The 138377-nt window shown below is 37.3% G+C and overlaps 2 protein-coding genes across 2 annotated transcripts; one reads left to right on the top strand and one right to left on the bottom strand.

Moving 5' to 3' along the window:
- Window positions 1-10500: 10500 nt before the first annotated feature.
- On the bottom strand, window positions 10501-17870 carry LOC114645816 (uncharacterized). The gene is made up of 5 exons (XM_028793682.2): window positions 17503-17870; window positions 13231-13394; window positions 12513-12623; window positions 11446-11573; window positions 10501-11069 (listed from the first exon to the last, which is right to left on the bottom strand). The coding sequence occupies exons 1-5, from the start codon at window positions 17637-17639 to the stop codon at window positions 10941-10943; spliced, it is 669 nt and encodes a 222-aa protein (XP_028649515.1). The 5' UTR covers window positions 17640-17870; the 3' UTR covers window positions 10501-10940.
- A 61967-nt stretch (window positions 17871-79837) lies between these two features.
- On the top strand, window positions 79838-137987 carry LOC114651929 (chloride channel protein C-like). The gene is made up of 16 exons (XM_028802031.2): window positions 79838-80162; window positions 87892-88027; window positions 89139-89219; window positions 91962-92137; window positions 92233-92322; window positions 110933-111176; window positions 113815-114009; window positions 115976-116052; window positions 116267-116406; window positions 118393-118564; window positions 121250-121421; window positions 126868-127034; window positions 128221-128400; window positions 133009-133102; window positions 135266-135361; window positions 137558-137987. Exons 1-16 carry the CDS (start codon window positions 79984-79986, stop codon window positions 137816-137818), a joined length of 2460 nt encoding a protein of 819 aa, XP_028657864.1. The 5' UTR covers window positions 79838-79983; the 3' UTR covers window positions 137819-137987.
- Window positions 137988-138377: the final 390 nt, after the last annotated feature.

Here is a 138377-nt window from a genome sequence, read left to right as displayed (position 1 = left end):
ATAGTTAAGGTTGGAATAAGTGGAATGTGGTCAAAAGATGCCCACAGAGTTAAGGATTTGTAACTTATTTTTAAATAGTCCTCCAGTAATCCAAATAATCAAACAATTTCTTCCAATCTTGGGTACGCTGTTGTCTTTTGGGATGATTATGCAGGAATTTCAGGACGTAAGATGACCTAATTCTCTCTAAATGCTCCTCAAGATTGATTGTTTTAGAGTGCAGATTTTTCATATTTATCTGCATTTTTTTTAGTCACTTAGTGTGAGATTTCTGATATTTATAATCTCAGAACTACTGAAAATACTACTATTGTTCTACATACAGCTTGTAACAAGCCTGTATCTGAAAAAGTAATGAAAACAATAAACTTTATTTAAATGCATGTTGTACAACCACATGCAGTGCCTATTTGCACGTGAAGGGTGCATTTCCCAAATACAATGAATCTTAGAAATTAACAAATGACTTTATGATACACATAATTAAAATATGATCTACTTTTTTGTGTATTTTCCAAAAAACCCCTCTTAAGCAACTAAATTACAAGTGAGTAGAAAGTTGCCTACAAAAAAGCATCACCAGCTAATTGAAAAACAGTCGATTGGCTATATTTCCATTTTAAGGTGACACTTTAATCCACTATGGAATGAAAAAAGGTCTGAAAAGTAATATCAACTGATTCATAGTTTTCTAAAACATATTTTTAAAAATCGTGTTCTTTCAGATAGAGCAAAGTACCACTGCTTACTAGGCATGCCATTTCATGCAGTTTCCAAAGACAAAAAATGAGATGATACATGGAGGCCCAAGTGGTTCCTGTGTGGAGTTTGCATGGTCTCCTCAGAGTACTTGGTTTCCTTCCATAGTCCAAAGCTGTGGGTTAGTTGAATTGGTGTTGTTAAATTAGCCCTATTCTGAGTTTGTGTGTTTGCACCCTGTAATGGACTGGCAGCTGTCCAGGTGTTTCTCCTGCCTTGTACCCAAAGTGTGCTCAAGCTTCCTCATTCCACTATTCTGCATTAAGAAAATAGATGGATGAATGGGTGCATGGAAATGATACAATAGCAACAATAAGCCTGCACATCACAACCTGTTTTACTCTCTTTTGTACACATAGTAACCACTTGAACAGCCTGGTGGAAATTTTGTAATATATTGGTGTATCCTTAAATAAAATAAATAATGTATAATGTAATAAACTATGTATTAACAATCCACACTCCACCACACAGTGCACAATGTGTTTATTGTTCAAACTGTGAAAGAAAAATTCACTGCTTGCAAGCTACCAAGGGTTAAAAGCTGACAAAGCTGTTTTGCTATAACAGCAGGTTATTCATACAGGCATCTGTCATAAGACAGGGTGCAGTAAGCTAACCTAGGACAATTTCTTCTTTAGGAATGCGTCTCTTAGACACAGGAAAGATGACCTTTCTTTCTTTAGGACCCCATCTGACACGTACACAAAACAGAAACGGTTGGCCGATTCGCGCAATATAAGATGAAATGCTTAGATAAACGATATCATACTCATTGATAAGTAAGGGGAAGGGAGACAATATGAAAAACCTAACTGAAAGGGGGAACTTTGCTGTTCTGCCTTGCAACGCATGAATCCATGTACTCACTGGTGTCTGAATAAAGACTGGTTGATTGAATTATTGCTGTCTTCCTCGAGTATAATACAATGCATAAAAATAAATATATAAAAACTCACATACACACATTAGAAAGGCAGCAGTAGCACATCTTTCATCAAGTAGCTCTATCTCTAACCTTCATTCCACCACACTAAAAGAATGGATGTATTATATTATCTTATTATTAGTTATGAATGTAACAAGCAAGCACAAAGGGGATACCTATAAACACCCCATAACAGTCCACTAAGAAGCTCTTTTCTTCTTCTCTTTCCAAACTGTCAAGCTGGATAAGATGAACACATCATAGGCACTCCCAAGCTGCTTTGCCACAGTTTCTGTAAAAACCCCTTAGTGACTGCAAAGTCACCTGTACGTTCAGTACTAAGAACCTTTCTGGCAGGCGCAGTGTGGCACAAAGAAGCTGGATATATGATGGGTATCAGCTACAGGCCACTGGTTAAATTTTAATTATGTGGTAAGCACTTGGTTTGTAAGCTGATGGTTGAAGATGCAAACACAGGATTCAATGGATTCTATTTTAGGTGGGCTTTGTTTATTGCAACCATACATTCTCTATCCAATCAAATAATCCCTTCATCCTATCCTTCCTTTTATTTTCATCTTGCTACTCCACAAACAATTGCAGTATAGAAAACATCTCTGTGAAACTAATGTGAACCGCAACCTTAGAACACTGAGTGTTCAAAACTTTAAAGGAATATGAAATATTAACTTATAAATTTGTAATTATTGATTCTAAATTATTTAAATAAATTTAGCAATGTATCTATAAAATATCATACTATATATAAATGATGCATTGCACATCTTCGAGAAAATACTTTAGTCTCAATATAAATCTTAGATCTTAATATTTCAAATGTTCAGAGAGTTGTCATAATTTGAATTTAATGTATTCTTTGTGGTAATCACTGTCCATGGCTATGGTCAGTGAAAGAGAAAGCCTATTAAATAAGTACGTAGAGAATAATGACAACTTTAAATTAATATCTTACAGTGGAGTTTACAATGTTTATTGAATTATGATGAGCTTAGGAAAAGCACCCTGTTTCTAAGATTTTTTTTAAAAAAACAACATAAGCTAAAAGGGAAAAGTTTTAGTTGAGATCTGCAAATGAGTTACAAAATATGTACCCTGTACATACATGTCTCAAAGTAGCAATGCTTTATTATTTATCGTAGATTTAAAAATATGTATTTGTTGTATCGTTAAGGCAAAATATATTTGCTTTAATGATACAACATGGAGTAGGTTTGAAAGTACAGTACATTCTCCTTGATTTTGCAAGTAATATAAAACCCTAAAATATCCCAGACTTTTGAAATTCTTCCATTTTTTATTTTTATCCAAAATCATATCATTAACAAAGATTGAAAAGTACAGTGAGTTCTTGCCAAGAACAGAAGAAAGCATGTTACACATCTTTTAGTTATTACAAGCCTTTCTTTTAAGTCACTTTTTCTACATCACCTTGAATTTGTCAGACTTTCTGTACATAATTCAATAAATCTTTATTTGCGTAAATCCATTCATCTGGGCACAGAACCACCTTTTCTGCTACTGATTTGTGTTGAGCAAGTATATCACATAACACAATTTTGCTTTTATCTTTGACACTTACCTATTTTTTATCTTTTAAATCAGTGCATTCTCCAAAATCTGCTTTTCAGTTAAGAACACTAGGAAATTGTATTTATTTTCTCAATTTAGAGGATATACTGTAGATATTTTAATTCAGGCTTTATGTCAAGCAGCACTCACTACTATTTATTTATTTTCCCAGGCTAAACATTTTGTAATATTGTTTGTCCACAATTACTGTTGTTCTATTGCATTTATACATCTGTAAACACTTGTAACATTTACTCAGAAAGAAGTGCTATGTAAGATTAAATTAAATTGAACTGTGTAGGACAATACTTTGGTGTTGGAGTTAAAAAATAAGAATTGCACAAGCCATCCGACCAGAGAGAAAGGAATGAGTGTCTGCAGAAAAGGCCAAGAGTGGCAATAGGTTTCCTTGTTTTGTCTATTTCTCTTGTTACTTTGAGTTTTCCTGTGTTTATTCTTGTCCAAGTATTTTTAAAATAAAAAATGCACCAATTACTATGCATACCTTGGCATTTGATTTGGAGGAATGCCAGAAGGTTGCTGCCCTTTAACAAATGGCTGCTGCTAACATTCAAGCACTTCTTTAATATTCAAGATCCAAATCATTGAATGATCTGTTTGTTATTAAAACATTTCAAACTGAATGATCAAAAGACCATCTATGTACGAGATAAAGGTTTATTCAGTAATTCAGCACACTCATTCCCAGATTTCTTTAAAATATGCAAAAAAGGTGAAAATGTTATATTTCTGTGGTGAATTCCTATCTAAGGTGAGCATGATGGAGTTTTGGTAGCACTGCTGCCTCACACTAAGTTGACCTGGCTTCATGTCCCAAGTCCTCCCTGCATGGAGTTTGTATGTTCTCCCTTTGTCTGTGTGGGTTTATCCCACATTCCAAAGATGTGCAGGTTAGATGCATTGGCAATACTCCATTGGCTCTAGTGTGTGGTTGGTGTGTGTGTGTGTGTTTACCTCTCATTTGACTGGCGCCCTGTCCAGGGTTAATTCCTGCCTTATGGCCTATGCTAGCTGGGATGGGCTCCAGTACCAACTCATGACCCTGTGAAGGACTAAGCTGGTTAGAAAATGACTAGAAAATGAAATTCCTATCTAAGCATTGTGCTTCTTGCTGTATTGTTTATTTATGGATTTTGTAATATTACTCATTGCTTAGTTAATACATAAAGTTAAAATGTTTTATCAACTAGTAAGGCCAAGGTGGGATAATAATAATGATTTTATAAACAGTATAATATTAGAACTGCGGTGGGTTGGCACCCTGCCCAGGATTGGTTCCTGCCTTGTGCCCTGTGTTGGCTGGGATTGGCTCCAGAAGACCCCCGTGACCCTGTGTTCAGATTCAGCGGGTTGGAAAATGGATGGATGGATGGATGGATAATATTAGAATGAAATTTTCTTATGAGCATTTTATTTTTATAAACTAGTTTTTTAAATTTATATTATAATCAATGTTGTAGTTTTTAGGTGAATTCATGCTAATAACAGTGTGTAAGTACACTCAGTGGCACCAAATCCCAAGTGGTGGTTTGAACTTTGAATATGATAACTAAATGTTAACAACCAAACTTATTACAGCATTTTGAAAAGTAATACTTCACTTAACCTCAAAGAGTGACAAAGAGGTGTTCAAAGTATATGGCAAGCCAAGACATATGCAATTATACTCTAACACACCTAGAATTCTTTACAAACTAAGAAACTCTTTACAAAATAACAAATCAAGTGTTCACAAAGCAGGAAAGGGTGGTTGTCAGGGAGGACACAGAATGTGAACGTGTGTCAGGTTGCCAGTAAGTGCAGGACTTCATGGAAGAAAGTAACCGAAAACCCATCCAGCAGGCGTGGGCCTGGAAACAGTCTGTAAACTATGCCTCTTTGTTTAATTTCCAAACTACAATAGAGTTCTGGTATTTCAGCTGTGTTTTTTCATCCCAGTATAATGAAAATGATTTGTCCAAAAATGGAACGCATTCACATCTAAAAAAAAAAAACTAAATAAATATTTGCCAAGGAATGTAGTAAAAGAATCTATGTAGAAGAAAATCCTGCCACCAACCTAAACTAAAATATAATAGTGAAAAATGGATAAGAGAAATTTTTTCATGTTTTAAAATAATTAATCTTTTAGAAATAGTGTCTGTGTAGAATTAATTTCTAATGCATGAGAAAAAGAAACTGGTTAAGTTAATTGTGAAATTAATAACTGGCCCCCTTTTTGGCTGACTACTGTCTTGTGCTTAGTGCCACCAGAATAGGCTGCAATTCTGAATCCTGAATTGGATTAAACAGGTTAGATATTGGATGAATGTACCAGAAATAAAAAAAATTCTCAAACAAAATCTGCACAAGCTTGATTTTTACAAAACTGAAAACACAGAAACACATGTTTTTCTCGAAAGCAGGATGTTTGATCAAAAGGTTTTTGTTAAACTGCCACCTTTGTTACTCTCAATCATTTCAAACTACAAGACATGACTACTGTGTGATCAGTGGTGCAAATCAAATGAAATTGCAATGAGGTACCAATAGAAAATTGCCAACAAAAGGACAGCAGACCACAACCATGACCTCAACAACAGAAATGAACCAATCTCCACTATATGTTCTGGGCACTGAGAAAGATATTTTCTGCATTTCTTGCAACTTCTGACAGTATTCTTATTTTAGAACAATGTACTCCTAGCCTTGTTAAGAAAATCCTGAGCTTCGATTTTGCTAGTCATTTGAATGGTTTACTAGAATATTTTGGAAAGCAACTGATAGCCATTTTGCATTGTCTCACTAAACTATTTCCATTCCTGCAATTTTGTGCTGTCTGCTGTTGTGTTTGCAGCCATATTAGCTTGCTGGTACCAATCAGCTGAAACTGAAGACCCTCCTGCAAATTTGCATGGACAGTGTCGTTCAGTAACACTAAATGTTTCACAATAACCGTTAACAAGTACCTTAAGCTCATTCAGACTGTATCCTCATGACACGACACTGCCAAAATGCAATTTGAGTTCTTTTAAAGGGATAGTTAATTTCTCGAAAGAACCACCATACACCACAAGTACAGTATGCTATTGTGATGTATCTTGACCTAATAAAGTCACCTGTTGCAAAGGGGTCTCCCAAATATGCAGTAATAATGAACATTTTTTTAATAAACAATTCCAAAATTAAAAGAAACAGATCACAAAATGGTGTTTCTGGAATGTAGTACAGTGCATGTTTCCCTTCATCAAATGCAAAACTACAGGGAAAAAATATTTATACAGTGTGGAATGTCAGCATTTATGATAAATTGCTCATTGTGTCTGCCAGAGTGAGCCATCCGTCATATAGCACACAAGGCATCGGCCCACACACTGTATGTTCAAGATTTACAAGTATAATGATCACTTGAACTAAATCATCTGTGCAGCACTTCAGTTCTTTTAAAACAAAAACATATTCCTTCATACGTGTGGCTTTGAAGGGATTTTGAATTAAGAAATTAGAAGTAAAATTTGAGCCCTGTTGTAGAGGCCATGGATTATAACAATTAGAATATTTACGTACATTTTTAAAAGCAGATCTTTCAATTCATATTGAAAATTAATCTGCCATTTCCAAATTTTAATATACATTTCAAGCATAGAATTTACTTTCACAGTTTTTACTGATATATTCTTAAAATTTTTACATGGTCATAAACCCAGAGCAGCAGAAGAACTATACATTATATTTCAAAATAATGTGAATTTCAAAATATAATTGAGGATTTATTTAAAAATAATACCTTTACAATATAATTTGTATTTTTGTATGAGAGTAATTTATCAAATCGTCTTGTAACAACAATTATCTATTTTTTGAAATAATGTTACTATGTACTGTATAGTCACTATTTACACAATATGTTTATTCAGGTGCTTGTGCCGATCCCAACAGTGCTGGGCAAAAGGCAGGAACTAATCCTGAACTAATGGGCAACCCTCTATTGCAGGACACACTCACACATACCTTTACATATACCATCAGTGCCAATTTTAGAATCATCAATTAATCCAACACATACATATTTCGGATGTGTGTGGACAATCCACGTAGCCATGAGTAGAACATACAGAATTGTAACAGGAAGCAACTGGGTTCAGGATTCCAGCCAAGAAAACTACACCTGTGCTGCACTGCGCTGCCATATTCTGCTTTTACACTTTCATAAACATTAATTGATTTTAATATGAAACTTTTGAATAAAGTATTGTAATATGAATTACAAGTATCTAACTATCTATCATATGATTAAAACTGTATAAGTCATAATTTTATGTCAAATTTTTTACTTAGCTGCTTTCTGGCATACTTGTAAATGCAAAGTTTTTCTAAGTATAGAGTTTATAGGATAAAAATAATATTATGAGTTAATGTTTAATAAAAGTTTAATATATGCACATTGTTGATTTCTAAAATGTATGATTTTATATGTGAAGAATTAAAGTCTTTTGACAAAGAGTTGAAATTACTGGTCAGTCGGCATCCCCATCTTCATCTGTGGTCATAAGCTTTGGGAATAGTGCCTGAAACAATGAGATCACAAGTACCAGCAGCCAAATTGAGCTTCCTTTACTGGCCTCAGCAACAAGGAAGGACTTTGGCCCATAACAGCCGGTTTTGCGGGCCAAAAGTAGCCAGCTGAGGTAGGTTGGGCATGTAGCATGATGTTGGGAGTTATGCCATGTGTACCGAACATTTGCAGAACCAGGAATATGCTGATGGGACTGTAAAGAATACCTGGAAATTCCTCAGGAGGAGCTGGAAATGAGGCTGAAAAGAAAATTACCTGGTCAACAGCCAGACAACCAAGTATAAGTGGATTTAAAGTGAAGGAACAGTTTGCAAATAATAATAATAATATTTGAGAAATTTATAACATTTTTTACAAAATGAAATATATCTCTTGAAAATGTCTTTGAATAGAGTACATTGATTCTAAGAAAGAAAGAAATAGTTGAGACGAAGCAGTGTTTATTTTCAGTTTATTAATATATTGAAGAGTATACATGTTACAAAACAATGGCATACAGAAGACATTGGTCTACAGGACTTGAAAGCTGGTATAGTTCAGTTTTAAAATCCACATACTGTATAATATATTTGTGGTCACCTTTAGTTGTCTTCTGCAATATAAAATGCAACACAATTTGGAAAACTACTGTTTACATAGAATGCAAAGCATATTGTTCAAAAAGCAGCCTCAACATCTACTGGCTATAATAGAAGTCCATGTTTAAATGAGACGATTCATTTAAACTTTTAAATTTGTTTTGTTATGTTATTGACAGAAATTTTCTGAGTAGTATTTCAGTCATTTCCAAATTGACAAGATTTGGCTCATCATAAAATAAGGCAATAAAAATTAAAGTTTTACATTTCATTTGGCAAAATTTTATCAGGAAAATGAAATAGGAAAAACTAAACATATTTCAAAAACACTGATATTTAAATGATGAACAAAATTGTGTATAAAAACGTTGGCTGGAGAAACATTTAAAAAAAGAGATAAAATGACCATACCAGGCACAGAAAAGATGTGGTAAGTGTTTGATAACTTCTGACAAGGAAAGCTGTAGTGAGCCAGGATTTTTTTTTTGTCCTACCAAATTTTAAGCATAAATCAGAAACACTAATGGATCCCAGATGCATGAAGTTAAGAAATAATAAATCCACCATATTTTTGACTAGTAAAACTAACTCATGGACTTTTAAAGTATATTTCCACTTGTCCATTTCCTTCAGAAATACTTATCCAAAATATGAAGTCTGATTTGAAAATTAAATACCTTAAATTTGAAACTCAGTTTATATATTCAATTCAAGATATCTCTTATTACCTGTAGCCATTTACATTTCTATTTTATTCACATAAGAGGTTATGGCACTCCACAATCCAAATTTGGGATTACCAGAATTAGAAAGTGGACAGATTGATTGGCATATGTACTGTATAAATGCTTCAAATATATATTTTCTTGCTATTAAATGACAAATTTATATTCAATACAAAATGTGTATCTTAAACTATTCTTAAACTTAACTAATGACTTTTAAGAAATCTGCCTGATAAAATGCTCTTTTTGGAAAATGATAAATCTATCTGTATTTGTAACCACTTAACTGATTATAACTTGAGCTTTAGAAGAACTTGTGAGCATATAAATACGCTTGGTTTAATATACTAAAAAAGCAAACATCAAAAGTAATTTGAAACCTCTCATTGCATTAGTTTTCTTTACCACTGAAAGGTTTGCTTTGAACTTAATGAAAACAAGCAGCATACAAAAACAGGGAGAGACAGGATGTCATCATATTTTGTGCTCCTTGTCATCTTTGCATCACACTTTCATGTGACAGTTTTATATTTTCCAAGCCAATTGAAATGACTTACTTTCGGGATTATGAACAAAATATAAATAGACATGATGTTAATGGAAACCACACTATTTTTTATTTTGTTTTGATCCACTAAGTGACTTTAATGTTGCTTTTTACTGTATAGTAGCTGTGATATGCCTGGCTAGTAGTCTTGAAATGACTAACACAGATAAAATGGTCAAATGTGTAGCTTGTAGAGTGATGCATGTGCTTTCTTGGTCACACACAGATGGCATTTATATGCAATATTTCCTTTTGAGCAAATTAATATATAATCTAGAAAATTTCCATTAAGCTTTGTATTGCATATAGCAAGCCTACATTGTTAGAAAGAATTTTTATAAGCAGATGCTGTGCAGAATAGTTAGTTGATTACAGAATATATAATATTTGAATTATGGAATAAACACAAAATGGGGTATTTTATTATGCGTAAGTGGGGCAATGGAGTCACCATCTTTGTGTCTATGCCTTTCTTACTGTGTACCTAATTTATACCTGCCTGTTTACTAATCATTCAGTTTGCCTTCTTCTGTATCTGTCTTCACAAATACTTGACATTGTGAGTATTTTTTCTACTTTTCTAAGAAAGAATACCATAGTCTATCCTTATCATGGTGAAAAGACTTGCAGGCTGATTGATTTTCTCTGTGTAATAGATAGTTAACTTCTTGTAAAGAAAAAGCACAGATATCACTGTCTGTAGCAGCTAACACATTATAATTCTTACTTACCACTTGTATAATAGATCAGCCTTAAAATAAAAAGACCCAACACAGCTCTCATATTTTAAAAATACAGTATCTCCAATATGGTCTAATATTGAACAAAAAGGATAATTCTACATTGTCAAGTATTTTTGAAAGCACAAAAAAATCCAGGAATATGAAAGAATGAGAGTGGAATTGTTTAGTAAGGGAGACTCTAGCCATCTAGGATTTTTCCCCTTTTTATTTTTATAGATAGTTATAGCTAAGCAGGTTAAACAATGCATGTAAAATGCATGCTGTAGAGTTATATTTGCAAATATACAGATGATTTAAAGATAGTAGCAATGTGTATTGATTGTTTTAAAAAGTGACTTCAGCACAGTTAGCATTTGAAAAATTCTTTGACAAGGTTCTGAAGCCAAAAACAAACCCAAAATATTTTTAATTTTAGATTTAACTGTACTCCATTAGCATTGGTGAAAATCTGCATTAGATACTGGACAAGAAAAACATGTGTTGAGTAATTCCCTTCAGTCAGCTTCTTCATGTTTGACGCAGCCACACTGCTTTGGTATGGGCACAGTGGTGATACCCAAGGAATAGTTGTCATTCACGTAAATGAACGGGATCCACACAGACACTGAAGTGCAGCAACTGATCTGAAAAGTCAATTAGGACCTTATGTTAAAGAGGTCAGCTGAACAGAGATGCTCTATGTCTAAAACATTCTGCAGTTGGTATTCATGCTGATGTTTTAGTTTTGAAATCAATTTATTTTTACACAATACTTTACTCATTGTTAACCTACAATGGCTGTATAAAAAAATATGGCTAAAATTATACACAATATAACTTTCAATAAAGTAAAGCACAGTAACTCCATGCGATATGTAAATATACAAATATGCTGTACATATTTCGATTCTAAGCATTGCATTGTGTTCAACAATTATACATATAACTTATATTAAACAATTATAATTTTTTTATTTTAAATAACTGCTCTTATTTATTTTACTATTCATAGTCCTTTACCTTTGAAGAGTATTGTTTTCCATAAACTTTGCATTTCTTTGTTGTCCCTCCCTTAAGATCTTCACAAGTCACACATTTTGCATATGTAAACTTTTCAGGGTAAATAATCCATGTAGTCCAGCCAAGATCTAAAAGGAAATGAAGCAAATATATTGGTAAAGATGTCGTCATTAGTATGTAATTATTACAAATATTGATGTAATTAAAGAATGTCATAGTCACAGGGTTTTAAACATAAACACAAAAACAACACAATCAACATGAGATGACCCCTAGCTTTACCCATCTGCCTGTTTATCTGGTCGGGTTTTAGGTTCCCTGGGAACAACAGCCTATCATGGAGACATCAGGGCACAATGCACACAACCTGCATTCACGCACTCTGTGGCAATTTGCCAACAAACAATTTAGAATGGAAGGGAAATGGCTGGGGCAAAACAGGCAAACTGCACACAGGCAGTGACTGGGCCCAGATTCCAATCCATTGCTCTGGCGCTTCATGTCAGAAGTGCTGCACCACCACACTGTCTCTTGAATTAGCTTTATCTGAGCACAATTTATGTGCATATATTATTGCAAATCTGAACTTTGCAAAAAGCAGAATATTAATAAGTAAGTATACACATTCTGATACTATTTATTCCATGTTTGATTTTTACCCGTGAAACACTTTAAATATTTCATGAAGAAAACTATAAGAGGATAAGTTATTTAGGCAGTATATGTACAGTAGGTTAATGGAAACTGACTTCAATCTCTGCATTTGGTCAGTGGAGCCAACCCAGGGTGTGCTGCCTGTAGAGACACACTCATTTATACACGCACACTTACTAGGCAAATGTACAGACGAATGACAGAAAATGCATGTGGTTGGGAAGAGCCATTATTGTTGTTGTTATTACAACTGGCAGTTTGACTATGGAAATGGATATAAAGGTGAATATCTATAGATGGACACCTGACATTTAGATAGATAGATAGATAGATAGATAGATAGATAGATAGATAGATAGATAGATAGATAGATAGATACTTTATTAATCCCAATGGGAAATTCACAATTGTACCTGTAATGGAGACATCAGCCATGATTTGACAGCAATGAAGTCCTTCTTGAATCCGCTGCATTTCATCGTTTTCTGTGTTATTCTCATATAGTTGTTCTGTTTTATTTTTTCCTATAGCATGAAAATGTTGAACAAATTGATATTTTATGCTTTTATTCCCAAAATTGATGTATTCTGTATTCTTTTATGTTTCATAAGAATTTTCAGTTTATATAAACCATTAAACTCAGTACTGACTGGAAAACTAATAAATAAATGGTGCATACATGACATATGTGAAGAAAAAATGGTTACATATAAATATGGAGTACCAACATCTTATATAAGTAATTAAAACAAAGTAACAATTGTAATTGTGAAATCTGTAAAACAATTTTAGGATTATTTTTTACACTTCATTAAATATGGTTTTTACTATTTTTTTTATAAATGTATAAATACGAGGGAAGTTCAAAAAGTTTCCGCACTTTTATATTTTCATTGGAAACGGTGAAGGTAGGAGGAGTAATAATTGGGCATTTAAAAATTGGTACGACACTGGGAAAATTGCTTGGCAAATGAAGGTGACTATGTAGAAAAGTGTTTGTAATTTGTTTTTGAAATTCTTAATAAATAGGTTTAAAAAAAAGTGCAGAAACCTTTTGAACGTCCCTCGTGTATTTGGAGATAAGTGCTGATAACTGTTTACTTTTATGCAGAAATGAGAACAGCCACTAACCTTTAATAGGCAACACGCTGGTCATATTGAGAAGGTTATTGAGGCCCTCCCTAAGGTAATCCCTCACCATGCTCATGTCTTCGTGATCGACGTCGGGAGCACACCTCATATTTAAAGCTTCAAGCAGCATTTCTTTGGCATGTTCAGTTTGCTCCTCTTTGCAGCTGTGAAGAGTAAATGCAAAATAAAATACACATGGCAGTGTTCAAAATTAAAATTACATTGTTATATTGTCAATTTTCTTCTTCAACAAACGGATTTCTAAAATTACATATTCTTGAATCTGTATTTGTTCTTTGCAAACTAGTACATTTTACCCATAAAAAATACACTTCGAAATTTGCATCTCTTGAGTTCTATAAACTTTTGATAAACTATTAGCAAAATGGCAGTTTTGAATTTTATCAAAGATATCTTGCCAGTTGGCTTATTCTTAAGATTTCTCAACTGTTTTCCCCAGAGGTTACTAGTGTTATGCTTTTATTATTTCCAACTCTGGCATGAACTTTTAAGAAGGCTTCTCTGACCTAAATAACTTTGTCTTTGCAGTATGTCAATATTAAATATTCATATTCAACCAAATATAGAAAAAACAGTAAATGAAACCATTTACTTGAAACTTTTTGTCACAATATCTTGCTAATATTGTTATATTGCACGTTGTACTATTTTTTGTAATTTATAGAAGTTAAAATAACCTGTGACTAAAGACAAGTATGACAAATAACAAAAGACTGTTCAGCCTCCAATAGCTAAGTTGTTCCAATTTGTCTTCCAAGTACTTTTAAAAATGATTAAGGTTTTGGAATAAAAGTGTTGAATAGCTGTTATGAAGCTACATGTTCTTTGCTTGTATTCAAGAGGAAGACTTTTTCAATATAAATCCATTTTTCTCATTGTAAAATAAGCATAGTAATTAAATATGTAAAAAATGGGGAAAAGTTTCTCTTTCATTAAGCAAATGCAAACATTAAGTTTAAAAGTATTGATTTCTTTTCACTTACTGCACAGGGGTGTCTGCTTTGAAGCACAGTTATTACAATGTTTATTTCTATGATATTCAAACATATTTTGCAATTAGGACAGCATATGGAAAATTAAAATAATTTAATTATACTTTGAACATGCATTAGAAATAAAAACTGAATACTTAAAACTAAGCTAAAAATATAAAGTAGTATACTGAAGTAAAAGTGTTAATATATTAAATATTAGATGCAGAAAGTATGTTATTTATGTAGAGAATGTGTGAAGATAATTTTTTTAACAAGTAGCAAGATAATAAAAAACTATTTGTTTTTTTGACGAGTAGACACAGCAGGTGCATTTGTAAGAAAATAACCAGGGTGGATTTCATAGCTACTGCTAATGTATTACTGTAGCTACCAAAGGCTTAGTATCATTATTGTATGTGACATCACACCATTTTATTTCAGACATTTCATTATCAAACATATGTAATGAATAAACTGAAGAATATTTAACAAAGACAGTGCTGGTTTTGTAAACAGCTAAAGTTGTTCTTTGGTTCTGAATTTGTTGTCTTCCTAACATTAAGTATTAATGGAATGAACAAATCAGACAATTATCCATCCATCCATTATCCAACCCACTATATCCTAACACAGGGTCATGGGGGTCTGCTGGAGCCAATCCCAGCCAACACAGGGCGCAAGGCAGAAACAAATCCCGGGAAGGGCACCAGCCCACCGCAGGACACACATACACACCCACACACTAAGCATACGCTAGAGACAATGTTGAACCGCCAATGCACCTAACCTGCATGTCTTTGGACTGTGGGAGGAAACCGGAGCACCCGGAGGAAACCCACGCAGACACGGGGAGAACATGCAAACTCCACGCAGGGAGGACCCGGGAAGTGAACCCAGGTCTCCTAACTGCAGCAGTGCTACCACTGCACCACCGTGCCACCCAATCAGACAATTATCCTTAACAAATATGAAATGAAACATGAAAGAGCAAAAGATCGTTGGGTATTTTATTTTTTAATGAGGAACAAGGCATATGAAAAAAAAATATACTGCAGAAGTTTCTTCTACTGGTCCAACTTATTTCTTTGATCAACTTAAGTTGTATCCTTTAGAAAATATAAACCATTATGAAAGAGCTGTCATTTATACTCTTCATATTGTGTATTAATCCATCATTGCCATGAACCCACTTATTTCATTATAGGTGAGCAAAGCCAAGCAAAATGACACCTTTTATTGGCTAACTAAAAAGATTACAATATGCAAGCTTTCGAGGCAACTCAGGCCCCTTCTTCAGGCAAGATGTAATCTTAGGTGAGCTAAAGCCTCAATAGCAATGAGTACAAGGCAGAAAGTAACCCTGGATGGAGTAACACTTCATACACATACACACCCTCATCCATTCGTTACGACTAACATAATAAGCATAAGTTTGAGATATGGGAGGAAACTGAAGAATATGTGAAAAGTCAGTGTTAACACGGGGAGTGAATTCAAATTTTACAGAGATGATGAGGAAGCTGTGAGGTAGCAATGTTGACAGCTAAACCGGAATACAACTCAGATACAGCCCTGTGCATGCAATATAAAAAATGCACAATCAAATGATCAGTTCTAACATAAGCTGATTTATTATTATTTTTGTACATTTTATATAAATTTTCATCCAATTGTAGCTTGGGCACAGTCTGTGTGCACACCTTATGGTACATCTGTTTGTTTTTTTCTCCTGGTGCTCTGGTTTGCTCATGTACGTTAATTGGAAATTCCAAAATGGCCCAGCATGAGGGAGTTTGGGTGCTTGAATGGGTGTGCCATGTTATGAAGCGGTGTCTTGTACTCTACAGGGTTTGTTCCTGCCTGTATAACAACTGTATTAGAAAATATGTGTTCAGAAAATAAATGAAAGAGATTCCCTTCTAGAGAATAAAGAGCTTTTAACTGTTAATTTTTTCCTGTAATGATTATGATAATAAAATAATACAATGAAAGGGAGGGTTGCATGTAAATGTATTTTATTGTATTTAATATAATAAATCAAATGTGAGTGTATTTAAATGAGTTAAAACATAATTAATGTTGACATTGAAAATATATTTACAGGATATATAACTATATATATATATATATATATATATATATATATATATATATATATATATATACACAAATGTACATATACTGTATAATGGTTTCTTTTATTAAGCATTATATGAGGGTCAGATTCAGCAGTAATATGTGGAGCATTGAAAATACTCCATATATTATAAATCATTGAAAATACAAATTAATTCTAAGGTAGAACTATAGTCTCTTTTTAGAAATAAAGATTATAAGCAATGTCAGAATTGGCAGAACATCAAAAGGCATGTTGGTTCAACAGCAGAAAAGCTATCAGCATAGCAAACAATATGTGCCACTTTATTCTAAGATTAACTTAGCTGCTAAAACTTGTTCAGTCCAATCACATTACATGAAGTTTTTATATTATGGCAGGTCACACACATTCTTTTATAGGAAGCACGCAATCAAGTAATAATGTTTTAAATGATTAAAGATAACATTGCAGACAAATGTTCTGAATGTTTTGATGTATGTATAGGCGTTTGGTTGAATTCTCTCATTTCTTTAAACAATCTTCAACAGTTTTTAAAGTAAATTACTTTTTAGCATTCTTATTCTTCACAGTCAGTTACAAAAATAAGACATTATAAGGTAAAATAGCACAATTCTGTAAATGAATGAATTCAGTGCAATCAGTCTATACTTTATTTTTAGTAAAAAAGTATAAAAAATCAGTGGGAAAATGGTATATTAATCAAGCTCAAGATGGTCATCTTTAGAATGCAAATTTTGCCCAAGTTATGCAAGTATACAGTACATGGTATGTGTATGAAAGACCACATTTTATTATAAATCCAGCAGAATAAAGGGTTTTCTTGAAACATATTAACCAAATTTGAAACATTTTAAAATAAATACTATACTGAATTATCAAAAAGTCTGATGTTTTCTTCTTAGATTCCCATGTGCAGTGTTTACTCTTAATACAAAATATGAGTCAAGACTCTTTTCCAAATGTGACAGTGACCCGTGTGGTTCACTTTTATTGTATTATTCTTCCTGCTTTTTCATAGTGGATTTTTTGTAGTATAATTAGTATTTTAGTTAACAGTTACACTTAGTTTGTGAGATACAAAATGCACTCTTCTTAGTTAAATTTCAACAAACTGTTGATATTTTAAAAGGTAACAGTTTAACAGACATTTTCACTTACCTGGACATTGTCATCTGTGAGACATGAATTATTGATGAATTATCCTTTTGCACATTGGAGTCTTCAGTGGAAAGTAAGACAAATGCCATTTCCAAGTGAAAGCAAAAACAAAATAATACAGCTCCAAAAAAGGACATCTTCAAAATGAAATCAAATTCACAAATTATCTACCTAAAGAAAATATTTTTTCTTGAAAATGAGTGGCAAGTAATTAATTTCAGCTCTGATTTGAGTAAAGAACAGAACTATGTCTATTTATAAGTTTCTGAGCTGTCAAAGTCTTTGTTGAGGTGTTAGAGGGAGTTGATGTCCCATATAATGGCTCAGTTGTAAGTGAAAAGCAAGTGTTAGTTGTGGCAGGCAGGCAGCATGGGAAACTTGTTTTATCTCTTAACAAACCATGCTGACCTTGGGATGTTTTACATTGTTTTCCATGTCCAATAAATGTGAGATGAAGCGAAATGGAGAGAGGGAACACTTTGTTTTTTATCGAAGGACCCAGGGAATGTCATCACACATCCTGCATCTTCGGTCTAAGGCCTGATAAAGTGTAATAATGCAGCAGGTGTTCCAAGGGAATGATTGCTATACAGTTAGGCAATTGTAATGTAGCCTTCATTTTCCTTCCTTGCAATTCCTCCAGACATAGAGTATTACTTATATTAAGCTCACTGTTGCAAAGTTATTTAAAGGCTGGATTTAAACCTATTGACCATTTGCAAAGTAGTCCAATCAATCAGATTCTCATCTTTCATGGCTTTCTCATAACATTCTGCCCCAACCAATTTACTATATTCATTATTGTTTCCTCATACTCTAGGATAACTTCTTCTTCTTCTTTCGGCTGCTCCCATTAGGAGTCACCAAAGAGGATCATCTTTTTCCATATCGTTCTGTCCTCTGCATCATGCTCTGTCACAGCCATCACCTGCATGTCCTCTCTCACCACATCCATAAACCTTCTCTTAGGCCTTCCTCTTTTCCTCTTACCTGTGACAGCTCCATCCTTAGTATTCTTCTCCCAAAATACCCAGCATCTCTCTCTGCACATGTCAAAACCAATGCAAACTCGTCTGTCTGACTTTGTCTCCCAACTGTCCAACCTGAGCTGAACCTCTGATACACTAGGAAACCTAATTTTCCTATATCAGTTCTCTGACATAGGTATTGTTCTTAGGTGTGCTCGATCTGTGAGTATAAGATCCAGTACACATACATGCAGTACATAAAATGAAAAACCATTAAAGTTGCCAGATTTACTCATCTAAAGGATATTATAATTATATAGCAGGTGCCCTGTCAAAGTACTTTTGAATCCTTGTATCTGTTTCAGACCTTCTATTTTCAGCAGCATATTCTGTGCATTGATTTATCACGGTCTGTTCTGTTTTCCTAAAAATTTGTTTGCATAAAAGGAACACTATAAAGGCAAATTAAAAAATACTTTTGCTAATAAAGTGCATCTTGATATCTATAACCAAATGTCTCTATTTCTCTAAAGAATTTCTAGGGGAAATGTAGCAACATGCATTCAAATGAACATCAGTTGTTTTTTCAATGATGGTATGATACCATATCTTACTGCTCATATAGCTCTAGATATGGCAAATTCAACACAGCACATGTCGACAGGATAGGCAAACTCAATGACTCCTCATATAACCCTGGAAGGAGAATAGGTTGGTCCACTATTCATTGGTCAAGAAGGAATCTTCACTGTTCCTTTTGAACATTACATTTAGCTATTGGGTGGAGTCTCCATTCCACTACCCTGGCACAAGAATGCAGTCAAATTATCCCTACCATGTCCTTAATTTCACACACATCTGCTGCTTGGCCATAACGGATATTTTTAACCACCTTAGTGACCTCAGTAGGGGAAATGGGCCTAACACCAAGTAATACATCTGGCACAGTCTCCTTTTAGGAAGGCACATTCACCCTCTTTGGAACCCCTCTAGGTGTTAACATTAACATTGACAACTGCCTATTTTTCTTAAGTATTCAAATTGTTTGCCAGAACCTCTTCGATGCCATCATATATTGTTTTTCATGACCTCACCCAAAGTCTCCCACTCACAGGCCTTTGCTTTGTGACTACTATAGCTTCCACCATATTGACCTGCAGGGTCCACTTAATTAGAGTTATAGATTCCACCTGATGACATTGCTCATCTTTTTTCTTCAACATGACCTCTTCTTTAACTGCTGTTGTCCAACAAAATATTCTCGGATTTCTGTCAAGGAAGGTATTGATCAACGTTTTGCCACTGGTTCTTGTAGCTGCCTTTTCTACTTAAGTACTGAAGAGGGTCCATTCAGACTCCATATACCCAGCATCTATTTTTTTCTATAGTGTGAATTTAATATATTCTGAATAGGAGCATCTCTTAAGTATTCTCAGTACACCCTGACTACCTATATGGTATTTCCAGCTCTGTCTGTTGAAGCTCTTTCCAGTTCACCACAAACTGGTTCTTCTGTTGACAACTCTTCGCCTGAGTGTCTAAAACATATAACCTCAGATCATCTGACACAACTACAAAGATGATCATTGACCTTTGGCACAATGTTATGCTCACGAGTGGTGTTTGTTATGGATGGTCCATTACTAGCATAAAAATCCAGTAACATCTCATCCATAGCTAGGTTTGGTGGGCTAATCCAGGAATGTTTGTCATTTCCCTCTTGAGCATTACAGTCTCTGTGTTAGAATATAGACTCAATAGTTTCTACAGTTCCAAGCTCTAAATTCAGTGTCCAAATAATCTGAATAGTTTTTCGGAGAATACAAAATTTCCCTTATTGCAAATCAAAGAAGCATTGAGGCAACTCTCTCATCCACTGGTACTAGTGTATAGCACCAGTGTTCCAAAGCAATCTGGGCCTCCCTTATTGGCAAACTCCAGAGTAAGAAATAGACCACTCATGATTGAGATGACCTGTTCTATTGTAGATCCACAGTTGTGTAGTCCAATAAAATCAAGCTGGTATATTTGAACCACTTATACAAGCTCCAACTCCCTCCTGCCAGAGATGTTCCTTAACTACCGTCTCAAAAGACAGTGCCAAGATTTAGTACTTAAGGATCTGTCCTATTAATGTGTCTCATATGACTGTAATTGCACCTGCCCCACAAAGATAGCATTGTAGGTACTGACCCCACATACAGGCTGCATGCATCCTCTTCAGGCTAAGCCCAACCAGGCTCCAGCACTCCCAGGCTCAGCCCATGGCGTGAGGAATGGTAACCTTACTCTTAAAAGGTTTGAATAAATTTGTTACAAATGATTATGCAGTTTTTATTTAGAAAATGCTGTTTGCTGGGCCCCCATCTTAGACTAGTTTTCTATGGGTATTGTTAAAAGAAACACAGTACTTCTGACAATATAGCTCAAGGATCATTCAGGCACACAAGACTCCCACCCCATATTTGAAATTGATAGAGGAGATAAAATATTTTTTCTTTGGTTCATTTAAGATGTGGTAGCAAATATTAAAACTGCAATTACTGGGTTCGACTTACTGCACTAATTGACTGTCAAGATGCATCTTGTCACTCAAGGTCATGTTCTCTTGGTTTTAAATTACTAAATAACATTTTTAGCTCTGTCTTAAACAACATAAAAAGGACTATTGTATCCAAACTGTATTAGTGATTATTACTTGTTGCCACATTTTCTAACACACTGATAGGAAAACATGCTACCATACAGGTCATAAAATGAATAATTCCAAATATCATATATACCTATGTCTCTGTTTTTTTTTTTGTCAGTGTGGCTTTGACCACATAGACCATAAGGTGCATACTAATTCAGCGTGAGCAGGAACACTCAATAAAACTGAATAAAAAAAATAATCAAGTGACGGTGAGATACGAAGAAGGCAGATTCACCAGCGTTTGTGTGTCAGCTTTTATCCCTCCAGATCAGAGAATGTCCAGTTCCATTGCCTCAAAACACCACTCACATTTACAGTTATTCCCAGTTTCAAATAAAAACTAACAGCGTCAGATCCCTAGGGCTGTAGTATGTATCATGATCGTGAGAGAACAAAAATGAAAAAAAAACTAACTTTTACAAGTACTATAAATGCACACCGTGTGTTACAGACGCAAACCGAATGTATGTGTTTACTGTATAAAATTAACAATAAGAGCAGCTCACTACTGAAAATGGCAAATATAGGAGGCAGTCAGGATTGAAATGGGGACTCTTGATTACAAGTCAGCAAATCTTACTGCTACGCCACGGAAGCTGTTGTCTTATCCTTGAACCTTTTGTGAAAGTGTTTATTTGATCTTTGGACTTCAGGCCTCACACATTATATAGATTATGCCAACATTCTGTCATTTACTACTAAAATATGAAAAACGTTTCTGTTTTAACAATGTGTTTACACAGATTGTTGTAGAAACGGAACACACATGAAATGCATGTATTCCAAATAACGATCTATTATTTCCACTCTAAAACTCCAGCACTTCACTCCCAGATAATCAAGGCATGAGCTGGGAGAACTTTGTGCACTTTCTGTGGCGGTGGGGGGATGGAATAGCAGGCTGCTTGCTCCTTGTCTTTATCGGCACATTTACAGGACAAAAGACGCTGACGGAGAGGTGCGAAGGAATTTAAGGTGGGCCAGATCTACGAGTTTTTTCGTAGGCTCTGGTAATTCTATTGTTAAGTGCACATGTCATTAGTAGATCAGTGTGTCCATGCTGGCACAATGCTTATTTGGGCATATGGAACAAAGCATCCATTTTCAAACCTGCTTAATACAAGGCCAGTTTAGAATTGGAAATTTACCTGACAGACACACGGTAATGATGTGGGATTATAACCCAAACAGACATCGGAAAAAAAGGCAAAGGCCACACAGACAGCAAAATGCCAAACAAATTAAACAATGACACTGAATCTGTGTGGTAGTTGAACTTACCAGTGTGCTACCATGCCACCCTGGACTTATTATAAGAATGCCCTCCAAGAAGGCCATACACATGGGTTGTGAGATAAGCAACTGAAACTGAAGACAGGGATGTCACAAAGGGTTGGCTGCAGTTGCTCAAGTCCCTGCCACTTTTCCCTTAATTGGCACAAGTGCCCTTTCTCCTGTTAGAATCTACTTGATTGCTTTTAAACACAACTGTTAGTCCCCTTCTGCATTCTAACAAACAGAGAAAAAGCAGGGATAAGCAATGTGTTTTGTTAAAGCTAGACTGACTACTGCTTAATATCTCATTTTGAAATAATATATGGTCTATGATAATTATTTCTATTATTTCCACAAAAGAGTATAATAAAAGTGGCCCTGACGACCATGCTGTTTGTAGTCATCATGATACACAAATTAGCTGTAATTTCTTTGTACAAGCTGTGCATATTTACTTTCATAATAACACCTGCTTTTTTGTTTGCTTGTTATGATTTTAGGCCACTGCCCACTGTTATGGATTTATCAAATAATATTTTCAAAATGAACAGCATTATCTGACTACCAACTCAAATACATTGTAGTACAATTTTCCATTAGTATGAGTATGGTTGCGCTGGAGAGTGTTGGAAAATATATTACCTATTGATGACTCATGGGTGTGGGTCAAGTATTTGTCTTGCACCCAAGGTAATAAAATTAGAGAAACTAACAAACCATAGTTGAGGAAAGTGTCATCTCTATGTAGTTTTAAAAGAAAATGTACTACAAAGGACGTTAGTAATCTACTGTGCCTTTTTAAATAACAGTTGAAGTTAAAACTATGATCACTCACCTTCCTAAGTACCTTAACAAAAAAAACTATAGAGACATAGGTAGAACAAGCAAGCTCCACACAGCAGCTGTAGCACAACTGTGCTGTCCAAATACAGTGTACAGTATATACAGAGTGTCTTTTTTTCAAGTAAGATATTTCACTTGCAATACCTTTATAAAATACAATTTTTTTCATGTACTGTCTGTCTGCAGTTTTTCTTCTGGACCTTATTCAGCAAACGGCTGCTCAGGTGTTGTTAATGTTCATAATTATTCATGGCATTGTTACATTCAGTACAGAGCACAAAAATTATTTGTTCAAATAGAATGTCGTATGACATTCCTAAATTAGGGGGGATTTGGATGAGACAAATAGTAACATTTCCATTTAATATGGCCATAAAACACATCATAATATAAAGCACTTATTCTTAACTGAAATATATCTGAGTAATCCCACCCTGGATATCTGTTGTGCACTTCTAGGTTAAAAGCTTCATTTTATAACACAGGACAGAAGCACATGTATGTCGACTAACTCTTTACATTACTCAATCAGATACAGTAGACCACTCTGTCCTGTTTATCAGGCTGTGTGTGGCAATGCTGTTTCAAACAGAAATGAGACCTTTCTTAACTTTATCTGTCTTGAAAAGACCCTTACATTCTGTATTAGATAGTTCTATTTTTATGAAAAGCTCTTTCCGCTCATCTCCCTTACATTAAAGTTCCTTCTTTTAGTAACAAATGAGGGGACGACCTTCAGCCATCAAGTAACACCTGCAGGACAGATTTCCTTTTTTTTTCTTTTTTGTAAACTTCAAATTTTTCAACATATTTAAAAGAAAAAATCTGGCATTGGCTCATTCCATGAATAGAGAAACATTTTGCAGTTGCAATGCTCTTGGAGTGCAATGAATATGGGCCATTTAAAAAACAGCAAAAGTATCAATCCACTGAAGATTAAGACTAAGGATATTAATATTTAGTGAGTGAACAAACCTGCAGGTCCTCTCTTTCTTTTTTTTATAAAAAAAATATTTCTGTGAGCTGCAGAAAGTGTTTTTACATCTTTTATATTAATTTCTCTGTGCTGAATTTAAAAGATCCAATTCACCTCTCCATCCATTCACTTAGTTTTCTGTACTGATTAATCCAGGTAAGGGTCACAGAGCTTATCCTAGTCATACTGGGTGCTGTTACCTAACTCAGACAGGGTACCATTACATTTTAGGACATTCAAATACACAGTTATTATATGGTCACTACTGTCAAGTGTATACAGTGTGTGACATTCTTACTTTCATGTGCTAATCTACAGGCAACATGTTGCCACTCTGCCCTGCCATAAGTAGTGAGAATAACTACCTTATCTCAGAACTTCTGTCTTACCTTTAAAACCTCATCTTAAAATTAATACCATTGCAAACAGAAGATTACAATTCTGCATAGTCTAATTAAAATTATTATGTTGTTCTGAAGTGGAAGTAAGCACAATGCACACATCTGTAGAGTTTAAGTTGTTCTTATCAATGTAGTCAACTACTGGAATGTACAAAAAGTAAAATTACAATAAAAGTAAGGTTGCAGTGTGCTTTTGGTTTTCTAAGCAATGAATATAACTCTTCTTTATTTTAGGACACAGAAAGAGAGTTGTGTCAGAAATAATCAGAGGTGCAAGTGGCACAAAAGAACTCAAATGGGAACTTTTCTTGTGTTTACTGAAAGAAACTGCCTAAGGGATTTTTTTTTTGTTTTGCACACATCTTTCTGTTTCATACAATACTATGTATGAATATATCATTGGGTACACTTTGATTACTAGATCTTGTTTTGAACATGTTGGCAAATATATTTGGCATAAGGCAACAATCAAGCACATACCATTTGACATGCCTGAATCTGAATGCTCTGCCAGGGTCACTGCCGTGCACACACGCACATCCCATCAAAGCATATTTTTATGAATAGAAAATATTGGCTGCATGGAATTTTACCAGATTAAAAATCAGAGTTCAAGACCACACAGATGGAGTTCAGTTTAAAAGGATTCTTGATATTATCGAGGGACATTATAATGTGAGGTTATATGTTCTAAGAATAAGTGTTATTTACTGGTCCTTGTAAAACTGGACCATACCAATACAAAAAAATGAGCATTACATTATTACACCTATATATGAGTAAATGAAAATGTGTATTTAGCAGAGGCAGCTGCTCTAAGACTACAAGGGAAGCTCCTCCTTCCCTAAAATGTCACAAAAAATATTGTCAAATATGCACTGTTGTATTTAATTTGCTATTACAAACAGTGAGCTAGAAGGTGTTCAGCTTCATGGCTAGTTCATTCAGAATCAGCTGGAATTTCTTACAGGTCATCTAACGTGATTTTTCTGTCTTACATTCCTGTGGCAGCACGATCCATTAAAAACCACTGAAATGCCGCATCACCGGACTTCAATGACACTCCACAATATGCTTTGTTTTCAGTGCAGCTAAACTAGATACAATATTTATTGGACATTTGCTTCAAAGCATCATTTCTAGGGTAACTCAGCATCTCTGGGAGTGAATGGGCCAGTGGGCTAGCCCGGATACTGGGCTGCTGCATGATGATCGGAGGAACTATCAAAGTTTGATTGTCAGTGTTTTGGCATTCGAGCATTTTCATTTTTATTTTTACATATCCTTCTGTAAATAAAAACATAAATATAGTGTTCTTGAGTTTGCTCTTGTTTCAGTTTAGTAAAGTTTCTTTGTTTATTTCAAACTAGGTCTTGGGGAAGGACTTTGCCAGCCAACTAGCTAGCTGTGCATAATGGCAGACATTGCTAATATTGTTGAGCCATTTGATAAGTTGTCCTTGTGAAGTGGGACTCAGAATTAAACAGGAGGGCAAATGAACTCCCAAGACTGATTTGATTCAAAAGTCAGGGAAAAATAAGCTATCTTGGTATGACAAGGTGACCTGACTGACTGGAAGTGCTGTGACAAGAGAATGTGCTGTTGGCCATGCCTCTTACTTAAACCATCTCAAGGTTGTTTGGTCAAAACTAGGTTATGGGGATCTGGCTAACTTTGACAGGTCATACAAGAGACATGAGAACAGCAATGAACATGTGAGTTCATCTGTACGGTTAAGGTGTCTTGGCATGGTCAGAGTAGAACTGTGGTATAGCGTGTCCGCGGCTTCAACAAAAAGCGCCAGGTTTTAAATCCATATAGCTGTGTCGTTCTCCGTGGGCGAGACTGCACGACCGCGGGGAGTTAATGAGGTAGTTGGAGCGAGTCACACCTGCACATGTGGGTGTGATCGTTCCTAATTGCTTCATTGGCTTCCTGCAGCATGTGCTTAAGGCGCTGCCCCCATGGAGGCGCGGGTGGATGTATATATACGGGTTGGCACCAGGAAAGAGGGGATAGATGGATCGAGGAAAAGAGGAAGAAAAAGGAGGCTGAAGGACGGGAAAGAACAGTCTTAGAAGGAGGATCTGGCCACCTGAAAGGAGGAAGCAGAACGAGCTGGGGCCCTGCGAAGGAGTGTTTGGTTGTGGCGCTCTCAGGCTAGTTCACCGCACTGAACATCCAGGTGGAGTGTGGTGAGCAAGGCAGGTGTCCTCTCGAGGGATCTGAGGACTGACTACATGTCTGGCCATGATGTCCTTATGGCAGCCAAGATGGAGGTTGGCCGAAAGGAGCTCGTTGCTGTTGGGTCTCCGCCGGCTACGTGTTATGGGTGAGCCGGGGAGAATGAGAGAAGGAGGTGTGCTACGATCGTGAAGATTGAGACTTACTTTTTTAACCTCGGATTTTAAAGGATTTATTTATTGTTTTTATCCCCACTTTGCACTGTTTTTATGGATTATTTATTGAAACCGCGATGCACTGTACTTTTTGTTTGGACCCTTTTGATTTTTGTGTAATAAAAACACTTTGGCACTTTTGCACTATCCCCTGGCTTCATTAGAGAATTGTCCTCATTTGTTAGCTTATCTCGGCGGTGTCGGGTTCAAGGGCTCCCAAAAGCAAGATGGGAGCGTGGAGCAAACCTGCATCATCACAAGAACATGCAATAATTGATGGTGTTTTTATTCAGGTAAGATAAATAAATTCATAAATTTGATAAGTGTCCCACATTCAAACCATAATGGTAAAATCTTTGACAACCTAAACAATGGAACTGTACTTAGTCCTAATCCAGTTTTCAGAGTATTACCAGATACTCTTACATCCCCTTAATCTTATTTTGTAGAAAAATCTCAATGCACACACATTGTAGTGGGAAAGGATGTCCTAACCAATTTAAAATTAGAAAAAATCAAATGTTCCAATCAAGGAACTGCTTATAATTTTTTTAGAATGTTACAAGATGCTATTCTAAACTAAACATGTTGTGTCTCTGTTAACCCTCCAGATATTTCAGTAATTTTGAATGACAACCATATAATGGGTTATTTTATTTCACAGTTTTCTGGTGAAGTTAAATGTGAATTTATCATGAAATGTTGTATTACTTATTATATGTTCAAGTATTCATTGTCACACTTAATTCAATTTATATTTAATAAAGTAAGAACTCCAGCATTATTCTAATCTGTAAGCAAATCTTATATAAATGTTTCTTTTTTGTAATCATATACTGGAGTATGTCTCTAAAGCACATATTTACAGTAGTGTGAAAAAGTTAAAACAACAAGACATATACGAGAAACAGTACTCAGAGAAACAGCAATGAAGTACATTTCTTAGGTTCGGAGCTAAACTGGAGGCCTTGTCTAATTCTGCAAAAAGAAAAAAAGGTCACAGCTAGCTTTATAGGGTCATTATTGTCACGTGGACAGTAGGACAGCTTATCCAGCCAAATAAACTGGAGAAAGTGAATGGCCTCATATTGTTAGTAAACTTTATTGTGTTTTTTTTATTAAGATTAATATTCATTATTTTCTTTAGTTGTCACTTAAAGGTGGAAAATGCACTTTATACATAAAAATTTTTGTTATTACTTGTAATAAAACTTTCTTACAAAATTATACCATATAGATTAAATGAGTTTAGATCTTGTCCTTACAATCACTGCAAAATTCATGGGGCACCACAATAACGAATGTTGTGCAGCCAGCCTGCAAAAAATCATTTACAGCAGAGCCCCAATTTAATGGTCCCATATTTAGCATTTTCTTGCATAAACAGTTTTTGGATGCTACAGTTAAAAAAAATATATCTTGCCTGAACAAAGCAACATTCACACTGCACCTGAACACAACTATATTCAGATTTTTGTCTCATATCTGAATTTTTTTTGGCTGCTCAAATTAATTGGTAAGTTATTCAAATCTGACATGCATGTGTAGAAATATTAATACTGAATGTGCCATATATGCTCATGAATACAATGAATACAAAAAGATGCAGCTTAACAGACAGATTCATATTGTTTCAGTGCAGGGCATCAGCGAAAATTTTCAGCTCATGGCAACAAGTAACAGGTTTTGCAGAGAATTTACTGCATTCACCATTGACCTTGTTTGCTGATTTTTTTCCCTAAACAATTTGCTGTGTGGTTGACTTCAGCAAACTTTTTTTTCTAATGCCCCGTGATGACTTTCTGGGAATGACAGAGATGTAGCAGCCAGTGTTGGATGGTGCCTTCCAGTGAGTATATAACACTGATTACTTACATCACGCACTCTGTGGGTGTCAGTTAGTAATAGGTATAGAAGTGCAGGAGATATAGAGAGAGCATTGTGCTGTGCTATTGTGAATACATATTTTGTAGTTGTTTTGGGGGTGCTGTCTGATATTTATTTTTTCTTAATGCTAATTTGTGGAAATATGCTGAATGTTGTTTGTTAGTATTGTTCTGTCTGTTTCTTTTGTTGTTTGAATGTAAGGGCAAGAGTCAGAGTTAGTCTGTGTGGGGTTAAAAAAGAAACCAAAGCCAAAAAAAAAGAAGTGTAATATTTGTCATATGTGATTCTTCTTTGTTTTATGTTTTTATATATTTAAGTATCATATTGTTTTCAACAAGGAAAGAACAGCTGGATGTTTCTGCTATAGCTGCCTCTGTTGACCTGATGTCTCAGTCAGTGGAAGAGGAGAACGGTCACAGACCGTGGGTGCCACCCTTCCAGATCCAGAGCAGCTCCAACAGCAAGGCAGAGAGGTGCCAGCATCAGAGGTACATTGGGGGCACCAGCCAGGCCATTGCTAGGGGTTCTTTTTATTTGACAGATCATGCCACTTGAAGACCACAGCAGTAGCAGGCACCCAGACTCATAATGTGCCTTGCGTTGCCACCAACAGTGCAGCTAGGGTGTTACTATGAATGCCAGCCATCTAGGCCTTCTTTAGAGTCTTACAAGGATCAGACCGTTACATTCTCTATCGTGCAGGCCGAGAGTGCACAGGGGTAGCCTGGTTCCAAAATGGATGCTACCGTGTTCATTAACGATATGAGGAACCACCACATGGCAAGACAAGCAGGCATCCACCAGTCCATTTTGGGTACGTATGGCCTTCTTCCATTCTTTGGCACCCTCTGTATCAGAGTTTGCCAATTGAAGCCAGTCCTCAGCTGCAGAACAGAAGACAGAGGTTCACACTCAGAGACAGCTGATAAGCAGATCTTCCTCTTCCACACTCTATCACCCAGATGATGGAGTAAGTGAGGCCCCACTTTCCCAGCCAACCTCAAATCCAGAATCTAAATGGGCACCTGTAAAGGTATTGGTGCTGCATGTCCTGTTCTATCGGTTGATCTTCCACCAGCTGATGAGTTAGGACATCCTGAACTTTCAGATCCCCAGCCAACATTTCTTCGCAAAGAATGGTATTTTCCTGCCCTTTACCTGTTATATCTCAGCCAGGTTCAAATGTCACATTTGTGTTTATATTGTTCACTGTTTATGTTAACATTGTTGATTATTTAGTTTCTTTATGTTTAACCATCTTTTATTACGTGCAATGTGCTTTGTGTGCCGTGTCCACAAGAGGCGGGGCCACCTGCCCATTACTGTCAAAAGGCTGCCATCAACCCTATAAAAGCTGAGGTAAACCTACAGTCTCATACAATTCATTATGAATACTCTTGTGGGACTGGTGAGTTCCTCTAGTGATTATTGTTATTGTGTTTTTTCCAATCTACTGGATCTTATGAACCTGTGCTCTGTTGTTTGACTTTATCTCTTGGATTTTAGATTTGGAAATTCTCCACTTTTTGTATTTCCTTTCGAAGGCATTTCCTCTTATACCTTTTGAGCTCATCACAGCTTATTTTTGCCACAGAGCATTTTTGTGAAAATACATTTTTTCTTAAACATTCCACATGTCCCTTTATATCACTATCCAGGGTTTGACAGTTATTTCCCCTTATAGTGGCATTTTGATTATTTTTGAGACTTTGTATACTAAGGAACTCTCCAGATTATAACATTACCAACGCATGGCAGAAAAAGTGAGCATGTTGCTTCATCACGCTGTGGGCAGCAGGGTTTACTACACCACTGATACGTAGACAAGAAAGCATGCACAGGCTTATACATATCATTACTGCCCATTGGGTCAGCTACTCGACTTGATGGTGCTACCCCATAGGGACAAGGGTAGACCAGCCCTACTCCTGACATCTGTAACTTCCAACTCCTTCTCCATATCTGCCTACATCTCAGGCACAAGCTGCATTGAATACCTCAGCAAACTCCCCTGCAGCTATGCTATGTTTCAACAACTCCAACTGTCTGGCTGTCCTGGAGCTGGTGTGTCTCGTTGAGACTAGCCATTCTGGACCTAAAGTCCTGGCCACCTTCCAAGGTCAATCTGAAAAGTGGATGATCCCCCATAATCTCTAGATTTGTTTTGTGCATATGCTCAACCTTGTGTTGAAAAGATTCCTTTGAATTTCCTGGGACTGGGCAAGATTTTTAACCAGGCACAGCACGTCTGCAGCCATTTTCACTGCTCCCCTACCACCAGGCTTTTGCTTGGAAAAATAAATCAGCAGCACTACATGCTGTCCCACAGGTTAGGCTGTGATGCAGCTATGCAGTGGAACTCCACCCAGTACATGGTGGAGTAGTTTTAGGAGGAGTGCAGGACAATCCACTGTTATATTTTACTGGGGACCAGTGCCAGTAGATGTGGCAGGTCTACAAGGTACTGACTCCTTTTGAGTAGGCTACCAAGTTTGTTTACTGAGAGAACACTGGCTGGAATGACATGCTCCTACTGGTGTTCCTGCTAGGCAGGACAATGGGTGGCCTACTTGAGTTAGGAGAGGGTAGGAGAAGGAAGAGGACATTACCAGAAGGCAGCCCAGTAGGTCCATGTGGTATAACAGGATCCATGGCAATTGTGCTGTTTAAAATAAATTAATTGAAAGTGGTTCGGCTTGGGCTCATGGCAGTGCCACTCTGCTGTATAGTCTCGGAGAGTTCAGTTGGAGCAGAGAGTTAATTGTCTTTTGCATGCCTGTGCAGTTAGTTCAGCTGTTCCCAACTGATACTCAATATCTTGTTAGATTGGGCTCCTGCACCCGCAGGTAGAAAAGGGAGCCTGGGTAGAGAGCCAGAAAAAAAAGAAAGCAGAGAGATTGAGATTGAAAGGAGAACAGAGGTTATAAGAGTAGAGAAGGAAGAGACAGAATGGTAAGGAGCCTGTGCAGTATGGCGTGGAGGCAGGTGGTCAGGAGTATCCCCAGTGGAAGCGAGCATCAGGATCTGCGCTTGAGAAGAGTGTTAAAGAAGCAGAGCTCCTTAGAACTACGAGTGGCCCCATTTTGCGGCATCAATGCCAAAGGACTGGCAGTGGGAGGCGTGAGTGGGGTTCGGTAAAGTTTAAATAATTAATTGCATACCAGATTGTAGAGGGGCTTGTGATTGTTTTAAAAGAGGGCCTGGCTGAGTTTTAACCTCATTTTAAAAATTATTTATTGTTTTTTTATTGATTATTTTTAACCACCACATACACCTCATTTATATGGATTATTTATTTATTTATAAACAGCACTGCACTATTGGCACTCTTGTTTGACTTTGTTATCAAAAAAAAAACCACTGAAGCCCTTTTTAGCTGCCTCTTGCTGACTGTGTGTGTCCTCAATTGCCCGGCTCATCCTCAGTTTTGCTTTTTGAGAGATCTAGGTTCAAGCTGTCAGGGACTGTGGAGCCCACCCGAACTGTCCCAGTCAGGTGCATGGCTGTCCAAGCAGAGATATGAGCACCCCTAAAGGAGGAGAAGGAGACATGGGGCCAAAGGTAGGAGGGAGAGCAGGCACAGTGTGGGGTGCTGGTGTGCCTGTTGTCAGGGGGTGTGTGGACAGTAAGAAGCAGCAGCACGATGAGGAGGAAGACAGTCAGGGAGAAGTAACCAGGGGACACTTCTTCCACATATACTCTGATGCCTTAGGAGGGACCCCTGGAGGATAGCCATAAGACAGTGACAAGTACTAGTTGACCACCCTGTTATACCTCCAGTAAAAAGCCAAGATAAGGGAGTTATAGAGCCCAGCCAACAAAAGGAGGATGCACCGCTTCTGTTCCATCCTTACTACCGAGCTGGCTGAGACTTACCCCTGTCCCCCCACCTCTCCACATGCCCATCAGAGAACTCCCAGTAGCAGCAGCAACATCTGTGGTAGTGTCAACACGATGGATGTGTGGAGATACTTTTGCCAGCCTCATTAACCAAGTCAGACACAGGGATGCAAATGCAGCAGTTACAGCCAGCGCCTGGACCACCTGGTTCACATGAGTCTATGGACACTGATGACCCCATAGTTGCACAACGCTGGATTTAAACTGCAAGCTCACTCACTATGTGCGGGAAGTGCTGTGTGGTCTGGCATCCAGGTCACTGTCTAAACTGGCTTTCAGTGCTGCAGGCGGGGTGTATATAGACAAGAGATCCCTGCTCTGTGGACAGACTGACATTCTTAAAAATGAATGTGCCCTGGATCAGTCTAGATTTCCTACTGTTGATTAAATAGACTAGTTGGGTCCCTTGTCTGCCCCTTTGTATTAATCTTCCTCGGTTTTTTTGTAACTTTAATGTGCATTGGGTTTGTGGTGGACAAGCGTCTTTACATTTATTTGTTGTCATTCTCTATTTTTTTGCATTGAATTTCTATTCTGATATTCTCTCACTATTATCTCAGATGTATTTGTGGAAACCAAGCCTCAGAGAACTCATACTTCCTGCTCCAGTTGCCACTGTCTGTAATAAATGTTACTGTTCTGGTATGTAATTCTATTAAAGTTATTTCAGGGAGGTTCAATGTTACGATAGTCAACACTGCTGCCTCACAGCTAAAGTTACATTTTTAGCCACAGTAATCTGTCCAGAATAATTGGAAGATGCTTCTCTAGCCGCCAGGGGCACATAAAAGACCACTGGACCATTATAATCCACTCAAAACTAGTTCAGTGTCAGCTTCCTCATTCACTTAAACCTTTCCACAATTTTGTCAAACTCAAGCTAAGCACATTTAGCTGAATTTACTCATCACTAGTAGTAAGTAATCGTAAAAAAATGCAAAGGTGAGACTGTCGCTGTTGGTTTGAACATAATTATTATTGCCAGATCTGTATGTAGAAACCTGTGGACGCCTGAGTAGACAGGACTGGTGAGAGCACAATCTGAAGATGCCAAACAGTTTCTGAAGAGTTTTGATTTCATGTGTTTTTTTGCTAATGAAACTTTTCTAAACAGATCAGAGGTATATTACATGAGAAAAAAAACTGGAATCTAGTTGGCATTTGTGAATGTAGCCATTTCTTTTTAAATGAAATGCAAGGTTGTACGCACCACACTACAGGCAGACTTGGGTTCTAGTGGTTTAAGAATGGTGCAGTTGCTGTCAGCAACCTTATTCTTTTCACGAAAAGGAATAACAACCTGAAACAACAAAAAGGATAATAATGATTCTATAAATTATACTATAAATTATAAAATTAAACTATAAACTATAAAAAACTAAACATAATAAACCCATACTTGTCCTAATGGGACCCTTCTTTTTTTGTGAATCGAAAATTGCCTGTTTTGTCCTCAATAGCCATGTCTTTCACAATACATTACAGAAAACAAGCAAGGAATACATTTTTATGGGTTAAAGAAACATCAGGCTTTGTTGTCTGTTTATTGGAGCCTTTTCCTTGTGTGTATTTTTGATCAGTCATTCCAATTTGGCACTTACAAGCATATTAAGTTGATTGGCGTTTATACATTGGCCTTTATGTTGAAAAATAAATTGGATTAAGCAGGTCTAAGAATGTCATATGTTGTTAAAATAAATATTCTGTTTTAATGGTACTTAGTTTCTCAGCTGTTTAAATAATCTCATTGTATATAGTATAAAGTTTAAAGTATATGTTTAAGTCTTAATACTTGTTACATTATTAATTTAGATTAAGGAAGGCTTAAAAGCTTGCATTAGTATGTTATTTCTGCTATAAGTACAAATATTCTGAAGCATTAAAAAGAAATATGAATATAAACCAGGTTTAATTCATTAGTCATTCTGCTTACAGATAGGCTTGAAAGAAAGAGGTTTCAGGGTACAGTTTATGAAGGAACTAATCTGCAACAAAGTGCAGCACCAACTTGTTTTAAGTATACTTAATCAAATTAGTTTCATTCTGTCGTTGTGAAAGGGGCTCAATAAATGTAACTTATTACTATTATTATTATTATCTACAAATGACGGAATTTAATGAGCAGTCCTGATTTTACACAGTTTTAGAATAAGCGTTAAATTTAAACTCCAAACTAGCAAATTCTTAAAACACCAATTAAATTTTATTGTGAATTTAAATGCAAGACCACCAACAAACCAACATGCTGTATTCCTTTCTTGAAAATAAGGATAAGAACTATCCATCCATCCATTTTCCAACCCGCTGAATCCGAACACAGGGTCACGGGGGTCTGCTGGAGCCAATCCCAGCCAACACAGGGCACAAGGCAGGAACCAATCCCGGGCAGGGTGCCAACCCACCGCAGGACACACACAAACACACCCACACACCATGCACACACTAGGTCCAATTTCAGAATCGCCAATCCACCTAACTTGCATGTCTTTGGACTGTGGGAGGAAACTGGAGCACCCGGAGGAAACACAGACATGGGGAGAACATGCAAACTCCACACAGGGAGGACCCGGGAAGCGAACCCAGGTCCCCAGGTCTCCCAACTGCGAGGCAGCAGCGCTACCCACTGCGCCACCGTGCCGCCCGATAAGAACTATACAGTTAGAAATTTTTCATTCAAGGGGCATTATGTTTACACCAAATATGTAATTAAAATATATAATTAAAGTTATTGCAGTGTTCACTTACTCTACAAAGAGATAGGTAAGTCATGTAAGGTCAAGCAAACTTGCTGATGTGTTTTTTTATAGTATAAAACATTCCTTGTATTATTTAAACAAAGCATTGTTTAATACAGGAACACAGCTGATTGGTTCACATCTTAAAAAGGAGTCAGGAAGAAGATGGCATAACATTCATTCTGAGGAGTTCTGCCAAATTTTGCTATTTGATGTAATATTTCAGATGCCAAGGAGGATCACATACTGTATATAACACCACCAGCTTTTCAAGGATTTTGTAAGTAATTCAGGTTTTGTAGAAGTCACTTTTAAGTAAATAATGTAAATCATCGAGCTAGACTATGTGTGTAGGAATTTAAAATCTTCCCATTCTCAGTTTTAGCATATTCATTTCATTATGCTTCATATTCCATAGGGCTCCAAAGTATTCAGGGCAATACAGGGGCCAGTACTTGACATGAATCCATTGCAGGACACCTCCTCTCGCACACCTACTCTCATTCACCCTTGGTTAGTCAAACTAATGTGTTATTTCTGGGATGTGGGAAAAAAGAATTAAATTGTTAGAGAAAAACCTATAAACATGGCTCAACAGACTTCTAGAGCAGCAGCATTAATAAATGCACAAGTTCAAGCATTATTTTCATCCATCCATTTTCCTAACGCTCTTATCAAGGGCAGGAGAGCGGGGCACCTTTAATCTATTCTACCAATCACAGAATGCAAGGCAGGAACAACACCTGCCATCACAGGGCAAACACACTCACACATAGAGACAAATTTAACATCACCAATTCATCTAACTTGCATGTAATTGGAAAGCAGAGAACAATAAGACTCCACACCGGGAGCACCTGGAATGTGAACCCCAATCTCCTTACTAAGAAGCCCAGCACCACCATGTCATCCTATTATTTTCATATTGTCTAAAGTTTTATTAAAATTCTGTTCCTTATTTTTCATTCAAAAATCTCACACTTTTGTATTATAGTCAATGAGTTCAACATATTTTTTTCTTGATTATGAGAAAATCTTAAGTTGTTTATCATACTTCCAGGTCTTGTCCAGAGTGTACTTGTAAACTGATCATTTGTCAAGAGTGCAGATTTGTAATTGCAGGTTTTATACACGTATTGTTTCTTTTCTTAAAGTATTCACCTTGAGCTTTATCTCTAGTCAGAATCATGATGCGTTGATATAATATTAACACAAAAACTGATCTTTCTGATTGTTTTATTGTTCTCACACCCTTTATGGTAAATCAGATTTTTTAGTTTTTTACTCATATGCATGATTTGCAGTTAGAAAATGCAAGGAGACATCTAGCTATTGATGTGAACAAAAGCTCTAATCTTGTATGAAAAGCTATTGTCTCAAAAAAATTTATTAAAAGCTTTCTCCTAGTTTTAAAGGCCCTTATATAATTAGCCATCAAGTTACTGGCATATATTATTTGGCACTGCATGGATTGTTCTGTACTTCTTCAATCTTCTGCAGGTCTTTGTTAAAATTTTTAATCTTTTCTTCTTTTCCACCTGTTTGTCTGCTCCTCCACTATTTCTTGTGGATGGTGAGCAAAAATATCAAATCAAAGGACATTTGGTTTGCGTTACTGGACTGAAGTTTAGGACATTAGTTCATGCCTACTTTTATGTTCCCTTGAATATAAATCCTGATAGGTATATTTATTTGCCTCATATACACCTACCTTTTTCTTTTTTTTAACAAAATAACACTCTTCAAACCAGAAAAAGGCTCCTAAAAACCTTCGTCTGAAGTGTAGTTTTATATGGCTGTGAGACATGGACTAAATACATTTCAGCAATGGTGCTGCCAGCGTATGATGAAAATTAAATGGACTGTTAAAATAACTAATGAGGGAGTTCTCCTAAGACTAGGTGAAAGGCACAGTTTATGGAAAACTATAGTTCAAAGGTGAGTCCAACTTGTGGGACACCTACTGAAACATGGAGGGCTCCTGAAATTGATAATGGAAAGACAGGTGAAGGAGAACAGAGGCAGAGGAAGACCATGTTTGTGATATCTTGAGCAAATAATGAAAGATATATAATGCAGGAATTACCAAGAAATGAAGAGGAAGGCGGAAAAACAAGTGGTGTGGAGAGCTGCTGCAAACCAATTTCCGGATTGAACACTAAAAAAAAGAAGAAGATATACCTACCAGAAATCAGAGATCCTCTGGTTGCTCACTATTCCATGTTCTCATAAGCAATTCACAGAGAAAGCTTAGTTTTCACAGAGTAAATGGTTGAAATAATTTACTTTCCTCTCTTGTGTTGTAATTGGCAATACTGTTAATTATATACCTTCTCACATGTCCAGGTCCAGGATATGTATGAGGATGTAAGGACTCATGTTAAAAGCAGTGTTGAGGTAACGGACAAGATCCCAGTTAGAGCATATCTGGACCAGAGATCTTCTTTAAGTCCTTACCTCTTTGATCTGGTTACGGATGTGTTGAGTCATTAGAGAAAAGAACAGTCTCCCTGGTGCATGCTTTTTGCTGATCACATTGTGTTGTGTAGAACCAGAAAAGAGGAAGTTGGAAGAATGGAGAAGGGCTTTGGAAGATAAAGGGTTGAAGATAAATAGGACGAAGACAGGATATATGAGGATGAGGGTTAATAATGATCAGGATTCTGAAGTTAGCCTGCAGGAAGAGCTATTGAAAAGAATGGATACATTTAAATATCTAGGATCAGTGGTATCCTGAGATTGAAAATTAGATGCAGTATGGATGGAACAATTGGAAGAAGATAGCAGGAATATTGTGTGATTGAAGAATTAAGGAGAAGGTCAAAGATAAGATTTTTAAGACAATCGTAAAACCAGCAATGACTTGTGGATCTTGAGACATGGACAGTAAAGGCCGCATAGGAAAAGAAGTTTGATGTGGCAGAAATATTAATGTTTGGATGTAGGTACAGTACAATTGGGAGAGATATCTAAGAAAGTCCAGGAAAGTAGGGTGGTAAGGAAATGTGATGAGGAGACAATGAATACGTGGGCAAAACAGTGATGGGAATGGAAGTACAGGGGAAGAAAAAGTAAGGTAGGTTCAAAGTGTAGGTGGATGGATAAAGTAAGAGAAGATCTGAAGGAAAAGGGTTTGACTGATGAGAAGGTGCAGGACCAATCTGTTTGGAGAAGGTTAATCAAGCACACTAACCCCACATAGAAGTGGGAAAAGATAGAAAGGATCAGGTCATATCCATAACATATGAGCTATTATTCTGGGAATGTCCACCTGCACTTAATTAGTGAGTGAGCACTTACAAAAACAAAAGTTACATCAACAAACATTTAATTTTGGCAGTCGGTATATTTACTTTTCTGTGTTTTCGAGGAACAGATTTCATTTTTAACCAATTTAACTATAAAATGCAGTATTATGAATTCCCTACAATTGGTTTGTTGAAAGTCTATTTTTGCACTTGGAATGAATTCAGCACCATTCCTAGTTCTCAAAATAATCAAATGAAAATATTTTTTAAAAAAAATTATAGCAACCACATCTATATTTTAAATTAATGCTTTACAGTATAAGGACCTTGTCCTTTGCCAGTCTTCTGCAGTTTGAATTATGTTCATGTCAGGATCTGTATACTACAGAAGTGCCACATAGATACCCAGTTATTTATCACCTGCACATATATGACACCTAATTAACGTGCCTTCTCCCGGTTCAAGTGTCTTTTCAACATATAACTGTTTTACAGAAGGTTTATCACTCTGTAAACAGAAGCAGTTTTGCTTCTAGAATATGGCATTCCAGAGAAATGTGTAAGTGGCACCACTTGTGAACACCAGGTTTGTGTCTGTAACATGGCCAGTAAACATCTGAATAATTTCCCTTGTACACTGATTCAACCTGGGTGTATATGAAGTATATATTTATAGACATCAGGACTGTGTACAGCCTATTTACAGCCACACAAATTTCGGCTGATCATCTCTGTTTAAACAGAAAACATCCTACCGTATACAATACCCTGTGATATACAGTATATGCAAAATAATACAAAGAGTATACGACGCTTGTTTCACTCTAACTGGGCCTCATCAGGCATATGCACTTTTACTTCCCCTTGAGGGGATTGAACCTCGGACGTCAGCACCTGAGGCAGACTCTCATGATCTATTCCAGCCACTGTGGCGCAACATCTAAGGCTTTGCCTTGGGCGCTGATATCTGAGGTACCCCGTAACAGGAAGCAAAAGTATGTACACCTGATGAGCCCCAATTAGGGCGAAACATGTGTCATCTACTCTGTATTATTTGGCAGGTACTATATATCATGTCTGTGATCTGCTTCTCACAACTGAGAGGGTATGGAGGATGTCTGCCGACTGGCCGACCAACCACAAGAGTTACCTGGTAGGTAACCGCCCAAATATCAGATTGTGATCAAACCTGTGCATACAATATCCTGTTGACTCTAGTTTAGAGTACTCTAATCAGCTAAAAATGACTTATTAATAGGTTTATATTACATGAATGTCACACAAATTATGTCAACATTATCAAAAATGGTGTCCAGGTTGGGTGCAGATCATTTGACTCCCTTGAGCCCTGGACACTGAAAGATGTAAAATTAAGGATGGACTGGGCAATGAGGACACATAACAGCAGAAGTGGTGCAAATATACTCAGTGCTTTTTATTCAAACAAACAAAGAGCAAACAGGGCCATCTTTAAATTACTAAATAATCCAGAAGAAAACAGTGTCTTTTGTGAAAGTTAAAAGTCCAATAAATATTCAATAAATAATCAAACAATAAAAAGATGTTAAAATCACTGACAGGATCTGTCCTTCAGAAACTATCACAAGCCACAGTGCTTCCTAGTTAACAACATCTCTGCTGCTCACCTAACAAGATCTGCTCAGCCCACAGAGATGACAAACACAGTCAACCCTTATGTCTTGTGTCCCTTGCCACTAACCCTTGGCCTTCAATGAAAACCCCACAAGCCTAGCTCTGTGCTCCCTCAATTTTTGCTAAATGGTTTTTAGGTTGACATTGAACTTATTACTTAAACATACCTCCCGGTCCTTTACATCCTGATGTAACTTACTTATACTGTTGTGTGTTCTCTCTATATCCTTCTTTATATCTTTTATATTATCCATTATATCATTTTTACATCACTTATTCCATGAGTGTGTCATAATCAACACCTTCAACTCAGACAACTCGGTTTGTTTCCCATTGGAGTTGATGCTGTTGACTCACAGGGGATGTTAGTAGTAGCTGACAGCAGGGTTAAAGAGGCCATGCTCGGTTAAGATATGCCATTTGAAAGTGTAAAAATTCTCATTGCTCACTCACAGTTTTACTCGCACATTTGGTTTTGGACGAAGATGCTGCATCATGAGATCCTGGTTGATCCATTCCTTTCCCTGTCTCTTCCAGCTCAGTCTGTCACAGACCATATTGTGAACTTCAGACCATCTTATCTGCCTTTTCCTCCTGTTTTCTGAACCCTTGGTTTCCTGCTAATGTTCTTAATACACTTTTAATTGATTCCTCTTGGGTTACTTAAATATGAAGTATCTCGAATAGATTTACAAAAAGCTAAATAACACCTCCACCAGTGGAGCACCATCTCAGACATCAATCTCTTGCAACAGATGAAACAACACGCTACTTTTACTTAAGATTACACAATGTTCTCAAAAGTTCAGAAGCAGTATTTCTCTGACCAAACATTAAACTGGAACGTAAAAGGTCTCAATCATGATCTAAAGAGAAAAAAAAGCATTCTCCCACCTAACAGGCCTAAATGATAAGATAGTATTTTTACTCGATACTCACTTAACAAGTAACGACCAGTATCTATTACAAAGAGATTGGATCAGTCAAATGTTTCACTCCAGCATACAAAAAAAAATCAGAGGTGTGAGAATCTTAATACATAAAACAATCTAATTTGTAGCATCAGATGTAGCTCTCTCACACAGGCGGAAGCACGAGCGTAACAGCGAGCAGAAGCACAGAGCAGCGGCGTCTCCCACAGGCACGTAACCCTTCGCAAACACCCGAGCAAGTTCATCGGAAGTAAAGCCGGCAGCTGACCAGAAGAAATAACCGGCAGTGAGAAACTTGAAGCCGACGGTCTCTGAAGCAGAAAGCACTTAAGTAAACTACAGAAAACGGAGAAGATGACATCAATACTAAACATAAGTTCTATCTGCTCTCTGCCCGTTGAGGGCACGTTTATATGTTGTATGTCCTTCAGCATGTACAGTTCAGGTTTTCCGGCCGACATTGTAGACAGCTTCACCTGCCAAAAGTGTTTAGTTAATTTAGAGTTGGTCGGGAAAATACGCGAATTGGAGGACCGCGTTAGGAATCTGATAGCGATTAGGCAAACCGAAAACTGGATCGACTCGGTTTGTTTAGACAATTCGGCTACTTCTGATTCGGCTTCAGTCTCTCCAGACCCCACTGTAGTCAGTGCACGGCCAAAGTCAGCAGCACCAATTCAGCCACAGGGAGAGTGGGTAACAGTAAGACGGGGGTCTAAGAATCCAAAATGTAGTCCCCCGGCACCCAGGTCACCAATTCGGACCCAGAACAGATTCTCAGCACTCCGCAATGCGCCTGTGGAAACTGAGAATAAGAAAGTGCTCATAATTGGCGATTCCATAGTGCGGAATGTTAGAATTCCAAACTATGTTAAACCAGCAGTTCATGTTAAGTGCCTCGCAGGGGCCAAGATTTCTGGCATAGAGGCCGCATTGGACCATGTCGCCGACGATGAAGTATCTACCTTATTGCTGCATGTCGGCACTAATGATATTTATTCACAGCAATCTGAGGTATTAAAGAGGAACTTCATCTCTCTTTGCATCAAAGCTAAAAGAAAATGTCGGAATTTAGTTGTATCTGGCCCCTTACCAAGATTATATAGAGGGGATGTGATTTATAGCAGATTGCATTTCCTTCACTGCTGGCTAGAAACCTGGTGTGCAAACAAAAGCATAGCGTTTGTGAACAATTGGGATGATTTTTGGGAAAGGCCTGGATTTTTCAGAAGAGATGGTCTTCATCCTAACTGGAGGGGATCTTATGTATTATCCCAAAATATGGCAGCAAAACTGCCTGGTTGACTGATTAGAGCACCATCCAGGCTGCAGTCATGTGATCTTAAATCACAGGCTGTTGTTTATCCCACCTGTTACTTTCCTGAAGCTGTTACCCATAATCCTTGTCTTGGGGCATCCAGTAAATTTAGTCTTGATACAAACCTTAAATTAATTGATAACCAAAAAATAAGGTGTATAATTAGACCAAGGGATAAAACCAGACCCTCCACCAGGGGCATCTGTAATAGAAATTTACTACAAATTAAAACAAAAAGTATATCACCAATTCAGAAAGAAGCATAAAGTTTTAAATGCTGCCTATTGAACATTCGCTCTCTTGGCACTAAAGCTGTTTTGGTAAATGATATTACATTAAGTACAAAAGCTGATCTCTGTCTTCTCACCGAAACCTGGCTTAGTAAATGTGACACTGTCCCCCTAGCTGAGGCGTCACCAGATGGCTACTCGTTCCTTCATAAGTCTAGAGATTCAGGTCGAGGAGGAGGCCTTGGAATAATTCATTGTAACAAAATGCAAATCACTTCTAAAAATTTAGGCAACTTTACATCCTTTGAGGCATTCATTTTAAATATTAAAACAGATTCCAACACAATTATAGTGCTAGTCTATAGACCACCAGGGCCATATTCATTGTTCATGTCTGAATTTAGCAACCTTTTATCTGACTTGGCTATAAATTATGATCACGTAGTACTGATGGGAGATTTTAATGTACACATTGATGTGGAAACTGACACTTTTATTCGGTAGGATTTTGTCAGAATGTCAGAGGTCCAACTCATAATCATAACCACACATTAGATTTAATTATAACTTACAAAGTTGAAATTCAAAATTTAATTATTACTCCATTAAATGAAGTTATTTCCGATCATTACTTAATTACATTTGATTTAGTCCTGCCCTTGCCAACACACTCCCAGATTAAAACAAAGACAGTGCGACATCTAGATTGTAATTCTGCTTCAAAATTTATAGATACTTTGAGTAAGTCGAGTGTAATTGTGGAAAACCATTTAGATCAGTTAACATCAAATGTAAACGCGGAAAACAATTTAGATCAGCTAACATCACATTATAATGTGACCTTGAGAGATGCTCTGGACACAGTGGCTCCCCTTAAAACAAAAGTGATCAAAGCACATAGAAACTCTCCCTGGTTTAATGAAAACACTCGAGCTCTTAAACTGGAAAACTGGAGCGCAGATGGAGAACAACAAAGCTACATGTCTTTCAAATTGCATGGACAGAGAGTGTTAATAAATATAAAAAAGCCCTCTTTAAAGCTCGGTCAGAATACTATTATACATTAATAGATAACAATAATAAAAATCCTCGGGTACTGTTTAGAACAGTGGTGAACTCACCAATTACCTAACCTCTAATAATTTGATGGAACCCTTTCAGTCTGGTTTCAGGGCGCGGCACAGCTGTGAAACTGCTCTGCTACGGGTAACCAATGATTTGCTTATGGCAGCAGACTCTGGACAAACTAGCATATTAATTCTGTTAGACCTCAGTGCAGCATTTGACACTGTTAGACATGACATCCTACTGTCCAGAATGGAGAACATGCTGGGTATCTCTGGCACTGCCCTCCAGTGGTTCAAGTCCTATCTGACTGATAGGCAAGAGTTTGTTAGTCTTGGCAACAGCAGATCCAGCTCAGCGCCAGTCACACAAGGAGTCCCTCAGGGCTCTGTCCTCGGTCCTCTGCTTTTCTGTATTTATATGCTTCCCCTTGGCCATATTATCCGTAGTTATGGATTGGGTTATCATTTTTATGCAGATGATACTCAGCTCTACTTCAATGTTAAAAGTGGAACTTCATCAGAGCTTTCTCAGCTCACAACCTGCCTTAGTGAAATTAAAACCTGGATGGAGCAGAACTCTTTAAAATTAAATTGCAATAAAACTGAACTCCTGCAAATTGGGACTAAAATGCAACTTAATAAAATGAGCTCCTTCCCAGTCCATCTTGGCAGTGATCTCATCAGACCTGCCTCTACTGTAAAAAATCTTGGTGTCATTTTTGACTCCTCCCTCACTTATTCCGCCCACATAAATCACATTAAGAAACTTTCTTACTTTCACCTCCATAACATATCCCGTGTTCGCTCCTTCCTCTCCTTCTCTAATGCTGAGAAACTTGTCCATGCTTTTATCACATCCCACATCGATTATTGTAATTCCCTACTGGCAGGTGCCCCTTCTAATCTTATATCACAGCTCCAGCTTATTCAAAACTCAGCTGCAAGAGTCCTTACTCGAACCAGCAGCAGCGAGCACATCACACCCATCCTGCTCCGCCTTCACTGGCTCTCTGTGTCCTACAGAATCGAATATAAAATCCTACTAATAACCTACAAAGCTTTAAATAACCTCGCACCAAACTACATCAGTGACCTTCTCCATCACTATGTGCCTGCCCGCCCACTAAGGTCCTCTGATTCTGGTAATCTTGTTGTGCCCCTCACTAATCTACACTCCATGGGTGACAGGGCCTTCAGCTGTATAGCGCCCAGACTCTGGAATGACCTACCAAAATTAATCAAGTCAGCTGACTCCATGAATTCTTTTAAAAAACAACTCAAAACTCATCTGTTCAGGAAGGCTTTTAGCTCTGCTTGACTTTACTACCCTTCTCTCAGTTTACCTCTCTGTCAAGTTGCTAATGTAACCTGTATGTGTGTGCTAGACCATCAATTATGTTGTCTGTTTTTTTTTCTCAGAATTTACTGTCTTAATCTTCTTTATTTATTTATCTGGTTTGTACAATGCTATATACTGTATATTCTGCCGTTCTTTATTTATTCTGTAAGTGCCTTGAGCATGGGAAAGGCGCTATATAAATAAAATGTATTATTATTATTATTAAATTAACAAATGGAAATTCAGATCAACAGTGCAAAATACCAACAGACATTAGCAGTACAGACTTTATGAACTTCTTCAATGAGAAAATTAAAAACATAAGATCCCAGATCTCTGCATCACAGTACAAACCAAATACTAGCTTAGCAGACCCTGTCTCACACTGCACTCAGCACCTTAGTAATTTTAATCCTGTAACTGAGCAGGAAGTATTAAGTTTAATTTCTAAAATGAAGCCCACTACTTGTTCCCTAGATCCAGTGCCAACAAAACTAGTAAAAAGTGCAATGGATGTTCTTGCAGCGCCTATCCTAAACATTATCAATAGTTCATTATTGCATGGCACAGTACCTGATACACTAAAAGTGCCAGTCATTAAACCATTACTTAAAAAGTCAGACCTTGACCCACATATACTAAATAATTATAGGCCTATTTCAAATTTGCCGTTTCTCTCTAAAATACTAGAAAAAGTAGTCGCCAGTCAGCTTCAGACACACCTTACGCATTACAATTTATTTGAGAAACTAGCAAAATACCCGCGCTTCGCAGTGGAGAAGTAGTGTGTTAAAGAGGTTATGTAAACATATATATACATAAACATATATACATATATATATACATATACACATCCACATATATATATACATATATCAACATATATATACACACATACATATACACACATACATAAACATATATATACATATACATATTTGTATATCTACATATATATACACATATATACATATATATATACATATACATATTTGTATATATACATATACATATTTGTATATCTACATATATATACACATATATACATATATATACATATACATATTTGTATATCTACATATATATACACATATATACATATATATACATATACATATTTGTATATCTACATACATACACATATATCTATCTATATATCTATATATCTATATATATCTATATATCATATATATATATATATAGCTGATTACCCAGTGGATTCGCTCACTGAGTGCAAGAGAAAAAAATGAAATGTATGTATAAAATAAGTTTAATTGCCAAATTTATTTTTCCACAAATAAAGAGCACTTACAATAACATAGAAATCAATATAAACAACATTAACATCATTATCATATGAGAATATGAAGTAATATATAAGAAGCACATTGCATATAAATATAAATTATTAAACAGTAAAATGTTCTTCTATAATACGCTACCGTGGCTATTCGTTTGTCTGTCCAGGATTTTAAATCAGCTGTAGCTCGCAAACCGTTTCACCTATTGACTTGAAATTTGGTACACATATACTACGTCACGTCAACTATTCGCATTCCCACACATATGAACATATATATATATATATATATATATATATATATATATATATATATATATATATATATATATATATATACACATACATATACACACACATACACATATATACATATACATACATAGTGCGTTGCAACACAGGCTGTGATTGTTACATGGGAGGGAGAGGACAAATCACAGCTTCCCGCTTTCTAATCGGGCTTGTGATTGCTGCTTTGACGGATGCCCAGATCCCACAGTATTTCCCCTTAGGAGAGGTGTTAGGCAAGTGTAATTGAATAGCGGTGCTGCAAGTTATTACTCTTTTTATCTTTATTTTATTTTATTGTAGAATGAACTCACAGCTGCGCGCACCAGTGCGTGCGTGGCGGATGCGTACGGCTGACGTTTTCATTGTCTACCACCTTCGCTAATCATTCTTGAGGCAGATTGAAGAGTTAAGTGCCAGCTTAACTGAAAAATTAAAGAAAACATACTAAGTTTTAAAAAAATCAGTTTTAACGGGAAAAGATGCCGACGAAAGAAGAGAAGCAGCGGGACGCTAGGGTGAAGAGCTGCTCATTAAGCAGCAAGCGCATCAACCTCTGAGCAAACGAATGGTAAACGTACAGAGAAAGAGGATAAATAACATGAATGCTCATGTCAAGTGTATTCACTCCACGTTATCGTGCAGTGCGCTGTTACTGGTATTTTGATAAAAGAATCTGAATAACATATAAGAAGCGTATAAATCATTAAACAGTAAAACATTAACATTTAAGAAGTAAAGATACATTGAGTACTACTGTAGTGCTTTCGGGTATAGTACATTTTTTGTTTGCCCATTACATGCATAAATGTATACATTTTTTGGTGTACCTACCCAAGAACACGCGACATGACCCGGCAGTTAAAAATTTATTGCTCCAGCAATTTTAACTCTGTTACAAAGTCATCTAATATGGTATTGCAAAGGGCAGCGGGAGCGTTTCTATAAACTCAATTTAAACTTACTGTTTACACCGTGCTTTGAAGATGCATAGTATGCGACACGTGTTTCGCCGTAATTGTGGGCTCATCAGGAGTACACAGTCACTGCACTCCCTTACGGGAATCGATCCTCGGACGTAGAGGCGAAGCCCCTAACGTTGTGCCACGGTGTGTGGTTCGTTCATTTGACAGCATGTAGATCGGGGTAATTACATTGCAGGCATTCGTAGTCTGATTCACAATCTGATTGTATGGGTGGTTACCTACCAGGTAACGCTTGTGGTTGGTGAGCAAGTCGGCTAACTTCTGCCACGGTGCCCTCTTTCAGTTGCGTGAAGCAGATCATACAATGGTTGAAATAGTTTAATATATATAGCAAAATCACCGCGCTTCGCAGGGGCGAATATGGTATTGCAAACGGCAGCGTTTCTATAAACTTAATTTAAAGTTACGGTTTATACCGTGCTTTGTTTCATATTCTTTTCCTACCTTATCAATTCTGTGATGTGTTTTTTGAACAGGTTTGATTCATGGAAGTGATCACTCCTGCTGCGTTCAGTCACTTCACGTGAGCCGCTCTCTTGTGTGATGTTGCGATGTCCACGGGTTTATTTAATGTTAGCTAAGACCCGGCAGTTAAAAGTTTCTCGCTACAGCAATTTTAACTCTGTTACAAAGTGATGCAAACTCTCGTTTATACCTCGTGTCTTCTCATTAAACTTGTATCTCGTGAATATGGCATTGCAAACGGCAGCAGGAGCGTTTCTATAAAGTTAATTTAAGGTTACGGTTTACATCGTGCTTTTTTATACCTCGTGTCTTCTCATTAAACTTGTATCTCGCGAATATGGTATTGCAAATGGCAGCGGGAGCGTTTCTATAAAGTTAATTTAGACTTACGGTTTACACCGTGCTTTTTTATACCTCGTGTCTTATGAAGATGCTTGTATGCGTCACTCACTCGCTTCTTATTGTTTCGCTGCCTTTTCAATTGTGTAATGAATGTTTTCTTCAGCGCTCTTTGGGGCTCCTCCTTCTTTTCTACGTACTGAGTTCACAGTCAGTTCACGTGATTACGTGGGAGGCGTGATGACGCGACACGCAACTCAGTCTCTTACGGCCATCTTGCTGCCTTCCATTACAGTATATGGACAAAAAAGAGGTTCCAGTTATGACCATTACGCGTATAATTTTGAAATGAAACCTGCCTAACTTTTGTAAGTAAGCTGTAAGGAATGAGCCTGCCAAATTTCAGCCTTCCACCTACACGGGAAGTTGGACAATTAGTGATGAGTGAGTGAGTCAGTCAGTGAGTGAGTGAGTCAGTGAGGGCTTTGCCTTTTATTATTATAGATTCCAGTCTGGTTTTCACACTGGTCATAGTACAGAAACAGCACTAACACGGGTTGTAAATGACATTCTGATATCCTCTGATGAAGGAAACTCCACTGTAATTATGTTGTTGGACTTAAGTGCAGTATTTGACACCATCGACCATTCTATTTTACTGCACAGGCTAGAAAATGATGTTGGGCTTACAGGCACCGTGCTCGCTTGGTTTAGTTCTTACTTATCAAATCGATTCCAATATGTACAGAAATGTGCTGACAGTACTCCATCATTATACACAGAAGTTCAATATGGTGTCCCGCAGGGCTCAGTACTGGGACCTTTACTGTTTTCACTTTACAGTATTCCCTCGCTACTTTGCAGTTCACTTTTCGCGGATTCACGACTTCGCGGGTTTTTAAATACAAGTGATTGCCCGCCTATCGCGGAAGTTATGTTCCAGACCCATCAGCAACAGGAGAAAATCCGCGATATAGAAAGACCATATAAATAAACATTTTTATAGTTTAAGCCTTAAAATACCCATCCCACATGCTTCAAACACATGTAAACTTATAAAACACACTTTGTTAACACATATGATATGTGGATGTCGGGCTAAGGATATGAGTAACATCTCACTATTATAAAACATTTTAACTTCACGCAAGACAAGATAGTGAGACAGGAAAATAGGTGATGTACACCTAAAAGCCTGATTGTACAGGCTTTTAAATTATTGACACGCAGAGCGACAAGCAGCACAAAGCCAGCACAGTCCACTTCTCCTTAGCGTTCATTCAGCTCCCCACCCCTTTGACAATGCGAAGTGGCAGGAGCGTGCGCCTCCGGGGAGGGGTGGGGGGTTTGAGCGAACGTGAGTTCAGCAGTCACACACCCCCATTCCTCCTCCTCCTTCCGAACGCACAGAGCGACAAGCAGGCATTTTGGCAGAAGCAGCACAAAGTCCATTTCTGCTCTGCTGAGAGTTCAACTGCCCCCCTTCACAAAGCGAGTGCAGACACATTGACATCTGATCGCTGCGTGCAGTGTGCAGTGTTGGTCTGCGGTGTTTAAGAATGTAGAAAGTGTTTAAGAGCATAGGAAGTGTTTATAGGAGTGTGGGAAAGGTTAACAAGAGAGTGAGAAAGGTTTATAAGAGTGTGGGAAAGGTTTATAAAGCCTTAAAATATGTATAAATAATAAAATAAATATAGGTCGCTACTTCGCGGATTTTCACCTATCGCGGGGGGCTCTGGAACGTAACCCCCGCGATAGATGAGGGATTACTGTACATGCTTCCACTGGGATCTCTCATTAGGAAACATAATGTTAATTTTCACTCGTATGCAGATGACACCCAGTTATACCTTTCATTTAAATCAGATGAAGTTTCTCCAATGCTGTCTTTAATTAGTTGTGTTAGTGAATTAAAGGAGTGGATAAATAAGAACTACTTGACTTTAAATACAGATAAAACAGAGATGTTAATTGTTGGAGGGAATGATGCTGATCACAACAATATTTTGTCATCATTTAACTCAGTGGGAATCCCAGTCAATTTTACTGAATCAGCCCGCAATCTAGGAGTTATCTTTGACTCTAGCATGTCATTTAAAGCGCATATTACAAAGTTGTCCAAAACATGTTTCTTCCATCTTAAAAATGTTAGGAAATTAAGGCGCTTTTTAAATAAACAGGATTCTGAGAAACTAATTCATGCATTTATCTCTAGTAGGATTGACTACTGCAATGCGGTGTTCACTGGATGTTCAAACTGTTCTTTATACAGCCTCCAGTTAATCCAAAATGCGGCTGCGAGAATTATTACAAGAACAAGAAAATACGAACACATAACTCCAGTTCTTAAATCCTTACACTGGCTCCCGGTTAAGTATAGGGCAGATTTCAAAATCCTTCTTTTAACATATAAAGCATTAAATGGTCGAGGTCCGGCTTACTTGTCTGAACTTATCATGACTTACAAACCTGAGCGCACATTAAGATCTCAAGATGCCGGTCTGCTTATGATCCCAAGGATTAATAAAATAACAGTGGGAGGTCGAGCTTTAGGTACAGGGCCCCTAAACCGTGGAATGGTCTGCCTGCTACTATAAGAGATGCCCCTTCGGTCTCAGCTTTTAAATCCCAGCTGAAGACTCACTACTTCAGTTTAGCATACCCAGACTAGAGCTGCTGATTAACTATACATACTGCATCTCTGTTGTTAGTCATTAGCACTTAAACATAAGTAACATGACAGTTATAATTGTATACTAACCCTCACTTATTCTGTTTTTCTTCTTGGTACTCAAATGTGGCACTTGGTGCCATGGCCCACCTCCCAAGTTGTTTTGCCTGCCTAAGGAAAAGTCATCCCAGATGGAGGATCGCAGGAATCGTGGGAAAGAGGGGTCCTTTCATCGGATTGGCTGGCCCAGCACTGTTTCAGCCGTGGAATGGCCAAATGGGGGAGGCAGCTTGAAGGATGAGGTCTCCAGGACTCTATACAAATCCAAATCTTATTATGGGATATATCATCTACTGTTAAATTCTGCTCTGTACTTCTAAAATTTATATTTTTTATTTCTTACTATATTGAGGAATTGCTCTATTCTGTGAACTGCATTGTATTGTATTGACCCCCTTCTTGTGACACCCACTGCATGCCCAACCTACCTGGAAAGGGGTCTCTCTTTGAACTGCCTTTCCCAAGGTTTCTTCCATTTTTTCCCTACAAGGTTTTTTTGGGAGTTTTTCCTTGTCTTCAAAAAGAGTCAAGGCTGGGGAGCTGTCAAGAGGCAGAGCCTGTTAAAGCCCAATGCGGCACTTCCTGTGTGATTTTGGGCTATACAAAAATAAACTGTATTGTATTGTATTGTATTGTAGTATGAGATCCTAATGATGCTATGTCATGGTGCTAGTTAATTTATTCAAATTTAAATTAAGTTTGATAAATATTTATGCACCTAATGTGGATGATAGAGATTTTGTCCAAAATATATTTGCATCAATTCCAAATATGAGCACTAATGGCATGAGACTTAAATAGTGTTTTAGATCCTGACCTGGATAGATCAACAACTACAGTGGCAATAACATCCAGCACCACAAAGCCAATCACACAGTTTGTAATGAAGAATAAATTAACAGACCCATGGTGATTAAATCCAAATTCAAGAGAATATTCCTTCTTCTCACCAGTACTTCATAGTTACTCAAGAACAGATAATATCTTTATTGATAATAACTTATCATATCTTCTAAGAATGATGCTATGGTAATCTGTGATCATGCCCCTCTGATCTTGAAGCTTGAATCACTATTCCCTACACACTGATTTCGTAGCGGGTGTCTTAACCCCCTGTCATTAGCAGATGTGAACTTTACAGAATTCACCTCCGAACAAATTGCTTAGTTTTTAGAGACAAATGCATTTTCAGAGTTGCTCTGGGAACACTCTGAAGGTGTTTTAATATGAAAGATAATTTCATATCCTTCCCATAAAGATACATTGGAGACAAAGAAAGCATCAGAAATAATTTGTGAGATCTCCAGAACAGTTTAAGAATACACCAGGGACCTCATGTATAAACGGTGGGTACGCACAAAAATGTTGCGTACTCCCGTTTCCACGCTCAAAACGCGATGTATAAAACCTAAACTTGGCGTAAAGCCACACACATTTTCACTGTAGTTCAAACCCTGGCGTACACAAGTTCTCCGCTCTGTTTTGCAAACTGGTGTCACCCAGCATCAAAGGAGTGCTTTTGTTCCAGTGTGGTATCCATTTCTTTTTAGATCCACATCCTTGACGCGGCTTTATCAAATACACTGAAATGAATTGCATATTGTTAATTAGTTTAAGCCATCTGATTGTAATTAACCTGTAACAATATAATGGTCCACGGAATAGCCAAACTATTCCAAATACCATAGCTGCTTTAGCGTTGTTACTCTCACTGCACCTTCTTCGACTTCTTTCAGCTGCTCTTGTTAGGGGTTGCCACAGCAGAACACCTTTTTCCATATTACTCTCACTGCACCACTCATAGTATTTATATCACTGTATCTGAGTGTGAAATCACAGTTCTACAGCATCTGATCGGAAAGAGAATTATTGGTATACAGCAGCTAGCACTCGCTGCCTCAGCCATGATGCATGCGACAAAAGCTTCAGAGCCTTTCCTGTACTGACCTCGCGGTTCAGAAACAGTTTCATTCCAAGAACTATAAACGCAATCAATCAGTCCATCAAGTGCACTTTGTAGAACTGTTTCTACTTATAAGTACAATTACCTCACTGTAAACTTGCGATAGTTATAATATTCCTCAGCCTGAGCCACTTTATAAAGCGCATATTTACATATGATGATGATATTATTTTTAAGATGAAATGCAGCAAAATATGTTTATTATATTATACAGATAAAACTTTAACTTCATTTAAATAATCTATATTGTCAATAATTAAACATGTGAGTACACAGTGTCACAGCGCTAGCAAGGAGCTGGCACTCCATTCACAGATTGTTCCTGCCTTGCGCTGTATTCTTGCTGGGGCTGGCGTGACACTGGAAGGATAGATGGTTAGAATAATTAGACATATACTACGAAGATATTTCAATGTTTCTTAAAAGTTTTGAAGAATTGGTGTTCTCAACTTACAGATGATTGTGATACAGCTGATTGTGTGATGATTGGTTACTTGGAGAAAGAAAAGGAAGGACAGGAATTGGAGGTTAGTACGTTTGAAAGAGACAGTACTGCTGCAATAAATTATTTCATCGAAGGTCACGGACAGCGCAGTAAGCATCTTGCGTGAGGCATGAACAATCACTGTGACACCATGTTCAAATGTTTAATACATGCTTTAATTCCTATAATCGTGAAAATGATATCAAGTATACATCTCAGTGTTTAATTATTCAGAGAGCTGTAATATCGTGAATGTAATGGATTCTGGTCCTGTCGGAGGAAGAGAAAGCCCGTTTAAGAAGCATGTAGTGATTCACTGATTCACACACATAGAGCACATAGAAGAACACATACAAAACAAAGCATTTATCGTGCTACTTTAGTTACGATGGGATTTGAAAAACTAGTAAATTAAACGATTTTACGATGAATTTATGATGTTCTACTTTAATGACAAAATAAACTACGTGATTAAAGTGGAAACTTAGAGATTAAAGTTGACATTTCGAGGTTTTTTCCCCACTGTGACCCTATTTTTTTTCTTTTCTCTGTACCCTAATAAGCTTTCATATGACACTCAGACGGTGGGCCACGACTTGCCTTTTCACGGCGACTTTGATATCTGACAACTTCTTTTTTATTTCGGGCACTGTGTGACTTTGTGAACTTGAGCTTTCGAGTTTCTCTGACACTCTATGTCACTTGATCAAATTTCTTTTGTTGTTTAAACCAACAAATAGTACGTTTTTCCTTGCGTCCACTTGGTATTCGCTGAAATTCTTCTATTTCTCCCTGTGCTTTTGCCATTGCCTTTTCACAGAATGCTGAGCTTAAGGGCTATTTATATTGATTTGCATATTCAAAGAGTCATAATTCTGGGAGGAGTTTGGAAAGGGGCAGCAGGCGCGTGCACTCTGACTGGGATTTATGGAGCAGAAGAATGTGGAAGTTGGCGAACGCACAGAGATTTGTGCATCTGGATTTTTTTGTGCGTTTGCACATTTCTGCTTTTGTCCTTACGCCATGTTTTAGTGTGAATACTACGCACGCTGTTATGCATGAGGCCCCAGGTCTTCAAATGAAACACTTTACAGGGAAAGACAGGCTCTACAATCAGAATTTAACCACTTCACAAAAAATAATTCATCTTTTAATCACTACATCATTATTATGAACACAGCAATTACCATTGCAAATATTGATAAAAATCATTGACTATAAAAAAATAACCTGCACATTTAGGGAGTATTATAAGTGCTTATATTCTACTCAGTTTAAAGAGGACAAAACACGATCTAAGGAGTTTTTTGATGCAATACAAATACCACAACTACATACTCTTAGTGCAGAGCTAGTGGTCAAAACTCTGACCATCTCTTAGTTAGATGATGCTATAAATTCACTCTCAATTGGTAAAGCAGCAGGCCCTGATGGCTACCCAGTGGAATTTTATAAAAATGTAAACCAAGTTAGCTTCACTATTATTAGCAACGTTTATATAAGCTAGACATATATATAAGCTTAAGATGCTCTCCAAAGTCCTAGCTAGAAGGATTGAGAAAGTGCTTCCTTTGGTAATATCACAAGACTAAATTGGATTTATTAAAGGCAGACACTTAGCTTCCAATCTTCAACACCTGTTTAATGTAATATATTTACCCACAAAGTCTAACACCCCGGAGATATTATTATCGTTGGATGCAGAAAAAGCATTTGATATGGTTGATTGGAACTACCTTTTCACTACAATGGAGAAATTTCAGTTTGGCCCTAACATTTGTGCTTGGATCAAACTACTGTATACCAATCCAGAAGCTTCAGTTTGTATTAACAACATTAATTCAGACTACTTCAAACTTGAATGCGTTACTAGACAAGGATGCCCTTTGTCACCATTGCATTTTGCAGTCTCCATTGAGCCACTGTCGAAATACTTATGAGGTAAAGGGGATTATCAGAGAAAGCCTTGAACAGAAAATTTCTCTATATGCAGATGATATGGTACTGTATATATCAGATCCACAAAATACTGTGCCTGCAGTCCTAACAGCGCTAACAGAATTTGAAAAGATTTCTGGTCTGAATTTGAATAAAAGTGTGCTCTTTCCAGTGAATTCTCAAGCACACAATATTACATTGGACACCTTTCCTTTTATCATCACAGATAAGTTTAAATACCTAGGGGTAAACATCACAGTAAACATAAAGCTCTTTTTCAACAAAATGTTGCCGTTTGTATGGTAAAAATTAAGCAAGACTTGCATAGATGGTCTACCCTTCATCTCACTTTAGCTGGAAGAATTAACATTGTCAAGATGAATATCCTTCCTAAGCTTCTTTTTCTATTTCAAAACATTCCAATATACATTAATAAATTATATTTTAAGATTTTTTATTTATTTGGAATTAAAAAGATCCACATATCCAAAGGCGACCCTATAAAGACCTAAGGTGGAAAGTGGCATGGCTCTGCCTACCTTTCAGTTTTATTACTGGACGGCAAATATATAAGTTATAAAAACATGGACATGGACACAAATAGATGGACATACACAGGCTTAGTACGCAATAGAAATAAAGTCCTGCAGTACTTCTCTTTATTCCTTGCTTTGTACCTCAATAAGTATAAGTCATCGTCAATATACTAACAACCTAATTGTGCTTCACTCACTCAGAATATGGAACCAATGTAGGAAGTATTTTAAGATAGAGAAGCTTTTATCTGTGGCACCTCTGCATGTGAACCACCTTTTTCCACCCTGTCAAACGTACGCAGTCTTTAATGTCTAGAAAACATTCGGGATTAGATCACTTAGAGATCTGTACATAGACAACATATTTGCATCCTACGAAAAATTACACTCCAAATTTAACATTCCAGCAACACATTTCTTTCACTACCTTCAAATTAGAAACTTTGTTAAACTAAACCTGCCCAATTTTCCTCACCTCCCACCTACCTCTATGCCGGAAAAAATATTGATCAGTTTTGGGGACTCGGACAGCAACTCCGTAATATATAAAAACATTTTAAAGTCCCATCCCTTTCAAATATCCAAGAGTAAAGTGGGAAAAGGATCTCTCACTTAACATCTCAGAAAAGAAGTGGAAGGTAGCAATGCACAGAATTCACTTGAGCGCCATATACGCAAAGCATACAATTTTTCAACTTAAAATTATATATCAAGCACATCTGTCTTGTTTAAATTATCCAAAATGTTTCCCAGCAAGGTCCAACCTGCGAACATTACAATCGAGTTCCAGCCTCAATGAACCAAAATCTTTAAATGCCTATCATACAGCCTTGGTGTCACAATCCCTCCTAATCCATTAACAGCTGTTACTGGGGTACTTCCAGATGGGCTTAAAGTGGAGAAGGACAAACAAATTGTAATTGCCTTTAATAATAATAATAATAATTCATTACATTTATATAGCGCTTTTCTCAATACTCAAAGCGCTATCCACACAGGGAGGAACTGGGAAGCGATTACTACACTATTGGCACGTAGACTTACTGTATCTTGCTCAGCTGGAAGAATCCTAACTCACCTGTTTTAAGTCAGTGGATAACTGATGTTATTTATTATTTGAAATTGGAAAAAATCTAATTCTCACTTAGAGGATCTATACAAAACTTTTTCATAACCTGGCAGGATCTAACCAATAACATTTTAGAATAAGCATTTAAATTGAAGAAGCAGATTCTCGTCCCCCTTTCTTATTCTATTTTTATTCATTTATTAATTTACCTATTTACTTATTTTTCTAATTTAAAGTTTTACTCTGATGGCCTTGCTCTCTTTCTCATGGGTGGGAGTTGATTTGTTATTGTTAAACTTGTCTTGCATGTATGGAATGTTATTTGATTTTAATAAAATCAATAAAATGCAAAAAAAAAGAATGTTCTTGAAATGTTGATAAGTTGTAAATGAAGCAAATTAAGAAAAATTTTCAGTCAAACAGCACTGAGTTACCATATCTGGAAATGTAAGGTGAAACATTATTTTAAATAGACATGATAGAAAATGAGACAGAAAGTTGACCATGTCAGCAAAAATAAGGCAAAAATAAAATACAACAGATCAAGCACATTAGAAGTCTAAAGGCTAACTAAAACTCAGCAAATTTCAGTTCTAACCCTGAATATTTTCTTTCCTGTTATAGATTTTTTCTTAATTTAAGTAACAATCTTTTTTCTTTAAGAAAAAGTATCTTGTGGCCTAATAGTGCACTACTGTCTTGTTCAGAAATGTTTCCTGCTAGGCTTGATCTCCAGTGACCCTGGAAATGGATGAAACAGACTTGAGAGTATTAGGTAATTTAAGAGTGCCTACTCTGTGGTCAAACAAGACTTAAAGACACTCACATCCTTTGCCAATAAAAAATGTAAGAAAATTATTACAGTCACTATCAGAAAAAACATGAGTAATAGATTGAGGTGGAGAAATAATATTGTGAATAGTATCGAATAGCACTTTGGGATTATGTTTGTTAGTCTGAATAAGCTTAGAAAAATAAGGTGTTCTAGCATCCTTAACCAAGGATTTAAAAGAAGCAAGTAAATCCTTTAAGTACGAATGATGGACTTCTAGATTAGTAGACTTCCATAGGTGCTCCGCTTTTTGACAGGAATGCCTGCGATTACGAATGGAGTCATTCATCCAAGGAACTGAGTGGGTAACAGAACGCTGCCTGATTTTAAGAGGAGCAATCTTATTCAAAATATCTGTACAATGGTCATTAAAACATTGAACTGCTAACTCAATATTATCAACATTACTGCCGGCATCAGATACCATAAACAAATCAACAAATTGATGTCACTGACTCATTAATGAAACGAGTACGCCTAGAGTTAACACAAGGTGACAACTCATAATTTGAAGACAAGTCAAGCAAAACACACTTATGATCACTAAAGGTTACATTACAAATTGTTAATTACAACATACTCCTCTTCTTTCATTCCAAAGTCCTTCATTAACAGTTGGCATATCAATAACTTAATTAGTGTGCATTCTGCAATTTCTGCAAGGCGTGTGTATTTTCTTGTTGTTCTAACATATGTACAAATGTACTAAGAATATTCATAGATAATCAACATCCTGTTTGCTAAAGTCATGCATGACACAGAATGTGGTTAGAAGTTTCTGCGTTATTACTGAATTAATGCTAAAGAGGAAAATTATGTTTGGAAATTATCAACAGAAGACACTTTTACCAATGAGCAGACCAATCACTGTGTCCAATGGCTAATTGGACAACTACCTTATATTCCTAGGTAAATTTTTTAATTTCACATCATTCTCAGATATTTATGTGTATATTTAGTAAAAACAAGCACCATTATACTCCACATAATTAATTGCAGTCCACAGCTCTACATAGTCATGCATCATCAGAGCTGGTGATTTACTTAGACTATAAGAAATATTTTTTGTTGCCTTTAAATTGCCTTTTATTTATTTTTTATTTTCACATTATCTGTCTTTGGAAAGCTTCCTCCTTACATTCTTGGGCTACACAGATGTATTTAATGAAAAGCTGCTTCTGTGATCCTCCCTTAATGTTTCTTCTTTTAGTAACACATCGACGGATGCCCTTGAGCCATCAAGTAACACCTGCAGCACAGATTTATTTCTTTTGCAAACTTCAAATTTATAGGCGTTATTTATAGAAAAATCACATACTAATAGAAAAAGCTTTTGTGGTTGCCAAGTCCTTGAGTTAAAACTTTTCGGTCTTAAAATAAATAGCAGCAGCAATCCAAGTCATTCTAAGGCACTCAGAATCTAGACATTTTCTAATTCCTCTAGTTACATTGTAAATTTTCAGTAGTAATGGACATAGTAAAGATTGCCTATAATGTATGTTATACATGCAATCATGACATTCTCATAACATTTGGGTTACAGGCAGACAGAGTCTATTCCGCCTAAACAGATACAATCAGATGCTTGACAAAATGCAGTTGTTTCTGCAGGTGTGTGCGGCTAACTGTTGGAGGTCAAGCAACCTCACAATCCAAAAGCCTTTTTGGGTTCTGTCAGATTAAAAAGATCCAGCTGATGTTTTCTGTTTTTCTCAACAGACTTTTCTTTTTCATGTAGCACTATGTACATCTGTAAAATATTCAGAAAAATTGTGTTAATTTCCAAACCTTGTTTTGCAGATGTGGTAAAAGCTTGCAATAAAACTGTAATCATCTGCATACCATTTGACATGCCTGAATTGGAATAATCAGATGGGCTAGAACAATTAAGTATAACTCCAGAATATATTTTTTAATTTTAGAAGTGATTGTGTACCTGGACATTTACCAGATTTCCCTTCAGACATTAAGACCACACACAGAAACCTCATTCTAATAGGATATTTTGAATGGTTATATGAAATGAAAAGGGGATATTAAACTGGGAGAAAAAAGGTAGCTGAGTCATGTTATTTTCTAACCCACTTAATCCAGTCAAGGGTCATGGGGGCATAGCATAGCATAGGGTGCAAGACAGGAACAAACCCCTGGACAGGGCCAGACCATCGCAGGGTGACCGCACATACACACTCCAGGGCCAATTTGGCATTGCCAATTCACTTAACTAGCATGTCTTTAGACTGTGGAGGAAACCCATACAGTCACACGGAGGACATGCAAACTCCACACAGGGAGGACCCAGAACGCAAATCCTGGTATCCTTATTGCCAGGCAGCATCACTACTACTGTGCCACAGTGTCATCCAAGGTAGTTTAGTGCTTTGTTATTTTTTTTGTAACAGCGGTGCAACCCTTCAAAAAACAAAATGTTTTGAAATTAAATATCAAAAATGAGTAACAGGAAAAGTGAAAAATTGGGCCACTTTAGCATAAACAAAAATAATTTTACTTTTTAGCACAGCATGTCATTATTGTGCTTGGGCAGAAATTCACAGTGAATGTGTCTTTTAGTTTTTTTTATTATTAATATTACTGTTGTATTAAGCTTAACTATACACACATTACCATTCAGACATCTAATGCCACATCTTAGTCAAATCAAATAAAAAGGAAAAGATTTTTAAAATGAACTAACCACTCAATGATGCTAAATATTCAAAAGATTAGCAGTGGTTTTCAGATTTTGAATTAACTGAGTACAACTTTGTTAAATGTTAGAGATGGCATCTAATCCATGTGTTCACATGGCTTTCCCCCTTGTTAGCCTCACTGTTCTAAAACAGGTCAATTGGCGAGGTTATGCTGCTGAGCATGATAGGCCCTACCAATAGGTTCTTTTCAAATATTTGAGAAATAGGCAACACCTCCCACCAAGATATACATCTCCTGAATCATTTGGGGACATATCATAGTCAGCCAGTCACTTATTAAAATAGCACAAGGCTGGTGCCACTATGGATCTGCATCATTAATATTCTTTGGCCCTTCTTATGGCAAACATTATGTACTTGTGGACCTGGACCACTTCACTATGTATATACCATATGGTGTAAAGTAAAAAATAAAGACAAAAAGATGAGGTTGTAAGTACATGGCAAAAATGAACTTTGAATCACAGTTGCGTGGCCTCTTCTTCATAAGCAGTCTAGGAGCTCAGCAGTCCAAGAAAACCCCAATTGGGTATGCCGGCTCACCAGAATCAAGAAAAGCAAGTTGGGCTGTTGTGGATATTTGATAAGTAATTTTCCCTGGGTGTGAGTGGGACTGAGACAAGATGAAGTGCAGGAATTATATGTCTCAATTATATCTCTGACAAAATGAATGAATCAAGGAGGAAGAGCTCTCTTACACTGTTAGAGAAAGGAAAAACTAGTCTGTCCTGTACAGGTTGCTGTCACTGCACTCCCTACCAGGGTGAATTGTCAAAAAAAAAAAATTTTTGGAATTGACTTGGCATATGTGTAGGTTATAGGAACTGATTTTTGCTTTGCGCTCTCCCCCACTATAACCTGTCATCCATAGGGGAGGAGCGAAAGCTTTAGATTCATCAAAAATTTCAATCTCCGTTTTTGATGGATCTTGACGTTTTAGAGTCCCCCATACCAAAATAATTGATATCTCGATTGTGGGTATGTGTCTGCCTGTGTCTGTGTGCCTGTATGTCACAGTTACTTGAGGACAGTCTAGAGATAAAATGGCTGGACAGAAAAATACCAAACTCAAAACTTAAGCCCATTATGAGATGACAATGTGCTGATTTGAGTCAAGTCCTGCAAGAGAAAAAGACACACCAGAGGAACCCTCAAATACAGTAATTCTGCAATTAATTATGAATTTTTCTTGTCAATTGTTATTATCATGGCCTATTTTATGATCAGAATGATCAGCATCAGAGTGGTAAATAATTACTGAAATGTTATAGAATAGTTCGGGTAACTTGGTTCCAAGGGCACAAAGCCTACTGATGCTCACATCTGAATTTTTTTTTTTACATATTCTTCTACTCATATGAAATGCACTTTTTAATTTGTTCTTCCTGTTTTTTATTTAGAAAGAACATTTGATACATTTGATGATTTAAAAAAGCAAGTAAGGCAAATCATTTCATATTTTTACATAAATAGATTTCACTGATATGTGTATTTTTGTAAATGTGCTCAAAAAACAAACTGCAGCCCATCTGAGGCCTAAAGAATGTTCAGTTATGTAATCCTTTAATAATTGCTTGTTATGTAACAAAAGTGAAAGACACAGGTCTAAAATACATTTTGTGGACTAAGTATGCAGTAGTTAAATAGGATTGTGTTCCTCCTCATAATTGAAACTAATTCTAACATACAGTTGTTTTGTAGCATAACTGGTAATTTCAAAACAACGTTTATAGTAAAATGTCTAAGGTGTGTTTCACCTGGGAGAAGTCAACCATTTTTTTTAAAATTTTGCAGTCTCCAGATATCATTTTATAATTATTTTACATTGCAGAGATACACATATAGAAAACTTGTGTAAACAAACATGAACTTCTCTTTATAAAAACAAAAATAATATATAAGAATTAAAACTTTTTTGGAAGAAGTCATATTTTTGGGCAAGTTTGAAGTACCTGATATTGGCCTTGCAATACTTATGAAAATAAGCAAAACTTTCATTGTCTTTCAATTGATGTCACTTCTGGAAAGCAGACCAGAGGCTGCAGTGACAAAGCTGCATGCAGAATAATTTTCATAAAAACTGCATCTGTGACACAACAAAATGACCTGTAGGAGCAGACAGCTTATTTAAATAGACAGGACACAATGAAGTACATTATAGATTGTCCCATCAGATTGTTACATGGTGGTATCTATTTTTTCATGTTGATCTTATTATATTTCCATGGTAAGTCACATAAGGGGTGTGTGTCAGTGCAGCATTTTTAAATAAGAACAGTGAGGCACAATTTCTGTCAGTTTTAGGTTGGAGTGGCTGCAAAGCTGTGTGGCTCTGGAGTGGTTAGTGAGGAATTTGGCTAATTGCTTTTTCATATGACTATACAATCAGTTAAGCCAGTTAGCTAATTGGCGCCATCCTGACAAGGCAGTGTGGTCAGGAAGTCCAGTGGTTTAGCAAGGGGAGCAAAGCTCCTAGGGAGGTAAACCACACTGAGCAGATGGAGCATGGGAGATCATGGGCTCCCAGATACTTATGGATGCTGAATGAAGGTGGCAGGATGCAGCAGTCTGACTCAGTGTTGGTCCTGATATATGCCAAAGGATGGTGGTCAAGACAGGAACTAAAGAGAAGGTTGCCTGCAATTGGTGGGAGTCTTCGCTCTGCTGACCAGACCCATTTGTGTGAGCAGTGGAAGACAAGTGATTGAACACTGGGATATAATGAGTTAAGATAATCCTGTTTGTGGTTTTATTTGTAATTCTAACTATATGAATGGATTATTTATTCATTGGTTTTGTCTTTTACACCGCAAACTTTTTTATTGTATTGTTTATTGAATTTTGATTTGATAAGATTGGACTGAACCATTTATTTAGACACTGCTGATTTGATTGTAATAAAATGCACAGTGCACAGATTTGCACCTGCATTTCCTGTTTATGTGTCCTGGAGAAGATGCCAAGGCTGCAGTCAACCTGGGCATCACAGTTTCATGAACAAAACTCTGCAGAAGAATAATTACTAACATTACTTATCAAAAATTGTTTATTACTATAAAATTACTTCTTTTACAAAAAATATTGTCCCTCATTGTTTTGAAATTCACAGCCAGGGTGGACAAGGTGATAGTCCAGACACCTAGGACAACCAAACTACAGATTCACAAAGTCTGGCGGACTATCAGATGTTTCAGATCTTTGGTTCATGCAATCTCCTAATCAAGAAAAATTTGGTAAAAACAACAGACCCAAATATTCATGTACAATCTTAATTGTGTGTTGCAATTTAAAGGCAGAAGTTCATAATGTGCCAGATTGCAATAACCACCGTCTAACTTGCACACACCCATTATTGAGCAATGTAGAAAAATTGTGAAGCAAAGTCTGTAAAGCAAGCAAGAGAAAGAATACTGTTAGCTTTAAAGCAATTTTGGCACTGAGGTTAAAATTGCTAAAGTTAATAATATCCTCTGGTCACTTACTGCGGTATAAATAAGGAAATAATTAACACATACTTTGCTGTGGATTTGAAAAAAGGGGAGAACACAAAGCAAACCATTCCACTGCTGATTCAATACCAGTTACAAGTGAAATGAATCAAAATAAAAAGCAGCATTATGACAAAAATAAATGAAAAATAACTTTTCAAATACAGTAGGAATAACTTTTACAGCAGATTAAATACTGATGATATTCTGCAAAGTAATGATGACTGCAGAGTGGGGACAACATTACAGCCAAGTTAGAGAATGTACCATGCTGTATGCAAAAAGCATCCAAAAACCACACATAAAAGTGATCCTTTCTTTTCAGAAAAAACTAGTTTTAGGAGTGAAAAGATTAGAAAGCAGAGTAAGATTACTAGTCAGACTGCAAGATCTAACAAATATTGGTGCAGTGCTAAGTCATGAAATGCACAACTTTGAAACAAAAATGTACAGAGTGTGAGAGATACCACGTGGGAATCGGCATCCTGGACAGAACAGAACTTGGTTCCTTATCCGACAGGGATGCCCATATCATGGATGGATCAGGGAAGATATTCTATGCTGAGTAGTTTCTTCCTCAAAACATTAGAGGGCAGTCTCCCTGGCTTTGATTTTCCACTTGGATGCTCACAGGGCATGACTATGCTAGAAATTGTATTCTCATGGAAGAGCCTTGTCGGATTCCAGGAGAGCCTCCAGGGGGCAGCTAAGGGGATACACAAGCCCTACTTTTCAGGACAACCGATTGACCCGGAAGTGCATCCTTCCGGGTGTGCCCTAGAACTGGAAGTACTCCCATGTCTGGGATAAAAGAAGAAGCCTGACCCAGCCAGAAAGTCAGAGTTGGCAGAGGGAGAAGGACAACACTCCCTGGGAAGAGTCAGAGGACCGTTTATTGGTGTATTGGCAGTGTCATATTGGGCTGTATGGAAGGAAGGAGTTATTTGGAGGTATTTTTGATAATAAACAGTGTTTGTCTTTACACGGGACTGTTTTGTGTTGTTTTGTTTGGATTATTTGGGGTCTGTTGTGCCTCCTACTAGTCACAGGAGATACAATAGGTAAACTCTTTTCAATTGACAGGGCTTGCTACCACTGAGAAAATGACCTGGAATATTCAGGAGCTTCTTGATCACATGTGATGGCTTGAATATTCCAACAATGCTTCTGTCACAAATTTTCAGTGTTAAGCCTTACGAATTGGCTATAATCCTTTACAGACAGGTCTTTCTATATGCATTCAGAGGAAGGGCATGAGAGGAATCTCATTAAAAATAGGATGCTCTCCAATAACCAATATGTACTTTGGACACCTAACAAAAAATAATGCCTCTCTCTCTGGTTGCGAAAATGCACCTTACTGTTAGTACAAACACTACAAGTGTAAACATGCTTTTTCAGGCCTAGTAGCAATCTTTACTAACATGAGGACCTGCTTTTTTATGATTGAAGCATGACAAATTTTAATGCAGCTGTATACATATATCACTGAATGTGGTTATCTAAAGGTGATATTGTAAAGAACATCTTGCAACTGAAGATCAAATTGATGATGGTTTTGACAGAGAAACTGATTGATGGGTTTGGAAAACAAAATTTGCGAAAAGTCAGAATTAGAAAATGCTGCCCTAATTCTGGGTGTTCATAAGACATATAATCATTTACTTCATGAGGCAGAATTACATAAAATCAAGAATAATTACATAAAATAATTTGAAATATTAAAATGTGTGCTTCAATTTAATTATTTAAAGTTTAAATATCCTCATTTATAATAGAAATGTGTCATTTTTCACCTTCTGATTAAGGTTCATTGAGGGCTATATCCCAAGTAAGGTATTAAAAATTAAAATAGATCATATTTGTCACCTTAAAATAATCTAAACAATACACCAGATGCTTAAGTTTGAAACTTTTCCTTCTACCAATGGCACTTTAGAGGGCTAGGAACATCAGTAAAGAATTAAATATCAAAAATATTATTATATTCATAATGAGCAACATTTGAAATAGCATACAATGGCACTCCAGATGCCTATATTACTAATCCCCCTGGGGTTGGCACAACTTGAAGCCTTTCTGTTCATTTTTTTTGCTGAAGACAATCACTTGGTTTACTCATATGGTTGTAATTTCCTGCACAAAATATAGTCCATAAATTGCCTAAATATTCAGGTTTTTTGTGTGTAGATTGACAAAAGCAGGAGGAACCCCAAAAAGCTTGATGTCTTGCCTAACTTAACATCAGGACAAGTTGGATGGTACGTTTATCATATGTTAGGGATTTCTCTTAGGCCGGGTTTATACTTCACACGACGCATGCTCCAGCGGACGCTCCTGCTACGCAAGCGTTTTACTGTTTATACTTGCATGCGTACTTTACGTAAATGTGGAGGAATCCACCAGGTGGCAGTGCAAGATATCATCACGATGAGAACAGGTTTGGCTTCGCTGTGTTGTGAATTGCCTGGAACACCCATTAAATTCCAATGACACCTTACCGCAATATCCCTGAAAAGGATGTTTAATGATTAAATCCATCAATCCAGGGATGTGTCCATTCCAGCAAGCATTGGGCACAAGGCAGAAACAATCCTTTCGGGGAATCAGCTAGTTGCAATGTGAATACAAGCACTCACATACACTAGCATCATTTTAGTGTCACCAAATCTGCATATTTTTGGAAGAAAACCGGAGCTCACTGTGGAAACCCAGCAGGAAAACATGTACACTCCAAGCAAGGAACAACAGTGACGTGACTCCCTGCGAGACAGCAGTGCTACCGCTCCGCCACCGTGTCACCCCCATGTGTGTAATTATTAACAGTATTCATTGTTTAAACAAAATTAATGATTTATCTGTAAAATGTAACATATATACTTTAATGCATTTCATCATGAAAGTGATATCAAATATAAATCCAAGGATTCTAAATGTGCAGAGAGTTGGAATATCATACATTTAATGTGTTCTGTGTAGTGATCTATTGCTGTTTGCCGCTACTGTCAGATCAGGAGGAAGCCCCAGAAAAAAAAGATGGCACAGAAGATGGTATGCAAGACTTTTAAAATGTATCGGTCATTATGATCGGGAATATGCTTAAATATAAAAGCACCATGAATGCATCTGTATGTCGACATTTTGCTTAACCACATCGAACCATTCATCAAACATCGGAGCGCCCATATCGACCCCGTAGGATCCATATAGAGGCTTTCTGTCACAAGTAGATAGTAAATAGAGACTCTGATGTCACGTTCCAACTTTTATCACACTGTGCCCACGCGTCGCGTTAATTTCTGAGGATCTGCTCAGAGGACGTGTCAAATGAATGCTGGGAACACGTGGCAGCCATGATGCGTGCGCGTACGCATTCTGAGCGTGAAGTATAAACAAGCCCTTACTTGTGTGTCAAGAGGCACTAGAATAAAAAACTGAAGTGATTTCAAAGCATTCATAAGTAACTCTTATGAACACAATACAATATCAACACAACATTGGTGTACAATGGGAAAAAGCACACATCAACATGACATAATCCATTAAAATTCATATATTTAACTAAATATTCTCTTCCAAGATGCTGATTGTGTTTGTATTGTAGTAGAAAATGGAGTGCTATGCACAAAATAACTTTACAAATACAATTTGATGTTAAAAGTTGCAGGTAACCCCCAACCCCAGATAGAAAACTGGGGTACGAGAAAGCGTATCTGGATGATCACTCTAGTTGTATTCTAGAAATCTCACTCAATTCCTATATGTACTATCATGATAACAGTGCTATGTATTCCATGAGGAAAATATAAGGCAGGCTTTAATTACTACTAGTATTTAAACATTATAACACACCTAAAAATTATGATAGTTTAAAAAGTCAACGAAACAAAAAAAAATACTTTTAGCAGTACCTACAATAAGCAAAGTAAATAAAATAAAAAGAAAACATATTCAGACTTGGAGACTCATTGGTGATTTTTTGCTGTGTGCTGCACATGAAAACTTTTACAACTACACGCCGATCCGTCCAAAATGATGACTTGCAAGGAGAGACTGGTTATATGGGTGCCAGAATGATAAACAAAGAGCTGAATATAATGCAGAAGGTCATCCAAATGAAAGGAAGACATGCCAAAACATTTGATTTGCATCTGCTTATCGCCTTCAGTGCTTTTGGTCAATAGGTCTGACACTCCACCTTCTCCTGTCTTCCTCTTAAAATCAGTAATAACAGACACTACTCTTCTTCTATTAGCAGAGTCTCACATCCTCTGCTCTGACATTGTTAGCTATACAACATTGACCAAACATGGTCACTTACTGACTAAGAGACTATCAATGCACTGATCAAATAGACCATAACAACTACTGTATACATGTGCTTTGGTTGCTTACTGTGTGCATTTTGCCATGTGGTATGCGTCCAGGCTTCACGCAGTTAAGTATAAACCAGGCTCAACACTACATTCCCAAAGCTTCAGGAAGCTGTGCTCAATTTGAGGCCTGTCACTATCTGGAAAGAGTGTGCACATTATATCAGTTTTTAAATGCCTGTGTATCCACAGCTTAATAGTGAAACAAGGCTATTGATAGTTCAGACAGCAGCTTGTAAATATAAAATAAGAGGCCTAAGAACCAAGACCAGGGGATCAACTTGATTTATTCATTTAAAGTAACTTTGGTCTCACTCATGGTGAGGACCACTGCAACTCAACACTTGAGTACACTCTGTGTATGATTAAGGTTTTAGAGTGTCAGTTGGCACTTTACCTTCAATAGATTTTCATGATTTTTACCAGAGCAGTTCCAGTACCATGCTGGTTGAAAGAAATGTTAAAAGGTCATTTAAATACAAAAATAATTCAGTTTGAATGGACACTGAAAATTGACAAACTTTAGAAAAAAGTATCAAATTAAGTTTAAAGTCCAGGTAGACTTTACTATCCCTGAATGGAAAATCTACAATTCTTTAATACAAAATCATCAGACAAAAAATAAACAGTAATTTGGAGAAGTGCTCACTTGAAAAACAAATATACTTGACAGTTTTTGGTAAACTACTCTTAATTTTTTGTATATTTTGGTATTACAGGATTCTATTACTTGTCAAATTGATGAAAATTAAAGGTTGAGTAAGCACATCTGACTTTGTCGCTGTCTTTTCCCTTAAAAGATTTCTGCCATCCACATTTCAATTGCCGCGATAGTCATTATTACAGACTTTACTCAGAAACAGCAAATCATGTGAAAAAAAAATAAAAAACTCATTGTGGCTTCTGGAGGTGATCGTCCACCACTGAATCGTGATGTTTTCCTCACATTCCAATAATTTTCCACTCTTAAAAATAAAGTTGCCAGAGTAGCTCTTCACAGTAATGCCATAGAGGAACCATTTTTGTTCCCAAAAGAACCATCCATAGGAAGACTTCAGAAAGAACCTTTGTTTATCTAAATCCATAACAGAGTGGTGGCTCTGAGGCTAAGGATCTGCGCTGGTATCCTGAAGGTTGCCGGTTCGAATCACTGTCACTGCTAAAAGAGGCCCTACTCTGCTTGGCCCTTGAGCAAGGCCCTTAACCTTCAATTGCTCCAGGGGTGCTGTACAATGGCTGACCCTGCGCTCTGACCCCAAGGGGTATGCAAAAACTAACAAATTCCTAATACAAGAAATTGTATAAGGCGAAATAAAGAACAAAAAAAAAAGGTAAGCAATTCTGCCCCAAACCAAGAGGAGGCGCTGTTGCTAACTGTCTTTTCTCTTCCACCTGCAGTTCCAAGAAGAACCCCAGCGAGGAAATGTCAACTCACCGTAGAATCAAGACATGACATTAAAGGAGGCGTACCTCATTATGGACCTGAAATCTCTCCCGGACAGAGCAGCTGATTTATCTGAAGGTTATACTTGCATGCTAAATGCTGTAAAGGCTGAATTGGCCTAATTTTTGCTTGTCATGCCTGCAGGGTAAAATTTTAGTTTTGTTCAAATTAAACAGGTTTGCCTGACTTGCTCCCCAACTATTACTTTGGACTCTTTGTGTTCATTGGGCGATTACACCACATATAGATGATACACGATTTGTAAAATACCAACAGATTCTTGATTTTAAAAGGACTTCATATAATAACTTGTGCTAAACTTTTCTTGATCTGCTAGTATCCTATTAGGTAGCCTACTATAAATTAAAGGTTTCCGTTTTGTCCATCTATTAGGTACCTTTTTAAAACCCCAAAAAGCAAGTTTGAGACTTGTGTATCATACACTTACAATATATATTAATAAAGCACAGTTTTATGTAGTTGAAGCATGTAAAATGAGCTTTCATTGTAAGATATTCATGTTGTTTATCAGTAAGAGATAAAGAATGTTAATGTTTCTACCTACAGCAAAAGCTGTCCTGCCTGTCTGTTTAAATTTAACACAGTATGTGTGGAAAGTTTGTTTGTTGATGGCAGCCGTCTGTGTTAAACATAAACAAAGTATCTATCTGATACTGTGTGTTTACTGATTTATACACTAGATACCTAATAGGAATGTAACTTGAAAATAAAAGATTTTGAAAGGAAGTAAGAATAGAGCTGCACTGTAGAGAACAAGAAACTTTCAGGCAAAATGTTAAACTTCAATTACAAAAATGCTGCTTGAACATAAAAATATTATTCCTCTAAGGAGCCTGTTAATAAACCCAGTTAGAGTGCATGTCTCACCAAGAATACATAATATTGTCCATATACATGATACCAGCAGAAGATGATCTATATTAATTTTAAGTTATCATTAAATAATTTTTTATTTTACTTTCTTAGGTATCATGATTAGAGTGCACAAAAATAGTTACTGAAATGCAAAACTAAAATTAGCTTATTTCCTCAATATATGATAACCTTAACTATGTGCTAAAAGTACAAAGCATGGCAGCTGAAGGACTTACCCTTGAATCACAACCAAAGTCTGTGAAAACAGCAATTAATAAAATATTAGGTTGGAGGTTCACTGCCATACTCTTTGCTGCTTACATACCCGTTCAAATTTTAAGCAGGGGCCCCACCAGAGTGTTAATCCTTTCCACTATTATTTGATCCGGTAGTAGGAATCCACAAGGGCTGGCACTCTTAGGTAAGAATTCAAAAATGTTTGACATCACCCTGTGCAAGTTCTGTTAAAAACTCAAATTCAGGTAAATTAAACTTCATAAATATCCTAGCCTTAATTACAAAAGATGATGTGAGTGAAAAGTAATCTTAAAGGAATTTCAGTTGTTACAATACTTACAATACAGAAACATCTGTAGTACTAGGGTGTTGTACCGTGTTTGCCATTATGAATGTAGAGAAAAGCCAAGCAAAATGACACCTTTTATTGGCTAACTAAAAAGATTACAATATGCAAGCTTTCGAGGCAACTCAGGCCCCTTCTTACATCTTACAAGATTACATCTCGCCTGAAGAAGGGGCCTGAGTTGCCACGAAAGCTTGCATATTGAAATCTTTTTAGTTAGCCAATAGAAGGTGTCATTTTGCTTGACTTTTCACTACAAAACTAATTGATAAAGTTTGAATCAAAATAATAAATCAAGATACAGATTGGTGAGCAAATTTTTGGAATCTACAAAGTATATTGCATTACTTTAATGAATATGGTAACGTGTCCTGTTTATGTCTGTGACCTCTCTTCTCGAGAAAATACTCATCCATTACATATTTACCCATCTTTCTATTATCCATCCATCCATCCATTTTCCAACCCGCTGAATCCGAACACAGGGTCACGGGGGTCTGCTGGAGCCAATCCCAGCCAACACAGGGCACAAGGCAGGAACCAATCCCGGGCAGGGTGCCAACCCACCGCACATCTTTCTATTACCAAATACACATTATGTGGTTTACAGTCACCAGGGGCTGATGCCTAATTTGGCAACATTTGACACAAGGCAGAAACAAATCCTAGACAGGATGAAAACATGTTGATATGAGTTCTAAGTTTGAGGAGTGTCACCCATGGGTGTCGGAGGACTCCTCTAAGGGCCAGGGAAAGGTATGCAATAACTCGCCAAGACAAAAGGGGGGGACTAATGCCGACTTTGTCCTGTTGTTCTTCTTCCCTAACAGCTCCAAAAAGCCACCCAGTAAGGGCATTTAACCCCACCCCTTCTGGAAGTTGTGCTATAAAAGAAGCGCAGACTAAGAAAAAGGCATCTTTTGCTAGAAGACCTGAATGAGCTGCACGGTGGAGCACATGACTCTCAAAAGTCCTTTAAGAAACAGGAATCCCTGATAGGGAATAGCGCATTGGTGTGGTTTTTCATTATTTTAAATTTTTTTTGTTTCATCTCGCGATGATTTAAAGGGACAACCCGGTTAGCATCCCAACATTTCAACTTTTTCCAGTCTGTCCTTCCACTGCCCGACCACAGGGGACATGGGAAAAGACCTTCACAGGGCTGGCAACTCTTCAGACATCAACTTTTGAACTGCCGCTATAAAAAGAGAAAGAAAATGTACAATTTGTTTGTAGCACAACTAAAGGCAGCAGATAACTTTCATTTGTCTATCTGCAGACAGCCACTCTCTTCTAAACAAGAGAATGTGTAGTCAGAACAACCAACATATCTTTGTGACATGCGAAGGAATGGAGCACTCACATGAAACCTCACACAAACAAAATGGTGTCAGAGCAGGGTTAATACAGATCATGACTAGGACAGAAATGAGCACACGTCATGGGTCTCCAATTAGGAAACTGGATTATTTAAAAAGCAAAAATTCACAGTCGATCACCATATCAGAAGTTAAGAAAACTCATACGTATCTATGTCACCACTTTGTGAAAAAATCTGTTTGTGAACTGGTGTGTGCTGCAAGATCAATCTAAATATTTATCAGGTAAGCGAGTGTTAATATCTGTAGCTTCTGTCTACCATTTAACCAACGTTTCAGTCCAATTGGTAATCTACTAATAAAGCAAAGTTGTTAAGATTAAAAATAAAGATACTTCTGTTTTGTCCCTTTACTCATAGGTAATTAATACATCCTGCACCATGTTTCTTTCTTGCATTAGGTATCTATAAATAATAGCAATGGCAGATTGAAAAATAATCTTAAAATTCATGGAAGTACAAACTGAAGGCCAAGGCCCCATTCAAAAGCTATTTGTCTTTGGAAGGTGATTCACTCTATACAACAACTTTTTGAATGGAATGCATTTGATATGATTAGAGCTCTCTCAAAATCTTATTATCTATATAAATTAAGTTTACTGTAAATGGGGCCTTTTCACCAAACCTGCACAATGAAACGATCGAGTCTGAGCATGCTGAACTGATCAAGGGAGACAAACCCCTTGCTCAAAGAATCAATTTAGACAAGTCCCCAAAAAGAGCAAGGTGCAAACACTCAGCTTGATGAAACACGCCTCCTTACACTTAACTCTAATACAGTAATCCCTCCTCCATCGCGGGGGTTGCGTTCCAGAGCCACCCGCGAAATAAGAAAATCCGCGAAGTAGAAACCATATGTTTATATGGTTATTTTTATATTGTCATGCTTGGGTCACAGATTTGCGCAGAAACACAGGAGGTTGTAGAGAGACAGGAACGTTATTCAAACACTGCAAACAAACATTTGTCTCTTTTTCAAAAGTTTAAACTGTGCTCCATGACAAGACAGAGATGACAGTTCTGTCTCACAATTAAAAGAATGCAAACATATCTTCCTCTTCAAAGGAGTCAGGAGCAGAGACTGTCATAAAGGCAGAGGAAAATCAATAGGGCTGTTTGGCTTTTAAGTATGCGAAGCACCGCGGCACAAAGCTGTTGAAGGCGGCAGCTCACACCCCCTCCGTCAAGAGCACAGAAAGAGAGAGAGAGACAGAGAAAAACAAGCAAGCAAAAATCAATACGTGCCCTTCGAGCTTTTAAGTATGCGAAGCACCGTGCAGCATGTCATTTCAGGAAGCAGCTGCACAAAAGATAGCAACGTGAAGATAATCTTTCAGCATTTTTAGACGAGCGTCCGTATCGTCTAGGTGTGCGAACAGCCCCCCTGCTCAATCCCCCTACGTCAGGATCAGAGAAAGTCAGCGCAAGAGAAAGAGAAAAGTAAGCTGGGTAGCTTCTCAGCCATCTGCCAATAGCGTCCCTTGTATGAAATCAACTGGGCAAACCAACTGAGGAAGCATGTACCAGAAATTAAAAGACCCATTGTCCGCAGAAACCCGCGAAGCAGCGAAAAATCCGCGATATATATTTAAATATGCTTACATATAAAATCCGCGATGGAGTGAAGCCACGAAAGGCGAAGCGCGATATAGCGAGGGATTACTGTATTGCACAGCATTAAACTACAGGTTGTCCATGTGCTGCATTGTTAAAAGTATGGACAATCTGCTGTTAGAGAGCTATAGTAAGTCTCCCAGAGGCCTGTTGGAGTCTTGATCTGGGTTGTTGTGATTACATACTCCATTTGTACATCACCAACACCTCAAGCACCAGTGAGTTCTGCAGTTCTATGCCCCCACCATAGATACACAGCTTAGACAATGTGTTACATTGACTAAGGGATGAACTAACTAATCTATTAATAAAATATTTTATTTATGTATCACACTTATACATTAGTGACATGTCATGATAATAAAAATTGCATGCTTAAAATGAAATAGCACAATATGATAAAAAAAAAAATAGAATCCTGATAGAAAAATCATGCAGAGGTATAGAAGACAAATAATAGTACTAGGGAAATAAGCTGGGACTAATATGTATAAATTTACAAATGCCAAACTGATTTTAAAAACAGACTCCATTGTAGAATGATACACCCAGCCATATCAGAGAAACCCATTTAGTGTCAGACTTGTCATTTTGCCGTTCCATACTCTTACTTGAACTGCTGCTAAGGCTATTCATATCCATTTTAATATATGTTGTAATAAATATTAATACATTTCAAGAGGTTCTTACAAAGTATTTCCTTTCCCGTTCTCTTCATAGTGTCCTGCACTGACACTTGGTGTACCATGGGAATGTTGTTGCCAGTAATGGGCCATTTCTAGACCTTTACAGAACATTACCAATGTTGGCATCTGGATAACCAGCTGAGCTTGGAGAGTGGAATCTGGTAGTAATACTTTAATAATTGTATTAGTAAGAAAAAGCTTGTAAAAATGTGTATACACATAGCATGACATTCTCAGACTCACCTAACCTAGTACAGGGTCATAAGGTATGGAGCCCAACACAGGAGAACTGGGCGCAAGGCAGGAGCAAATGAATATCAGTTAATATCTGTGCATGTACTGTATATGGCATTTTTTATGTGTTCAAATTTAAGCCTGTGCTTTATTCTATAGCAATGTTTATTAATTTAATTATAAGGCTGAATGGTGGTGCAATGGTAACCACTACTGCTTAACGGAGCCTGTATTCAAGGTCAAAATCCTTTTGCATAGTTGTTGTCTGCGCTTGGATTTTTCTCCTGCTACTCTACTCCCAAACACATGTGTGTTAGGTTAATGTTAAAGTTTATACTGGCCCTAGTGTGGATGTGTGCGTGAATGGGCCCTGTGATGAACTGGTGCTCCATCCAGTACTGTCTCTCTTGTTTCAGAATTGACTTCAGAACCTCATAACCCTGAATTTCCATCCATTCATCCATTTTCCAACCCTCTGAATCCGAACTCAGGGTCACGGGGTTCTGCTGGAGCCAATCCCAGCCAACACAGGGCACAAGGCAGGAACCAATCCTGGGCAGGGTGCCAACCCACCACAGGACACACACACACACACCAAGCACACACTAGGACCAATTTAGAATTGCCAATCCACCTAACCAACATGTCTTTGAACTGTAGGAGGAAACCGGAGCGCCCGGAGGAAACCCACGCAGACACGGGGAGAACATGCAAACTCCACACAGGGAGGACCCGGGAAGCGAACCCAGGTCCCCAGGTCTCCCAACTGCGAGGCAGCAGTGCTACCCACTGCGCCACCGTGCCGCCCTAACCCTGAATTTGCTTAACCATATTTTGAATGTTTAAAAGTAGTTTATCACACAGATTTTTTAATGTTTTAGATAAAAATTGAACCGTTTTTTTCAAAGTACCATTAACTTGATATAAAAGTGCAGCTAAGATATTACTACTGTAGCAAATGGCTATTACTGCTTGAAACAGGTGATGTATAATTTATAATTTACATCCAACTATAAAGCCCTATTTTTAGCATTCATTATTCCAGTGTCCTAAAGGTAAACTCTTAACTCATCTTTAATTAATCATTTAAATCCTAACTAATTATTAGATAAACCTTTATGATTACAGTAGCACAGCTGAAAACCACTATTCTGTTCAAAACTTGCATTCTTAAAGTTCACTTGTGGGTTGAAAAAATGCCCAAAACAAAACAGAATTCTCAAGAAATGCGAAATGAAGGTCGCACAATGTGATGGATTGAAAAGAAACTGAACATTTCATACAAAGTATCAGTATGCTGCTGCTGGAGTATGTGAATTTCCCCTTGGGATTAATAAAGTATCTATCTATCTATCTATCTATGAAAGCTGTCTATGAACTGTCTAGAAAAAAAGGGCTATATGAGTCTGACCAGGACATAAAATGAAGGGGAAGGACTAGATACAATTTTACAGAAGTCAAATAAATAAATAAATAAAATTAATATTATATTACGTTTAACAACCAAACCCTCTCAAATATACACAAGAATGACTAAAAAGAAAGCAAGCTTTCTCAAGACTTGAGAAACAGATGCCTTACAGGTCCTCAGATGCCTGTTTCCTTGATACATGCCAAATTCTTTTTTCATCTGCAACAGTGAAAGATGACTCTGGGATGCTGTTTTTAGAGACAGAATTTCAAAGGAAAGGCCAAATCTGAAACTGGCAAGTGAAACGAAAAGTTTTATAAGGACCAAAGCTTGGAATAACCCAGATATCTACCATCAAATATTGATGTTCTTTTCAATCTCCTTCCCTTATTATAACATCCACCATTCTACTCTTCTGAGGAGCCTTCTAATATTTAAACAACCAGCATCCCCGGCAGATTGTGTTCCAGTTGGTCTCCCCTATACGACTGTATGACATTCTGCAGCCCTGTAGCTGACTATGCCTTCTTCACACCGTCTAATAAATAATATAACGAGATTTAAAAAACTAACTTCTCTTTTCAACCTGTATTTTTTTGAAAGGTCGATATAATATTACCTTTAAGGGTGGTAAGCATACGTTTTTAAATTCATAGAATATTTCTTTTCACACAGTATTTCTCCAAATAGTGAAATATATTTCAAAGAATTGGGATGGGAATTGGGGTTGGGCCCCTGCTGGATAAATATATGTTATGTTTTGGAGAACTGGGATGTCCCCTTGGATTTCAAGACCTGGGTACAACACAGGCCAGGAGTGAAGGCATGCCTTGGTCACAATTCAGTAAAGAGGTCCTCCATGGATAGAACATAGAGGAGGTGTACATTGTACGTTGTTCATCAACTAAATATGTAATAAGTTAAACAAAACCACAATTCAGTGTCTAATGCTTTTGATCTGAACCCTCCAAAATTTGGTAACGTTGTAAGATTACAGATCAAAGTGTTACATTCAGATTTGATTAAACCTATCATTTTTACAGGATGTGCTACAGAGTGAAATTATATTTATATCCAATATTCCCTAATTACCTGTTTTATTTAAAAAGAATACATTTCCTCTAAAACTGTGTTTTGCAGTGACCATCGGCAACAGCCAAGTAACAATGAAGAACAAGAATTGATTTACAGCAAGAATGTTTTACTTATGTGCATATGTATGTAATATGTTCAAGAGTAAAGCCCTCCATTAAACTAATAATATTATTCCCTGGCCAAAAAACAAACCAATAAATATTGCATACAAAAAGTTACTTGCATAGTATTCCTTATACATCCAAATAACCTTCAGTACTATAACCAAAGCCCATTGCCAATTTCCTGAGCTAATTAAAAATAAACTGCATTTTGCTCTTAGCAGTGTAATCAGCTAAACAGGAGGACCCCCTCAGTTACACAACCGGCTTTATTCTGTTTACATACAACTATCAGTGTTTGTTCAACGTAACACAAAAGGAGCTGCATTGTTACTTTAGTTCTTTACATCAGTGCATTGATTTCTTGCTTAATCTGAAGACATTGGTAATAGCAATCCATTGTGCAAAAGCTATAAACTTGAATTGTTATCTTTCATGTGATTAAGGAGTTTATAGAGATCTACATTATCAGCATTAGTGTGATGTAGAAGGTAAGGTTTTTATGAACACAGACACCTAACATTTAGTTTTTAACCTCTTAGTATTAGTTGTATATTAGTATGACGGTTCAATGGACAGCACTCTGTTGTGTCAGGCTGCAGTGCATAGTCAGTTCAGGTTAACTCCTGGGCTGACATGGCTCCTCTATGAAGTTGGTATATTCTTCCATGTTTTCTCTGGATGTTTAGGAGTAAAGAATGGCTGATTCATGATACTAACTACTGAGTTGTGCTTTCCCTGCACTGGATATGTGTACTAATAATGGTGAGTACATTTTACGATATTGTCTTGTCTTGAGAAATAGAGTAGGAAATTGATAGTTGTGGATATGATTTCAGGAGGATATTACTGTACTTACAAATGCTTTAAGAGAAAGTGCTTTGAACTTTGTAAAGGCACTCATTTTTCAAACCCACTTATTCCATTACAGGTTCATGGTGAGCCTTTCTGAGTAGCCTTCACCACAAAGCAAGAGCAAAGCTTGGATGACATGCCAAACTCACCGGATACAATCCATCACACTGGTATAATTTAGATTTGCAAATAAATCTAACTTCTATATCTTTAGGTTTTAGAAGGACACCAGTGTAGACAGAGAAAAAACTCACACAGACATGGCAAGAATGAGCAAACTCCACTCAAACATTCACCTGACTGGATTTGAACCATGGACTCTGGAACTGTGAAGGAAAAGTTCTAACCACTGCCATCCTGTACATTACCTATCATGGAAAAAAATAAAAATATCATCAAATAACATCAGTGCTGTCAAAAGGGAGCTGCAAACTTTGCTTATCACATATAATCAAGCATAACCAGGGCACTGCAGCTGAAGCCGAGTGTTTGCAATACATGATCACTGAGTTTCAGGTTCCTTGACTGGTGTTTTCCAATTTCACAGATCTTGAGAAATCAAAATGTTGTAACATTCTTTGTTTTTGGTTAAGACAATTTCCAAAACAAAATCAGCTGGCTGGAGCTGGTTGATGGTGGTAAAGGCTTTTGGAAAATAGCTTGGCTTAGGACAGTAGAAACGTTATATAGGGTTACAGTGTCACAAAATATCAGTAGCTGTGCTCACCCAGCAGCCTGTAAATCTCTTGTATACAGAAAGGAAATCGCCCATCTGAACTCAAAATCATTAATTGACTTTTCAAGTTAAGTAAAAGACTCTTTCAATCTATTAACCATGAGTAGTGGCAAGCGACATAATGGTTTTCAGGACTTTCCCGATGCTGGAAAAAGACAAAATGCTAATTCTAAATTTACCAAAGAAGACAGAATGCGACTGGCAACGTTTGAAGGCTTGGATTTTGTCCCTTCACACAGCAAAGTGTATCAAGCATGGCTAAAGAAAAGAGGTTCAAGGTAGAGAGAAAATTTTTAAATCTACTTTAAGAATTCATTTAGAGGATAAAGTTAGCAATAAATATATCACAGAGCTTGTGTATTATAAAAATTATATAAAATGTCATTTTTTTCCATGTACAATGATTAAATTTAACATTTTATTTTAATATTTATTTGTTTAAAAAATAAGAATAGCAATAGCTGAACATGTTACACTGTATATAAGAATGTATAGATAAATATGTTTATGCATGTGGGTGGCACTTCGGCTGGGTCTGCTGCCTCGCAGCTCCAGACTTGCAGGTTCAAATCCCAGCCTGATCACTGTGTTTGTGTGTTTCTGAATTTACATGTCCCCACTGTGTCTACTTAGGGCGAACCTCCCACATAAAAAAAGCCTGCTTATTAGATTAACTGACAACTCTGAACTGGCCCACTACCATGAGTATGGATATGCAAGAGCATGCCTTGTTATAAACTGTCAGAAATTCATGGGTACTTCCAAGAACATCCTTCATGGCATTGCCTAGTACAAAGCAGAGTCTTTCCAAGAAGCTGCTATGGGGGGGTATGGTGGATTTGAACTTCAGATCAAAATTAAAGGGTGAAATGGTCTCAGGGCATGTGTTGTGCAGTTCTGTGAAATAAGAATTACCTAATGTGCATTGTCGTTCATCTCCATGTGGACATTATGCTTCATGTCCTACTTTTTAAATATAAACTGGACTGCTATGAACAGGGGCCACAGAATATAATTTATTTTACTATTTTGCTATGGATCGCCTGTGTTATGAAACTATGCAAATAACTCTTGGAAAAGTAAATGTATGAATGTGCCCTTAATGCCTTTAAATGAGCTCTTTCTGCATTCTGTCTTGAGACTGTATATCAGCTCAGAGTATGGATGTGTATTTGTGTTGTGTACTATGATGGCCTAACAGTGCACCTCAGGCATTTACTTCTTTTTGCTGCCACCGTAACCTCGGCAGACTCTATTTCCCTGCCTTATTTTTGTTCCATGTTTGAGTTTAAAGTCTGTAATAAAGAAAATGTCTTTACCAATTAGAATTATCAATAACCACTGCACTACCATGACACCATTCACTACTTGTTAAAGGTTAATTATAATGATCTTAACATAGCCTGCTTTTACTTAAAAAATAACGTAGTATAAACATTAATATTAAAAAAATAAAGTTTTGATCTGCCCAGTTCTGGATCCTGCATCACACTCTTATTCTTACAGAATGCACTTCTGATTCCCTAAGTCCTAACCAGAAAATACATAGGTGGTTAATAAGATTTATTATTTTTTTAAATTAATTTCAAATATATGCATTACAGTAAAAGAAGACAAGAGACAATGCCATAAAATCACCTTATAATATATAAAAAATAGTCCAATCAAAAATACAATCAATGTAACATTTCAAAGAGAGAGTTAAAATGCATTAAATCATAAAACCCTGTTGCTTCCCAATTCAGAAAATTATTTGAAAAATGGCCCATTTTAAAATATTTACCAGTACAGATAAAAACAGCAGCAGTAAAACAGAAACAAAGGCAGCAAAAGCCTGACAAATTTATTTTACAATAGGCAGCAAAAGCCTGACAAATTTATTTTACAATAACATTTATGAATTAATTAATGAATAAAGAATTGGGAAGAATCAGGTCTGACATTATCTAACAGATAAGCAAATATCCTTCCCCAAAAATAATCTTATTTTAGGACAACCCAAAAACATGATCTAGCTAGGCCAGTGGTACATGGTAATGTTCACAGTTTCTGATATTTTTTGAATAATTTTAAATTAGAAAGATGTAAATAATGCATAGTTTTAATCTGAATTATAGTGTGTTTGGTACAGATTGATTAAGAATGTTTATTATGAATAAAAGAGTTACATCAACTGCTGAGATAGTAATAAGAAAGACCTTTCCCAACACTGCTTAAGATCCTCTAGATTTATTGACTGATAAAGTCAGAAGTGCCAGTATTCTCCTAATTACTCACTAAACATATTCAAACATAGATGGTGACAGAAGATTAGGAAAGTTGGGAAGTTTATGTTTAACAAAGTTTATGACTTGTTGAAGTTATTCCACATTTAAGACATAGAAGATGATAGGGTGTGAACACATTTTGTACATAAAGATCACTGAAGGTCTAGGTAACAAATAACTTCAGAAAATTAAATATTGTCTATATTAAGAAGGGTTAGACTATAAAATTATCTATACATGGATTTGCAGAGAAGAGCATATTTTCGGTGCATGATTGTTAATTATTGATTCCTGGAGTACAAAGAAGAGAATACAGAGAAAAAACAATCAAAATTTTCTTAACAGTTAGATTTTTCGTGAATTACCTTAAGATACTTTGCTAGAAACACAGTTCCTGGGATGACCAGTACTTTGACCCAAAAAACAGTTCTGGGCAGGTTTGCTCTCCGTGGTGTTGTAGGAAATGGTTGAGAGAATTCTATTTCTACCACCCAAGGATACCAAATAAATGTATGATTTTGTGTATGATCTGAGAAGTGTTGTACACTTTTGCAATACAAAATCTGTAAGGATGATGTCCGATGCTGTGTGGAGTTATTGCTATTGTTCCTCCAAGTTTCAGTAGAGGGCTTTTCCGGCATTGAAGTGCATCCTTGATGTTTCCTACATGTTCCTTTTTCAATGGTGTGGTGTGATGCTGCCTTCCTTGGCTCACTGTTAGGCTCTTTCCTGTGTTCTCTACAACTTGTTGTTAGGGCCGCAGTTCAGTCATTCACTTTGGATTGCAGGTGGAGGTGCAAATGGCTTTTCTCTATCCCTGTCTACTACCTTAACAGGCCTTGTGTGCAACTGAAAGCCTAGCAGAATTGGCAATGCCCACTTTGTCTTATAGTGTTTAAATGCTCTTCCACTGGAGGTTTTAGTCCAATCCCTAACCCTAACCCAACTCTTTAATGAAATGCTAGTGTATCACCATAGACAGAGTACTGCCAATAATTTAGTGCTACTTCAAGCACTGATAAAAAGGGTTAAAAACAGCGCTAGAAATAAAGAAGAAAATGTTGTAAAATTAAGAATTAATTGGAAAGAGTCAGCTGTCTCCTTTTTGTTATTAGTCTTACATATTTTGATCTTGAAATAACATGGCCCATTTAACATAATATAATATTCCAAAATCACTTACTCAATTCAAGGTTTAAGGGGATTAAAGCATATCCCAGCAGCTTCGGGAACAAGGAGGGGGTCAACCCAGCATGAAGGACAAGCCTGTTGCAGAGGCCTTTAAAAGATTGACTGTCTTTGGGGATGTAGAAGGAAATGCAGAGTTCTCAGAAAAGAGCCCACATGTGCAGGCGAGAAATGTGCAAACTCAATGTGTCCAAGGACAAGTCTAAGGTCAGGGTGATGGAATCTTGAGACAGAAGAGCTAACAGCTGCTCTGAAATGCTTCTCTCTGTCCATCTTGCATTTGGATAAATATGATAATCTCATTTTTTGCAATAACATTCATTCAGCTTTAAAGGCACAGTCTATGTACTTCATTACACATAAAATGTAAAGTAAACTAACAGCATTTTTAAGCCTCAAAATTTCAGACTTTAAAAACAGTCAAGGACAACAGACCAAGTTCTTAAGCCAAGTTCCGGAGATGAGCAGATATTTGCTTCATAAAACTTATTTGAAAGAAAAAGCTTGGCCAAAAAGAATCCTTTGAAGTTATCCTTCAAACCAACATGTCCACAGTGACCTTGAAAAGAGGGAGGGGAAGTGAAGAATGCGTCAAATAACAGCACATGATTTTTAAGGCACAAGATGCACACAATTTAAATGCTCTTTACTATGCAACGCTACTGCGAGGTCGCTTTTTCAGATAAACGCTGCCTGATGCTCTTCCATTATTAGGCTTTTGCTTCCTAGTTTTTTATATGTTGGTCTGATTAAAAGTATTTATCATATTATATTTTATACTTATTTTACACAAGACAAAAAATTTTGCCTAAACAATTTTAAACAGACAGTTGAGCCACCAAGCTTAGATGTATTTTAAATACTTGCTTGAACTGCTGACAAATATGGAACATTATCACATTTTTCTGTACAGTGTCAGAATCTTTTCAGTGTTCTGTGACCTAGTGTCCCACAAATAAGAATGAAATTGAACAGAGATTGTTGCTGTCCAGTCTGGTTAAAGTTAAAAGGCTGAGTAAAAATCAAACCAGTAAGGTTGGCAATTATAAGAATAAACTGTTAAGGTCCCACAATTACAGTTCATCTGGATAGTGTATAGTAAAGCTGCCTTATAATAAAATGTGTTATTATCATTATTTATAATTCTAATAAATCTGCACTTACCAGTGTAATCACACATTCTGACAGTATGGTTATAGTTTTAAAGGATCAAGAATATGCATTTAGCAAATGCAAATGGAGAAGGTAATGATAAAATTCCATACAGGTACTCATAATAATACAGTTACTCTGTATTAACTGTAAGTCAAGTGAAATTCCATTTAATTCCAGTTAAAACTATAACATGATTCTTCTTCTTCTTTTGGCAACTCCCATTTAGGGGTCAGCACAGCAGATCATCCATCTATCCCTATCTTTTATATTATTTTCTGCCGCACCAACTGCCTTCATGTCCTCCCTCATCACATTCATAAACCTCCTCTTTGGCCTTCCTCCTTTCCTTTGCTCTGGTGGTTCCATCCTAAACATTCTTTTCCTAATGTACCCATTATCACTTCTGTGCAAGTGTCAAAACCATCTCAATCTAGCCTCTCTCACTCTGTCACCAAATTATCGTACCTGTGTTGTCTCTCTAATATACTCATTCCTGATCCTGTCTACCCTTACATCTTGCCTGAAGAAGGGGCCTGAGTTGCCTCGAAAGCTTGCATATTGTAATCTTTTTAGTTAGCCAATAAAAGGTGTCATTTTGCTTGGCTTTTCTCTACATTCATAATGGCTAACACGGTACAACACCCTAGTACTACTGTCTACCCTTGATACTCTGAGTGAAAATCATAGCATCTTCAACTCTGTCACTTCCAGTTCAGCCTCCTGTATTTTCGTCAGTGTCACTGTCTCCAGGCCATACAGCATAGATGGCCCCATTACCTATTAAAAGCTGCTTTCTGTCTTTCATTCCTTTAAATTCTGATTTTAAAGTAATGCAATAGCAACCGGTCTGTTACAGTTCCAGAGACACAGCATAATCACCATCTGTATGACGTTTGCACATTCTTTTCTCCATGCAAGTTTTATTTTACATGTGAAAAATGTACAGGTTAGGTTAATTGGTGAGTTTTTTTAATTGTCTATTTGTTAATGTGTGCTGCAAAGAAAGTGAATGTGAAGTGAATTATTCTGTCGTGAATAGCTCCATCTCCTGGTGGCCATTCAGTTTAGCAGGTTACAAAAAATACAGGGATGGCAGACAAAGGCTGAGAAATGTTTCATCTGGAATGTCCGGTGCACAATGTGTTACCTGAATACAGGAAACCAACTGAACAGCTGTCTCTTAATGTGTCTTTTGAAAAGTAACCAGATTTTTTGCTGAATAATGAAACTTTTAACAAGTGAACATACTTTCATTGCCACATAGTGATCTGATATCTTGAAACTTTTATCCAAAACTCAGATAAAGTCAATGATGTTTGAAACTTAGTGCGCTCAATCAATGGACAATCAGTGTCCATGTCACAAATATGTACACTAATATTAGACATTTTTTTATTATGGGAAAATGGTAAAATGATTATTTATTTTTTTCATTCTAATACCATCATTGTATCAATTTATTTGTTTCCAATAAGACACTTGTGGTCTGCTGAATTGGGCAATTGCAGGTTAAAACACAGAACAAATAAAAGTCCCCAATTAAAGAGAGGACATCTGGAATGGGGTGATAAATCTTGCCATGCAAGGACAAAAAAGGAAGGCTTTTCCAGTGGTTGATAAGAACACCACATGTACTGCATTTCAGGGAAGGACCTTAGACAGTGGCACTAGCACAAGTGTGAAATAAGGATAGTCTAGTTGGAAGTGTATGATAGTCATCAAGGTTGGTAGGGAGAAGGCAGCCCAGTTATTGATAAAGGGGTCTGAACCCCTGTTGACGAAAGTAAGGCCAGGAAGGAACCATCAGAGGTAGCAAAAGTTCCTGGCTGCAAAAGGGTACATGATCCCAGAAGAGAATGTACAGGACAGTGCTGCTTATAAAATCAAGCAGCTAAATGGTGAATTATCATGAATTACCATGAATATTTGGTGAATGAAGAGTTATAGAAGAAGGTGCAGGCTATATCAGTGGTTGCTGGAGGATGGATAAGATGCCCAGCAGTGGTTTCAGGGTTTGGCATTAAATGACTTCAGAGTGACAATTAAAGCCTTCATGCTGTCAGAGACTTACGGAGTATAGGGTTCAGAGGTGAACTGTGGATGACTACTTGACTGGTAGCATGAGGAGTGTTTAGAGATGAGATGGAGAGCGTGAGAGACAGGAGGAGTTTCAGGTGGTGTAAGAGGAAGCCCTTTGAAATGGCACAATAATATGGAAAAGTCATCCTACCAAGCAGACAGAGATACAAGTGATTTTTTAAAAAAAATCATGTATAGCAGTCAAATTAAATGGTGTCCCATTCTTATTGTCAAAAAAAGGATTCTAAAATACTATGAGCAAATATTCCTTCCTCGCTCATCTCCTAAAATATAGCAATGCTCAGTTGCTAAATATATAATATAATATACTAAATTGTATGACATTTAAAATTAAAAAATATTTTTTAGTGTAAATCCACACCTATAGCAAAGAGTAAGTCACAACCACTTAGTATGGCACACAGGATGTTCTTCCAGTGGGAGTGTTTTACAGCTGGACACCAATTAATGTGTCTGGATGCTGTGCTATCCACAAATATAGACAAAGATAAAACATGCAAGGAGTATTAGATCACTTCACAAGGAACTTTCTTTTTTATTAAATAAATAATGATAAGAATAAAATCTATATATTTTCTGTTGTTTGTTTCTTATATTTATTTCACTTTCAAACCTGATGAGGAGTAGGTTATTGTTAGTTATATTGTGATATGTAAAATTATAGAACTAAAAAACAGTGTGCTTTATTTTTCACCATCTGCCTGTAAAATTGCAATTAGGCCTGTAGCCTGAACAAGTCTTACATATTCAATCACATATATTCTTTTAAAAGTGAATCATTGAAAAAATACCTGTCTTTTATTACGGCTTTTAAAATACCAAAACAATACACACATTCTTTGATCTGTCAATAACTGTTAATTGTTAAATGAAGGCTACCTTGCTTAATAACACAAAAAACAACACAAGATGATGGCATCAGAGAGTGGCCGCATGTTTAATTTGTAGGACAATACTGCTACTGCTACTACTACTAATCATAATAATAATAATAGTAATACTAAAAATTATAATAAAAGTAGTAGTAATAATAATAATAGTAATAATATGTCAGTGAATATTATTTTTTGCAACATATGTTCAGGAACTAGAGAATTATATCCAATATTTTTTATTTTTATGCACAATCCATATACTACATATTTATCTGCAAACAAACATATTATGTAATAACATCAACATCACCTTTAATCCTCCTTTGTTGACAAGTAATTCATCTTAAAAATAAACTTAATTCAAAGAGTATCTTTATTGTAGATTTGTATGACATGTGTAATGAGCTTGTTTTTCTTTGCAGTTTGCACGCTGACTGGGACTACTGGCTTATGATGGGGCTGACTGGCATAGGCACTGGAGTGACAGGATTTTTGACATATCAAACAATCAAATTACTAACAAGGCTGAAGTGGGAATTTGTTCTTCCTTACATACAGGTAGCATTTTCTTAATTTCAAAAAACTGCACACAATGGCAGGATGGAGGCATAATAGTTAGCTCGTCTGCCATAAAGTTTCAGAGTTTTGGGTTCATATCCATCCCTGAACTCTGCCATTGTGAAGCCTGTGCCTGTTCTTCTTATGTCTACAAGAGTTTTTTTCTGGGCACTCTGGATTCCTTCCACATCCCAAAGACCTGTGGCTTTGATTAATGTGTGATCAAATGATACTGCACACATAGCCTATGGCTCTCACAAACCTGTTTTAACTACTGTAAGCAGCCTCAGGAAATAAATTAATGAATTTCATAAGTAAAAGTTGTGGCCTAAGCCTGCCCTCTAACCACATTTAATAATACAAAAAATGAACAGTAATCATTTTAGCAAGAAATGGAATGCAGAAAAAGAAAATTTCTAAAGTAGAAATCTAAATATTTTCACAAACTATTTTGCTTATTAAAGACTATGGTAAACATGGCTATAAGTTATAATATATTTGCCAAACATTTTAAGCAGAAATGTTTGTGTTACACATTGAACATTATAGCAGGTTTCACTGACGGTGTCATAAGCCATTATAATGGTAATTTTTTAATCATCAAATTTATAATTACTTTTATAATAATAATTCTACATTTCATTTAAAAAATCACTTAGCTATACTACTCTGTCTGAGAATGGTTTTTCAGGGTTTTATTCTCTCCTTCATCAAAAGGAGTAAAGCAGGCTGATCTCTATGGCATTCATCTCATTTTCCCCAGTAGTTCTTTTTGACAGTATGTGAGAGCAGCCTGATGCCGAAAACTTAACCATTGTGTTGATTATAAAGTAAATATATTTTTATTATATATAGGAGCAAAAGTCTTAAAATACTTCTTGTTCTGCAAAGACCAAAATTAATTTAACTATTTTATGGCAATACAGTACTCTAGATTTTCCAAATGACATTTCATTATCCTTTTTCTTAAATTTTCCATTACTGGGATGTGAATAGCTAAATTCTATAAATCTTCATAACCATATCTGAATATAAAGGGTTCTGTTTCTAATTAATAATGATTCAACGAGACTTTTTATCAATGACTGGCTATCTGCTCTTGTAATTACAGGACAGCAATTACATGCTTACATGGAGCTATGTGTTTGGAATCAGCGCTGTAATGATGATTGTCTCATCTTTATCAGTCCTGGTAAGAGAAACATCTCTCTTAAAACAATTCCCTGAGTATATATAAATTGGCTTGTGTGATTTGAGGAAGCATTTTTTTCAATTTTGATTTGTTTGATCTTTGTTTTTCTTTTTGGTAATGAATAGCAAATGGTTTTCTCATGTATATTAACTCATTTGAATCTATAGTTAAAATTTTTGCTTTCATTTAATTTCTTGTTTATTTATATAGCACATTTCCAAGGCAACAAGTGACAACCAAAGTGCTGTACAATAAAATTAACTAAAACAAACCAAAAATTTAACCAAAATAAAAAAGTAAAAAGGACATACAGTAATCCCTCCTCCATCGCGGGGGTTGCGTTCCAGAGCCACCCACGAAATAAGAAAATCCGCAAAGTAGAAACCATATGTTTATATGGTTATTTTTATATTGTCATGCTTGGGTCACAGATTTGCGCAGAAACACAGGAGGTTGTAGAGAGACAGGAACGTTATTCAAACACTGCAAACAAACATTTGTCTCTTTTTCAAAAGTTTAAACTGTGCTCCATGACAAGACAGAGATGACAGTTCCGTCTCACAATTAAAAGAATGCAAACATATTTTCCTCTTCAAAGGAGTGCGCGTCAGGAGCAGAGTCTGTCAGAAAGACAGAGGAAAGCAAACAAATCAATAGGGCTGTTTGCTTTTAAGTATGCGAAGCACCGCGGCACAAAGCTGTTGAAGGCGGCAGCTCACACCCCCTCCGTCAGGAGCAGAGAGAGAGAGAGAGAGAGAGTTTGTTTTTCAATCAAAAATCAATATGTGCCCTTCGAGCTTTTAAGTATGCGAAGCACTGTGCAGCATGTCATTTCAGGAAGCAGCTGCACAAAAGATAGCAACGTGAAGATAATCTTTCAGCATTTTTAGACGAGCGTCCGTATCGTCTAGGTGTGCAAACAGCCCCCCTGCTCAATCCCCCTACGTCAGGATCAGAGAAAGTCAGCGCAAGAGAGACAGAAAAGTAAGCCGGGTAGCTTCTCAGCCATCTGCCAATAGCGTCCCTTGTATGAAATCAACTGGGCAAACCAACTGAGAAAGCATGTACCAGAAATTAAAAGACCCATTGTCCGCAGAAATCCGCGAACCAGCAAAAAATCCGCGATATATATTTAAATATGCTTACATATAAAATCCGCAATGGAGTGAAGCCACGAAAGGTGAAGCGTGATATAGCGAGGGATTACTGTATTTTAAAAGGAATAAAATGACTACCAGATTAAGAAAGCAACAGAAGGAAAGAACCACTATCAACTGACAGCAATACAAAACAAACCACGACAGAACAGAGCTGGATACATAGTCTCTTCTGACTTCTAATAGATTTAATGACACGGGTAGAGGTACAAGTCTTCATTTACAAATAGGATTAAATACCTGGACAAACCAAAGTGTCAGATTACTAAATTATGTGGAAAATAATCTGATTATTCCTAGTGATCCGTTTAAAGATAATGTCTTGGCTTCTATTAGAATCATTTTTGTTATTTAGGCAACTTGTCAAAGTTTGAGGGATAAAGTGCTCACTTTGTGTTCCTCAGAGAGCATCAGCCATCCCCTTAATAGCCTAGAGTACATCCTCTTGTGTCACTCAACTACTCATGCCAGTTACCCAGAATGTTTCTCTTTTTTCTCTGTTCCCGCTCTTCTGAGTTTGAAACCTGTCTGTCTGGGTACTTACTGTAATTGAAATGCATGTGATTCAAAAAGTATCTAGACCCCTTCACTTTCTGTACACTGTATTGTATTGTATATTTAGTTTTCAATGGATACATTTTCCATTTTTGCCCATCAATAAAAACATGTCTTAAAAATCAAAAACTGAAATCTCTTATTCAAATATGTATTCGGAACCTTTTCAGTACTTTGTAGAAGCCCCTTTGGCAGCAATTAGAACTTTAGGTCTTCTTGGCTAAGTTTGTATAAGCTTTGTACCCCAGGATTTACTTCCTGGCAGATCCTCTCAAGCTCCATTAGATTGGATAGGGAGGATCTGTATGCTGCCATTATCAGGTCCGTCTAGATAGATAGATAGATAGATAGATAGATAGATAGATAGAGATAGACAGATAGATAGATAGATAGATAGATAGATAGATAGATAGATAGATAGATAGATAGATAGATAGATAGATAGATAGATAGATAGATAGATGTAAAGTAGAAATGTTAACATGTCAAAAAAGCACAGCCTTGCCTGATCTTTGCAAATAAAAGGAATGACAATGTCTCTACTCCCTTTTATCATTAATATAATTATTTTGATGCCAGATGTGCAAATATGTCAGGCATAGTTTATTTTGAACATCACATCAGCTGGTCCTTTTTATTCTGTTATTCATAATTAAACAACCTTTATTCATAGTTTAACAAAACAACATCTTATTCTACCTCATCTCCTTGTACAACCCCCATTGTAAATGTTTTAGAAAAGTCAGACTTTTGCACAATTTATATTGATTTTCATACTCTTAAACATATCATTGCTTAGGAACTGAATGCATCTTCAAATTAATTCAGAAAGAGAGGTCTATAGTGTTACATGAGCTATATGGTGATGAATATCAAATGGTTTTTTTTAATGTTTGATGAGATATGAGCAGTTCACTAATAAACACTGATGTTTATGATGCTAAAATCATTACAGATAGGAAGAGTCTTTTGACAAAATGTTTTAACTGACTACAAATATAAACTAATACCATTTTACTGAAATTTCCAGTTTGTTTGCCCAACAAGTTCTGCAAGTGGCCTGCCTGAAGTAATAGCTTTACTGAATGGAGCAGCAATCAATAATGTTTTCAATTTGAGGACATTTCTTGGTGTTACAATCTCCTTTATTCTGTCAGTAGCGGCGGGGATTTTCTGTGGGCCAGAAGGACCAATGATTATATTAGGGTAAGAGAAATGAAAATAAACTTTTCACTGTTAATACATTAAAGCAGTTCTGTCTGATTTTATTTTGTAACAATTATTTCTCATTACACACCTAGAGCTATTGTAGGAAGCAGCTTTAGCCAACTTGAATCTGACATATTTCGCTTCAGACTACCTATTCAAAGGTTTAGGAACTTGGCAGACAGGTAAGTCAGTGCATCTTTAAGTTATCATTTTTGGTTTGTAGTTCTTAAAATATTGCTTGTCAAATTATAGTTTTGTATCTAACATATTAATTTATAATAGTTTTGTATATAATAAATGCAAGTTGAACTGCGAATTTAAAGCAGTGCTTCATACCAATGAATGTCAGACACTTAAAATCCAATACTGTTTAAAATAGATTTATGTATGCTACTTACATTTTATGAAGAATTATAAATAGATTTAAACTGTTAGGAAGAAATATATATGGAATTGAAAAACATTTGAGATGTAATTTTCTTGTAATTCCTTTTTCTAAAGCATTACAAAATATCAGTTTTGTCTGTTTATGTACATCTGTTATCTGCCTATACAGATTGTTTGGCAAGGACTTGAGAAGGACTTTCCAAAACTAGTTTCAATTCAACTCACTTTATTCATCTCCAGTGCTTTTCACTTACATTAGATAGATAGATAGATAGATAGATAGATAGATAGATAGATAGATAGATAGATAGATAGATAGATAGATAGATAGATAGATAGATAGATAGATAGATAGATAGATAGATAGATAGATAGATACTTAAAATACACAATACACTATAAATAATAAAATAAACATAATAAGTATAAAAGACAGCAGCAATAAAACATCATCAAGTCCAGTCTTTTCCTGAGGTAGTACATCTGCAGAGAGCAGTGATCTGTGTGCGTGGGTCTGCAGGGGAGGAATACGAGTGTGTGTGTTTCATTACAAGGGAAAGTGTGTGTGCATGTCTACAGGGGGGCAGGTTAGGGGTAGATGTATGTGTGTGTATCAGCAGGGGCAGATGGACTTCACAGCTCTGGGGAAAAAGCTGTCTTTCAGTCTGCTGGTGTGTGTTTTTATGTTTCTGTACCACTTTCCCGAAGGCAGTGGTACAAACAGACCATTTCCCGGATAGGTGAGATCCGCAGCTATACATTTGGCCTTCTTCTGCACCCTTCCAACATATACAGAGTCCAGGTCTAGGAGAGGACTTCCCACGATCCCCTCTGCTGTTCTTACCACCCGTGCCAAGTCCTTCCTGTCCTGTGCAGCTGCTGTACCACACTGTCATACTGTGACAGGGAATGCTTTCTATAGCAGATCTGTAGAAGTTTGTGAGCAGCTGAGAGGAGAATCCAGCACGTCTCTTCTTCCTGAGGAAGAAGAGTCTTTGTTGGACTTTCTTTACCAGGTGAGATGTGTTCAAAGACCAGGTCAGATCCGATGTGATGTGGATACCCAAGAACTTGATATTATCCACACACATTATAGCCTTCTCATGTATGAATATAGGAGCATGTTCTGTTCTTCTGGACCTCCTATAGTCCACAATGACCTCTTTGGTCTTGCTGGTGTTCAAGATGAGGTCGTTGGCTGAGCATCATAATGCTAGGTGTTGTATCTCCTCTCTGTAGTGAGTCTCATCATTGTCTGATATGAAACCCACCACGGTCATATCATCCGCAAACTTCACAACCATATTTGTGGCATGGATGGCAGAGCAATCGTGCGTAAATAACGTGAAGAGTGTTGGGCTGAGCAACAAACCCTATGGCGTGCCTGTGTTCAAAACAAGTGTGGCTGATGTACGATCTCCAATTCTAACCACCCGAGGCCTGTTGGTGAGAAAGTCCCTGATCCAGAGACAACGATGTGGACAGACCCAGATTATGAAGCTTTTACCAGCTTGTCCGGATTACGGTGTTAAACACTGAACTAAAATCGACGAATAGCATCCTAACATAAGTGTTAGAGCACTACAGATGAGTCAGGGCTGTGTGAAGTACTATTGAGACAGCATCCTCTGTAGATCTGTTCCTCCTGTAGGCAAACTGATGGTTGTCAAATCAAGCAGGGATGGCATCCTTGATGTACTTTAGGAGGATTCTCTCAAAGCATTTCATTATTACTGGGGTCAGAGCCACAGGGCGGTAATCATTAAGGCAGGTGGCCGCTGATTTTTTAGGCACTGGCACAATAGTGGAGGATTTGAGGCAAACAGGGACCATTGCAAGTTGTAGAGAAAGGTTGAAAATGTCCAGAAAGACTCCTGCCAATTGATTAACACATATTTTCAGTGTCTTACCTGACACCTTATCCGGTCCTGCAGCTCTGTTGGTATTGATCCTCCTCATGGTGGACCTCACTTGGTGTAGTTCCAGGACTAGAGGCTGATGCTGCTCCTCCAGCCAAGGGAGATGTACAGTCTCCCTGCTAATAGATGCATCAAAACATGCAAAGAAACTTTTCAAGGTGTCAGGGATACCTACAGTGCATCCGGAAAGTATTCACAGCGCATCACTTTTTCCACATTTTGTTATGTTATAGCCTTATTCCAAAATGGATTAAATTAATTTTTTCCTCAGAATTCTACACACAACACCCCATAATGACAACGTGAAAAAAGTTTACTTGAGGTTTTTGTAGTACTAGGATGTTGTACCTTGTTAGCCATTATGAATGTAGAGAAAAGCCAAGCAAAATGACACCTTTTATTGGCTAACTAAAAAGATTACAATATGCAAGCTTTCGAGGCAACTCAGGCCCCTTCTTCAGGCAAGATGAGGTTTTTGCAAATTTATTAAAAATAATAAAACTGAGAAATGTACATAAGTATTCACAGCCTTTGCTTAATACTTTGACAATGCACCCTTGGCAGCAATTATAGCCTCAAGTATTTTTGAATATGATGCCACAAGCTTGGCACACCTATCCTTGGCCAGTTTCGCCCATTCCTCTTTGCAGCACCTCTCAAGCTCCATCAGGTTGGATGGGAAGCGTCGGTGCACAGCCATTTTAAGATCTCTCCAGAGATGTTCAATCGGATTCAAGTCTGGGCTCTGGCTGGGCCACTCAAGGACATTCACAGAGTTGTCCTGAAGCCACTCCTTTGATGTCTTGGCTGTGTGCTTAGGGTCGTTGTCCTGCTGAAAGATGAACCGTCGCCCCAGTCTGTGGTCAAGAGCGCTCTGGAGCAGGTTTTCATCCAGGATGTCTCTATACATTGCTGCAGTCATCTTTCCCTTTATCCTGACTAGTCTCCCAGTCCCTGCCACTGAAAAACATCCCACAGCATGATGCTGCCACCACCATGCTTCACTGTAGGGATGGTATTGGCCTGGTGATTAGTGGTGCCTGGTTTCCTCCAACGTGACGCCTGGCATTCACACCAAAGAGTTCAATCTTTGTCTCATCAGACCAGAGAATTTTCTTTCTCATGGTCTGAGAGTCCTTCAGGTGCCTTTTGGCAAACTCCAGGTGGGCTGCCATGTGCCTTTTACTAAGGAGTGCATCCGTCTGGCCACTCTACCATACAGGCCTGATTGGTGGATTGCTGCAGAGATGGTTGTTCTTCTGGAAGGTTCACCTCTCTCCACAGAGGACCTCTGGAGCTCTGACAGAGTGACTATCGGGTTCTTGGTCACCTCCCTGACTAAGGCCCTCCTCCCCCGATTGCTCAGTTTAGATGGCCGGCCAGCTCTAGGAAGAGTCCTGGTGATTTTGAACTTCTTCCACTTACGGATGATGGAGGCCACTGTGCTCATTGGGACCTTCAAAGCAGCAGAATTTTTTCTGTAACCTTCCCCAGATTTGTGCCTCGAGACAATCCTGTCTCGGAGGTCTGCAGACAATTCCTTTGACTTCATGCTTGGTTTGTGCTCTGACATGAACTGTCAACTGTGGGACCTTATATAGACAGGTGTGTGCCTTTCCAAATCATGTCCAGTCAACTGAATTTACCACAGGTGGATTCCAATTAAGCTGCAGAAACATCTCAAGGATGATCAGGGGAAACAGGATGCACCTGAGCTCAATTTTGAGCTTCATGGCAAAGGCTATGAATACTTATGTACATGTGCTTTCTCATTTTTTATTTTTAATACATTTGAAAATATCTCAAGTAAACTTTTTTCACGTTGTCATTATGGAGTGTTGTGTGTAGAATTCTGAGGAAAAACATGAATTTAATCCATTTTGGAATAAGGCTGTAACATAACAAAATGTGGAAAAAGGGATGCGCTGTGAATACTTTCCAGATGCACTATATATGTATTTACAGGTGTAATAAAAATGATATCAGTATAAAGTCTCACTGACACAAAACTTGAGATGTTAATGTATGGAAGCAGAGCAGAAGAGAACAAAAACTCCAGTTGGCATCTTTCCTACAGAGAATAAACCTCTGGAGGGTGGGGCCGGCGTCACCATTAAGGTGAATTAGGCATTTGCTTAGGGTGCAGATCATAACAGGGGGTAAAACCACAGTTGCACGGCTTAGCTATTGAACAATTGGTTGGCGCACTAATAAGCTTGGCTTAGGGTGCAAAATAACCTAGCACTGGCACTGTCTGGAGGGCCCACTGACCTTTATGAAATGCAGTGTCACAGTTCTGATTACTGACTGTCTGTCTTCTGATGGACGTTCTGCATACACTAAACACAACTTGAAACTCACAGCTATATAAACTGAAGTAAAATGACTAAGACTGGTTAGTAAGCATATGTTGTGAAATTATCAGTGACACCAAGTACCATGGCATGATGCCAAATAGAGAAAGAGACTAGAAGATGGTCTGTAACTGTTCATTACAACTGCCAAGGTTTTGTTTTAGAGCAGATAACTAACAAGCTTAATTGCACTGCAAACAGCATAATCAACTGTGTTATTCATTGTATGCTAGACTAAAGTAATGCGTCTTTAGAATTGTTTTAAATGTGGAGACTTACACAAATAGGCAGGTTATTCCACAGAGTGGGATCCTGTAGGTAAAGGCACTGCTTGCATTGTTGTTTTATTAATCTTTGGCATCTTTAGTAGACTGGCATCAGTTTGCACTGATAAGTTCCGTTAAGTAAATAGAGCCAGAGTCAAGTAAATTGTTACTTGAAGGATTTTGATCTAAGCTCTAAACTTCATTGGAAGCCAATCCAGAAATCTAAGAACAGGAATGACTGGTTGTACTTCTTTGTTCCAATAAGGATCCTCAGTGGCATTTTTTTTAACTAGCACAAAACTGCTAATGGATTTATTTGAGGAGCCTGTAAAAAAAAGACATTGCACCAGTGAATGGTAATTTTGCTAGAAAAGTCTTCCTATAATTTTGAATTGTAAAAAAAAAGTATGCTTATATTAAAAGAACATTAGTGTCAAAGATAATGCCTAACTTGTACACAGTAAACTAATGTTTATTAAATAAAAGGTGACAACACCTCACTGTGGTGTGTAGTATAGAAGAGAACTGTGTGTTCTAAGGCAGATTATGTTATCAATCATCCATTGTTTTTAGTTATAAGGGTTTATATCAGTTTAGATGCAACAGCAGAAAAGTCATTTTGTCTAAAGGAGAAATATAGTCAAGTAGCATCTGCTGTAAGAAAAAGCACAAACATACTGTAGAAAGAGGGTTGGGGTATCAAAAGGGTGCATTAAATTAAATGGGCAAGTGTAATAGAAAGGGTGAACATACAGGTTGTAACAACACCAATCATCTTCAGTGAACAAATCTCTGGTGGTGTGGTGATCTGGCACACTCATTTGAGAGAGAAGGGGTGTGGCGTCCAGTCTGAAGACAGCAGATGTGATTTCAGCATTCTTGAGGCTGGTCTATCCTGGAAGTGTTACCAGCAGCACCCTCTCATGCTCAAGAGTGGTATTGCCTGTTTTATTGCAGCCCTGAATTTGCCCTTTACTTGTGCATATCTGACGCTGCATACAACTGAAAGTGATCATTATATATATTTTTTTTTACATAACTCACAACAGTGGCTTGTAAAGTGAAAATAATAAGAACAAAAGAAAGTAGTCATAAGAACTAAACCAGACCAGGGCAATGCCTAAAAGCTCAACATGATTTCTCATTTCAAAGATGAGAACTTCCTATTGTATGACACATTCTTGTAAATTGTCTTGGGTATCAAGCAAGTAGAAAAATACATAAATACATAAAATATAATAATAATACTGTTGAGAAGTGATGTTTTTGTGTACTTAATTATTTAGGTGACTTTATTTTTCCTCTTAGATAGCCTTCTGAATAAAATATTACGAGACTACGACATGCTCAAAATACTGGGTGCTGACATGTACTAAAGCCACACCATTACTTTTGCTGAACACTGACTTATCTTCATATTAGATTAATTTTTCTGACTTTGCTAATCACTTTCAAAGACCTGAAGTTGATCAGCAAAGAATAATGGCATGAATTGCACCTATTATAAAACTTACGGTATATCATGGCACATGTTCTCTTTTGTAAAATTAAATTAGTAATGTCAGAATATGGAATACTGTCAAAGAATAATGGCATGAATTGCACCTATGATAAAACTTACGGTATATCATGGCACATGTTCTCTTTTGTAAAATTAAATTAGTAATGTCAGAATATGGAATACTGTATTATTTTAAATGTTGACATCTCATTGTTCAAAGGCAATGAAAAGGAGTAGTGTTGGATGAATAAATATATCTCAGATTGTTCATAATAAATGTGTGGGAATTTATCTAGAACTGTTATCATATTTACTTATTATACTTACTGAAATTTAGAGTACTTTATGTCATTTCAGACTACATTAGTTCAATGTTAATTTCAAGACACAAATAATATCAAATTTGAATCTGATATTGTTGAAGCTATGGAATTCTCTTGAGTTGTCCATAAATTCAGGAAGAATTCCAGAGAGGCTAAAGTAAAAAAAACCAAACTATTTTATTAACATAACAATAATAAGAAAAATGACAACACACGAAAGAAGAAACTATTTAAAAAACAGACAAAAACCTCTAGTTGCTGTAGGTTTTACACTCTTCTGTAACTAGTGGGATGCTTTATGGACAATCCCATTAATAAATTTTGCAGACCTCCCTTAAGTCTAACTTCTAGTCTCTTTCACACAAACTTGGCCCCTCTTCCTTCTGTCAGACGAATCCTTGCCCTTATTCACCAACTGACTACAAGTACATTTGTTAAATGACCAGAAGTCTAAGCCATGGCCAGGGACTAATACTGGGGTTATCCCACTAATGATTGGGTTAAGCTTTGAAACCTGTAGGGAGGTCATCCTAACACTTTCTGTGGCGACCTGATTTGTTACTGCAGCTTTGTACCCCGTCTCTTTTTTTAAAAGGTCAGGCAGCCCCCAGATCATTTGCCCATTCTTGCTGTCAACTGTGGGACTCCTGTTCCCTGCTGTTCTATCTTAAACCCTGTGAAGTGCCTTTACCATGGGAAAGGCACTATATACACTGCAAAAAATGAAATCTTAACAAGCCAGACAATCTTAAAAAGAAATAATAGATCTTGTTTTTTTATTTTAAGAATAACTGACTTGAGTAGATTTGTATGTGTAACTGTGGTGGGTTGGCACCCTGCCCGGGATTGTTTCCTGCCTTGTGCCCTGTGTTGGCTGGGATTGGCTCCAGCAGACCCCCGTGACCCTGTGTTTGAATTCAGCGGGTTAGAAAATGGATGGATGGATGGATGGAAGATATATAATCTCATTTTTAGAAAATTTAACAAGTTAACAAGTTAAACTTTCTCACTATATTGGCAGATAATTTTGCTTGATTCTAATACCTTTTTCTTGTTTTTTATTTATTTTTTCTCATTTTTTCACACTGATTTTTTGCAGTGTAAATAAAATGTATTATTATTTTTTATTATTAATTACCCATGGTCCCCTACTGTCTTTCTGTTCTATATTCACCTCCACAGTAGATTACTCCAATGTTCTTTGGTAAAATACGAGATGTAAGACTCCCTTGTGCTGCTAGCCTGTAACCTATTTCCAGTGTAACATACTGTACATTTAGAAGGCTTATGGCTCAACTCCTGTCCCGTTTGAAAGACAAATACTGCTGTAAATGCCTGCTATCCCAGCTCTGAATGAGTTCTCCCACTATATATTTTAGATGGACAGAAATAATTTTGTGAAATGTGTTTATGCTCCAGTTTTCACATACTGAATGCAGCTCAATGTGCTTTGCACAATGTATTACAATATCAGTTACCATTAATATGTCACATTTTTCCAACCTGCTTAGTCCAGACCAGCTAGCACTGAGTGCATGGCAGGAACAAATGCTGGATGGGGCACCAGTCCATCACAGGGTGATTCAGGATTTTTGATTGACTAATAATAAGACTTCTGTCCAGAAGGATGCCATAATAATGTGGGATCTGAAAAATGAATTTTTAAATTAGTTAATTAATTGTCAGTTTTGCCTTCTGCAATACAGGTAATTAATGCAATAATTCAGCAAGGCTCCTACTTTATTTACCTTACCTTTAGGACTCGGGTCTCCAGCCTTTAGACTTATATCAAAATAACTAAGGCACACTTGTTTTAAGAAACAGAATAATACAATTTATTGATAAATACAAGAATTATAAAAATATGATAACTTCACATTGTGGCAGATCGGTGGGGCCCTTACCTGGCCGGGACGCCTCTACATTGGAAGGGCAGGGGGAAGGAGAGTTTCCGGAGCATTGTCTCCCCCGAAGCACTAGACTAGATAGACAAACCTATAACATATAGACTGGCTGTTTACTATTATTTTGGGTTCTGCTTTATGATGATGTCTGATGTTGTGTGGAGTTGTTACTTTGTTGTTGCTCCGGGTTCAAGAAGGAGATTCTTCAAGTATTAGAATGCACTCGTTCTCTTTGCTGGATGATCCTTGTCAGTACTGTGTTGCTGCTAATTCAGCTTGCCTTCTGTTGTCTTTTGCTACATCTTAGAAAAAAGCCATTACTTATTCTGATCTAATTTCCCTTCTTTAAGTGCTGGCTTCTTAGCTTTGTCAGACTGCTGGCACACAGCCTTGGCTTGACAGACTGGGTCTCAGTTTCAGGTTCACAAAGAGAAGAGAATTTCACCTTTTCTGCTCCTCCCAGGGAGGGTGCCCAGAGAGAATTCCTGAACTTTTCTCAAATTGCCATTGTCTTGTCTCTTTCTTCTTCTCACTTACTTTGAGAAATAGGGTGCATGTGGTTTTAAAGGAAAGGGAAGTTCCTCTGCTCATCTTAGTTGTTGTCCCTTGAGTTATGAGTCTGTGTCCTTGCTTGAGTGCATTTTGCACCTTCTGGTTCAAGAGGTCTATAGAGGGGCCTTTGGAGAGATGTCAGGTCACCTCTGAGTTAAACCTTTGTTATCAAATGAAGTCCTACTACAAAATGGAGTTCATTCACTTAGTTTGATATGTAAGCCAGGGTTTGGTGCGGCTAGATGTCTGTATCCCTATTAAATGTGATTTTCTGGCATGCCACGAAAGCCTAACAGAATGGGAAATGCCCACTTTGTCCGACAGTGAACACACATACACTAACTTAGCGTCGCCAAATTAACTATGCTGCAGGTCTATGAACAGTGGGAGAAAACCAGAGCACCTGGAGGAAACCCACATCGACACAGGGAGAACAACCATTAAAATGTATAATGTAAAAATAGATAATATCAAGATGAAAACAGACAGAGATGATACTTTATTTATGAAAATAAATTAAAAATTCACTTGCTCCAGCAGTAACTTAAAGTGGCAAAAAGCATTAAAATATATGTAAGTGTCAGTCATTGTCCAACCCGCTATATCCTAACACAGGGGTCTGCTGGAGCCAATCCCAGCCAACACAGGGTGCAAGGCAGGAACAAACCCTGGGCAGGGCGCCAGCCCACCACAGGGCACACACACCCACACACCCCAAGCACACACTAGGGACAATTTACAATCACCAATGCACCTAACCTGCATATCTTTGGACTGTGGGAGGAAACCGGAGCACCTGAAGGAAACCCACGCAGACACGGGGAGAACATGCAAACTCCATGCAGGGAGGACCCGGGAAGTGAACCCAGGTCTCCTTACTGTAAGGCAGCAGCGCTACCACTGCGCCACCGTGCTGCCCAATAAGTAAGTGTATCACCTAGAATTACAGAATACCCTCGAGATACCCAGTATACATTTAATGTTTAAATTCACTAAGAAAGCCCTATGTTAACTTCTTGTATTATCACCACACAGTACTCAAAGTATACAAATTATTAAAAGACAAAAAATAAGGTGAGATGGTGGCACAGTGGTTAGCACTGCTTATTAATTGACAAGGTTTGTTAAATGGAATGGCTACACTGGTCTAATATTCTAATGCTTACAAATGATGTCATTCATTAAAACTTTGATCAGAAAAGGAAACATTTATTACAAGTTACAGTATTCATACCGCATACCTCTCCTCTCCATACTCATAAGTAAAAAGGGTGTGAACCTTTTGAATAAAATCTGAGCTTGAAAAGGTACTTCTGTATTAATTACAGTTCATTTCGAAATACAGTGTAAGACTGATAGGTTATTGCAAAAATAAACTTAACAAATGCAGGTAAATTCTAGAAAATATATACATAAGATGAATTTATATTTTTTTTGTTTCAAATGCCTAAATCATAATGCGAGCACAAAGCTGAAATGCTACGTTGCAAGAGCAAACACTCAGCATTTATTATCATGAGTTCCTTTCCAATGTTTGGAAAGTGGCACCTCTGTATTTAATCAACAAAGCCACCCATGTTTATTATACCATTATTTTTATGATCAGCAGATCCGTTTAGTTTATCTCTGGTATTATATCGTGTGCAATTATTTTATTATCCACCTGAGCCCTTCAGTATCCCTGCCAAATCCTGGTTACTAAAATATTTACCTAATGTTCTTTGTTTTTTTTCTGTGAGTTCGCTCTCCACACCCTATCCCCTTGTTTCAGATGCCTTTTCCTGCCTTTTTCCAACCTGGAATTTAAACTCTGTTTTGCAGCTGAGCTTTTGAAAAACCTTTGCATTGATCATGCAGAGAACACACACAATACTCGTATTATCACTATTTTTTGGCAAGATCTCAACCAAATGCACAGATGCAGACCACACATCCACTGTTGAGTATTTGTCTTAATTTCATATTTAGATGAATGTTCTGGACTTAAAAAAGGAAGTATTTATCTCTTTCATAATTTCTGAATGTGCATGTATTTTTCATTGAATTTTATTGAATCTTCTCCCTCAAACTCTAAAGGACAGATAAATAATCTTAGACAAACAATAACACAGAGTTGCGTTTTCCTCTAAGAAAATGTATAAAGCGTGTAAAGCCTCTATATAAAAAGTATCGAACCTCTTTGTTTCAGTAACTGGCAGCAGTGCCTTTAACCACAATGATACCAAATAACAGTCAAATGCTCCAGTAATTGTTGGTCCATCTGCACCCATGCTTTGGTGGAGGTAGTCCCATTCCTTCATAATTACCTGCTTAATTTTTTGAGAGATTTGATGCTTTTTGTGCTTAATTCAAATCCTACCATGGTATCCCTTTGGGGTTTGGGTCTGGACTTGGACTTCATCTTTGCAAGACATCTTTCTAAGATATTTTTAGCTTTCTGTGTAAATATTCTATAAGCATTATATTGCTTCATGATCCACATGGACAGATAACCTGACATTCTCCTATAGAATTCTCAGATATCTAGAAGAATTGCACATTTCTTTCACTGATGGAAATGTTGTTTCAAGTTCTGAGACAGCAAACTATTACAATAATACTTAACAGTTAGAAATGGGTTCTTACATCTTATTGCAGATGTTGAAGGACGCCAGCCTTCTAAGGAAGTACAGTCAGCTCTGTCCTTTCTTACACAGAGCATCAGTATTGGCAGTCCAGTCCAATTTATCATACAGCTGCACTCCAGGTATTTATAGGTCTGCACCCTCTGCACACAGTAATGTCTGATGATCATGGGGTCCATGAGGGGGCCTGGGGCCTCCTAAAATCACCACCAGCTCCTTGGTGCTGGGTGCAGTACTCCGAGGTGAGAGTGGTTAGGGTGGTCAAAGCCTGTTAAAAAAGTTTGTTCATGCTGGTTTGCTCTCTCCACATCTCTCTCGATGGTGGCACCACCGCTTTGAGCTGCAGCCAGTGATGATCTTCATCGCATCCCACACTTCCTTCATGTTGTTATTCTGCAACTTCTCGCTCCAGCTTTCTCCTGTACTGCTTCTTCGCCGCCCTGAGCTGGACTCGGAGTTCCTTCTGCACACGCTTGAGCTCATGCTGATCACCCCGCCTTTAAAAGCCCTTTTCTTCTGGTTCAAAAGGGCCCTTGATGTCATTTGTAATCCATGGCTTTTTGTTAGCATAGCAGCGTACTGTTCTTACTGGAACTACAATGTCCATACAGAAGTTGATGTAGTCAGTAGTGCAGTCAACAACCTCCTCATGTTCTGACTATATGATCCCTACAGGATATCCCAGGTCCGTAGTTCCAAAGCAGTCTCTCAGAGCCTGCTCTGCTTCAGGGGACCACTTCCTGAATGAGCGTGTGGTTGTAGGTAGCTCCCTCATTCTTGGTTTGTAGTGAGGCTGAAGCAGATCCAGGTTATGATCTGCTTTCCCAAGCGCAGGCAGCGGGGTGGAGCTGTATGCATCTTTAAACTTTGCATTACAGTAGATCAATAGTCCTATTTCCCCGGGTGTTACAATCCATATACTGGGAGAAGGCAGGTAGTGTTTTGTCCAGCGTTACATGGTTAAAGTCTCCAGCGATTAGCACAAGCGCCTCGGGGTGCTGTGTTTGTAATTTAGCAACTGCGGAATGGGTGACATCACCCGCTATCTCCACATTCGCCCAAGGAGGGATGTAAACAATAACAACAATGACGTGTTCAAACTCTCTGGGCAAGTAATAGGGGACGCAGATTACGGCCCAACAGTTCGATGTTCCTGCAGCAAGTGGAGATTTTAATGTTAACATGTCCAGATTTGCACCATCTTGTATTGACATAGAGTGGCGAGTCCGCCTCCTTTCTGCTTCCGTAGGTACTTGCGTCTCTGTCTGCTCTAACTGTGCTAAACCCAGGTAGCTCCACATTAGCATCTGGGATGTTTAGTTGTTAGCCACATTTCACTAAAACACAACAAACTGCATTCTCTGTAGGTCCTGACATTTTTCACCAGTGCAGCCAGTTCGTTGATTTTATTTGGTAGTGACATTTCCCAGGATCACAGAAGGCACTGAAGGTTTGTAGCGCCACTTTCTCACTAAACGTTTGGCTTTTATCTTACCACTGGCTCTGCTGCCACGATACCACCTTCTTACCTCGTCAGGTAAATAGGGAACCATACCGGCGCGGGCATTTGTTCTCAGCGCTTGAAGTTGACTACTTGAATAGACGAGTCTCGGTGTGTAAAACTCCATGTCCAAGTAGTAAAAAGTGTCCAGGGAATGAGTCCATATTAAAAAAAGTGGTAGGAGTTAACAGTGAAATAGAGAAAAACAGAGAAAAAAAGGTAGAAGATAAAGTCATATACAGAACTGCTGGAATGGCTGCCACTCACGACGGCGCCTGAGTCTATCATAGTGCCCAACAGTCATACTATTATCACACCATCCCAGCATTGTTTTTCTCTCAAGCCACCAAAAATTTTTGTATTACGTAATAACTTCATATACCCTGGAACAGTGTTTTGAAATTACGTAACAAAGTCTTTAATAGGGGACTAGAGAATGACTTTCATCCTTGAGAGTAATGATATCAAAAAACAGCAATGAATTCTAGTTGAATAACAACTAATGTAAATGATATAGGATTTAGTAAAATGTCAATTATGACCTTCTTCTGTGTAGGTGTTTTCTTGTGATCTTGTTATTATTTAATTTTCTGTGCAGAACCTTTGGTGTGAATCTTTATTTTTAACATCAGAAAATCCATGGAACACATTATTGTCCTGATTTAAAATCATTTATGTATATAATTTGGTACGGTCTTGTTTCGATACCCTTCCTGTGTTGCTGTTTTGTTTATATGGATGTCACTATTTTAAAGTTTCATTGCTATGATGCAAACAGGTTGCTAGGCAAATGTCCATAAATAAGCTGACTCCAACAAGCCTTATCTATCTAGGTTTGTGGATATTTAGCTATCATTTGTGAATATTCTTATGAACATTCCTGGGCTTAACTTCATGTTCTGTTTCTTAAATTTATTTTTTGTTACATTTTTGACAATAAAGAAAGATAGGCTTATTTTGTTTTTGACCCATGCTTTGCTTTCGACGATTAATTTCCTGGCCCTTAATCACCGAAGGTGTCAGAACAGGTGTAGTGAGACCTGAAAGACTCAAACAACTGCCTAACATTCATATAGTGAGTTAACTAAGTGGAAACTATAACTATGAATTTAAAATGTAGGTTTCAGGTGGACAAATAGATGGAAACTAGATAAGACGGGCTAAAGGGCAGGCTTCTCCACTATTATAGTTCTTCTTACAAGAGTGGGACCAGAAAAAAATGAATCAAGTAGGATTTAGCTGAAGTTCTACTCTAAGCACAAAAATGCCCCAGAAGAGGAGTACAATTGAAATGGATTTCTTGTCTCCTGATTTCAAATTATTCCTTATTATTATGTTATGTTTCACTGAGATCTGAACACATGGTAACCTACAGGATTGTGATATTGTACAACTAGCAAAATACCCGCGCTTCGCAGCGGAGAAGTAGTGTGTTAAAGAGGTTATGAAAAAAAAAGGAAACATTTTAAAATAACGTAACATGATTGTCAATGTAATTGTGTTGTCATTGTTATGAGTGTTGCTGTGTTTTATATATATAAAATACACACACACACATATAAACATATAGATACATATACACATATATATACATATCTACATATATATATATATATATATATATATATATATATATATATATATATATATATATATTATATATATATATATATATATATATACATATACACATCCACATATCAACATATATATATACACATATATACACACACACACGCTTTATGGGTGATGATTGTTTTACTCTTTTTATCTTTATTTTATTTTATTGTAGAATCAACTCCTATCTGCGCACAGCAGGGCAGCCGTGGGCGGATGCGTATGGTGTATTCACTCCATGTTATCGTGCATTGCGCTCTCAGTGGTATTTTGATAAAAGAATTTGAACAACATATAAGAAGCGTATAAATTATTAAAACAGTAAAACATTAACATTTAAGAAGTAAAGTTACATTAAGTACTACTGCAGTGCCTTCGGGTATACCTCATTTTTTGTTTGCCCATTACATGCTTAAATGTATACATTTTTTGGTGCACCTGCCCGAGAACACGCGACATATAACCGAGCGTGGGAGAAGCAATGGATTTTAAACACGCGTTGAGTTCATCTGCTGGTCTCCCTCGTGGAATAACTGGTAATGTTTGACTAAAATCTACAGCGAGTAAAACGACATTACCTCCTATTTTTTTTTTCACGATCTCTGAGATGTTGCTTTTTTCGGTTCAAGGCTTCATAAGCTCTTTTATGTTGTATGGTGTACTTATCCTAAACCATCATCTTTGAATGTTGCAAGACTTTTCGCCTTGTATGTAGATCGGGGTAATTACATTCATTGCATTCCTAGTTTGAATCACAATCTGATTGTATGGGTGGTTACCTGGCACTGTAGGGTTGGCCACCCGTCCCTTTAAAATACGGAATCGTGCGCGTTTGAGAATGAAATTGCGCGTCCCGTTTTGAATCAATACTGGATCGGGATTTATCCCATATTTTTTTTATCATTTTTTTTTTAAAGCAGCGTCTCATGCAAATCATCCGAAACGCATTTTATGAAGATGCCTCCTTTCCTACTTTTGATTGGGTAATACTTGATGTCATTGTTAGTTTGATTGGTGTTTTTAACTGTCCAGTGAGGAGGGCGTGTCTTTTAAGTAGAGTCTGCAAAGTGTTGGCACTGAGATGTGGTGTCAGCGCCATAGTTGAAGCCCCTAACGTTGCGGTCAGCAAGTCGGCTAACATCCGCCATGTGCCGTCTTTCAGTTGCGAGAAGCAGATCATAGAATGTTTGAAACTGTTGCCCCTAACGTTGCGCCGCGGCGTGTGGTTCGTTTATACCTCGTGTCTTCTCATTAAACTTTTATCTCGCGAATATGTTATTGCAATCCGCAGCGGGAGCGTTTCTGTAAACTTAATTTAAACTTACGTTTTACACCGTGCTTTGTTTCCCTTATGAACATGCTTGTATGCTTAACTCGCTCCGTTCTCAATTGTTTAATTAATTTTTTGCTCTTCGCTGTTTGCGGCTGTTCCTCCATTTCCCCCTACTTCGTTCTTTTATCTCGCGAATATGTTATTGCAATCCTTAACGGGAGCGTTTCAATAAACTGATTGAAAATAGTTTTGCATTTACCTTTTTAGTAAAAGGCGAGCTTTTAAGCCTGAGAAATCACCCCCGTAAATGCACACGTTTAATTGGACATGTGTTAATATGTATGGTTACACAGTATTAAAAGACAGTGAACAACGTCAGTTACCTTTCTTCCCGCGTTTGATAAAAGGTGAGCTTTTAAGCCTGAGAAATCACCCCGTAAATGCACACGTTTAATTGCACATGTGTTAATATGTATGCTTACACAGTATTAAAAGACAGTCAAAAATGAACGTCATTTACCTTCGTTCCCGCGTGTGACTCGTGCTGTAAATGTCTTCCTTGTTTTTAGTTCACGTGATTACGTAGGAGGCATGATGACGCGATACGTGACTCCGCCTCCTCCATTACAGTGTATGGACAAAAAATATGTTCCAGTTATGACCATTACGCTTTGAATTTCGAAATGAAACCTGCCTAACTTTTGTAAGTAAGCTGTAAGGAATGAGCCTGCCAAATTTCAGCCTTCCACCTACACGGGAAGTTGGAGAATTAGTGATGAGTGAGTCAGTCAGTCAGTGAGTGAGTGAGTGAGTCAGTCAGTCAGTGAGGGCTTTGCCTTTTATTATTATAGATTGTAATATATATTTTCAGAATTAGTGCCCAGGTGGGTTAAGTCACTTGTTCAGGTGACTAGTAAGTTAGAGGTGGGTGCTGAAATGGCAGATTTATAGTAATTTAAAGTAAAATGTCAGAACCACTAAACCAAACTGCGTTCCACAGAGCTATGTACTTAGCCCACTCCTCTACTCCCTCTTCACCCATGACTGCATCCCTTTTAATGGTTCCAACTCCATCATAAAATTCAAAGATGACGCTATGGTAATAGGACTGGTAATAGGTGTGCTGACAATAACCTCACCCTCAACAGCAATAAAACTAAAGAGCTCATTGTGGATTACCAGAAAACTAAAGGCAGCAGACATGCTCCCATCCATATAAATGAGGCTCAGGTGGAGTGTGGTTCCAGCTTCAAATTCCTGGGTGTCCACATCTTTGAGGACATTTCTTGGGCAATAACACTTCCAGTCTGTTTATAAAAGCCCAACAATGACTTTACTTTCTGAGGAGGCCAAACAAAACCTGCCTGTCTTTTCAGATTCTGTTGAACGTTTACCGCTGCACTGTTGAGAGCATGTTGACAAACTGCATTACAGTGTGGCATGGCAACTGCTCCATAGTTGACAGAAAGGCCCTGCAACGGGTGGTGAAAACTAACCAGCACATCATTGGCATCCCACTGCCGACTATTGCTGACCTGCAGCATACACGGTGTCTGCAATGGGCTTGCAGCATCATCAAGGATACCTCACACCCCCAACCATGGACTGCTTACCCTCCTCCCATCAGGGAGGCGCTACAGGAGCCTTCAGTCCCACACCAGCAGGCTCAGGAACAGTTTCTTTCGTAACACCATCACAATTCAGAACTCTCAACCCTTACCATTCAATAACTGACCTTTCTAAATATCAATAACTCTGACTGTGCTCTATGTACAGTATATTTTCACCTTTTACATATATCTATTCTGTATATAAAAATATTTCATATATCTATATTTATTCATACCATGTATCTGTACTACTGATCAGTATTCACATCTATATACTCTTCATTTTATGACATTAATCTGCATCCATCCCTGTATGTAGGCCCTCCAACCTGCAAGGAAAAACCTGGGGGTTGGTGGCAGAATTGGCACTCCAGCCACCATAAAAACCTCATACTGCTCCACTCTATCTGAACTAGTGTGGTGCTGAGGTGTCACGCGTTGCATGGCTGCACTTGGGTCCTAATTTGGATCCTGAGCTGGTTTGTCGTGTGGTGGGTGCAACAATGCTCTGTATCAGTGTGTGCTCCTAACCTCTCTCTCTCCCTCTACCTGTAAATTCAAATATCATACAGATATATATTCTTATTTATATGCTGCCTTATTGCACCTTACTGTTTATTGCACTTTAATGTACCATTTCCACCCACTTTCTACTGCACCTTAGTCAACTATTTACACTTTCTGGATAGATGCTAAACTGCATCACATTGTACCTGTACAATGACAATAAAGTTGAATCTAATCTAATCTAATATGATGAATTAATAAATTGATTTTTCTGTTCAATATATTATATGTATTCCAACTGAAATAGTCGGAAGTAACTTATACTGTAGTACAATATTTTAATTCATAATGGTTCTTGTATTTTCGTGTAAATATAATTCCAATTAAATTTATTCTTGTTTTTTATTACCTTTTTTGATTTGTATGTAAAACCTACCTATAATTCATATTATAGGAGCAAATTTATCATGGCTGGCGCTGGAGCAGGACTGGCCTCCGTATTCAGGGCCCCTGTTGGAGGACTTCTCTTTACAATTGAGGAGGTTGCCTTTTCTGGGGATATAAGACTGGCCTGGCAGACTTTCTTTTGTTGCATGATGGCTGCTTTAACTACAGACATTCTTACTTCCGCTTTTGAAGGCTACATCTACCAAGGACACTTTGGCATATTTCAAGCAGCTAAGAGCATTGTATTTTGGGTAAGGCAGTACCTTTTAAAAGACGTGGGACAGTACACAATAAACAATTAAATATTTTGTTTTAGTGGTAAAATATATAAAGAAATGTTTAATTACATATGCATGCATATGAGTATATACGTTGAATCTAGGCAGTGGGCAGATGAAATTGAGAATTAGGGGCTCACTTGTTGCTTTATTGAGTGGTGTTAAGACCCCTTAGGTTACCAGCAGCCCTCTTTGGATGTATTTTGGTGTGTGCATTTTCAGTGATGGGCTGAAAATTCTCTAGTTTTCAATCCAATTTTTATTTGTCACACCTGCACTACCAAGAAGGATGGAATTGACATTTTTAGAAACAAATTTCAAATTTAATATATTTTAGTGCTAAGACAAACTAAAGTTAACAAATTGACAGTTAGGTAAATGTTATATATGAGTTATTATCCACAGGCTGACTAGTACCAAGAGTCAGAAAGACCAATTAGAGCACCCAGCAACTTTAAAAGAGGAAAAGAAAGTTTACTTAAATATGAGGAGGAAGTTAAAGAGGAAAGATGGATTTAAAATTTTACTTCACCTTACAAACTGTTCATGATTTTCCACGTGTTCTTGCCTCTCCTCTTAAACCCAGACCTGTGCCTTTCAGCACTATCAGGGACATCAGAAATGCAAGGAAGGTGCTGGCTGAACATCCTCCTTTTTTCAACTATAAAGGCTTACATGTAGCAGTGTAATTTATTGAGGATTCTGTGTGAGCAAGGTTATATTATATTATATTATATGATATTATATTATATTATATTATATGCCACCAAAACAGCTCCGATCCACCGAGGCATTGACTCTGAAGGTGTCCTATGGTTTCTAACACCAAGACATTAGTATCATATCTTTTAGGTTTTCTAAGTTGTGGGATGGGGCCTCAGTGAACCGGACTTGTTTCTCCAGCACATCCCACAGATGGTCGATTGGATTGAGAAATGGGGAATTTGGAGGCCAAGTCAACACCTGGAACTCTTTGTCATGTTCCTTAAACCGTTCCTGAACAATTATTGCTGTATGGCAAGGCACATTATCCTGCTGAAAGAGACCACTTTAATCAGGGAATATTGTTTGCAAGAAAGTGGAGTATGTGGTCTGCAGCAACCTTTAGGTACATGATACATATCAAAGTGACATCCACATGAATTCCAGGACACAAGGTTTCCCAGCAGTATTTTGTGCAGAGCATCACACTGCTTCTGTTGGCTTACATTCTTCCTATAGTGCACCCTGCTGCCATCTCTTCCCCAGGTAAACAATATACATGTACCTGGCCATCAACATAATCTAAAAGAAACTGTAATTATTTAGCCCAGGCGCAGCTTTATCCATTGCTCTATGGACAGGGGTCATCAGTCTGACCATTCTGAAGGTGCAGCAAGATGTGTTAAACATTGCTCTGACACCTTTCTGTCATGGCAGCATTGAGTTTTTCAGCAGTTTGTGCTACAGTAGCTCTTCTCTGGAATTGTACCAGATGGGCTAGCCTTCGCTCCCCACGTGTATCAGTGAGCCTTGGGTGCCCATGGTTCTGTTCCTAGTTCACTGGCCCTTCTTTGGATCACTTTTGGTAGGTACTAACCACTGAATACCTAGAACATCCCACAAAACCTGTCATTTTAAAGATGCTCTGACCCAGTCGTCTAGCCATCTCAATTTGGCCCTTGTTAAAGTCACTCAGATCCTTATGCTTGCCCATTTTTCATGCTTCCAACGCATCACCTTTAAGAACTGACTTTTCACTTGGTGCCTAATATATCTCACCCCTTGACAAGTTTCACTCTAACAAGTCAATCAATGTTATTTACTTCACCTCTCAGTGGTTTTAATGTTGGGGCTGATTTTTGCATTATACGAGTGAAGTTCAAAAATAACTGTATTTATTAAGAATTTCAAAAACAAATTACATCACTTTTCTACATAGTCATCTTCGTTTGCAATGCAATTTTCCCAGCTTTGTACCGACATTTTAATGCCCAATTACTACTCCTCCCACCTTCGCTGTTTCCAACGTAAATATAAAAGTGTGGAAACTTTTTGAATATCCCTTATATTATCCATCCATCCATTATTCAACCTGCTATATCCTAGCTACAAGGTCACGGGGGTCTGCTGGAGCCAATCCCAGCCAACACAGGGCGCAAGGCAGGAAACAAACCCCGGGCAGGGTGCCAGCCCACCGCAGCCCTCATATTATATTATATTATATTATATTATATTATATTATATTATATTATATTATATTATATTATATTATATTATATTATATTATATTATATCATATTATATTATATTATATTATATTACTGATAGAGCATTATAAACATAGTAATTGTTTTTCATGAATTTTGTAATATTTGTTAAATTTAGAACTTCTGACTGTAGAGAATGTTGGTAGAGATACGCTGCGTACTTTAACAAAGTGCTGCCTTATCAGCAGGACTGCACCTGTTAAGAAACTTGTTGGAATGATAACAGCAGTTACGCTAGGTATACATTTTAAAAGTTTAGTTCTGAAACATCGCTTAATTTTGCAATATTTGAAAATGTGATTATTTAAAATGATTGATCAGTATACAGTATTTATCATAATGCTTTTACTTCTGTTTCTTAGGTAAACAATTTTGAAGATATGAGCATATTGGCCTTTATTCCAGCTGTCATCATAGGAATCATAGGAGGACTTCTTGGATCTGCATTTGTCTTCTTGAATATAAACCTAAATAAATTTCGTCGCAAAATGTTTGGGAAGATCAAAAATTTGTATATCAGAAAGTTTTGTCAGCTATTGGAAGTGCAGATAATTCTGGTAGGTCACGTTGATACAAGTGAATCTCTCCATGTTCTAATTCTACTCTTTCAGAAGCAGCATCATTGAAAGCCAGAATCATGTGAGTCAGCTTTGGAGTAAAGACAGTTTTTTTTTTTTTTTTGCAAGATCTACTCATACTTAAAACAACAGTCACTTATTGGGGCCAGTTTAGAGCTGGCAATATACCTAACATTCACACCTTTGGAAACCATCAAAAAACCCACAGCAGAACGTGTAATCTTCACACAGACAGCGGCTGCAATAGAAGCTGGACCCAGGCCTTTGGAGCTTGAAAATAGCAGTGCTAAACATTTATATAAACATTAATTTGCTTAGCAGATGCTTTTATCCAAAAATGCTTACAAAAGAGATCAACACAATCGAGTAAACGTCAGTCTGATAGATTTCTAGGTTACAAAACTCAGTAACAGTTAGAGAGAAATTCACCAAATAAGAGAGTGTTCAAACACTTCTTAAACACATCGACTGAGTCAGAATTTCGATTGGAGGAAGGCAGTTCATTCCACCAGCCAGGAGCTGCACATGAAAAGAGTCTAAAATGAGATTTGATATCACGTGGTGAAAGTAGCACCGGGTGCCATTAATCTTCATTAGTAAGAACAATTTAATTCTTTTAAATGTAAAGTTTGCCAAATGACATGTTTAGAATTATAAATAATCCATATATAAATACATTTTTTCATTAACCTAGTGTTGGTCATTCCATTCATTTTTATGTACATATAAAATTGGGTTTATTACATAACTTTATATGTTTCCTCTGCCATCTATCAACAAGAAAAAAATAAGTTTGCTTTTTTTGTAAACTGGTGTTGTACTGCATTTCATGTTCAGCTTTAGAAATGTACAGTCATACACAGTATGTTCTGTTTTGGCTTATTTTTTGACTGTCCTCAATTTCCTTAACTGCATGCTAAAGAAATGACATGTGTGTTTTAAAAACTCACAGCACCCTTTTCTGCTATTTCTCCCTAAACTACTTTAATGAAAACGACAATACACAAAAATACATTGAATGAAATATTGATTTTTAACAATTACTGAAATTCCTAATTTCAACAGATATTGATAACTGTGACTGATTTGCCCTATTATAACCACCAGGTTAAATCTAATCTGTTTTGTGCTGAATGCATGGCGTACTTTCAATTAATATCAGTTTCAGTTTGACTGATGTGTTTCATGCTTGTGCCAACTAAAACTGATTACTGATTTGAAACAGACAATACTTCAGAAAGCTTGCAATTGCCCTTGAATGACATCTTTGTTTAAATTAGGACGTGTTTGTAATTTAATATGATGAATATTTACCACACAATAAACCTGTAATGCCAGCTTTGACAAACACCCAAACCATTATAACTTATTTTTATAAATTCTGTTGTCTTTGTTGTGGGTAGCACTGGTGCCTCACAACTCCAGTATCTGAGTTCAGATCCCAGCTCGGTCACTGGATGGATGGATGGATGGATGGATGGATGGATGGATGGATAGATAGATAGATAGATAGATAGATAGATAGATAGATAGATAGATAGATAGATAGATAGATAGATAGATAGATAGATAGATAGATAGATAGATAGATAGATACTTTATTAATCCCAAGGGGAAATTCACTGTGTGTGCATCTTCCTTCTTTGTCCAAGTGGGTTGATCTGTGGGTCCTCCAGTGGTTCTTCCACATCCCAGTGGTGTGCAAGTTAGATTAAATTGTCTCAGTATAAGTGTGCCCTGTGATGGACTGGTGCTTCAGCCAGGACTGATTCTGCTAGAATAAGCACCAGGATGAAAATAAATGTATGTTGCTTTTCTTCTAGACAAATCCAGTGATTTTTGTGTACTCCTCCAATGGTTTCAAATGTGTTTTCAGATTTTTAAAATGTTTAATAAAGTAGTTTTTCTGCAGTTAATAATGTAGTTACGTTTTTTTTTTCTTTAGCTGCTGACACTTACTGTTACAATCTATGTGCCAAGTTTCTTTCCGTGCACTTCAGCTGACAATTATGAATTACCTACGTAAGTTTTCTGTTTAATTTGTTTATTTGTTATCTTTATTAAAATTCCAAGAAAAATACATTCCAATGTCATATTTTTGATTTTTGTTTTTGAATTATACTGAACATATTGAAGCTTACAAATGCATCAGAGCATTTATAAAAAAGCTATTTCTTTTGTCATTATTGCTTGCACTGATTATAATAATGCTTACTGTATTCTGATTTTATTTCAGTTTAATAAATGAGTCCATGCAGTTGAACACATCTGATGTGATTATAAACAAGAATGCATTTTACCTATTCAATTGTCCAAAAGGGCTTTCTTGGAAAGGACCAAATGAAGAAATATTTTCTAACAGAACTATAAATCAAGGTAAAATACAATATATATGATTCTTAATAAAACTACAATATATATGATTCCCAATATAAATCAAAGTTTCTATGAATAGTAGAAGAAAGTTAACTGTAACAAAGATCATATAGGGAAATGGGGAGAACATGTTAGTTCAGTATTAAAGATACTCTAAATGTTATGTACACTGGACCATCAAAGATCATCTTATTCAGAAAAATTCAGATGATTGGCTGTGTTGCTGTGTAGTTGTACATACTGAACTGTATATATTCAATCATTTTGTAAACCTCTTCTCTAAGACACTGAACTGTAGTTCATAAGGTAGGCAATTCCGCACCACTGATTCACTATGCAACCTGGAGCAAGTCAGTTAACCTCCTGTCAGGGCTCCAGATTTTAAAATATATACAGTGTGAATAAATTCAGCCTCAGACACACAAAAAGGTTTGGGACAGCTGACAATATATTATACCTGGCTGCAAAGATTTAAATTAGCACTGAAGTGCACAGGTTGAGTTCTCAAGTTGAACTGATTTTTTAAGACAAAATGGCATCTTTATAGACCAGATCCCAGAAGTGATGTCATCTTGGATGAGTGATGTTTCAAGTTGGTGCCAGAACTGGAAGTGGCATCTTTTGTGGTGTTGAAACAGGAAGTGATGTTTTTGGGGCCACCAGAAGTGATGTCTTTGAAGAAAAAATAGGCAGGTTTTCTCATATTTGGTCTGCAGAGAGAACAGAGGAAGGTTTAGCACACCCCACCATCCCCTGGCCTGGCATGGAATTGCCTCCTTTCAGTCCACTCAGCTTCCGCCTATTTGCACATGTGTGACAACAGTATAGAAACTGCATATATTTTAAAATCTTCATGCAGCTTGTAATCTGTACAAAGACTTGAACAATATATAAACTAAATCACAAGCTCCTTATTTATAGATGCTAAAAATTATTACTTAGTACCTATTTTTTAAAAAGCATGTTTTTTTAAATGCTGCAAGAAAAAGAAAAAGAATGTACCTTAGTAAAGTGAAAATTTAAAAATATACTTTGCTATAATTAAGCTATTAAAATAAAAATAAATATGAAAACATCTGTCCAAATGATAGAGTGCTGATGTGGTTAACTGTGCATAACAACACACACAGATTTAAATAAAATCTTGAGCATTAGAAATTTAATTTTAAATTATTACAATAAAGTATACAACCAATAATGGATTCTGAAAAGCCTAGGGCCAATTTATTTACCAATGAAACTTTCACATTAAAAGTTTACATTAGATAACATCACATTCCAGGCCTGGGTTGTGGGGCAGCTCCAGTCTGTCCTAGCAGCCATTGAGCACAGGGCAGGAACAACACTGATACATGGCACCAGTCTACCACATGGTGACCACACACACACACACACACACGCACACGCACGCAAATGCATGGTAGGGCATATTTTGCATAGCTTTGGACTATAGGAGGAAACTCACTCGGATACTGAGAGAACATGTAAATTCCATGCGTGGAACACTCAGAATGTGGTTTGCACCACCATGCTGCCCCATTCACAAACCCCATTAATCCATTTCAGGGTCATAGATGGCAAGAGTCTATGGCTGAATAGGATGGCAGTCTGCGACACAGCACACTCATGCACAGACGTAATCAACCACATTCTCAGAGGACCAATCAGAAGTTCACCCAACAAGCATGTGTTTGGGGTGTTGGAGAAACATAAAGTGATGAAGTCTGGGATTCAAGCCTTATATTTTAGGGCTGTAAACATCACAACAGTGTTGACGAGAAAAAGCCATTCAGTCCAACAATGCTTGATGACCAAAAACCATTGTTAACCACTTGTCTACCATTTCATCCACTTTTCATTAAAATTAATATTACTGGTATTGAAGCTGTTAATTAGTCATTTAATTTATTTAGTTTTATTTATCAGTTGTTCTTATGAATTTTTGTGTAATCTCTAAAATATTTTTTTGTTTTCATTTATTCATAGTTGCAACCCTTCTGGTGGAAAATGGCAGAAATGGCATTACTTACCTGTTTAACAGAGATTTTCCTGAGCTCTTTGGCTACCCAGCTCTCTTCATTGGACTAGCTTCCTATTTCTTCTTCTCTTGTTGGGCAGCTGGCTCTGCTTTAGCAGGTGGTCTTGTAGTACCCATGTTGTAAGTATAAAATCACGTCCTTTGTTCATGGTGCATTTTAATTTATATTTCATACCTCTTGTAGTCTCAAACAGAAATTTTCTACAAAAGATGGACTTTAAAGAAACTAAAGTGTATTACTTCTTTGATTGTGAAACTTTTTGTTTATAACATAACTTTGGTTGGATTTTGTTTAAACTTTTAACTGCATGCTAAAGAAATGACATGTGTGGTGATAGTTTTTAAAAAAGTCACAGCACCCTGCTCTGCTATTTTTTGCTGTGAGGTAACTAATAAAATTAAGTCAACATCCATCCATTATCCAACCCGCTATATCCTAACTACAGGGTCACGGGAGTCTGCTGGAGCCATTTCTAGCCAACACAGGGCACACACTAGGGACAATTTAGGATCACCAATGCACCTAACCTGCATGTCTTTGGACTGTGGGAGGAAACCCACACAGACACGGGGAGAACATGCAGACTCGACGCAGGGAGGACCCGGAAGCGAACCCAGGTCTCCTAACTGCGAGGCAGCAGCGCAACCCACTGTGCCACTGTGCCGCCCATATTAAGTCAACATTCCATGCTAAACTGAAATTTGAACCTTCCTTTCCAAATTAAACAAATGAAAATAATGGAAAAAAAAGCCACACAAAAAAAGAAACAACTGTGAACATTAACAGTCCTTCAGTTACTTTTGCATCACCTCTTATAGCAACTATGGAGCCTCTGAAGCTGTAGATGCAGGATGTTATCTCACTCCTGCTTAAGGGCCTAATGAAGTTGTGAGTCATTGGCAGGTGGAAGGTCCCGTCTCTGGAGTTTTTGTTCCAAATCTCCCCCCTCTCCAGCATCTCCTCAACCTGCTCCCTACTCTTGTTACAGATAACGATGTCATCTTCAAACATCATAGTCCAAGGGGACTACTGTCTAATCTCATCTGTCAACCTGTCCATCACCACTGCAAATAAGAAAGGCATCCCACCTCCATCTTGAATGCATCTGTCACTTCTACTGCAGACCTCACCACTGTCACATTTCCCTCGTATATATCCTGAACTCTTACATACTTCTCTGCCACTCCTGGCTTCCTTCTCACTAGGCATCCTGTTATATGCTTTCTCACAAAGACACAATGCATCTCCTTTATATTTCTCCATCAACACCTTCAGAGCGAACATTGCATTTATAGTGCTCTTTACTGGCCTGAAACCATACTTCTGCTCACTACTCATCACCTCCCTTCTTAACTTAGCTTACGCTAGTATTTCCCATAACTTCATGCTGTGGCTATTCAATTTTATCCCTTGTTGTTGTTACTAAAGCTCTGCACCCTTATTCTTAAAAACTGGTACTAGTACACTGCTTCTCCACTCCTCAGACATCCTCTCACTTTCCAAGATTGCATTAAACAATCTGGCTAAAAACTCCACTGCCATCTCTCCTAAACACCTCCATGATTCCACAGTTTTGTCATCTGGACCAACAGACTTTCCATTCTTCATCCTTTTCATAGCTGTCCTTACTTCCTCCTTGCTAATCCGTTGCACTTCCTGATTGATTATCTCCACATCATCCAACCTTCTCTCTGGCTCATTCTTTTCATTCATCAACCTCTCAAAGTATTCATTCCATCTATTCAACACACTCTCCTCACTTTTCAGTATGTTTCCATCATTATCATTTATCACCCTAACCTGCTGCTCCTCTTTTCAAGCTCTATCCCTCTGCCTAGCAAACTGGTACAGGTCCTTTTGTCCCTACATAGTACCCAATCGTCTTTAATTTCCAGCTTCATAATCATCACTCTGTCTGACACTCTTTCACCTCCAAAGCACTCTAGCCATACTAATCCTTCAGCATAACCCTTACCCCATTTCTACTCTTATCTACACCATGGTAGAATAATGTGAACCTGCATCCGATAAACCCGGCCTTCGTTTCCTTCCATCTAGTCTCTTGCACGCACAATGTATCAACTTTCCTCATGTTTATCATATCAGCTAACTCTCTCCATTTACCAGTCATACTGCCAGTATTCAAAGTTCCTACACTCACTTCCACTTTCCTACCCTTCCTCTTTTCCTCCTACTTTTGGACACACCTTCCCCCTTTTCTTTTCCTTTAGCCAACAGTAGCTCACTTTCCCCCAGTACCCTGTTGGCTAACATTACTGGTGCCTCGACCAATCCTGTAGGGGAATCTGTATTGTTGTCCGCATATTGATCTGGCAAAATTTTAAACCTGATGCCTTTCCTGACTTAAACCTCCCCATTTATCCAGGCTTGGGTCTGGTACAAAAAAACACGCTGGCTTGTGCATCCCCCTGTGGTTGGGGGGGGGAGGGGGGCGTGGGGGGGGGACTAAAACTGTATCAGAATGTACCAAAATCTAATTTGGAAAACAATTCATCCCACCATAATCCTTTGCTTTTTTCTATTTTCTGCCAATTTTGTACCCACCTACGGTGTACCCATCTACTGTACATCTACAGTGCACCTTTAACTCCCATTTCTCATCTGCGACCTTAACAAGGGTTTTTGAAAATCAAGAAAAATAATATAATATGTTAACTTACCTGTAACATATTTAAGGCTAAATGTCCTTAACTTGCTTATTAACTTTTTATTGATAAATACTACAGCAATATTGCTTCTATCATTTAGCAATGTTAAAGTTTGCAATTTTTTTTTTGTCATAGATACACTGGAGCACTTTATGGAAGAATTGTTGGGTTGTCAACGATTTCTATTTTTGGAATACCAACAGATAGATATGGAGCTTGGATTAATCCTGGGTTGTTTGCAACAATTGGAGCAGCATCATACATGAGTGGTGTGACGCGCATCACAATTTCACTCACTGTTCTAATGGTAATGTTGTATGGCACCTGCTTTGCCTCATACACACAGATCTTTTTTATTGCCATAAAATAAGAAGTGATAGCAATAATAATGCTCATTAACATAAATGTCTAACTTGCAGAACCTGAATGCAGAAATCTAAGTTAATGTTGCCTTAATAAATAATTAAAAGAATACAACACACAACTTTCAATTTTCCTGGGAATAAGGGTCTTCTTAAATATAATGCATATGCAATAGTGGATAGACCTGGATCTGGAAGAGAATCGTACCATATTAGCCATTGTGGATACAATGAGAAGTCAAGCAAAATGACAACGTTTATTGGCTAACTAAAAAGATTGCAATATGCGAGCTTTCAAGGCCTGAAGAATGGGCCTGAGTTGCCTTAAGAGCTCCGATATTGAAAACTTTATAGTTAGCCAATAAAAGGTGTAATTTTGCTTGACTTCTCATACTGTTAGCAGTAGAGTGTTGTACCATGTTAGCCATAGATTGATACAGGAGAAAGTAGGGTGAAATGACACCTTTTATTGGCTAACTAAATAGATTACAAATGCAAGCTTTCGAGGCAGCTAAGGCCCCTTCATCAGGCAAGGTGTAACAAAGAAACTGAAAAATACTCTAGCTTATATTGGGACAAAGTGATTTTTTTCTTTCATCTTAACAACCTTTTTGTTCAAATGTTAGCAAAATTAATAAACCTTAGATGAATTAACCCTGAAAGAAGAGAACAATGAACTAATAAAATATAGAGATAAGATAACCATCACTAGAGAAATCCGAAACTCTATATGTGGCTCAGCAGCACATCTCCCTACCAACAGAACAGGTGTGGCACCTGTGCACATATCTACACGACAGATCAGGTAGTTATACCACATTGCCAGCAGGAGCATAAAATAAAGGGTTCATTCACATGCAAATCTGCTAATGTGGTCTACCTAATCAGGTGCATAAGGTGCCCCAACACTGGACTGTATGTGGAGGAAACTGGTCAGACACTGGGCCAGCGAATGAACTCACATAGATTTCATATCAATCAGAACAGTGTTAATCTTCCTGTGCCAGAACACTTTAACAGTAATGGCCACAGCATAAAAGATCTGAGGGTCACTGTGCTTATGGGTAATTTCAAGACCCAACAGGAGTGGAGAGAATGGGAATACAAACGTATGCTTAAATTCAATACTCTACAAAATGGTCTGAATAGAGACAAGAGTTTTATGACCAGATATGTGCACTAACAGCTGACTACATCAGAGGCCTATCTTACAGACAACGCACTTCAAAAAAAAACCTTACAGGACTTTCTCTAGTGATGGTTATCTTATCTCTATGTTTTATTAGTTCATTGTTCTCTTCTTTCAGGGTTAATTCATCTAAGGTTTATTAATTTTGCTAACATTTGAACAAAAAGGTTGTTGAGGTGAAAGAAAAAAAAAATCACTTTGCTGTCCCAATATAAGCTAGAGTATCTCTCCACTCTAATTAGCTAGAGTTTCTTTGTTACACCTGTCCTGATGAAGGGGCCTTAGCTGCCTCAAAAGCTTGCATTTGTAATCTATTTATTTAGCCAATAAAGGTGTCATTTCACCCTACTTCCTTCTCATACTGTTAGTGAAACAGCCTAAGATAAAGTGTAGTCTTTTGCAAATATTTACCTACTGTTACTGCTCATTACCATTATTGTCACTCTTTGTGAAGGACTTCTGCAAATGTTTACTCATGTTAATGTACTTTGGATTTATTGTCACTTTTGTGAAGGATGGATAAAAATTTACTGTATCTATAAAATTCAGTAATAATAAACAAATTAGATGGGTGGTGTGCCCACTGATGCCACTAGACTGAAATGATAAATTCATACTTTGAATGCAGGCTTTGCAAGGCAAATATTACAGTCATCTAGAAGTTTACAACTAAAACAAATATGATAAGCAATGACATATCCATCATGTAAATGTATTTGTATATATAAGTTTTGTGTGTTTATATAGAGTCTGTATCCCTAACCCAGATAAAGGTGCCTATAAATCCAGAAGTTTGGAAATAGTAAAGATCATATTCAGGAAATAAAAGGGATCCAAAAACAACAACAAAAAAAAGATAAAACTAACCATAACTGCTCCACTAGTCCTCCTGCTACAGGTTTAAGTCCATCTCTGTCTTGTCCAAAATCACTGTGATACAAGCACAATTACTACAATCTTTCTTCTGCTGTTTCTCCAATTTCCCTCCCACCCAAGCCTTTGCCCCCAAATGCCTTTTCATAAGAACATAAGACATTTGAAGAACAACAGACTATTTACTCCATCAAGCTCATTTTTTAGCTAATAGCTGAGCTGTCTCTATATCTCCATCCCATCCCATATGTCTCTCATTTTCTATTATCTTTCTCTTATTTCGTTGTCTGTGGAGTAATTATACTGTATCTTGGGCTCCTTTCCAAAATATATGTCAATTTATCCACACTAGTACTTGGAATACCTGTGCAGTAACGTAACATGTTCAAACTCATTCAGTGTAATTTAGGTTCATGGGAGGCTGGAGGCAATTCTGACAGCATCTGTGCTACTCAGGAACCAGTAATGGACAAGGTGCCATTATGATCCAATCATGCACATTTCTACACTCAAACTCACACCAGGCCAATTTAGAATCACCAATTAACATATCCATCCATCCATCCATCCATCCATTTTCCAACCCGCTGAATCCGAACACAGGGTCACGGGGTCTGCTGGAGCCAATCCCAGCCAACACAGGGCGCAAGATCTTGCATGTTTATTATGCAGAATGGAAACCACATTACCTGGGGAAAAGTCTTCTCATTCACAAGGTGAATATGAGAATTGCTTACAGACAGCAACCAGGCACAGAAAACAAATGCAGGATGATCAGTCCTTGAGGAAGCACTGCTAACTAACCACTACACCTCCATGCTGCTTACAGATATACATTGTGACAGATAGGGGGCGCTCTCGCTCCCTTGAACCCTCAGACACCACGCCAGACACCAGGTAAAACTCCAATAGTTGACTTTATTATTAATAAACAGTGCACAAAGCACCCTCCTCTCCACAATATTCATAAATAATAAACAATACACTAATCAATAACACTCCACCACTTCCAGACGCGTTGCCACCCTTCCACCCAGCTCAGCTTAACATCTGGGATCTCCCACAGTCCTTTTATAGTCCTTGACCCGGAAGTGCTTCTGATCCCTCAGTCCATGTGATTATTCAGCACTTCTGGGTCAGGTGAAAACTCCTCTTCTTCATCAGCCCGGAAGCACTTTATTTCTTCCAACCATGTGACTGGGATTTACTTCCGGACTGTATGGAAAATAAACGTCTCTGTGTCTCCCTGCAGCGTCCCCTTGCGGGGCTGTGTATTAAAACTCCATAGTCCATGATGCCCTGCTTGAATTCGGGGCATCTCCACGTTGCAAGGAGGGCTCTATCTAGCAGCCTGGGGGTATTGGCCAGGATAAATGGCCGGCCATATCCCACAGCATGTACACGGGGAAGGAACAGACCCAGGTTAAAAGACTGCCTGTCCAATAGAGGACAGGGCACGGTCTCAGGTTGGGAGCAAAGATTGCTTGACCATTTACTGTAAGGCCACCTACTCTGGGGCAAGACCCAAAGTGGCCACTTAGGTGGCAAGTGGATGACCCACTTCTCCTATAAGACAAGGGTCTTTATAGTTAGACACCTTTTTTTGTTTACCTACTGTTTTTAGCTACAATGCTGCATAGTTTTAACTTTAATGTATTGTGTTAAGTTATTTAATACATTCCATCCATCCATTATCCAACCCACTATATCCTAACTACAGCGTCATGGGGGTCTGCTGGAGCCAATCCCAGCCAACACAGGGCGCAAGGCAGGAAACAAACCCTGGGCAGGGCACCAGCCCACTTCAGTTATTTAATATATTCCCTTGACAAACCAGACATGGAACCTTCTTTAAGCAGAGTTGAATCTCTTTTATTGCCAAAAGAGTTCAGTAGCCATTTTATGTCTTAATTGGATTGTTTTCCATTCTGGGATGCCTTTAGCTGCTTCTTAAGCAGATTTCAGTCTCTTTCAGTGAAGTATGGCATACTGCCATTTTTTTCAGATGTACACTGCTGAGGTGTGTCCAAGATGATGCACTTCTGGGTTTAAGCTGTGAAGAGCAGAACAGACCCTGAGGCACCATGAGTTCTCAACACCCTTTGGTTTTCCTGGTGCTCCCAGCACATTTAGAAAAGGAGACTAATAGAAATGTAACAAGGATCAGATACCTTCAATGTGCAGTTTTTGTGTTTGATTCTTATCTATACTGTATTGCCCAATGTGTTTGGGGATGTGTTAGTGTGTGCCCTACAATAGATAAGTCAAAGAGAACCTGTCACAAGGAGAGCATCCCCCGCTTCAATTATGATACCAACTAAAGGTCACTGTATAAAGAAATACATGTGTACTGTCAAGGCAAATAGTTAAAAGCGAAGTTTGCTATGGTTGATCACATTTCCTCAAATCAAGCAAAATTAAGATGATATTTACAAACCAAGAAAATAAGTAGCAATATTAGCACAGAAGATCACTGTCAGTTATGAAGGACCCCAGCCATTCTGCAATGGCACTTCTCTTTTCTTCCTTGCAGTAAGCAAGTCAGGTCCTTCACCACAAAAAAGATTTAGGGATCAACTTTTATCCTAATGCCAACATGCATTAATACTGCAATATTAGTGCTGCCACTCACCAGTTGTTGTTTGATTCCTATCTTACAATGTCACTTTTCTGTATACTTAATGTATGTATTGCTAAGATTCATTATATTGATTGTAGGAAATATTGTAGTGTGTTGCATTGATTGCTGTGTGCTGTTGTTGCTGTGCATCAAAACAACAAAAGAAGCCATCCATGTTTTTCTCTTTTAATTGTGTTGTTCACTGTCTGAATGTCAGAAATGTTAAACTGTTAATGTCTGATGGTGGAAGTCTAGGTCTATTGGGTGGCATTCAAGAAAAAATGACATTCTTTACTATGTGTACACAACAAAGAGCTTCTTTAAACTTATACTTGCTAAAGGCCTTAGTAGCCTAGTGACACAGGGCTTTAAAGTGTACTCTCCACACCTAGTAAGTATTTCCAGGATTTTAAACAACTACTTATTAGAAGGAGAATAGCAAAAGAATGAATTTCCTGGTTGGAGAAAGACAGCCTGTGCAGCTAAAGGGAGAAAGAGAGGGAATTAGGAGACTCTGAGTGGCATACCGTTAAGTATGCTACCCTGTTTTTAGTAGTGAAGTTTGGCACATGATATCTGGGCCTAGTAAATTTTATTAAGTGTGTGATTTCTGAAATTGAATATATAAGTACTTGATAAATAAGTATAAATGTATATAATATGCATGGCTGGCATTACACTAATTCAGTTTTTTCTTTACATTAAATAGATTGAGGTCACAAATGATATTCAGGCACTTCTACCAATTACTGTGGCAGTTATGGTTGCCCAAAGGGTTGGAGACATGCTGACACAACCTTTTTATTCAGCAACTCTTGAACTGAAGTGTGTCCCTATTCTTCCTGAGGACCCAAAAGTGAAAATCAATAAAAACGAGTAAGTCGTACTTTGCAAGCTACTTTGTAAAATACTTTTAAAGACTGAAGAACCAGCTTGTTTGATTACAGAAGTGCTATGATGTCTCACTGCCAATGTATTGTACAAAAGGACCACATTTTATTCAAAACTGTTTACCAAATAAAGCTAAAAAACATTTTCATAATGTCTTCAACAATAAGGACAGGTAAATCTGAAGTATCTCCTTTTCAGCATTTGCTGTTTGTTAACTTTAATGTTGTAACTGATTGCAGATGCTATGTTGATTCAGTTGTGAGACTTTCCCGGACACCACCAATCGGAGACCACATCTTTATAAAACGCACACGTTTATTAAACATTAAATAAACACAAATCCTCACTCCACACAAAGCACAAAGCAATAATCACCCTTAATCAAGTCTTTCTCAGTCCTTGGCCGCCTTTCCTCTCCTCCTGGGAGCTTTGTCCTACTCCCACTCCCGACTCTGGCTCACTGACTGTAAGGAGGCGGCCACTTTTATTCCTGCCCGGATGTGCTCCAGGTGACTGATGATGTCCATCCGGCAGCACTTCCTGGTGTGGCGGAAATGCTGCCCTTTGAACCGGAAGCACTCCGGGCGTCCCTGGCCAATCCCGCCGCCATCTTGCCAAGTGTGGCGGAAGTAATCACATCCGGGTCTCCTGAAGCTTAAAGCGCCCCCTGGCAGTGGCCACGGTTCCCAATGGGTCAAATCCTCTTTGTCCCTTTCCCGTGGTCCTCTTTTTATCCAGGGCGGCGGCCCCCTTGTGCCCCGGAAGCTATTAATGTCTCTTTCCGGTCCCTCCAGGCATCCCGGCCAGGTAATGACCGCAGTCGTCTGTGACACTGTATAAACTGAGTATGGGTGACCATGTAATGAGAGTCCCCTGGCACTGCTGAAAGAGGCTCTAGACACAGTAGCCCTAAGCCTGGATCATAAATGGATGGATGGAAAAACCAAAAATAATTTCGATATGGGGTATATGGGTATTGTGAATTTCCCCTTGGGATTAATAAAGTATCTATCTATCTATCTATCTATCTATCTATCTATCTATCTATCTATCTATCTATCTATCTATCTATCTATCTATCTATCTATCTATCTATCTATCTATCTATCTATCTAAAACAAGGAAGTCAACACATTTTCAGCATCTTCTTCTTTATTTATTTTTTCCCTAGTTTAAATCTGGAACTATTCACTGCTGGGAATATCATGAAACGTAATCCAAGAACAGTTCATCTCAGGGAATCTGTTGTTTGTTTAGCAAGACTTCTGCAGGACACTCAACACAGTGCATTCCCTGTGATCCATAAACCCGACCAAGATCACCATGAAGTCTTTGTAGGAACAATAACTAGGTAAGGTATATTTTAGATTAATCACTTACACCTTTACTATAAAGTTTGGAATGTTCCTTTTTTGATACACAAATGTAGAACTGTAATACTTTGTACCTTTGCATTGTAAAAGTTGGTTATAATCACCTAATAACCATAAAAGTTTGTATTATTAGACATATGTATCATTCATCCTCAAACTTAATTGTATAATGTTGATAAAATGAAATCATAATTGCAAAGTACTTTCATACTTACAAATGAAGTATTGTACAAGATCATTAAATAGATGTCTGATTGTTTGATCTTTTCTTAAAAGATTTCAACATGTCATAAAAACTTTTTTATAAGAATAGGCCAAATATAGTTTGTCAAATCTTTTTCACCTAAAGTTATCAAAACATCATCTGGCTGAATATCTTAACAGGTTCTGATGTGATCACATGCAGTATCTGTATCTTTAAAAGCAGTGACATTACGATGGCACTCCCTAATTGGTCCAGTGCAAAGTAAGAGTGGCCAGTGAACAAAAGGGAGACAACATTCAAATAAAAATAAATAAATAAATAAATAAATAATGGAAGACATTCTGCTGCTTTCTATTTCCAAAACACTCTCACCTGCACTCTGCAACACTATGTTAGAAACAGAGAGTACAGAGAAGGTACTACCGGTACCAGATGAGTGAAATGAAGCCCATCTCCACATTTTTACTGCAGAAAAGTATGAAGAGAGATCCTGTCCTTATTGCTTTACAGCACTGCCCTGAAAAGGAGCGACTAGAAGAAAAATCTTGCACAGCCCTTGAAAAGCTGCTAATAATGTGCCCACAAAAAGACCTATCAGAGTGTGACATTAAATGTTAGCATTTTCTAAACATTGTGCAACAAGGAATGCTGAGTTTTTATTCTGTGTTAAATTTATATAATGACTAGCTGTGCCCTGCGGCTCCACCCACATATTAATGTAAAAGGACTGTGAGAAGGGCCCCGTCTGGATCCTCACTCCTGACGTCTCTATCTCGGATTAACGTGAATATATCGCTCCTGCAAGTGAACTATGATTTTTAGCGCAATGAGAGAAGTCGCAAAATCAACTGGAATGTTCAAGCAAATTATAGAAGAAAAAAAACAATCTAAATCTTTTAAGTAGTTATCTCGTTCGCTAACTAAGCAGATGTAAGTTACACCCCGAGGCTGGCGAGTGAGTGAGGAGAGCCCTACCCCCCTCCCCTCGGCCCACAGTGTGTCTCTTAGATTTGCACAAATAAGTCAGTGCCACAAGCGAACTGTGATACATAGCGCAATGAGAGAAGTTGCAAAATCAACCAGAATGTTCAAGCAAATTATACAAAAATACCAACCTAATCCATTACGTAGTTCTCTCGTGAAAGCAGACATACATACATACATACATACATACATACATACATACAGACAGACAGACAGACAGACAGACAGACAGACATTGGATTTTATGTAGAGAGTGATTTAAATCCATTTAAATCCAAAACATTTTTCTATGCCTAGGTAACTTCAAGCACTATGAGGCACCAATGCCACTCAAAATTGAGACAAATTGTCTATTTACACTATGTAAAAGATTTTCTTTTTTAACCAGAATTAGCAAAAAGAGTTTCTCTGTGGAATTTGAACATTCTTTCTTTTCTGTGTTGGCTTTCTCTCACATTGCAAAGTTGTGTGTTAGGTTAATTGGACACACAAAACTTGTGTACATGAGTGTGCCAAGCAGTGGACTGGCCCCATATCCAAGGTTGGCTCCCAGCTTGTGCGTAACACTGAAGGGATAGGCTCTGACACTCCCAGCCTTGAGTTGAATTATGCTGGCTTGAAAATGGATAGATAGATACAGATACAGGATAAATGGATTTCCTAAAGTATTACTCATGAAAAAGGGTGTTTAAAATGCATATAGGATTCCAAAAAGAATTCAGACTATCAGCTTGGTTATGCAAGTACTTGAATTCAAAGAAACATTTAAATGCATTTGTTCTGTCATTAACATTAGAAAAAAAAACAAAAGAAAATGCATAAAGAAAAATGGAACTGTACATTGTAATAACAAAAATTAAATACAGATAATGGAAACAGAAAATATAGTAATATATAAATATATTTAACATTTGTTCTATCAAGTATGACATTTAATTGGGCCCATGATAATGTATGTCAATCAAAGCTTCTCTAGGGCTACTAGGCAGTAAAATATAGGAATTCCAAATGCTGAAATTATAGATATTTAATGCTACACCTCCATCAATCACAAACTGTAACCTGAGTAACCTGATGCTATGATCATGAGTTATGACTCTTACTCCACATTTGAAAATGCATCTTTCCTGTTAGTTTTAGCCTTTAGCCAAAAATTAATCATGTTTAAAACTCTCTCTAACGTATATAAATTGGAAAATGCCAGGTCTCCCATTGCAGTGAGAATAGGGAAGACTAAGCTCTTTGAAAATGCTGACACAAGGTCGTCAAGTGATAAGGCCTCAGTTTTGTCTTCTGTGGGGACATTTCTTTACTAGCTTCTCTTTGTTAGCTGACATTATTACTTGTAAACACATAAAACACTTGTATATTTTGGCAGGACTTCCTCTCTATATTTTCCACAGCCTTGTACTCATTCGAAACCTTTAAAAGCAGTTGCACTTCATCGTTTGTCCACACAAAGAAGTCTGGTTTGTTTTATCTTTGTTCTTGTCAGCATTTCGATTTATTACAGGATTTCTGCATAAAGTATGCTCTTGGCTAATAAGTTGCAGATGTCCATAAAGAAATATTTACACGTTTTCAGCATTTCAGAGTGGATAAAAATGAACTGAAAATGGTAGTGTGGACAGAAAACTTGTAAATGAAAATGCTATCAAATTTATCCACGTTAGTGTGGACTAAGCCTGAAATGTGGCTATGGCTTGTATCACTTGACAGCCACAGTTAGTTATTTTACCTTAGAGATACTTGAGGATTATTGAGTCCACCATATTTCAGAGACATCTCATCAATTTGATTAGTGCAGAAATTCTCAAACTGGGGTCCACAGCATGTAACAAGGGGACCCTCCAAAAATCTAGAACTATTATTTTTTTCTATAAGAAAGCAGAAGAAGAGTTTTATTGTATGTTAAAAATGTTTTGGCGAAGTCCAAAGTGAGCTGCAGAAAACAGCAATTTAATGAATCACAAACAGAAGAGCCCTTACCTCCAAAGCCATTGAGCTGGACTGAAATTTTGTGAAATTGTGGCAATTGCAATCACGTCTCATTTGTCCAGTTATGCTGAGAAATGGGAATCTGAATTAAGGTAGCTTGCTGTTTCACACAGATATTCAATGGCTGTCTTGAAGAAAGGCACTTGACCACATTCTTCAAATTTGTAAACATTTAATTCATTTTAATAAAGGACAGACGAGAGCTGACAGTACATTTTCAGACCAAGAGTGACCCATCACATTCAAGTCAAATATGCTTCAATATTTCTGTTAATGGCATGGTCAACACATTTATGAGAAAAATGTCATTGTGGAAAACACGAATTTGGTGAATGACACATTCACTGCACAAATTTCAGCACTGCATGCCTATTTTTGGATTTATTTCAAGGAATCAACAGAGAAGAGTGGAGATGGGTCTGTGACCCATTTAAGGCTGAAGAGCAACTGACAGAACCTCCTTGCAATAGGACACTGAAAATCAAAATTATGGAGCAAGAATTGCAGGAGTTTTGGCCAGAGCCCGCCTTTCCTCATAACATATTTCTATGAGACAGCACTCTTTGTTATGGTAGCATTCAAGAACGAAATATCAGGCCAGACTGATAACTGAAAATGACATGAGAGTTTGAATTTCATCCATTAGCACAGAATCCGTTATGTTTGCTGTGCAAAGCAGACTCATTCTTCCACTAAAATGTCATTTCCTAAATTGCAGAATGTATTGATATGCATTTTCTGGTTGTAATGATGCTAAGAGCCACTGCCTCCCCTCACTCCTGTCCCCCAGGCAACTCAGCATATTTTTTGTAAAGATATGTAAAGATAATGACAATGTAAATAGAATACTTCAATTTTAGTTCGCTTACCACTGTTTTAAATATGCTAGTTCAAAATGTCAAAGGAAAATGTCAGTCAGTCAGTCATTATCCAACCCGCTATATCCTAACACACGGTCACGGGGGTCTGCTGGAGCCAATCCCAGCGAGCACAGGGCGCTAGGCAGGAACAAATCCCCGGGCAGCGTGCCAGCCCACCACAGGGCACATACACACACACACACCCACACACCCACACACACACGCACACACACACGCACCCACACACCAAGCACACACTAGGGACAATTTAGGATCGCCAATGCACCTAACCTGCATGTATTTGAACTGTGGGAGAAAATTGGAGCACCCGGAGGAAACCCATGCAGACACGGGGAGGACATGCAAACCCCACGCGGTTAGGGCCCCGGGAAGCAAACCCGGTCTCCTCAAAGGACAATGTAATATAGAAAAAAATATCAAAAGGAAATTTACACTTTAAGCAACTTTTCTACATTTAAAATGTATACTTTTCTCATAATCAATGCACTTAGAATGATTTTCATTTATTTACTTTGCAGAATGGAGCTTTGCAAGCTGTTACAAAGTGAAAGGATTTTTGAATCAGAAGACTTAAAGAGTGATGTTTATATCAATCAGCTGAGCTATGAAGAGGTAAAGACAGTCCACTTTTAGTTCACATAAGTAATTCTACTGTACTTAAATTATATTGCTTCAGACATCCACAATTTACTTACTGTTTATGTGGAGTTTGCATGTTTTCTCTGTGGCCGCATAGGCTTATTGAGGTGCTCCTCTCACAATCCAATGTGGTTTAAAATTGGCCATATGTAGGTGTGTGTGTGTATGTGGGCTCTTTGTCGAGGGATGGTTCCCGTTGCTAGGATAGGCTCTGGCTCATTTGTCCCTAAATGGAGTTGCCATGAGTTGCCTGCCTTGTTTTACTTGAGTCCACCATGGGGGTTTGTGTTTACTTTCTTTTGGCTTTTTAATTATTATTAATTTTAGAATTATGCCTGCTGATGTCACCATATCACCATTTGGTTTTTGTGGATGTTGCCATTTTGTACTGTTTTTCCGTGGTCACAACCATATTGGTTATGGCAATGGTGTCATGTTGCTGTCGTGCGACTAGTGGTAGTGCTGTATGTGACATTTTCAACTTAGTGTATAGGAAGCTATAATACACATCTGCAAAGAATTTCCCGTCTTTTTCTGACTGTGTTTTGGCTCTGGCTATCAATTTTTCTTTGATCTCCATTGGTTTTTGACTCATGTCTGTTTCTTCTCTGTATTTCAGAGTCTTTTCACTCTCACAACATACTCAGTGCACTTCGGGCATTGTCCATAAACAGAATTAATTGGGCTTGAGACCTTTATGTTATGAACTGTACATGGCTTCACTGCTTTAAATAACCCACGTTTACCACATTCATAGTAGCACCAGGAGTCAAAGAGAACTAGAAGCAGGACTCAAAACAAGACCAATCGTTTGGTTAGAGTTATTTTTCTATTACAAACAAGGACTTTAAAGGAAACATTCATTAAATCAAATTTACTCACATATATGTTTTACTTTGAGAACTGGAAAAGAGCTATAAAAACACAAATGTGTTATTATATATTTGCCCTTAAGGCTGATATGAGGTAAACATTTTATACGTGATTTTTTTAAATGTTGCACGGGATTCACATTTCTGCCACTGGCTTTGGCTTTCACATACTTCATAAGCAGCATTTTACATTTCCTCTGCAATTAAGTACTGCTGTTACTCCAGCGACAAAGCCTGAATGGTACAACACAAATGCAAACCATTAAAACAATATTTTAAAGTTAATGGGAGGTAAAGCTTTTTGACAACACATGCCATGACCAATTAGTGCCAGCAATGCCATCACAGCTTTGGTGTAGAGAAGGAACAAACTAGTAAAATTTCACTGTAAGTTTTAGAAACATTCTTTTTGTGCTTTATTTAGGTAGAATAAGAAAGGGAGGAAACAAAAATGACACCATGATTCCTACTAGAAGATGAAGGCTTAATGAGATGATTGTCAAGTGTGATTGAAAAGGCGCTCATTTTCTTAAGTGACCTTTAGTGCCAATTAGCATGATTTGGTTTTGTTGTAGTTTATTTTTAAATCTTTATATTCTTTGCAAGTTTTAATTCCACTGATGCAACATGTGAGCTGAAAAAGTTCTGATAAACTTTCACTTTTCACACTGGACTAGATCTGAGCATATCCTCATAAAAATGTGGGTTAATACATGTGTTAACACTGTAAAATATGTTAATACCAGTAACGGTGCACTGCACTATTACATGCAGTGAATACACTTGACCTGAGCATTCCTAGTTTTCATCCTCTTTCTCTGTACATTTAGCATTCGTTTGCTCAGAGGTTGATTCGCTTGCTGCTTCCTGAGCAGCTCTTCTTTTCTCCACCCTAGCGGCCCACTTCTTCACTTTTTTCATCGGCATCTTTTCTCGTTAAAACTGATTAAGTCAGTGTTTGTGCTGCAATTATTTAGTATGTTTTCAAGCTATACTGTTGGTATGAGAGCTAAAAACATCGAGCAACTTTTTTGTGTAAGCAAACAATTTAATCTTAATGTATGGTTTTCTCATTTCAGAAAATGTTGTTTAATTTTGCCATCGGTATATTTTTCTTCTGTCACCATGGGTTTGCTGTTAAAATAGCAAAAATGGCCTAGCCACGAACTCATATGTATCGAAAATTTTAAATACGTTCAAAGTTTGTATTGATTTAAATTTATATTTTGCATGTCAAAACTGATTTTGGATTTTTTGTTTTCAGATCAATACTGAAAAGCTCAGCAAGCTTGCTGCTACAAATCAAGTCATTAATAAATATATTAGTGACCCTAAATATGAGGATGTTTTCATCAATCTGGTGCGTATTATAATACATAAATGTTAGTGTGATTCTGAATGTTAAAGGTGAACATTATTACACCTCTTTTTATTATTTCATTATTAGTATTATTATTAGTTGTTTTAAGCCTCAGGGTTACGTTAGTTTTTAGTATAATAACCTAATAAAGAAATAGTAAATGACAATAAAACTGATGTAACAAAGGATCAGTAGATTAACAGAGATATTTGTTGTGCTCCCTGACAGCATTAAAGTACATAGGGATAAATCGAATGTAAGAGTCTATACCTCCCTACTAGCATGCAGGCTTATTTTGATCCTCTGCTAGCATCCTAGTCTTGCTTATGTACCTCAATAGGTAAGTGACGTGCTATAATATAAAATTATAAGTTATAAAAAATATAAGTCACAGAGGATATGTCCAAATAATAGGAATTCAAAATACAGTAATGGGACATGCCTTTCATGTTAGTAAAATGGGGTTGGTTCATTGCTTAAACCCAGGAGTGTTGTACTGTCACTGCATACTGGAGCATCATCTTGCCACCTCAAGGATCTAGGTGGATGTTACTGATGTTACCAGTCAGAAGTTGCAGAAAGTCCATATTATTTCAGTTTTTATTGAAATGTAAGCAGTTCTAGTGCAGAGAACAACATGAAATTGTATAGAAGTGAGCAGTAAAGCTGACTGAAAAATAATGTCATTTTCTGAGATACTCGAAAAGGCCTTCTTAAGGTAACAAGTAATGGGTTAACAACTTACTAGTTTTCTGAAGCAATGGAAGTTAATTAAGCCTTGAAAGTTGATGCAAACAATTTCTACAAGTGTCTCAATTTTTGTTTCTGTATAAAAGCAGTGTTGTGACAAACTGTGTTGTTACACTTTCTGAAGGATTATTTGGACAATTTTTGCATTACAGAAGGTAGTATTTTGCTATTATAAAGACAGGAAAACACCATTTACAAAGGAAATTTGAAAGACTGGGGTGTTCTAGAACTTATGAACAGTAGTGTATATCACCAAAAATATATGCTTAAACTCATTAAAACCTGTCAATGGATGGATGGGGGTTAAGATTATTTGACACAATTTACAAATGATGTTAAGTCTGTTTGTCAAGCCATATTTTCCTATGTGACTTGTCACTGTCTCACTTGTACTTGTGATAAAGGAGTTCCAATTAAACTCTTTTTTCTCATAAAACTAGCTAAATGAAGGTGGCATGGTGGCACTGTGGTAGCGCTGCTGCCTCACAGTAAGGAGACATGGGTTCACTTCCCAGGTCCTCCCTGCGTGGAGTTTGCATGTTCTCCCCGTGTCTGTGTGGGTTTCCTCCCACAGTCCAAAGACATGCAGGTTAGGTGCACTGGCAATCCTAAATTGTCCCTAGTGTGTGTGTATGTGTCCTGCGGTGGGCTGGCACCCTGCCCAGGATTTGTTCCTGCCTTGCACCCTGTGCTGGCTGGGATTGGCTCTAGCAGACCCCTGTGACCCTGTGTTAGGATATAGTGGGTTGGAAAATGACCGACTGACTGACTAGCTACATGAAATGCTATAAACATTCAGTAAAATAAATCAGACAGTCTTAATAACAAAAGTATGCCGTGATGGACAGTTAAGACCAGAGCCTATCCCAGCAGCAACAGGTGCAAAGAAGGAACCAACCCTGAACAGGGCAGTGGGCCAAGGAGAGAATAATTTGAGCTCTCACAAACAGTAAATGTACCATTTCTGTGCTTTAGGTCATTTATACTGTCACTGTAATAGTTATCATTTTAAATCTCTTTTAAAACTAATAATTAACCATTTGAAAGGTCCAACACTGTATTCTTTAATTTTGTAAAACACAATAATTAAGAAAATCTAGTTACATACATTTCCAGCCAAGCCTTATCTTTGCACTGCCGATGTTTCTTCACAAGGTCCCATTATGAAACTTTGAGATGTACCCCATGATGGTGCACTCTGTGTATTTGAAAGGGCAATACATCCCAAGTATATATATATATATATTTTTTTTGTAAAGGGTTTTACAGTAGAGAAAGGTTCATGCCATATAAAGGTAGCATTACACCACTGCTGCACTGGGTGTCAATTCTCTATAACCCCCGATATTAAAAAGTACATTCAGAAGACAATTGAAATGGTTAGACATAAATATCATGTCAACCTTTACATAATGTTTTTACATTTTTACTTCTTTTGTCTTTTAGGAGCCCTATATTAACCAGTCAGCCACCACAGTTCATGATGGGTTCTCATTGCATCGCACATACAGAATTTTCCAAAAACTGGGACTGAGACATCTAACTGTTGTGGACAAGAAGAACCAAGTAGTAGGGATCATTACACGGAAGGACCTAATGGAGTTCAATCTGGAAGAGATGCTTGAGCCTTCTGTTTGTCAACCTAAATCAGACACTGAACTGATATTCCTGATGAGCATGCCACATGAATCTTCTCATGATATTTAAAATGTCAGTTATGAGTGTTAAATTATTAAAATGTTGACAGTTATCAAAAGAAAAATGAAAAATTGATTGCTTTCTCCACTTTACATTTTTGCTTCCTAATTATTTATAACATTTTTGTGAGTTGGGAAGTAGAATGATACTTTACAGAATATGTACATATTGAAAACAAGAGTTGACTAAGATTAAGATAAAATAGAATACTATTTATTTTTGTTACTTATTCAATTAACCACATATTATTGGAGTTCGGAATTTACAAATGTTTTTTGTCATGTGTAATGTAACTCTTTTTACTTTTTTTTTTTTTTATTCATGGCATTTTGTCACATCTTTTGGAAACCTACAGTTAGTGAGTTATGATATATTATTGGCCTGGAATTTAAGTTATTTAACAAAAACATTTTTAAATAATCAAGATCAGTCAGTCACTGAGGCAGGTGTCTCCAATTCAAGGTCACAGGAGGCAAGTGATGAGACAACTCTGGACAGAGTGCTAGTCCAACACCGACAAGATCAAAGTGTGAATCTTACGTTATATACATACATAAATACAATAGAT

This window comes from Erpetoichthys calabaricus, chromosome 1 (assembly GCF_900747795.2).
Source record: "Erpetoichthys calabaricus chromosome 1, fErpCal1.3, whole genome shotgun sequence".
NCBI lineage: Eukaryota > Metazoa > Chordata > Cladistia > Polypteriformes > Polypteridae > Erpetoichthys > Erpetoichthys calabaricus.
The sequence above is the reverse complement of the archived record's forward strand: the minus strand, read 5'-3'. Positions and strand labels throughout refer to the sequence as shown.

Excerpts from the sequence above, each read along its gene's own strand:
- LOC114645816 (XM_028793682.2), bottom strand. The coding sequence starts at position 17,639 with ATGTCCTTTTTTGGAGCTGTATTATTTTGTTTTTGCTTTCACTTGGAA. Across the intron at positions 12,624-13,230 it reads CAGCGTGTTGCCTATTAAAG|GAAAAAATAAAACAGAACAA; the intron begins GTTAGTGGCTGT and ends TTCATGCTATAG. Across the intron at positions 11,070-11,445 it reads GAAAACAATACTCTTCAAAG|ATCAGTTGCTGCACTTCAGT; the intron begins GTAAAGGACTAT and ends TTGACTTTTCAG.
- LOC114651929 (XM_028802031.2), top strand. The coding sequence starts at position 79,984 with ATGAGTAGTGGCAAGCGACATAATGGTTTTCAGGACTTTCCCGATGCT. Across the intron at positions 88,028-89,138 it reads TTGTTCTTCCTTACATACAG|GACAGCAATTACATGCTTAC; the intron begins GTAGCATTTTCT and ends TTGTAATTACAG. Across the intron at positions 127,035-128,220 it reads GTGAAAATCAATAAAAACGA|TTTAAATCTGGAACTATTCA; the intron begins GTAAGTCGTACT and ends TTTTTTCCCTAG.